The sequence below is a fragment of the Vanacampus margaritifer genome, chromosome 3, assembly GCF_051991255.1.
Source record: "Vanacampus margaritifer isolate UIUO_Vmar chromosome 3, RoL_Vmar_1.0, whole genome shotgun sequence".
NCBI classification, from domain to species: domain Eukaryota; kingdom Metazoa; phylum Chordata; class Actinopteri; order Syngnathiformes; family Syngnathidae; genus Vanacampus; species Vanacampus margaritifer.
This window is the reverse complement of record NC_135434.1, coordinates 18,907,025-19,046,012: the sequence shown is the minus strand read 5'-3', so window position 1 is coordinate 19,046,012 and position 138,988 is coordinate 18,907,025. Positions and strand designations below refer to the sequence as shown.

At 39.8% G+C, this 138,988-nt stretch overlaps 5 protein-coding genes and 1 long non-coding RNA gene across 11 annotated transcripts; 4 read left to right on the top strand and 2 right to left on the bottom strand.

Annotated features, from left to right (window-relative positions):
• The first annotated feature begins 12,052 nt into the window (after positions 1–12,052).
• Positions 12,053–13,107, top strand: LOC144049146 (immediate early response gene 5-like protein). Its single transcript, XM_077561810.1, has one exon. The coding sequence runs from the start codon at positions 12,168–12,170 to the stop codon at positions 13,050–13,052; it is 885 nt and encodes a 294-aa protein (XP_077417936.1). The 5' UTR covers positions 12,053–12,167; the 3' UTR covers positions 13,053–13,107.
• Positions 13,108–13,687: 580 nt separating this feature from the next.
• LOC144048900 (carnitine O-acetyltransferase) lies at positions 13,688–22,946 on the top strand. The gene is made up of 14 exons (XM_077561358.1): positions 13,688–13,826; positions 15,172–15,441; positions 16,278–16,396; positions 16,848–16,901; positions 18,008–18,173; positions 18,253–18,427; positions 18,529–18,707; positions 18,796–18,896; positions 18,996–19,115; positions 19,200–19,322; positions 19,410–19,545; positions 19,719–19,781; positions 20,307–20,444; positions 22,233–22,946. Exons 1-14 carry the CDS (start codon positions 13,800–13,802, stop codon positions 22,446–22,448), a joined length of 1,887 nt encoding a protein of 628 aa, XP_077417484.1. The 5' UTR covers positions 13,688–13,799; the 3' UTR covers positions 22,449–22,946.
• Positions 22,943–36,637, bottom strand: adamts13 (ADAM metallopeptidase with thrombospondin type 1 motif, 13). 3 transcript variants are annotated; one of them, XM_077561355.1, is made up of 29 exons: positions 36,465–36,637; positions 36,165–36,228; positions 35,971–36,104; positions 33,997–34,080; positions 33,796–33,920; positions 33,570–33,716; positions 33,264–33,398; positions 31,463–31,613; positions 31,286–31,390; positions 31,058–31,209; positions 30,917–30,980; positions 30,220–30,346; positions 30,009–30,157; positions 29,802–29,922; positions 29,499–29,579; positions 29,229–29,410; positions 28,962–29,118; positions 27,712–27,841; positions 27,458–27,637; positions 27,162–27,381; positions 26,982–27,084; positions 26,775–26,904; positions 26,472–26,648; positions 26,193–26,397; positions 24,831–25,155; positions 24,601–24,744; positions 24,328–24,507; positions 23,177–23,352; positions 22,943–23,098 (listed from the first exon to the last, which is right to left on the bottom strand). In XM_077561355.1, exons 1-29 carry the CDS (start codon positions 36,564–36,566, stop codon positions 22,943–22,945), a joined length of 4,206 nt encoding a protein of 1,401 aa, XP_077417481.1. In that variant the 5' UTR covers positions 36,567–36,637. The 3 variants fall into 3 exon arrangements, with proteins under 3 accessions (XP_077417481.1, XP_077417482.1, XP_077417483.1); XM_077561356.1 differs by having other exon boundaries at positions 27,162–27,360; XM_077561357.1 differs by lacking the exon at positions 33,264–33,398.
• A 7,313-nt stretch (positions 36,638–43,950) lies between these two features.
• ncs1b (neuronal calcium sensor 1b) lies at positions 43,951–61,298 on the top strand. Of its 4 annotated transcripts, none has more exons than XM_077560864.1 (11): positions 43,951–44,126; positions 44,707–44,816; positions 44,928–45,123; positions 45,627–45,748; positions 49,832–49,856; positions 53,743–53,881; positions 56,467–56,545; positions 57,687–57,775; positions 59,262–59,339; positions 59,737–59,844; positions 60,031–61,298. In XM_077560864.1, the coding sequence occupies exons 4-10, from the start codon at positions 45,685–45,687 to the stop codon at positions 59,833–59,835; spliced, it is 573 nt and encodes a 190-aa protein (XP_077416990.1). In that variant the 5' UTR covers positions 43,951–44,126; positions 44,707–44,816; positions 44,928–45,123; positions 45,627–45,684; the 3' UTR covers positions 59,836–59,844; positions 60,031–61,298. The 4 variants fall into 4 exon arrangements, 2 of the variants coding, with proteins under 2 accessions (XP_077416990.1, XP_077416989.1); XR_013293391.1 differs by having other exon boundaries at positions 43,952–44,126; positions 44,928–45,748; positions 60,031–60,163; positions 60,254–61,298; XR_013293390.1 differs by having other exon boundaries at positions 43,952–44,126; positions 44,928–45,748; positions 59,737–60,163; positions 60,254–61,298.
• Positions 52,485–67,225, bottom strand: LOC144048655 (uncharacterized). Its single transcript, XR_013293392.1, has 3 exons — positions 65,541–67,225; positions 63,463–63,719; positions 52,485–52,666 (listed from the first exon to the last, which is right to left on the bottom strand). It is a non-coding gene; the product is annotated as an uncharacterized LOC144048655 (long non-coding RNA).
• hmcn2 (hemicentin 2) lies at positions 63,439–114,983 on the top strand. Its single transcript, XM_077560865.1, has 81 exons — positions 63,439–63,697; positions 65,615–65,685; positions 66,104–66,262; positions 67,144–67,266; positions 69,967–70,138; positions 70,222–70,328; positions 71,133–71,253; positions 71,338–71,601; positions 71,714–71,858; positions 72,208–72,329; positions 73,473–73,745; positions 74,044–74,185; positions 74,450–74,577; positions 75,730–75,843; positions 75,923–76,081; positions 76,154–76,348; positions 76,835–76,930; positions 77,023–77,150; positions 77,422–77,566; positions 77,872–77,984; positions 79,901–80,060; positions 80,133–80,292; positions 83,584–83,711; positions 83,861–84,112; positions 84,427–84,510; positions 88,385–88,576; positions 88,648–88,778; positions 88,921–89,065; positions 90,363–90,489; positions 90,574–90,731; positions 90,927–91,205; positions 91,276–91,412; positions 91,510–91,660; positions 91,743–91,961; positions 92,039–92,152; positions 92,230–92,417; positions 92,502–92,598; positions 93,549–93,710; positions 93,997–94,110; positions 94,297–94,493; positions 94,576–94,657; positions 94,734–94,865; positions 94,938–95,081; positions 95,947–96,106; positions 96,482–96,606; positions 96,686–96,869; positions 96,942–97,039; positions 97,204–97,482; positions 97,570–97,760; positions 99,027–99,108; positions 99,287–99,423; positions 99,526–99,667; positions 99,743–99,887; positions 100,120–100,247; positions 100,325–100,481; positions 100,561–100,682; positions 100,761–100,925; positions 102,223–102,330; positions 102,445–102,579; positions 102,655–102,789; positions 102,860–103,129; positions 104,024–104,214; positions 104,294–104,507; positions 104,576–104,710; positions 104,783–104,973; positions 105,645–105,726; positions 105,832–106,002; positions 106,131–106,283; positions 106,387–106,524; positions 106,703–106,824; positions 106,904–107,144; positions 107,214–107,273; positions 107,376–107,495; positions 107,598–107,732; positions 108,070–108,189; positions 108,295–108,420; positions 110,620–110,748; positions 110,835–111,128; positions 112,710–112,829; positions 112,899–113,025; positions 113,659–114,983. Exons 1-81 carry the CDS (start codon positions 63,439–63,441, stop codon positions 114,035–114,037), a joined length of 12,600 nt encoding a protein of 4,199 aa, XP_077416991.1. The 3' UTR covers positions 114,038–114,983.
• The last annotated feature ends 24,005 nt before the right edge of the window (positions 114,984–138,988 follow it).

Below are 138,988 nucleotides of genomic sequence, written 5' to 3'. Positions count from 1 at the left end.
AGAGGAAAAGCAGCACTGTGCCACATGTGCAAGTCTCAGCAGAAACAGATTCTGTATGTTCCTGTTTCTCGCTCTCCCGGCTGTGTTGTCATGGTTACCGAGCTAGTCCACCAAAGGCAAGCTCTCTCTTGCTCTTTCCTCTCTATCTCTCTCTTCTCTATCTCTCCCCCCGTCCACCGTGGGGTGATTCAACCCATCATTTGGGTTGTGTCACCGCCGAGGTGAGGTTTCAAGCTCCGACATCTCTTAAATTTCGGTTTGGGGTCGTGGGTTTGAAACCAAATCATATTTAGGGAGGCGAGTGAGGTGTGCTAGACTGAGGGGGCTGGTGGTGATAGACATTGTGGGGGTAACGGGTGGTGGTGCTGGCTGCTTCCAGGTGCCTGTGACTGGGGCTGAATATGAATGAAGGGCCCCGGTTCTCCAGAGATGTCAGTTGGGGAGAGAGCAGCTCAAACCAGAGACCAGAGAAGTCTGGCTGGTTGAGAGGCCCCCACAAGCTGCTGACAGGAGCTGGAGCTAGCCATCACGTTAATTAGCGTTTTTTTTTTTTTTTTTTTTACTTCAACAGCACCAAATAGGGGGAGTGGGTCAGAGGGATGTGGGGGTGGTATATGACTCATAGACACAGTATGGTTTATTCATGATGGAGGAAGGGGTGTGTGTGTGTGTGTGTGTGTGTGTGCGAGAGAGAGAGAGAGAGGGAGGGAGGGATAGAGAACATTTGATTTGCACACAGTCTTGCGTACGTGTGTGTGTGCTTGCATGAGAGTGTGTGCGCTGCTTTTGTAGATTACTGATTGGCACCAAGCCAAGACATTATTATGGTTTAAATATAATAAGAGTCATGTGAGAAAGTTCATATGAATGTTTGCTTTAGTTTCTACGGAAGCGTGGAACTGCCAATGTGGAGTAAACATTTTTTGACTGGTGAATACGTACGTTCGAACATATTTAAAGGGGAAGTCAACCTTAAACATTTCTTAATAATATGTTAAATGTGACCTCACTAGTCTAAACATGACATTCTGATTACTATTACATTTGTGGAATATGAGTTATGAAGAAACTCCAGCCATTTTTATCCATCTCAGGGGGCGGCCATTTTGCCACTTGCTGTCGACTGACGATGACGTCACAGTTGCTCAGGGCTCGGGCAATGACCAATCACAGCTCACCGGTTTTCTAAAGCTGAGCTGTGATTGTTACCTGAGAGTTACTGTAATGTCATTTTCACTCGACAGCAAATGGCAAAATGGCCGCTTTCTGATATTGATTAAAACTGTTGGATTTTGTTGCTTAACTCATATTTCATTAACACAATGTTAACCAGAATATCATATTTAGACTAGTGGGGCTGCATAGAAAATATTATTGCCAATAATTTGGGGGGATTGACTTCCCCTATAAATACTTTAAATGTACTCGCAAGTACGTATGAACATAGTAGTGAATACATTCAAACGTACCTGTAGGCTAAATGCTACAGACATAGCATATTTTCGCATAATGCCAAAGGTTATTGCTTGCGCATGCACGTGTGAACAAAAAGGGTTTTGTTAAGCATTTGACCTACATTATTCTCGCAATATACATCTTGTACTGAGCCCGTTTATTTCCACCGATAATCACATAGCAACATTGTGTTTGGGGCGTGATATGCAACTGTGACGAAACTGCCAACACCGGAGGAAACAATCAAACCTAACATGGACGCTGCAAATAATTCTTTTCTTGACGAATTTACTCACCGTTTCCTTGTTGAATAGTGAGAGGCGCTTCGTGCATTTTTAGTTGGTAAAGATATTCGTTTTTCCCCACCTTTTGACGAGAACGAAGACGACATTTTCATCCGTGGTCGTGATTGGTCAAAACAAACATGCATAAGATACTGCATCGTCCAATCAGCTCGAAGTGTTGTACAGAATGTCCCGCCTTTCCTGACCAAATCACCATGGAGCAGTCCCAGATTGATATTGTGGAAAACTTCTTTGAGTGAATCACAATATCAATCTGGCTATTGCCAGGTTACTACATGCTACCAATCCATTATAAGATTAAGTAAAAAAAAAATAAAAAAAACTTTGTTTATTCATAACTTTTATGATTTATCATTGTATCTACAGTGCAATTTTAGTTTCTTTCCCCATAATGCTACGTGGTATTGACTTGCCCATGTGCAAGCAATAGCCCGTGGCATTATTGGAAAATATGCTAATGTTTGTAGTATTTAGCTTACGATTAAGTTCAAACGTATTTAAATACATTCAAACATAACGGTACTCGTAAATACGCTCAAACGTACTCGACTGCAGTTCCACGCTTCCGTAAATTTCAAGTTATACTCCAGGAAACAAAAAACATTGAATAGTGACTTTGTTTCGTCTGCATAGGTGATTGTGCTGTGCAGTTATTAATGTAGTTCTGTTTGTAGTTAGCGGACGCGATTGATCCGAGGCTCTTGCGTCCTGTCCAGGAATCATCAGACTGATGAAATGGGTTGAAGGTGCCGCTCCCGTAGGTGACCTGACCTTGTCGTCTCTCCCTCGGCCCCTGACAGTGATCCTTCCCCCTGAGGGGATGTGAGGGATCAATAATTTTGTCTTTGACTCAAACCAATCACCCAGCATTTCCCATCCACGTCCAGCACCAAGCGAAGACCCTTTAGCAGTCAATCAAGCATTCACCAAAAGGCATCTTCTTCTCTTCACTCGGTTGCTTTTGCTTTGTTCTTTACGCCAAAGCAGGGATTTGCAGGCTCATGGATTTGTTTCAGTGTGTGCAAAGAGGGTGTATAAGGGGAGGTTACATTACAGCTATACTACATTCTAATTGTCTCTTCTTATCATTAGTGACAAGCATGACCTCTGTTATTGGCATATCTGCATTCTGCCTGCACTGCAGAGCCTCCACCACACTACGCGCTGCATTTTTCTCCCAAGAGCGGCAGGGCCCATGCCTCATAAATACAAACACAATCTCTCCTACACCTCCTGACTGCAGGACAGGACTCCACACATATCTGCCCGTGGAGCGGAGCCCATTTGCATACATATTAAAGTGACGCCTCAGAAAAAAAGGAAGAGAGAAAGAAGGGGAGGTGGGCGAAGGGAGGGGGAGAGAGAGAGCGGGTATATGCAAACAAGGCTTTCATCTAATATGCAAGAACCGGCATTGCTCTGGCATAAATCTGCATCTCAGCTCCGGCAAAGGGTGCAGAGCCTATTTGACAATGAATGAGCCTGGAATGGCTGACAGATGCACAGGGAACACTGCGCCCCTCAGAGGCCTGGCCGATTGATCAGTATGGCATGTCGCATATAGCTGGAACAAGGTGCTTTTAACAATAGAACAATAGGTTCAACCTATCAGTGCCATGACAGAAACTACGTTATGAATAGGAGTGGGTTTTTTTTATTACCTTTTTTGGGTTAGGTTGGTGTTGGTCAAACTTAAAGGTGTCTCTTTTCGGTCACGCTTTTTATTCACAAGGTACTGTCAAACTTTTGATGCACCTTGCAATGTGATTTTGAATTTTCTCTAGGATCATGAAATCTATGTCTACCTCAACAGTTTAGGAACCTCAAATGTAGGAGTGTAATCAAAACTTTATGCTTTAATAAAGGGATGGGCGAGTACCGTTACCAGGCATCGATATTGTGATGATACCAGGACTATTTTCAAGGTATTGGTATTCTGACGTGTGGCCGTTTTTTTGATAAGGAACTAGAAATTAGAAGAACAGAAAAATTCCATTCATTTCAATATCATTTTATGGAAAAAATGCTATAATGGGGATTTATAAATCTTTATTTATTTTTTTCTTATAAGTTATGTAATAGATTTTTGGGGAAATGTTTTGGGATCAAAAGTGGTTTTGGTACTTGGTAGTGGTATTAGTGACTACTCCAGAGCTGAGTACCGGTACTTGTACTAGTGTTGGTCAAAAAAATAAAAAGTGATATCGAACATCCTTACTTTTTATAAACATGAGGGTTTTTTTTCCCATTTTGTCTTTCTAATGTTTTATCTGTCTCATATAACCTACTTTGGATAAATGTTTGCTCTCCAAATTAGTGAATTGTACACCACATAGTTTAATGCTTACAAAATGGCTTCAATTAGAAGTGCAACTAATGTTGTGGTCTTCTAGTGTACTGTATATGATTTAGAACAAGCAAAATATGAGGATTGTTGTCCAGCATCTCAAATACCAGCCTCCAAAATAGCTTTTTTTACATTTATGAACCTCTCAGATTCAATCAAAACAAAACAAATCATTAGAGTGGCTGTCTAGCAGCGATATGATTTCTGCCCGACTTTCTGCCATCTCTAATAATCCACATCCCTCAAAGTATTCTTGAGAAAGACACCAAAGCCCCTGATGTAGTACACAAATGCATTATGTGTTAGACCACAGGTGTTCAACGCAAGGCCCGGGGGCCAGATCTGGCCCCCCACATCATTTTATGTGGCCCATGAAAACAAATCATGTGAATTGATTTCATGTTTCTTGCTAAAATGCAAAAATTGCTATTTGTTTTTACTTTTAAAAATGTTGATACATTTTAAGCATTTTTGTTACCAATCAACCCCCAAATTTTCTTGACAAGAATATGTTCACAATATTATTATACTAATAAGAATATACATGTGTTCTATGTAGCCCCAGTAGTTTAAACATGGTATTCTGATTAATATTGCATTTGTGGAATATAAATGAAGCAACAAAATCATAGTCAAAGTCCACCAACAATAACGACCAAATTGCTTGTTTAACCATGCACCAAAATACGACCAAGTGTCACGTATTGTAGTTTAGCGGCCTCTATCGGCCATGTTGAATTGCGCAAAAATCCAAAAGCTGGACTCAAACCCTGCTCGTTTGATCAGAAGACGAACGTTTGTCTCACTGAGCTAACAGGCCGGTAATGTTTTCAGTGTCTTTTTTTTAGTGTTGTTAGTTAATGGTTGGGGTTAGGATGAGGCTTTCAGTGAGGCTGTACAGTACACGTTACGTCTTTACATGGGACACTAATAGTTGAGATTAGGAAAAGGCACAGTGATGTTGTTACAAGCTACAAAACATGTAGACAACACTAAATCAATCACTGCCCAAGTAGCTCCGTGAGATAAGCACTCTTCTTTCGACCAGAGGGACCGGGTTTAAGTCCTGCTTTTGGCTTTTTGCGCTCTTCAACATGGCCAATAGAGGTCGCTACACAAACTAAAACACGTAATACTTGGTCGTAATTTGGCACCTTTTCAAAATGATGTGGTCATATTTATTGGTGGACTGTCTCAGCAAAATCCACTCATTTTTATCCATCTCAGGGGGAAACCATTTTGTCATATGCTGTCAACTGAAAATGGCATCATAATTGCTCAGGGCTCAGGGAACGACCAATCACGGCTCAGCTTGCGAACGTCACATGACTAAACTCAGAAAACATGTGAATTCTTCATTTTGAGTAGACTTTTTGGAAAATTCTATACTTTGAGCTTTGTGCAAACCGTTTGACAAAGACCACTTTGTGTTCCAGCATGACTTTGCCCTGATGCAGAAAGGAAGGTCCTTAAAGGCATGGTTGGGTGAGTTTGGTGAGGAAAAACTGCTCACAGAATCCTGACCTTAACCATATCAAACCTCTCTGGAATGGACTAAAAATGGAACTAGTGAACGAGAACAGAACTGAGTTTGTGAGCTGGAACTCAAATGTTAAACACTATAAAATGTAATAGAAAATAGAAGCCAAGTTGGGAAAATCCAATAACGTATTTAGCTCTAAATACTACAATTAAAGATTCAGTATGATCATCTTGTACTCTTCAAAGTCTGTGCTGCTTATACACATCAAACAAAATCTTCACAAGCTAAACTGGAGTGCTAGTAAAACTTTACTTACTTTTCTTCAGAAACTGGAGTGCTGCCATGAGCACTGGGTTTCCCCTAACTCTGAGTATTTCATGTTGGACACCCTTGAACTCCCTTTCCTGTTTTCCTGCCTGAGTTTGTCGCACCGAAGCACGCCGTTCTGTCTGCACAGGTGATCTTACGCACGGGAAATGGAAACTCTGAATGTGCGTTAGGATGTGTTTCTTGCTTGTGTGTTTGTGTATGGTGTCTATACACGCATGTGTAAAGCGTGCTGGGATACGGGGGCGGGGGCGGGCCTGAAACAGGATATGTTGGGAATAACACAAAGCTAAAAAAAAAAAAATGTCACATGATCTGAAACAGAGTTGATTTATTTGGATTCAGAAAGAATCTGTTGCATGTGGTTTGGAGGAGAGAATGTTTTCCTTCGTTGCTCTGAGTGTGCTCAGACAACACATGGAAACATTTTCCGAGAGGCCACTGCACTGTGAGTGAAAGAGGGGGGAAAAAGCTTGAGACCTTTTACTTCTCCTCCCACTTTTCATAGTGATGAAATTGCATACATGTGCTTGCCATATGTAGAAATATATACTCAATGTATTCATTCTGGCTTGGAAGAGCAATTATAAGATGTGTTAAAAGGTAAAAACAGAATATCTAGCCCGGACTGGGCTCTTCACTCTGGAAGTATGGCAGCGATTTATCAATAAACAACCAATTTACAGCCTCGATTTCAGCGTGTAATAAATAGACTTCCACTCAAATGAGACAGTTGCATGTCTGCTCTATTGTCTGCCATAAATATGCTGGAAGGGTTGGTTAAATATTGATAACGCCAATTTTCTGCCTACCCCACACACCCTCTCTCCATCACCATCCCACACATAGACACACACACGCACACATCATGCACACATACCAAACCCCTCCCTCTTTCGCTCCTTCTATCTCGCAGTTATTTCACCCTCACAGTAACCTTGCTTATGCATATTGCATATGTAAATAACGCAACCCACCTCTGAAGTAATCGGGTGCATCCTCTATAGAGCAGCATATTCCAGCTCTGTGTTCAAGAGTCGGATGATGAGAGTGCTTTTGTTAGCAGATGTTCTTTCCTTTAAGGGCTCGTTCAACTCAAAATATAGCTTGTTTGCTGAACAGCAAAACAAAATGAGATAAACAAAATAATCTCCAATTTCAAAAATCAGGTTTATGTAAATTATTTATTTTAAATCAAGCTTTGTTTAATTTTAAATCATAAAACATAGTTTCAGTTTTGTCACAATTAATTACAAAAAAAAGTGTACTTAGCTTTTCAACGGTGATTTCATTTATTAAGATTTTTTTTTAACTATTCAAAGCTACCTGACCCCGAAGGAAAAAGTGCTTGCCCCCTTTGTTATTAATCATGAATTTACTGCGGCTAATCACACATTTCAGTTCATTTTCACCAAGCCTGATTACCTCCAGACCCGTTCAATCAAGAAATTACCTAGGCAGAACCTGTCTGTCGAAATAAAATTGGCCAAAAGATCTTTTAAAAAATTGTAACAAAATGCCATGATCCAAAGAAATTCAAGAACAGATGAGAAATCAATTAATTGACATCTGTCAGTCTGGAAAGGTTTTCAAAATGATTCCCAAAGCTTTAGGACTCCAGCAAATCACGGAGCATGAAACGGCGGTGAACCACAAGCACAGTGACGACTCATCCATGAGGTCACAAACGAACCCGGGACAACGTCTGAATAACTTGCTGGACTCCCTCGCCTAAGTTCATGTCAGTGTTCAGGACTCAACAATGAGGAAGAGACTGTCCAAAAATGACATCTATGGCAGAGTTCCAAGACAAAAACCACTGCTGACCAAAAAGAACATAAAGGCTCATCTTATTTTGGCAAAACACATATGAATGATTCCCAAGACTTTTGGAAGAATATTCTGTAGAATGATGGGCGAAAGTGGAACTTTTTGTAAGGTCATGTGTTTTGTTGCATCTGGCATTAATGTAACAGTATTTCAGAATAAATATGCCAAAAGTCAAACATATTGGTGGTAGTGTGATGTTCTGGGCTGCTTTGCCTCTTCAGGACCTGGATAGCTTGCTGTCATTAATGGAACCATGAATTTTGCTCTTTACCAGAAAATCTTGAAGGAGAATTGTTTGACGCCATCAGTTTGGGACCTCAAGCTGAGGCACATTTGAGTTCTGCATCACGATAATGAACGAAAACTTCAGCAAGTCAACTTCTGAATGGCTTAGAAAAAAGAAATGATGGTTTTGGAGTGACCTAGTTGAAATCCAGACTTGAATCTGATAGAAATAGTGTGGCATAACCTTTAAAAGGCCGTGAATGCTCGAAAACCCTCCAGTGTTGCTGAATTAAAGCAATTCTGTAAGGAAGAGTGGGCCAACATATCTCCACAGAGATGTGAAAGACTCATTGCCAGTTGCAGAAAATGCTTGATTTCAGTTGTTGCTGCTGAGAGTGTGCCAGCCAGTTATTAGGTTTAGAAGGCAATCACGTTTTCACACAGGGCCATGTACTGTAGGTTTGGATTTGTTTTCTCCTTTAATTTAAACCTTCATTTTGTTTACTTGTTTTGTTGTTGTTACATGCAAGTAAAATACACTTGAAGGAACACCTTGTTCCTTTAATTTTTTTGAGCAGTATACATAAAGTGCTTAACATCTGCTTCCACCAAAAACACAATGTATTTATTTTAAATTTTGGATTGTAACATTATCAATTACTAAAATGAACATTTCATTTTAAGTTCGTTTTTTCTCACCATACTTTTATTCAAGAGTGATCAAATAAACATAACTAGATGCAGCAGCTGTTTATCTATTTCATTTTTCTCTGTCTTGTGGATATGTCAAGTTCAAACTAGGCTTACCATAGAAATATATTTAGCGTGGGTACGCCTAATAGTCGTTGAGCACAAAACAGCAAGAATAAATCAACAAATGTTGACACGTAATTGCAAATTTGTTTTATACAGCCTGTACTCACCAGCCACAACATCAGGTACATTTACACTACTTAATTGCATTTTAGTACAAAAGTTCTGTCAACAAACGGGATTTACAAAGACAAGAATGCTCAGAGCTGATTTACAGTGTCAAATGTATATTAATTTAACAATATGTTCATTACTGGAATAAACAACACACACACTGATGTCTTACACAAATAAACACTCCGTTATATTTAACATGTTACTACCTTTCATCGAATGAAATCCCAGCAGTATCTTTATAAAGCGCAATTTCCATACAATTTTAGTAGTGAAACTCATCATATTGTACAGTTGTGAAGTTCACAGTGAGTTTATATTAGGCGTGTCAGGCGATTAAATGTTTTAATCTTAATTAATCGCATGACTTCAGTAGTTAACTCACGATTAATCACAATTTTTATATCTGTTATAAATTTGCAATATGTTTTCCTTAAGTTTTCATACTCTTGTAAACATAAAAGTGGGGGGGAAATAAACTAATAGAAATATGGCTACATCTTTTAGTCATTGATACAGTAATTTCATAATATTCATAAAACTGAGTTAAAATTAAATAGATGTACTGTACTGTAAAAGATGAGTGTGATATTGATTTGTGTTGAGGTCATTTTTCTGCCACTAGATGGCACAATTACATTTGCAGAACATTGGTGACGGCTCAGTGCATTTTTCTTTTCATCTTAAGAGCTATCAAATATTTATTTTTAAAATAGTAAAATACAACTTGACCCCGGTCTTCACAAATATATGCATTATTATTACATTTATTACTGCAAATTTTTGACGTGGACGTGTCTGCTGCGTTGCGACTGAAATTCCGCCAATACAGGCTTTACAAGTAAGGGGCGCTCATTAATCGCGCGTAAAAAATAAATAAATAGTGCCGAATTTAATTAACTAATTTTGACATCCATACTTTATATGAATATTTAGTTTTCTATTTTTAGTACGCAATTCACTTTTGATCTTTTGACATATGTAGATTACCAATCTATAGAACACATTCTGCAATATTACCACACTTTGTTTACTGTATCACGTTTTCTTCAGCACTGGTATCCTCAATGCAGTAATGCAGATGTCAAAACAGCAGCCATTTAATTAACCCCCACCTAATAGCATTCTTGTTTAATATCATTAAAGATGTGTGCTAAATTCAGCTAATTTTCTCGCTAATACTTTTTCATGACGTGCAGTTAATGCTATGCCACACATTTGTATCAATCTGCTCAGTTGCATTTTCAATTAAATTCCTGCGAGAGCACATACATGCCAGACTCCAGTTTACACTATTATCAGAGCATGATAACCATAATAGCGGCTGTCCCCCTCATTCACCTTTTTTGGCAGCAAATCAAAGTAATATCCAGGTGCTCACTATGATGTCAGCCATCTGCATGTGCACACAAACAGATGTGGGATGACAGATAATCTCTCGACTAAGAGCTTTTACCTCACGCCTCCAAGTTCTGTTACAATGTTTCTATTATCAGAGGTGGTCCTCGTGACATAATTGACAGGTTCAGACTGTACAGTCATGATTTACTGTGTCATTTACGTAGCCTATTCTGTAAGGTATATGCATGAAAACTCCCTTAGTTGAAAAATGTTGTTCCTCTCATTTACAGACTTTATTTATTTTATTGCCGTACTACATTATATCACGCTATAATACCACAGTATATATTATCTGTACTATACTATAGCTACTATAGTATACATTTGACAGCTCTCTCGCAGGTGTAACCAGAATCCTGTTGAGGCCATGAAATCAAAATGTAATCAAAACAAAAATGTTGCCTTTATGAGTTACTAAGTACATTAAGGCAATACTGTGATTCTATCCCCAGAGAAAAACATGTTTTTCCATCCTGATAGCTAGAAATAAACACACACACACAATCTGGATCCTATAGACATGCATACGGAATGACCCGGGCAGTTAAGGGTTCAGTACCCTGCTCAAGGGCACCTCTGCTGTTTTTCTTGGGAAGTAAAGTGGTTTCTCTCCAGCCAGAAGCAAGCATGCTACGCCGGTAATGGGACTGATCTGAACTGGCCACTTTCCAATTTGTACTAGTCAAACCTGCACTGCGTTCTGCTCTATCCTGCACTACTACTGCAAGTATTGTTGTATTGCTCAATTTAGTCAATGGTATTTGAGTACTGTACATCATACACTAGACGCAACCACTACTTGTTAAGTAGTCAGCCATAATGGTCCACAATGAGGTCCAATATCATAGATTGGGCTTTTACAAGAATAATTGTACTGATTTACAAAACGTTTATGACTGCAGTTTTGGTTTACATTGCAGTTTGCAACATATGTAGATGTATTTTTTTAATATTGTGATCCCCCCCAGTACATGAGAGGAGCAAATTATCCGAACATAAGTAAGATGCAGGGCAATTAACAGTACATCACTGACATTAATAAGAAGCTTATTGACCATAAAATAATCCCCAGAAATTGTCCATTAAAAGTGACTACTATTACCTTATAAAGGCAGAATTATTTTTATACACCTCTTTATTAGATCTCATGAAGTCTGTTTTCAATAAATATTGTACATTAGGTTCACAATACTGTATTGTCACTATATCCATTTATCTTGACTATATCATTCTAATATAGTGCTCGTGAGACGTTTTTCCCATACATTGGAAATTTGATTTTACTCTAAAAATATTCTGAAACCATGCTGTGTTTTTACACAAACCCATTCACGATGGCTATGCCCTAATACTATACTGTTTTATATAATTTATATTTATATAATATATACTCTATTATTTATAATATATACTATAATAATCTATACAAAACTTGTACTCTACATAACACTATATTGTTGTCTCTTTTGTATATGCAGCACTACCTCATTCAAGTAGGCTCTGTGTAGCCTATCCTGTTGTATTCTAAAAGTCAAGCGACTGTTGCCCCACTAAGATTTAAAACGCGCGGAGCACATTTAGTGAAATGCAGCATGGCCATGCTTATATGTGCATTCTGAATGAGGCATGTAGTGATATTTGCGTATAACAGAAGCACCACCTCCCTCCCATTGGACGGCGCCTGTGTGAGGGCGTGGCAAGGAAATATGAGAGTTGCAAACCCATGCCCTTACTGAGTAGACATGGAGCGCCATGTACATGGTCTACCTCGAACCAAACAGGAGTCTCAACTAGAAACCTTGTCATTTCTTCTGTGAAAAAGGCAAAGTATTCGAAAGACCGGAGGAGAAGAGTGGTCCTGTTGAGGATGGAGCGTGCTTTTGACGCACAGAATCTGATCTCCATTTCCTTGAGGAAAATCCAGAGCTCCAGGACGCAGCGAGGAGGCATCAAGCTCCACAAGAACTTGCTGGTAACGTACGTTCTGAGAAACGCCAGACAGTTTTATATGAGCAAGAACTTGTCGCCGACGCCGAGGACGCAGCAGTACGAGGATGTCGCCGCAGCCCGAGAGACGCAAGAATACCTCGAATTGACCGGGAGCTTCACGGAGTTGGCCAATGACTTCTACTGCAACTTTGGCGGGGTGGACTCGGACACTTGGCACTGCGGAGCGCCCCAGCATCAGCCCAGCTGCCAATCTGCAGAGGTGGCGCACCAAGACGCATCGGCGTGCGCGATGGTTCCTCCAAGTGACTCTGACCTCATGGTGTCGGAAAGCTTTTGGACTTGTGCGGACAAACCCGCCTGGGAGTCACACGCCCCAAGCACACAAGTCAACCACAAGACTGTCCTGGACCTGGACACGCATGTGGTGACGACTGTCACCAACGGATACTTTCATTCGGACTGTTGCGCGCAGCCAAAACAGTCTCAGAACGCGCAGTGCTACGCCAAAAAGAGACGCATGGACGCGAGTTATCATATTGTTGAGCCAGAGTTCTATTTGTCTGACTTTGGGCCGGTGCCGTGTAAACGGCTGAGGACCGATGAAGATACACATTCAGACTCAGAACCGTTGGACTCCACGAACATCTCCAACCTGATCTCGGTGTTAGGTTCAGGTGGACTATCTGACTTTGTGAGTTGGCAGCACACGGACCTGGAGCAAATCTTTGCCTCGCAAACTATTAGTTTAAAACACACATTGTTAACAGGCAGTGGTTGGACGCGAGCAATTGAAGCGTTTTAATTTGTATGATTGTTGGCTTTGCATTGTTTTATTTCATTGCTTTCTAATAAAATATGTCATCACTGAAAATTGCTTCTCTCTGCTCTGTTATTGAAACATGTCACGCTCTCAAATTAATTTACGAACTGATAGGCAACATGTTGTATATTTACATACCAGGAAATAATGACTATATGTATTTATTAAATTCATATACTCCCTATTTTCTGGTGCGTTCTAGTAGTTGCAAAGTCTCTGGGTTGTTTACTGCCGAGGTGCTTTAATGCGGAGTCTTTGCAGCGGCGCTTGAAGAGCTCCCCCATGTGGTCAGTATGGAGACGTGCAGGCTCACAAACCACATAGGTGTGCAGTGTTATTTTGTACATATTCAGTAATATGTATCCTTGGGCATACTTATATTTATTTAAAGCACAGTAATGTTTACAATCACATTATTGACACATATTAATTGGTTAAACGGTTAAGCACGATTAATGACTAGTTTAGTACATTACAAAAATATTGGTGGGTTATTAAGGATTATAGTGAAGTTATTCGGGGATGGGTTTATTTCGTTCATATTATCTGATATATACTGAGTCGGGCATCAAAGTTGAAAAGCAGGTATTTAAAGGGCTCGCAGTTGTCTTTGCGCGCTGGGTCCGAGGGGGGGGCAGGCGGCTCAGAATAGACGCCGAGCTCGTCCTTGAGACATGACTGCTCGAAGCCGTGACATCTTTAAAGACATCAGCGCGTCGATCTGACAGGATGTTGGCCGTTTTTGTCAGAGCCGCGGTGAGTGTATAGTGAGTTTGTTTTGTAAGCGCTTGCGTAAACTAAATTTATGAAGGAACGTGTATGCTTGCTTTGACTGCACCGGGACGGTTTGACAGGGGGTGGGGCGCAACCTGCTCGGGACTGCAAAGGCTGTTTGACACTATTAACTTCTCTTTTACGCGTCTCTCTCTCATAGATTCTTATTTGCCGTGATGCAATAAAAATGAAAATCAGTGTGTCCATGTCGTCATTCATGAGACTGGCCTGCTTTTTAGTAGGCCGTGCGTGTCATTACGTTAGCTTACTTGCGTTTGTACATGCTGCTAAGGAACCTAGTATTGCACTACCTGACGTTTAATATTTTAATATTTATGTATAACCGCGTGTTTCATTGAAATGAAGTGTCACTTAATTAGAGCTTTATTCACTTCTGCTGTTTTTGTTTGTTTAGTTTTTAAATATTTTGAAAAGATAAACCGGAAGTTCGTAATAAACACACTTACCGTCATTTTAGGTAAACATAATAACGACAATGATTCATACTTGCGCTTTTTAATTATTACTGGTTAATGAATGGCTAAAACAAAAATATTATAAAATGGGTCATTGGTCTGTATATATTTGAACAGGCAGTTTAGAAAATGGATTAATGGAAAATAGTAGTAAGATGCGTAGCTTTTGATTATAACTGGTTATTTCCTAAATAAATAATATTCTGTATTAACAATAATATCAAAAGAGTTTACGGTCTAAAAATATAGGTAATGTCAGAAAAACAAGTGCGTTGGTGATAACTACAAACTTTATTTGGCTACACACATTTCTTGCATGTGCCAGTGTTTGTGTCACCATTCCAAAAGTTCAACTGTGTTAACTTTCTATTTTAAGTTTACATGGTGGGCATAACCACATCTGCTTTGCTGCTTTGTTGTTTTGGTGTCAGTTTTCAGAAACTGAGTCATTCTTCTGGAATGGAGGTTGTTTGTAACCGCTTTGAAATGATCTTTACAGCATTAAACAAGCTCCTTGTTGCAAACGAGTTTCTCCTTGCCATCCAAGGCTCTTGTTATGTACCATTAATCTTTGTCAACATGATGCCATATTTGATTAACGATCATCTGACATCAGTCAGATTTGTAGGCCAATTCATTGCTGGTGTGCTCATCCAAATGTGAGACCATTGTTGGGTATATTGGTGATGTAACAAACATGCTAGCTATTCATAATAATTATAATAATCATAATGACATAATAAGGCATTTTTCAATGATGTGTTTTAAAGATATACAATTTGAAGATAATCCAAAATTGTTCAGCTTTGGCAGAAATCTTTCTCACTCTAATCTAAAAATGTATTTTCCAGCTGCGGCCTGGCATGGTGAAGCCATGTCGCCTGCTCGGGCCCGTTACACACATCCAGGAGAGGTCACTAGTTCATCAGGAGGGTTTGCCTAAACTGCCTGTGCCACCCTTGAAGCAGACGTGCGATAACTACCTGGCTGCACTGGAGCCTATCGTGAGTGAAGAGGAGTTAGAACACACGCGGAAGCTGGTGGAGGAGTTCCTCAAAGGTGGTGTAGGTGACCGGCTGCAGAAAGGTCTTGAGCGACGGGCCCGGAAGACAGATAACTGGGTAAATGGCTGTAGTGCAGCATCTGGCATTTATATTGCAGGTTTGAATTCTTGGCAACCTTTATCATTTGAAAAGGTGGCAAAAGGGGAAGTCCTAATAATATTGTGTTTGTGGAATTGGAATACGAATAAAGCAGCAAAATCTACTAGTTTGTATCCATTTCAAGAGGCGGACATTTTGCTACTTGCTGTCAACTGAAAATGACATCACAGTTGCTCAGGGCTCATATAATGACTTATCACAACTCACCTGTTTTATGAGTATGGTCATGTGATGTTCGCAAGCTGAGCTGTGATTGGTCGTTACCTGAGCGTCAGTGATATCATATTCAGTCGATAGCAAAATGGCAGCCCTCGAGATTGATAAAATTGGTGGATTTTGCTACTTTATTTATATTCCACAAACCCAATATTTATCAGATTACTATGTTTAGACCAGCGGGGCTGTGTAGGACATTGTTGTTGTTTTTTGGTTGACTTTACCTTTCCTAAATATATTGTTTAGTATTTTACCAACAGACAATAAAAAATAATTCAGAAGGTATTGCTTGCAATCCAGCATTTGTATTAGCATTAGCATTGGCATCCCCTTTAAGCATAAGTAGTGAGTGTGAAAAGTAAAATTGAAATTCTGCTGTCAATTGTATACAATATCTGTTTTAGGAACTTGGCACAATAAGAAAAAAACTAAAATACTTTACCTTTTTATTAATACTTCAAATATCTGCTTTTTAGCAAAGTATTTGTACTTCATTACCTCCCACCATGGATCATTTGGTGTATCAGCAATGAATACTATTGTAATCTCCGGTACCCACCTGTCTTTTTATTTTATAGCTATCGGAATGGTGGGTGCAGTCAGCCTATTTGGACTGCCGGATGCCGGTGGCGGTCTACACCAGCCCCGGTGTGGTTTTGCCGCGCATGCACTTCCAAGATCGCCAAGGACAGATGAGGTGAGCCACCGGCCACAAACCACTGTTAGATTTCCACCATTGTAAACACAAGTGTCAATACTACATGCAATACTGTTAAATGCCCTACTTGGTCATGTTCTTCCTGCGCCATATCAGACATGAACCTTCATAGATAATTAATAATTTAAGATTAACTATGTAAGTTTAGTGTAAAGTTCACATGCAGTTTCAAGCCGACCTTTACTCATGCTTTCTTCACCATGCTGGCTATTTAAAGCGGGGCGCTCCTAGCATCGCTCAGCTGTTTTTGACTAATGTGACCCGCGGGAAATGCAGTGAAAATGACGGCCACATGCAGCAAGAGTCCAAAGGACAGTGCATGTGCTTCAGCAGTGTATTGTTTTTCTTCAGTAGAGCACGTTTATGACATTCAGTTGGCATTACTTGTCGTTCTGTATGTGTCAATAACACAGTGACATCTCCTCTGCAGGTTTGCAGCTAAATTGATTGCAGGAGTGTTGGAGTTTAAAAAAATGATTGACAGGTGAGTTTGATCAGACATTTGAAATAATACAGTGAAACTGCTTGATTGATTACAAGTACAAATCCTATTTGAAATTCATGCTTAATGTAAGCATATCACACTAGACGTCAGTTCAGTCACCCCTTTTTTTTCTTTTATTCGAGTAACATCAAGTTAAAAAATGAAAAAAATTGTAATTGAAAAACAATTACAACACAAGTTATACAGTACAAAGGTGGTACTCAAAAGAAGTAGGTAGAAGTTCAGAGAACTTATAATGATCCTACCCTTCACCCCCACTATTTAGTTATACATATTTCTCATAAGACAGGACCTCATACTGAGGACAATTTCAAATTATTACCCCCGCATGTTTTGCTCCTTCTATGACATGCATTCGAAAAAGCACCACCCTCAATATGAGGTGTTAAGAGTCAGCACAGAATCACATTACATCCATATTTGTTTATTTTTATTATTTTTTTTAAACCAGTTTAAGCAAATGAATCTTCACTTAACTACTAGTGAGGTTAAACCAGAATATGTTGTTTTTTACGTTGTGAAGCAATACTAAGCAATTTTAAGTTTTCGGTGATTATGGCGTCGCCACATGGACAAAAGCGGTAGTGTTTTGCCTGGTGGAAGACCCCATTAGGACCAGCGCATAGCGTCGTCTTTAAGCTCACGCCAGCGAGCGAAAGCCTGGCCAATGTTGATCCTTGACTGTCCTTTTATACGTGTAGCCTCCCTTTTTCTTTTTCTTAGTTTTTTTTCCTCAGACAAAACTTTTGTTCTTTGAATGTTTTGCAGCTTCTGCCATGACAGCATTAATCGTGTGTAGACGTTCAAATCGATTTCCGTCTTTGTATTAAATGGAAAAAGAGGGAAGTGACGCATGCCGTAAATCAGTCAGAGTATTTGTAGTTTTTTTTTTGTGTAGCAAGAGTCCTGCCGCCCTCCTCAAAGTTGATTAGTTCCAGTAAAAGTGATACAAACCCCCTCAGGTCATGACAAAGGTACCATTCAGGTCAACCATCACAGATTGTGTTGGGCCGCCAAGCTTCCACTGTACCAAACTGTCTAGCCAAACCAACATGATAAATAAATAATTTGGTCATGTATCCCAGTGACACCCTGCCAGTAGAGTACCTGAGCAAGAAGCCCCTTTGCATGGACCAGTATTACCAGATCCTGTCTTCTTGCCGCATCCCGGGGTCAAAGAGAGACACTGTTGTCAATCACGCAATTGGCAAAACGCCTCCCACTCACATCACTGTCGTTCATAATTTCCAGGTACTCTAGATGGCACTGTTGTTCTACTCATACATCAGTTGGAAAGGCCAAAACTGATCGTGCCTCTTTTCCCTTGCAGTTTTTTGTCTTGGATGTATACAACAGTGACGGCACCCCACTGACAGTAGATCAAATGTACATGCAGCTGGAAAAAATTTGGAACACCTCTTTGCAGACCAACAAGGAGCCTGTTGGGATCCTAACGTCACAGCATCGTAACACGTGGGGAAAAGCGTATAATAATCTCATCAAGGGTAAGGAGGAAAAACTGCCTTCCGTCTACTTCAAAATTGTATCCAGATATAATCATACACAAACCTTTTGTGTGCCCCCCCCCCCCCCTCCCCAACTTTAGATAAGATGAATAAAGAGTCAGTCCGTGCCATCCAAAAAAGTATCTTCACTGTATGTCTGGATGCTCCGATGCCTCGCGTGTCAGACGAGCTGTACAAGAGCCGCGTCGCCGCGCAGATGCTGCATGGGGGCGGGGCTCGCTGGAACAGCGGCAACCGCTGGTTCGACAAGACGTTACAGGTGAGCGAGTGATCAATAGATCCATAGATCAATCGATACAGATTTGCTGATGACCGAGAATTCCAATTTTGGTATGAATCATCCACAGTTTATTGTTGGTGAAGACGGTACCTGTGGACTGGTGTATGAGCATGCACCTTCGGAGGGCCCACCCATTGTCTTTCTCATTGATTATGTTGTTAAGTATATGTAAGGTTACTTCCATTTTGTTTGGATACACTTTTAAATAATTTTAAATGTAATGGGGATGATTGATAATCTGTTGTTGTTTTTTTTTGCTGTTCACAGGCAGAAGACAGAAATTGTCCGTTCCCCCATGGTTCCTCTAACAATGCCTCAGAAATTGCGTTTTAACATTACACCTGAAGTCAAGAGAGACATTGAAAAAGCTAAACAAAATATGAACATGTACGTGTGTGTGGTTGAAAGTATAATAAGCATCTCTATATGTTATAGTCAAATATTTTATTTTTGCCTTGTTTGCATTGCCAGAATGGTACACGATCTGGATGTCAACGTTCTTATGTTCTCTCATTTTGGAAAAAATGTGCCAAAGCAACACAACCTGAGTCCAGATGCCTTCATTCAAATGGCTTTCCAGCTTGCCTATTTTAGGTAAGAAATCCCCTTTGAAATCTAAATAGATCACAGTGCACAGTGATAGCGGATACATGGTCAATTTGTAATTTTTTTATATTTCAGGATGTATAACACATGTTGCGCTACGTATGAGAGTGCATCATTACGAATGTTCAAATATGGAAGAACAGACGTGTTGCGCGTAACGACCAAGGAGTCTTTGAAATTTGTCCAAGCAATGCAGGACCCAACTAAACAGGTGTGGTTACGTTTTAAAATATACTCAGGGCTTTGAATCACGCACGGCTGTATTGTTATAGTTAACAATCGTTTCAATGTCCTGAGAATATAATACCCAGGATGGATAAGAATATTTACAGGTTTTGTTGCTTGTTGCATGTTGTCTGACCGAGCATCAAATCTTGCTTACAGAACACAGAAAGATTAGCACTACTGCAGAAGGCTGCTCAGACACACAAGGAGAACGCATATCATGTGAGAACCCAAACTTGGAACCTGAGAAATATTAGAAATATGCACTTCCTGTTAATTAGGCTCTTAACTCGTTCACTACCATTGACGGGTATAGACGTCAAATATTTGTTTGAACTATTTTTATTAGTTTCACATTTTTTTCCACTTTTGTTAACAAGAGTATGAAAATCTAGATTTTTTTTTATTGTACATTTAAAACAGATATCAAATTTGTGATTAATTGTGAGTTAACTATTGAAGTCATGCGATTAATTAGAATTAAAAAATGTAATCATCTGACACCCCTAATTTTTTAATAATATTTTCTTTTCTTTTTTAATTAAGGGCATCAGGCGATTACAATTTTGAATTGTAATTAATCACATAACTTCACTAGTTAATCCCAAATTTTATATCTGTTCTAAATTTAAAGTTTTCATACTCTTGTTAACAAAAGTAGAAAAAAAAAGGTGAAACTAATAGAAATAGTTCAAAAGAATTTTTGACATCTATAGTCGTTAAAAGTAACAGTGTCTCTTTTTTAAGGCCATTCATGGACAAGCCATTGACAGACATCTTCTCGGACTGAGGTTGAAGAGTATTGAAGACCTCACATCTATGCCCGAGATATTCATGGACACGTCTTTTGCTGTGGCTCACCACTACAATCTGTTAACCAGCCAGGTATGCTCATCTAGATACACTGTACAAATTTAAAAAAAGAAATGTGAATGTGTGAACCGGGATCAGAAAACATTAAGGCACAGTAGATGCCATGTGCTGTATTTTTCTTTTATCTTGCGGCTGCTACTCAGGTACGACTATATATTTAAATTAGAGCTCGGACTGGCACCCAAAATCCATGTTCCCTACAGTGTGTTCGGAAATTCACTGTGACCCCCTAACACCAAGTGGGCGCATTCAGAAATACGCTCTGAGTGCTTCATTGTTGTTCAAGTGTGCCATCGGTCATTCCGAGTGCTGAAGCCGAATGTGTCAGGCAGTACAAGGAAAGGACAAGTTGCTTGCTTTATAACATACTGGAAATGATCCAAGCACACACTCACAGAGTGGTGTCAGGACATCAGAGTGAATTTCTCAACGCACCCCGTGTTGACGACAGCAAAGGAGGACGGAACTTGTGCTTTTAACTACGGAAAAGTTTTTCTTTTCTCGCGTCACATTGTGGCCAAAGGTGAAATCCTGGTCTCTTATTGCAATCTTTTTGTTGTGGTCGCATGATAGCGGCGCTAGCAAACTTACGTCACACATTAGTTGCCTTGGCAACATCTTGTTTCATTTCTTTTTCTACACAGTAAATTTTGGAGAATACATTTTAGTATATTCCGCCCCATTCTAAACAGAATAAACGTTATACTCTGAAAAGAGTAAAATATATATATTTTTAAATCACTCAACAGTTCAGGAGCAATCAATCGCAGAACCTTCAGTTTGGGTAACAGCCAATCTAACCACTGGCCAACCCTTGCCGCTCCTACTCTGTGTCAATATACCGCAGGTGTCAGGGGGAATCCTCATATCTCCATTTTTGGTCTCCTTTTGGACACACCAGCAATATAAGTGGTAGAGTGGCTGTCTCCCATGCTGAAGGTTGTGGGATTGTTCCTCAACCCTTGAGTGTTTTTGTTGTGGTTGTTTTGGTATCTTACTCTCTTCCAAGTGTAAAGTTAGGACTAGGACCGAATAAAGTAAGAATTTACTCTACAAAATGTACTGTCTACTTCCTTCTGAAGGCACATTTGATAAATGTGACGACTTCCTGAACGGTCGGGGTGACGCAGTGCGTGCTCGGAGCATATTTCCAAACGCACCCACAGTTAGGGTATGGGAATTTTTGGGGTATTGATCTCTGTTTTTGTCAAATACATTTCTTCCCAAAATGTGGCTTATACTCCAGAGAGATTTTTTTTATGTTGTTTTCTTGTTCCTGTTTTTATTTTATTTTTTGCTAATACATCTTCCACTCAAGTCCGTAAAACACGTTACTGTATATGTATACTGTATAAGTATGCTATTGTGCTCACAGCTCCTAGTGACATAGTTTTACATGTTGCACTGTTGTATTAATGAACCCTATTGTCTTTAATTCACTATAACTGGTACTGTATCGCTATAATAAGAAATAAAATTGACCAAGGCATAGCTTCATCAAAATTAATTAAAAAAAAACGTGTTGTTTGTTTTATCTCATCTTGACCTCTCTAAAACTGTTATAAAAATATCAAATTTAAACATGATCCAAATTGAAAATGTTTGTGTACAGATGACAATGTATTGTGTATCCACCGGATTTCTTTGGTGGAATACAAATAGAATATGAATGTAGTTCTGCTGATATATTAACTAGTATTAGAAACCTTAAATCATGTATTTTCAATGTCTTTTTTTAGTTGATTCTCGTGTGTTTACCCCTGTATGAGCCGTCATCCTCACCATGTCTGTCGGTTCCAGGTTGGTTCCAAGACCGACTGCGTGATGTGCTTTGGCCCAATGGTGCCAGATGGCTATGGAGTGTGTTACAATCCCATGGATGAGCACATCAACATCGCCATCACAGCCTTCAACAGCTGTGAAGAGACAAATGCAGCCAAGTATGCACAGACTGTAAATGATGCTCTGTTGGACATGAGAGCTCTGCTGGAGGACACCGCTACAGCCAAGCAGTGAACCCACACACAAGCCTGGAGTGTTTTTAGAGGCAGGAGGGTGGTCGGTGGGGGGGTCCGACCAGGCTGTGTAAGAGTTGGAAATCAACCAGCATTTACTGACAAGGAGCTGAAATGCTCTGGAAGTCTGGTAGGCCAACTTATTGTGTGTAAAGTTTCTGAGGAGCTTGAGGCGGGACTCTTGAGGCATGATGGCCATTGAAACGAAACACAAGTCTCACTGATAGAAATGATATATTTTGTTACATGGTGTTGAATGTCTATATATATATATATATATATATATATATATATATATATATATATATATATATATATATATATATATATATATATATAAAACAGTATGAACTGAATATGCACTTTTTAAATTTAACATCTCCCTCAGCTATAACATTCTGAATGCTTGCTTACATTTACTTGTTTTCACAACAGCTAGTCGGCTGAATCAGAAGTATCTTTTGTAAAAAAAAATAAAAATAGAATCGAAAAAGCTTAACGTTGTACAAAGGCGTATTCTGCTCTGAAGCTTCCCGCTGTGTGCTTGTAATCTCCATGGAATTCAACCTCGGCCATATTTCCAGAGGAGTGCCATCGAAACAACTGTGGGCCTTTAAACACATTGGTCTTCAGCATATCCATGTCCCGAATCTGAACAACACACAAAACAAATTGCACGCAAGCCCATATTTGAAGATTGTCATGCAATATAATGGCAAACATACCCACCATTATGTATGAAGACTGTGAGTTTGTGGCGTTAAAGACCAATCCTATGTGCACTGCTTGGATTCTTATCTTCACTGAGGGAGGGGCGTTGATAAGCACCCGACAGGTGTGGTTAGTGTCAGAGGTTGTTGGATTCTCAAAAACCCCACTGGAGGAAAACAGCTGCTTGTCACAATCTTTCGGCAAAAACATAAACTACATTAGTTGAAATACCCACACTCACAATATGGATGGAACAAAAATGGCAATATTGCAATATTAAAATTTCCACGATACCGTCGTCATGTCACGATATTAAAAGCTACATATCTGTTAAAAAGGTGCGGTTGTATTCCATTTGTGCAATTACAGCACCCTCTGGTGGTTAGTTTATTAGTGCAGTTTAATTTTAAGTGGTAATGTTTTGGCCACTGCAGCGGTTATCACTCCAATAAATAAGTCATAACAGCAAATATTTTTAAACATCTCCATTAAAAAACATTACTGTTTGCCGCTTCAGCTAATCACAGCATTGTAAACAACATAGACTATGATACTTTTTTTTTTTTTTTTACAATATTAGAAGTTTATATACCGAGAGCTATTTTTTAATATTACCAACCCCCGACAATATCATGATAAATATCGCACACATATATATATATATATATATATATATGCCAAATGATTATTTTTTAATTTAGATTAACAATCACATTATAATTTTGATTAATCATGATTAATCATTTAATTAAAAAGGCTTTTTATCATTTTTTTTCAAATTTGAAAAGCACCTGTTATATGTTAATTCTTTCTACATTCAATGTTATGATGTCGTCTTCAACATTTCTTATCCATTGCATGCTCTCATCCTCTTCTTTTTCTAAGAAGTTAAATACTTACTAAATGACCCCAATATGTGCAGATACGCAAACATTTAATAAATGCTTTACTTCAATGCAAGTAGTTATGTTTATTGCTCAAACACAACCTGTGCTACCTTTAACGTAGCCATCTGCTGCCAAGCTAAAGGATCATTTGTGGTCAAAATTAATGGTGTGATTAATCTGCGTTAGTAATGCAATATTTTTTTGTGATTAATCAATAAGTTAACATTAACTTTGACAGCATATATATTTATATTTATATATTTATGTAGTGACTACACATACTTTGACGTTGGCTCTTCTTCATGTTTCTAAGTGAGCTGTAGGTGAACACGATGCCGTTCCCGGACGTGAGCAGATTCTGACGTACAAGAAGGACGTTGGTTCTGGTGGTTAGCGCGCTACTAGCTGCCTGCTCACACTTTCTCACAAGTGCCAGTCGATCAAAAAATACAGCATATTCTCCTGTCAGGACACATTCAATCAATTACTTTGGCATTTTACTTATTTATACTGTAAATGAAGTGAAACTACATGTACACGCTGGATAATGCTCACTCTTTCTGCAGTTTAAAGAGCTTGACTCTATTTTGACGTGAATGACCTCATCCAGGGGTCGGCCGATGGCCACTGTACAGGGACCAGTAATGTTGCTCAAGTCAACTGTGCCTGATTCTTGCAGGAGCAGCTTCCCACATGCATCTGGTGAGGAGCAAACACACGGGTGGTAAACTATCTTTAGCTCCTCCTAATGAAAGTGACAGAAGAGAATGATCTAAAGTAATTACTGGGTTTAGTTGAAGGACTGGCTGTTGAGAACAGCGGGATGCTGACTGTCCCGGATGGACTTGGAGGAAGTTTGCCCATGCGGTGCTGTTTTGTAATTGTATATGGAGTGTGAGACAGGTGAGAATCCTCCTCCAATGCAGGATGCATAGCTGGAGTCACTATTGAGTTAGGTGGCACATCCGTGCAGCTGTCCATGCTGCAGCCCTGGATGGTAATAGGCTTGGGTATGTGCATGCATAGTAGAGGGCTGAGAGGTTCCGGCTTAGAGGGGCCCATGCATGACACTGTTCTTGACTGAATGCCATATCCACATGACACTGAACACTGGGAAATGAGAAACAGCAATACAAGGATGTCAATATTCATAGCAGAGCACAGCATGGAAAGGCCGGGGGCTTGATGTAACACTTTTTACAGGGTTTGATGTCACTTTTTTTTTTTTTTTTACATCAGGTATATATTTTGTAGTCATTTTTATATTTTGTGTCAGCGCAGAGTTATACACAATCAGCTCGAGAGTTTGAATGTGACATGTTGCCCCACCATCAGGTAAGTTGTCATACTACATGGGGTAAAATGTAACACTATTTATTCAAGGAAATTGAGCAAACGTCCAGCAAAAGTCCAACTCCTGGTATGGCTCTCAGGCTCAAATGCCTGTTTTGCCTTCCTGAAACTGAAAATTCAAGATTAAATTGAAATACAAGAGCGAAAGCATTGCTTCATCATGAAACTTAAAGCAGTCTTGAAATGTGGACATAGTTTCAACAACAACTGGAAGATGCACTTTTGAACACTCAAAACCTGACAAACCAATTTTCTCACTCGTCAGACATCATCTGAAGGGCGATTTTGACATAACTAAAACCGATTTACCAGCAGTGCATTTTTCATTGGTCCATTCTTTGCAGATGTGACAACTAACCTCAAAATGAACGAGACATGTTGCCCCAAACTACAATGTTGGCTAATACTAGCTTTAGTTTAAAGTTACCTTAAAACAGAACAATGATTGAGGCGTGACAACATACCTTAATATGTCCTCGAATGAGTCCACATGAATTGCTGCTACAGTTTGTACATGAATGACGCTTGTTTCAAAATATATTAAATATAACATTTTATTTTGGGTTGTGCAAAATGCCTAACTAGCGCTCAGCTCACGATGTGCTATTGCCTTCTCAGAAAGGACACTTTTTAGTTTAAAAAAAAATGTAATGTGACAACTAACCATGTGACAACAAGCCCTGACCTCCCCTACTATAGATGGATAAATAGTAGGTATTGGTAGATTTTAGTGTTGATTTCCATTTATACTAGTGTTTTTTTTTAATATTTAAATTCAATTTGGATGGATGTACCTGGCTCCATTGCTTTGCCTCCCACCTAATGGTGCACACCTGCACCAGGCAGGGCACCGTGGTAGCGGGTTTGACTGATGTATGACAGTTATCCTCTAGCACCACACTTTCCTTGCCTTGGACAAACTGGACACAGGACACATTCCTGTGAGCTACACCCAGGTTACAAGACACAGAGCAAGGTGTCATACTCTGAACCTTCCACCTGAACACAACAAAATGAAGGTGAGGCGTTTTTTGCATTGACAAAGGAATGAGTGTAGTGTATTTTTGTGTTACCTTGCCGGGCAGTTGTGGGTGTTACATGACACCACTGCTGTTGGTTTTGGAAAGTCACTGCACTCAGAGTCCTCCAGCACCTTCTCTTCCCCAGCTGTCTCCTGAGCACAGTACAGCACTGTGTTGGCAACCCCTCCGCCACATGTTGTACTGCAGATGCCTATCTTAGATCGCCACCTGGTGGTGGAAAATATTCAGTCTTTTTATATATATATTTGTTATTGACATTAAGTTACATCAACATCTCGCTCAATACTCAATCATACCACACACATAACCAAATGTTTTGTTTACATGTCTTACATAGGAGGGCAAGAGAGTGTATTACAGCTCTCAGATTTAGGAGGAGGTTTGGTTGAAGGGTCACAGTGGAAATCGGGTACCATCCATCTGGTCTGATGGTCCACACAAGAGAACCACACTTGCATTGTTCCTATAGAAGGAAGATATTTTGAGAGATGATGACATCACTTGTGAATATGATTAAATAAATTCTATCTTTGTTTGTACCATTGCCACATGTCTTTGAGCACTGACTGATAACCGGACTCCACACAAACACAGGGGCTTGTCGAGAGCGTGGCATCAAGCCAGTTTTTACTGCAGGCTGGTCCTGTTCATGAAAATCAATGATAAGCCCGCATCTGCAGTCTCACACCTTGAAACAAGACAACATCGTCATCTTTTTACCTCACTGGTTGCGTCCCACCCAATTGGACAGACGTCCACTACACAGGGTACAGATTCAGGTGGTCTTATTTGATTTGAACAGAAACGTTCATCAACTTCAACCTCTTGGCTGTCTTCTTGGCGTACACATGACACGTTTCTTTTCACTTCTCCCGGTCCACACACTGCTGAACAATCCCCGACCTCTGACACACGCCACCTTAGAACACAAATAGTAGGCCTATGTTCTGCTTTGATGTCTTCTGTCTGTTGAGGTGACAGTAGCTATTAATTGAAGTTTAAGGTGCACATACTACCTGGCAGGACAAAGTTGAAGATGACAATTTTCAACAGCGTTTGGAGCTAAATCAGCGGGACACTCTGAATCTGGAACCCTCACAACATCTGTGCCATGTTTTTGAACGCATGTTACAGAACGTGTTTTCTCTCCTCTGCCACAGGAAGCGCTGCAGGATCCAAACTTTCCTGTGATCCAGCTGTAAAGCGCCGTATGAGTTTATCAGTGCCTAAAGGACGAAATAGGATTGTGCCGTAATTTTGTCATACTGGCCTTGGTGGGCAGGCTGGCAGCTGACAGGATGTATGAAGTGGTAAAGGCGGAGGAGTTGCATAACAATTGTGATTCTCTAGATGTGTATTAGTTTCTTTGTCCACACAAATATACTGATGGTTCTGCACACCTGTAAGAGAGGTCTGCATGAGCCTATGCGCATAAGTTTCACTTTTAATATTCTTTAAAGGGGAAGTCAGCACAAAAATCTTTAACTTAATACGTTGTGTGCACCCCCACTAGTCTAAACATGGCATTCAGACTAATATTGCAATTGTGGATTATGAATAAAGCATCAAAATCCAACCGACTTTTTTTTTTTTTTTTATGTGAACAGAAAATGAAAATCAAGGCTCAGGTAACGACCAATCACCAATCAAAGTCACCAATGTGACGTTTGCAAGCTGACCTGTGTTTTTTTGTTACCCGAGCAACTGTGATGTTGGTTGGTTGGAACATATAAACACATTACAAAATATAAAATATAAGTTGAAGTGAAAATAAAAATTCGGGAAAAAAATAAAAAATGTTCAAAAGGAGGAGGATAAAGTACAAGAGCTTACCAGCTCATTGGCTAGTGGTAGAGTGTCCGCCCTGAGACTGGGGGGTTGTGGGTTCAATCCCTGACCAGGGCATACCAAAGACTATAAAAATGGGACCCATTGCCGCCCTGCTTCACACCAAAGGATTCTAGAGTGAAGCCCCTGCTGCTGCTCACCGCTCCCTCAGGGGAGGGGTTAAATGCGAAGAACAAATTTGGCCCCACTTAGGTGGGTTTGACAATCAGTGGTACTTTAACTTTATATAGTCCTCCTACTCCCTATTACTTCTACCATGTTAATGTACTATTAAGTTATTCTTATTTAATAATGTGTCATTAAAAATTAAACCAAAAATGAACAATGAACAATGAAAGATAAACAAAACATGCTGATTGTCAGTCGACAGCAAGTGGCAAAATGGCCGCCCCCATAGATGGAAAAAAATGGGTAGAGTTTTCTGTTTTATTCATATTTATTCATATTCCACAAACGCAATATTAATCACAATACTATGTTTAGACTAGTGGGACTACACCGAACGTATTATTTTACTGACAGACTTTAAGTCGATCGCAGCTGGATTGCTAGCAGTCCAGCATTCGTATTATCATTTAAACCAGCAACAATAGCGGCAGTGTTCCAACAAGACTCAAAGGGGTTATTAGTAATTAGATTAAGAATCTGAATAAATGCAAAATGATGGCATACCTAAGCCACAGGAGACAGAGCAAGGTGTTGTAGAAACGCTCCACGTGCCTTCAACTTTGATTTCTGTCCGGTCGCTGTGATCATTTGGAACATAAAACTGATAGCTAATGTTGGGGTTTGTTTTCTCTCCGTATTCTTTTCCATATTTGCGATATACCTGGAATAACAATACATACCTATTTGAAATGACAGGTGTTTTGCAGGAAGTGTAAACTTTACACTGTCTTCTAATCAAAACGTTTATGAAGTGGAATGGCCTAACCTGACCTGAATGTTTATTTGCTGTTGTACTGGCCCAGGCAGCAGTATTTCTTCCATCTCAGGCAAGAGGTCAAAAGTCAGGTGGAGGCGGTACTCTAGCCAGTTATCATCCAGTGGGGAGGGATGGGTCATATTTAACGCCATTCTACCCATTCCCGAGACAACATATTGATCTCCGTATAATACAGCTATTGATGCAGAAAGCAAGAACAGTCCAAACATCACATTCACAATCCACCTGCTGTGTGATTGTAAAGCTGAGGCGATGTCACTTACCCAGATGAGTGAATAGTGGTGCCTTGTTGATGATATAAACCTGTGTGGCATTTAATGGCAAAGACAAGAAAGTGGTATACTCTGGAAGAGACAATTAATCTGTTAACACTTTCAGAAGGTACCAATTCATTATGCATAACATCGCTGTCCTGTAAAAATTCATGAATTCAGTTTCATCCCATTAAAAAAAAAGGCAAAAATGGACATAAGTGTTTTTCACAGGACAACGACGATAATCTATTATTTATGCTTTCAAACTTTCAAAAAATACAGTGAAATATTTCAAAATGGTGTTTCTCTTACCTCTTGCCTGACCTCCAGTGTAAGAGTCAGAGGTCAGTGTGCAGGAAGATCCATCCCCTCCGCACAAACCGCACACATCTCTCACTTTCCCAGAGTGCAACACACCATCGCAGCCGAAGAGCTGATCCGCAGCAAATGTTTACATTGAAAGTAAACGTAACATTGTTGTACTGTACATGTTTTCTTTTGTATCAAAATCATCTCTACCAGACATTTCCCTCGCAGACAAGCAGCGATTGACCCAGAAGGAGTTTGGCCTTCAGCCTCGCACCGCGTCCCGTCGGCAAAGTGAGATCCACGGCTCACAATGAAGGCTTCTCCCTCGGACTGGCACATGTATCTGCATTGCTCATCACCTGATAACGGTAAAAATATTTCAATACTAACGTCACAGGAGGAGTATCTTTTGTGTTGTCACCTTGTGAGAAACCCACTGCAGGGATCCAGGTATAGAAGGAGGCCTGGTCCGGATGAAGGTAAAGAGGTTGGAGATCTGTTTTGGAACATTGCTCAGCCAAAAAATCCAGCTGGGTACGCTCACATGGCTGCAACGGCAATATTGTAAAGTTATTATTATTATTATTATTATTTAGGAATCTTCCATACCACTTTTTTTTACGTACTGAACTCTTGAACAGTCACCAATACCGATACCAAGTACATAAAAGTCTTTTAAGACATAAAATATCCCCTATAAAAACAATGACATCATTTCAAAGAAACACCTATATCCCAATGTAGCATTTTTCCTTAAATTAATGGCAATTTTCTATTAATTTATTTCATAACACACCCACAAGATACTGGTATCGGCCGCAGTATCGATATCTTGAAATAAGGGCTGATATCGGTCAAATACCGACACCTGGTATCAGTACTCGCTTATCTCTAGTTATTTTTGATGGATTTTGGGCTTTAAATAATGATGCAATTAATTTACTTTTTTCATTCCTTCCTGTATTTTATTAAGTCCTCAGTCAATACTGTAATCATTGGGAGGCTTTTATGACGACACAAGCCCAAATATAGAATACGAAATCTTACAATGATTCACTGAGTAAACAGTACTGACCTACTGTATAGAAGCCCCATGTAAATATAAACAGCGCGCTCACCTGCTGGTTACAAAGTTCAGCCTCAATACCGTTCCCCACGCAATCATTTCCCCCAAAAGCAGGTCTGGGGGGGAATCACAATTATTATTCAGTAACTCGCTACAAAGCACTATCTTGTTATTGACAGTGAATTGTGTTAACCTTGGATTGTTGCACTGGCGTGTGCGGTGAATGACTCCGCCGCCACATGTTCGTGAGCAGGGGGAGAACCCAGACCAGCCGGACCAGGATCCATGCACCACTGCAGAGGTGCTGAGCTGGTCCGGGGACACACAACGCCCCTTCAGACACCACTGCAAAAAAAAGAGAAAAAGAGTAGCTTGTGGAAATCAGCCTTCATTCAAATATCAATAAAACGTCTTATATTACTTGGTTAGGTGCGCATTGGGTGCCATCTAGCAGTGGTACGAGAAGACGTTTGCAGGAGCTGTCATCGTTTGGGTTAGTGTGACAAGATAGAACCCTACACATTGGCTAATGGAGAAAGAAGCAATAATATTTGTAAAATGTCAACTGCTTATTTAACTGCAATGACTATATCATTACCATATCTGGATTGGTGAATGAGCAGCTTCTTGCAGAACTTCCAAAAGCTATTCGACACTGGTCATCAACACCATAATAAAGGCCAGGCTTCCAGTCCTGGAGGGAGCTTTCTAGGGCTGGTAGATCCTTTACACACTCAGCATTCCCTTGGCTGGGAAAACAATTGCATGTGATACCCTTTTAAATTTTAGAGGTGTAAAACATGACACTGAAGAATTGCCAGAGGTAAAAGAAAAAGTATGTCAGATGAGTGTAAATCAGAACATAAAACAGTGTTTAATATTTCGTGGGGAAATGTCAACAGAATTGGGTTATGTGGAGTAAAAGTGTTATTTTTGGCAGACATCACATTGAAGATTTAGATGTTTAAGTCTTCTGAAAATATCATCAGAAACCAGAAACTACTGTGTATGTCAGTGGTTCTTAACTTTGTTGGAGGAACTGAACCCCACCAGTTTACCGAACCCTTCTTTATTGAAAAATAAAATATGATTTTTTTTCCAGTTTAAGACATAGGTGTAATTTACTAGTTAATAAAATGAACAGGGAAACTAGCCATTTCATTCAATCTGGCGCTCTTCACCTTAAATTTAGAAAGCATTTTGTTCTTGTATTCCCCATCAAAATGCAGCTTACGGTTCATTTAGTTTTGCTGGATAGCTAGTTGTGCGAGACTAGAATTGCTAAACTTGGAATTGCAAATCATGCAATTAGGACGCTGACTCCCATCACTCAACTCAACTCTAGAGCACTTTAAAACAACCACCGCTGTTTTCTTAAGACGGAAGCCAGGGAGGGGCAGCAGATACAATGACAACAGCAGAGGGCCGAGAATTGAACCCTGTGCAACACCATATGCTCCGTTACACATGTGAGTTCATATTGCACACGCAGCAACGTTTCCAGTGTTCAATCAAATATAAATAAATAAATAATAAATAAGCAGTGTTATTTTAACACTGTAAGGATAAAAAGTTACACTGTAAATTTCCTTGAGTGTTGGTTTGAATGTTGGGTATAACCTGAATAGTATTACCTTGAGTGTTAAATTGACCACACCCTTATTTCCAGTGAAGGAGAAACTTTCCAATTTTCCAGTGCGCTGTCAACATTTCAATAGCGATACATTCATTTGTTATTGTCAGGGTGGTGTGGATCCGTGGTAGAGTGGTTGCCTCGCAACCCTGAAAACGTGAGTTCAATCCCAAGCCAGTGTGACTATGTCGAAGTATCCTTGAGCAAGATACTGAACCATCAGTTGCTCCTGATGCTTTGTCATCAGTAGTCAAAATGGAAAGCGCTTTAAGGGCCTTCTAAGGTGGAAAAGCACTACATAAATGAAGTACCATTTACCAGAGTTAAGTGTAGTTAAATTTTTAACACTGACACTAGTGTAGAATTTCAACACTACTCAGTGTTTATCAGTGTAGCTTTTTAACACTATACAGTGTTAGACTAACCCTGGTTAAGTGTGAAAAAAGTAACACTTTGAAAAGTGTAAGATTTACACACATTGATGTGGACACCTATAACACTTTTCTAGTGTTAGATTTAACACTCTCGGTGTTAATGGCTATTTTGCTGTGCACATTCATCCGATGACTTTCTTTTTTTGCTCGACACAGTATGAAGGGATTACAAAAAAGAAATAACACGACACAAGTCGACTACTAAGCGCGGATAATAATGGCAAAGCGAGCCATATTTGGGTGTATGCATTGACGTCTACCGAACCCCTGAGAATGACTCACCGAACCCCTGGGGTTTGATCTAACCCAGGTTAAGAATCACTTGTCCTCACCTGAAAAATGTGAGCAGCTGATGTCTGCTACAGGGCGACCAGGTCAGATCCACACTGTTGTAGCCGCCATCCGAGGCCATCATAAAGCCACTCCTACTACACGTGTTCCCCACTCCATCGTGATTGATGCCAAAACTGGGGCAAAAAATGTAGCTTTTTTGTGCTAGCTAAATTAGATCATTGCATTCTGTAGGAATCTGAATACTGGATATATATATTGAGCATTTATACTTGAACCCCCCATTATAGTGAGATGACCTGGCATTGTCTTGGTGCAATATATTTGTGTGATGGACTGAGCAGTACCTGTGTGCAATCTCATGAGCAATAGTGATCCCAAGGTCAAATCCAGTATCCTCTGTGATCACACAGCTCCAGTCACTGGAACAAGCCCCTCCCAGCTGTGTAACTCCCCTGACCTGCTTGTTTCCATCAGGCAACACCAGGTCATACCTGCGTATTATGAGAAACATCTGTTCATAAAACACCATTTCTCCATTTTAGACCGTCACACCAACAGTGTGCCACAAACCTTGTAATGTACAAGAGCAGATCAGCGTGCAGTGGGTCTGTATCATTAGACGGATTTAAGCGTGAGCCCCAGTCGCATACGCTTCGCAGAGAAGAGGTGATGTTTGGAGACATTTGGATCTCGGGCTGAAATAGGAAGACCGGGTTTCTGTAAAGTGGGAAAAGCTGTGGTCTGTCTTGAATTCTATATTCAGTTGCTGACCTCCGGTTCTGACAGGATGATCATGCGAACCATGTGCACCCTCATGTTGGCTCCCAAAGTCATGTCTCTCAACAGTTCTGAGGCCTGTGTGGAAAGAGAACATACAGTAGAAGGTATGCCAAAGAATGTGCACATTCTTTGAATAATTCTGATAAATACAGTATTAATGAAAAAAATATTTCATTTTTTGGCACTGTAATAATAATAATGTAATCATCGAATTTATTTGAAGAAAAAAACCCATCAATTGGCCAAACAGCATACATTTTACAAAGTAATAATACAAATGACAAATGACTGATGCTCAAATTTTGGTCAAAATTGCTCAAAATTTATTGTCGCGCCCATCTCTGTATAAATATACAAATTTAGATAATATGAAACTTCGGTGGTAACAAGATGATTCACAGATAACACAAATAGTGTGCAAAAAAACTTCAGTATGCCCTTATAATGTTTTATTTACATTAAACCAGCACACAATTCTTATCTTGCATAAATTAACATTGTTATGTGAAACAATGATTTATGCAAATCTATTTGCAGGTATCTGGACTAGACTGACTGCTTTATCTTAAAGCCAGCAAGCTTTGCCCCGTTCTGATGCGCAGAGTAGCATGGATGTAAACAAGTTACAAGCAAGCTAAGAAGCTTTCATTTTCAAGTTTATTTTTATAGACAAAGATGATACCTAATGAGCACCTAAGGGCTTGGACCTTTTCATTGTAAAAGCTTTTGATGGAAAGACCACATCACAAGTGTGCCATCCATCCATCAATAGCGCTAACACTCTGAGAAGATGCGCGACCCCTCCCCCTACCTTTCACTGTAAACAGCAGCAGCGGGTCAGGTTCAAGTTATGCTGTATGTGCTCATGTATGTACAACAATTAATTTTGGGAAATGTATCATATTGTGATTAGATTAATTGTTTATGTAGGGCTTTATTTTATCTTTGACTTGTTTTAGTGTAAGCAATGGATAAGGGTTTATAACTTGGGTTTATAGTATGTTCTGTTTATTTTCTATTATTTGTTTTTTCTTCTTCATTTACTTTCTTTTCTATTTTAATGATTTATTATAAAATATGATAATGTATTGTACATTATATAAGTTAGTGGGGTAGGATTGGATACGTTCTTTTACTTCTTCCTACTCCCTTTGAACATGTAAATTCTGGACTTTACTAATAATTATTTTCCTTTTTAACTTTTATTTTCTTTCTTTCACTTTTATTTTGTATTGCATTTATATGTTCAATAAACCACACCAAAAAACTAATTGTTATATAAAATATATGTGCTGTATATACATACAGTATTCTATTTTTAAAAACCTGAGGGGGAAAAAATATTTTATTATTTTATTTATTTATTATTATTATTATTGCCTTGCAATCTGGCACCCCCTCCACTAGATGGCGCCCTAGGCAACCGCCTAGTTCGCCTATGCCCAGAAGCCCTGATGTTTGATACCACTTTTTTTTTCAGACCGATTCCAGTACGAGTACTCAACTATTGAGTGGTCACTCACCAATACCGATACCAAGTACCGATACAACTAAAACTTACACGTGAGTATATTTTCTTTAAGATTGCATGAAATTAATGGCATTTTTCTATTCTTCTCATTTCAAATATTTAGTCCCTGACCGTAAGACGGACACACGAGGACGGCCGAGTACCTCTACCTTGAATTAAGGCCTGGTATCGGCCCGATACCGATATCTGAAACTGGTACTTGACTATCCCTATTCCCGTCACAAATCTGTAAATTTGATTTTTCTTAAAAAATATATATATAATCATATATGTGTGTATATATAGCCTATATATATATATATATATATATATAGAAATGAAGCAAGAGAGAGAGAGAGAGAGAGAGAGAGAGAGAGAGAGAGAGAGAGGCTATTATTATAAAATAAAAAATTATAGATATCATTAGAGAACAAAAGCTAGTTGCTCACACTTACAATGTTGAGGTTGGTGAGTATGTAGCGTTCTGTATCCTGCTTGTGGACTTGCCGGACATCAGGTCCAACCACCACCAGTAATTCCAAGTGTGTGACATCAGGCATCGGTGTTGACCGACGAGGCCGACCTCTCACTGTGCAAAATATACATGAAGTATTATTTTGTATTTTTCATCTGAAAGAGGATCTCATACCTGAGGCATCAGAAGAAAGCGTATCTGAAACTATGTCTGTTTGTCTGCTAGAATCATCAAAAAGCTGTGAAAACAAAACAAACAAAACCAAATGTTAATTTCGAATACAGAAGCAACAGATTTAAATCCTGAAAAGTACATATTTTTATTTACATATTTTAAGGTTCCAGCAAAATGTAATGCAACTCTGCATGCTGTGTGTGTTTGACAGATGATAAACAGTTTAAAGTTGAAGAGTCCAATGTACTTAGCAGAGACCTTCAGGAGTGAAATCACAAACGACGCTGGCGTTGCTCTTACCTCGGCTGATGGAGATCTCATTAGCGTGCTGAAGCCAGGTAGGAGTAACAGCAAACAGAGCGGAGTCATGAACACCATTCTGGCTCCGCTTCTTGAGCACATACCTGGTCTGCTTTAGTACTAGGACAATATGTGATAGTCCCACACCGCAGGCTGGGATCCTGCAAGGGGGAATGACTAACGTGTTTATGCAAACAGCAGGGACAAAGTTGATGGACGAGACGTTTCATTTGCTGTCTTTCCCTTGTGTGGAACCACAGACAGGCCCCTCATTGGTTGCCTCTTGTGCGTGTAACTGTAGTTTGTGTTTCAACACTTCTGGCTATTGAACATTGCGTTCCTCTTCTATTTGATTTATACTCTCATAGAGAGAATAAGTGATTTTTGTCTAAATTAGGGAACACACAACACTTTGTAAATGCCTTCCTTTCCTACAGCTTGGTTGTACCGTCCTCCAAATTAGGAGACACATACTGGTGCTGTTATCGATTGTTACCAATAGAGGGCAGACATGATCCTAAAAATGGTATGAAAGGAAAAAATGTGAGACGATTAAAATGTATCCCGCATATATGTACACCCACACAGCCCATGAGCACGACAGGCGGTATTATATTAATGCTACTGTATTAATATTTTTGTGCATTGAGAGAAGTACAGAAAACCCTACAAATTGTACTATTGGATACATTTTGAATACAATGATAATAGCACTTTGTATAAAATATAATCAACATAATTATCATGTTTGCACATCGTTTAAATGAAAATAAAAAGAGTGATTTTCAGATAATTAATTTGAGTAAAATACACCAATTGAAAATAAAAAGATGGTATTTGTTCGGGGTTATTCCACACCAAACTGCATTCAAGCACGTTTGTACGACATGTTTTGCACAAGTCAAGATGGAAAAGAAAAGAGCTTTCCCCAAACTGTTCCCAAGATGTAAGAGTAACATGCATAATAGTTTCCTAAATGTCCCCAAGCGCACATTATTTAGAGGTCTTGCTGATAAGATCGTGTCTAAATACTTTTTGGGGGTTTAATATCTACTAATCACTACAAATATTAGATTATTCATTTATTATTGTACTACTATGTCCTATCATAGTATCATGCCCATCCACATTATCCCCCCCTCTTTCCATGTTAAATGCTGAGTGACTGACCCAATCACCCTGTTTTCTTTTTTCAGTCCTGAGTCGGATTTTATCTGCAGAATTCTTGGATTGAAGCCCATATATGTGACATCACTGAGCTCGATATATGGCCAATGTCCGTCTGAATCAACAGCTGGTGACACTGGCATTATACCAGCATTGCATGCACCTCAATGCCTTTCTGGATTTACAGAGTGCAGTCGACTGTGGTAAGTGTTGTTGGACTCTCGTGGTTATGTCTGCTGAGGGCTGGGTGAGGGATTGCATATTTATGGTGTAATAAATTATATAGCATGAGCCATATGGGATACTCCAACCTGCACAACAGATAATGCCACAGGAAAATGTGTTTGTTAGCAACATGGAGGACGTTCTTAACAGAAAGAATGCAGTCCGAAATATATGGTTTGGATTCAAACAAACAAACAAAATCTTAAAATGTTGTTATTTGTGTTTTGTTATGTTATTGTAGTTATTGAAAGGGAATCCTTTTTTCTTTTTTTTAATATGAAGCTCTCACAGACATAAAAAAGGGTTCCTGCCAAATGGTGTATTACTTACGTCTCATCTCTACGGACTGACAGTTGGCTGGTGAAAGTTTGCACTGTAAAGTCCAACCTTTCAGTATTTCATTTGGAGATGATTTTAAGCAGAGTGGCTCTGACTTGTACATAAAAGGATTCTCGTTCATCTGCTCCTCACTGTTGATCTCTCCATCTGTCATGCTTGTAAAAGATTCATGTGTTCACTTCAACTATATTTAGATATTCTATGGATGATGAGGACTCCTGTTCTGGCTTTTTATTGTCCTAAGGAAGCTACAATGATGCTAAGTTTATTATCTGAAATGTGAATACTACTTTAAAGGATGAATATGATGTATCTTCAGCACAATGATCACTGAGCTTGGTCCTGCTATGTTCTTATCTTGTCAGAACAGTCTTATCGGAGAGTGTTGCTGAAATCTAGCACATCTTTTATCTCTGGCAGCATTTTTGTTCAAAGTTGGGCAAGCATTTATTAATAAAACTGTCACAGTGATGGATCTTTTTGAAACAAGGATGGAATCATCCAGAAGAACTAAAAGCAACTCTATAATGAAAGGTCATATAACAATAGTTTTTCAAATATAGGCCGATAGATGTTCCTCACAATCATGCTTGCTTTGTAAATATGTGAACTCAAGAACATTTCTCACTGCTGATGGTTTTTACAGCATTCTTATGTTTTATCACTTGAATTTGTTGACAGTAACTTCCCAGAAATAAAATAAAGGAGTTTCCTGCCTGCAATGCATTGCCAAGGGTGATGAAATTCAGCAGCAAAAAAATAAATATTGTGTTACTTTCCAGAGGTTCCCTTGGTGGATTTCCCAGATATTTTACCTCTTGTTGATGCAAAAGACTTACACTTTTTGACTTGACTTTACTTTTTCTTTTCTTTTTTGTCTTTTTTTGAGTAAGCTTTTAGGTTCAATGATTGTGATTTTTTTTTTTGTAAGCTTTTAGGTTCAAGGATTGTGATCTCTAAGTAAGTACAGTACATTCAACATTTTTTTTTTTTTTACAATGTTCAATGTTAAAAATGTTGGGTATGTGTTTATTTACAAAATCAAGCCATTGAAAACATCCACCCATACAATTGATCAATTTTATTATTATTATTATTATTTTGGCAAAAGGCAAACAGCACCTTGGACTGTTTTCCAGTCAATCACAGGAACAGAACACATCGATCCTTCACATTCACACTGCCAAAAAGTGAGAACCGAACCCTGGAATTCCTCCGCATGTAAGTCAAGTGAGTGAAGCACTGTGAAGTGCTGTCAGTGACTGCAATGAAAAAATTGGCAAGAAGTCTTTGTGACAGACTATATAAAAAAATATTCAGCTACATCTGCCTCAGTGACACAAATAGAATATTGTTTGACTATTTACCACTTATTTCTACTTTATCACAAAACTGAGATCAAAAGTGATGTCAATTATTCACTAAAACCAGATTGTATTGGACTTTATATCTGCTTTATGCACAACAAATAAGATGATGCACATTCACGAGAATCAAGGGCCTCCCACTGATCTCAGCATGAGAGAGATTAGGAGTCTCTCGTTAATTTAACCCATGTCAACCCCCATTCCCTCAGCCCTGCTCCCTGCGGTCGATTACAATAAGGCACTGCAGGTAAGTGCAGTCCCAGGCATTTGGACGCAAGCCTCCAACGCGTGGGTGGAAATTGTCCAGTTGGGAGACTGTCTTTTTGCATGCTGCTGAGGTGAATTGCATTTTGATGAGCTGCACATGAAAAATGCTTGACTTTAAAGTTTACAGAAGGAGTATTGTTGAGTTCAGTTCAATGTATCCACAACATGGAGGGTTGGCCCTTTTCCGTTCCAGCATGACCGTGCGCCTCCGTGCACAAGGCAGGGAAGGCATACTTGAATGAGTTTGGTGTGGAAGAACAACTGTGGAGCATCGTGTCTGCAGGAAGTATACCCCAGCGCTTGCTGGGATGTGGAGGGAATGGGATTGCCATCAAATGATATTTCTTGCTCACCAATGGGCCTCGAAATATTCATGTGACCCCCAAACTGCAATCTACAATCAACATGTACCTAATAAACATCTGTCTGGTGCATACTGTATATCGAATGACAACAAAGCGGACTTTCTTTTCGTGTCAGAGAAATTTGTGCTGCCAAATACTCTTAGCTGAAGCTTTCAATTTTAATGTATCATCTGTAATGCATCATTCTTCCCCCTCACCTATTCACCGCCAATTTTCCTTACATATCAAACTCAATAGAAACCCCAAGGTTCTATTTGACACCATTAATGGTGTTATCTCACTCTCTCTTTGAACAATTCTCAAACTAATAAATGGTAACAGCTTTCTTTCTTTGGCAATGCTGTGTCCCCCACCCCTATCTCACCATCTGTTACCACACTTGACTCCATTCAAGCAATCTGTCTGCAAAACCTAATGAAATTGATGAGAAGATGAAGCTCTTTTGCGGCTCATTAGACATAATCCACAGCTTCGTTATTCCTGTGAGTTCTGCCCACAATTGCTCCTGCTATTCCATCTACAACCTCCGCACGCTCTTGGTTCTGCACCCGCCGATTCACCTATACTTTCAGATTTTTGTCCATTTTGTTAAAAAGATTTTTTTGTATATTTTTAGGTGAGCGCAGTTTTTCATGGAAAACGCTTATTGGAAGTGTATCCCCACTTAGTTAAGAATTTTTTGGGGGGTGGGGGATATCAGTTCAACTATTGGCTATCCATCCACACTGTAAACCCGATTGCAAATAATACAAAAAATACAAATACGCAAAGTTTTATGAAACTACTACTAACTTAACTTTTTTAAATTGGTGTAACTTTGTATGCTTTCAGTCATTTGAACTTAAAACAAATTATTCAATTGAACTATACTAGTTTTTGGGTAACTTAAAAACATAAATTAGTTGATGTTTCATAATTTATTTTACTTATTTATTTGCAATTTTATTTTAGCTCTATTGTTGACATTGTAAATGATAATTTGTTCTCAGTTTCCTATCTGGTTTAAATAAATTAATAATAATTTATGTTAGATTATAAACATATGCTCATAGCAGGCGGCATGGTTAATGGTTAACATGTCTGCTTCCTAGTCCAGAGGTTGTGAGATTGAATCCGGCCCTTTGGCCTTCCTGGCTGGAGGTTGCATGTTCTCTACGTTCCTACGTGGGTTTTCTCCGGGTACTCCAGTTTCCTCCCACGTTCCGAAAAATAAGCATGGTATGTTAATTGAACACTGAATTGTCCCTAGATTGTCTGTGTGTCCCCTGCGATTGGCTGGCAACCAGTTCAGGGTGTACCCCGCCTACTTCCCAAAGACAGCTGGGATAGCCTCCAGGATTCCCGGGATTCTCGTGAGGACGCACAGTGTACTTATGGTTTGGACTTCTGTTAACTTAATCCAGTGGTTTTATAACATTTATAAGTTAGTAACTGAGAATAATTCAGTTGCTGTAAAATAAAGCTTCTAAGTAACTATGTATATATAAAAAATAGATTTAGTGTAATCAAACCATTCAAGTTCTGCAAAACTTTAACTTTTGAGTGGACGAACCCCCCAAAAAGTGGGGCAACAAGGGTGGCGGGGAACTATTGGCTAATGTTGGTCATTTATACACCGATTTTTGCTATTACTAATTGTCCTCATGTCACTCTTCTTATGTTAAATATATCACAATATAGCCATTATTGAAAAATTCTAAGTTAGGAAAGATAATTTCCAGGCTTCCGCTCCTTTAAAAATAAAAATAAAAATCTTAGGGTAACCTAACCTCCATTTTTGATGCCCAGAGAATTTTTGTATACATTTGCTGTGAGGTGTCCCATACATACAGTATACATTTTGCTTGCTCACTTGCCTCCAAGAGAGCCCCGGAATTAAGGGAATATTGAAAGAAACAAGGACCGTGGGTAGCCATCTGCCTCAACTGGATAATGATATGATCTCAGTATACCAGACAACATGAGAAGCTTGTTATTAGATGAGCACAAAATCAGAATTCCTTGAATGATACATCCATCCTTTTCAAACCCAGTGTAACATTGGCCATTAAATGATGCTCCCAAATTGAGAAGAGGTGACTTTGGAGCTCGGGTGTGTAATGTACGCCCAGGGACAGTGTGTAAAAAGTTTAGATTTTTTAATATTCATTCATTTTAAAAACCCAAATTTCAATAATATTCAAAAATCCATTTCTATCACATCAATGTAATTTTTTTTAATTGCTAATTATATGATATGGGTCGTGCCTCACCTTACAGAAAGTTGACATGTTTCACTGCCATCTTTGTGCTAGGATACCCGAAGAAGACAAACGTGAAGGCACTGTTGTGCACGTGCTTCAAAACGTACGTGCTTCTAACTTAGTTTGTTGCATTTAATAGTTCACTACTAGATGGCAAACATTTAAATTAAATTACAATTAAATTATCTGTCATTGTTTTGTGTGTGTGTGTGTGTGTGTGTGCGTGTGTGCGTGTGTGTGTGTGCGTGTGTGTGTGTGTGTGTGTAACAAATGTATTAGAGGCAACTTGGTATTGTATCGGTGACTACTCAAGAGTTGTGTACTCTACTTACTGGTATTTATGGAGGTAAATATGGTGCAAAACTAACTTGTAAAAAAATGTTGTACCTGTAGAAAAAAGTCTAAAAAAAATTTTTTACGCATACAAATTTTTTTTTTACAGGTACAAATTATTTTTACACATAAAATTATTTTTTGTACAGGTTCACATTTTTTTTACAGGTACAAATCACGACTTTTACAGATAAAATTTAGACTTTTTTCTACAGGTACAAATTTTTTTTATAAGTTAGTTTTGCACCATATTTACCTCCATAGCCTGGGGAAAAAAGTTGTATTAGCATCTTTTATTGTTTGGTTATTTATTGCATGTTAAATACAGTGTTCCCTCACTATAAAGCGTTTCACTTTTCTTCTTGTCTCGCATCTTTTTTTGTGTGAAATTTTGCATGCATTTTTTTTTTTTACAGTAATTACCTAAAATACCTATTTTATAAAATTTACGAAGGTTTGAATATTGAGAATGTGAGAAAGTGTAAGTGCCTTGATGATAAAAATAATCTAAACTGTATAGTGAGGGGTTTTAGAGCCTTAAAACTGTCATGTCTGGGTAGAGCTGGCTTTGGTTGAGGGCCCCGATTGGTCCTGGGTGGATGCCTGCCCTTCCGCGGGCTGGCCAGTCCGGGCCCTCAGCCACTTGTGCCTGGTCCCAGGTGTGACTAATCCCCTAGTTGGTGTGGGTGCGTTTAATTCCCGGGTGGTGATCGGTCCCTTGTGGGATCATTGCCATTGTCACGGTCACCCCCGGAGTTTGTGCTGTCATTTTGATTTTGAGTTTGTACAATAAAACATAACGGTCTAACCCGCACTCCTGCCGTGGTTCTCCTGCCTTCCTGCATTTTGGGTCCTCTACGCCTCACTTCGACAGACACCACGCCGCTCCGTGACACAACCGTGACAAAAACATTCATAATAAATTTAAAACATAAAGCTAACTACTTCGCGGATTTAATTTATTGCGGGCATTTTTTTTTAAAATCAAACCCTAGCCGGAAAAGATTGCCACAGTGGCCTTTGCATCCTTACGTTTGACTTTGTATGGGTGTCTAGGAGGAAAAAGTTTTTTACACTTCTTCTTGAATATTACAAGCACACGCAGGCACGCACGCGCCGACAACCACGAATACGCGTAAACACACACACGCAAACGCACGATCGCGCGCGCACAGTGTCGAGTCACGAATGTGTGCGCACTGAGGCCAGGCCAGCAGCTCGATTGAACGTCACTCCCTGTCGGCGGCTGGCTAGAGCAGCACAACACGCGGCCATGCGCGAGGCAGCAGCGCCAGCACTTCATCTCGGCTCTATTCTGCGCTGACGGAACGGCGCCTTTCCTCTTCTGTACCTCAGGTAAAATGTTGACTGCCCGCTAAAGCTGGCTTTTAATCCTACCCTTGGTGTTTCATGACTTGTTTTGGCAGGTTAGTAGCTTCGCGAGACGGCGTTTTAGTGCTAAACGTCGCGAGGTGAATGACTAGCAAAACATGCAGTGACTGTAGCCATAAACTGTGTGTTGCTATGCAACGTCCTACCGGCCACCGCCGCCGCCGCCTTAGCCGCTCACGATGTAGGTAATCCTTTTTTTGCCACGTCATACGGGAAAAAATTTAAATACAGGTAGGCAATACCAATACAGTACTATCTTTTCGCTTATACGTCGTCTCCATTCGTTTTAAGTGCACACGCTCGTATGAGTTAAGCATTTTTTTTTGCCACCTGTTCCTATTTGGGTACTGATTTAATTTACACCAGCTACTTAAGTTTAAATGTGAACACTTTTCTTTCGTTCTGCTTTGACTGTTGACTACTTTAGAGCTTTTATCAGCTTCTTTCCAGTCAGAAGTCTGTGGTTTGGGGTGACCATTTCCACTACATCATCGGCATTTTTCTGCTCTGTCATCACTGCTCTCTTGTGTGTTCATGCCCATAGCACTACCCTGCAGCCCAAGACACGTGAAGACACAAGATGGTCATTCCCAGCGGGACTTCGCTCAGCAGGATGTCACTGGCCATGGACACATGCAGATGTTTGCAGTGAAGGTGCCTGCACAATACTCAGCTCATATGTGGCGGCAGTTTGACATCAGTGCTCCTTAACACTGCGACAGAGAAATTCTATTATCCCTCACCTTCTGTCTGCTGCATTGGTAGGAGAGGAGGAAATCACCATACCATGTTGTCTTGAAGCCAGCAACGAGGAAGAATTATGAGTCAGAATGGAGGAGGAGGGAACCTTCACTCTTCAAATCTGCCTTTAAGCTTGATAGACAACTGGCATGCTTATTTGGAGAGCAGGGAGCGCTCCTAATATTGGACAATGACGCACCAGCATGGCTTCTTCTTTTCTGTAAATGATCACTACATTGTTTTTGCTTATATTTTTACAGTACACGAGACAAGCTCTCTGTGTTCAATGATTTTTTTTCTTAGACACTTCCTTATCTCATCTGTCAAGACTGTGTGTGTGTGTGTGTAGGGAGGGGTGCGGGGGTACTAGACATAATGTGAAGGTTGGACGTGGGAGGGTGCTTCACTCACCCGCTGAGTGGTGACTTGCTTCCAAGGATGTAGCAAGGCATCTAAGCGCCACTCTTCTCCCACGGACTGCAATGGAGAATTGAGCAGACGCACCATGCTCAGAAATATCGCAACAGCCTGATGGCCCTTCATCACAGGGACTTTAGGCTCTATGGAGAGTGTGTTTAGTTAGTTTTGAGCTATCGCCTCTTAGTTTGTCAGGAACTGCATTCATTATTTTGCAACCACACCTCAGTGATGTGTGTTTCCTTTTTTCCACTGTTGTCATTGCATTGGCGTTAACTGGCCTGCCTTTGTTTATGTTTCTGGCAGAAGAGCAGACTGAGGTAATACCAGGTGGACTTGAAGGTGTGGAGGAGAGCTGAAAATCATGGGTAAATCCAACAGCAAGCTCAAGCCAGAGGTGGTTGAGGAATTGACGAGGAAAACCTACTGTGAGTATCCTCTAGTTTCTTTTTGTGTGTCTTTAATGATCTCATCCTGCTAAAACCTTGAATTGAAATGACAGTTGGCACAAAACTAAAAGAGCAGAATTTGCATTGTTACCGCTTCTTCCCATTGCATGCTTTTAAGCAAATAGCCCGTGTCCACTGCTTCTATTTTAATTAAATACAACAGAATGACACTAGCTAGATTCAAGCTGCCGAAAAAAAGCATTGTTCTTCGACAAATTGTCACAAATAGCCCGTGTCCACTGCTTCTATTTTAATTAAATACAACAGAATGACACTAGCTAGATTCAAGCTGCTGAAAAAAAGCATTGTTCTTCGACAAATTGTCATTGGGAAAGGTCAGGCTCTACTTTAAGTTATAGGGATCATTTAATCATGCTGTATGCCAGGGGTCACCAGCTGTTTTGAAGCTGAGAGATACTTCTTGGGAACTGATTCATGAGAAGGGATACCAGTTTGATATGCACTTCTGAAATAACACATTTGCTCAAATTACCTTTAATAAAAGCATTATTAAGGCCTGACCTACTGTATTTAATTGGCCGATATTAGCTCTTTTAAAATAGTAAAGAATCGGCAAAAAAAATGGCTGATATTTGTATACATTATCACACTACAAGATAAGACAAAGATAATGATGTTCAAACTTCCTCGCCAAAATAAGTGGAAAATTGGCCAATTTTTGCAGAGTTTGCTCTCATTTGTAACATTAAACAAATACGTACTAAAGGACAACATATTGGAAAACAGTCAAAAGTTTTACCTGAGCTTCATGTCTTTAACATTGTAAGCAAGCATTAAGGTATCCAAAAATGAGTTATTTTATTTGCTCAATTTTTATTTTTATGTCTATTAACTGGAATTATTATCAGAATCAGCATCGGGCTGAAAAAACATCCATATTGGTCGGGCTGTAGTTATCATTTGTTAAAATTAGCATTTATTGGTATTTGTTTATGTGAATGGTTTCTCATAATTTTATGAAACAGATAAGTATCAATATGCAGCATTTTATTTCTATAAAGTCATTTTTAAAATGATTACTGCTACAACATTCCTGGGAAATCACAATTATCCCATGACTGGTGAGCTATTTTTAGAACAGACCCGCAGGGTACTAATGTGGACCCTTGGGAAATACCTGGTTGGTGACCTCTGCTGTGTGCTTTCATTGAGCTTGCTGTAGTTTATGGATTTGTATTGAAAAAAAAAGACTGTAACTAAGACTGCTTTACAGTTACTCTGCAAAGCGAAATTATTCAATTGGGACAGAAGCACTCATTCACAGTATAGACATAGTCTTGTATTTGCTCCTGATGATTCTTTCATTCGAGCTTTGGTAACATAAACTGAACATTACCATTGTCCCCCTTGGTTTTCAATCAGATTTGAACTCAGTTTGATAATTAGCAAAATAATGTCTACACTGAAAGACACCATTTGTGTGTATGTGTGTGTTATTCTTGGGGCACATCGTCATCATCATTATTATTATTATTGTCGTTCTTGTCATTTGAGCAGTGCATTGTGCAGGTGTGAGTGGGAGCCGACATCCATTGGCTGCTTAATGACTGTGTTATTTGCATGGTGGCACTCGGCACAGCAGAGGCAAGGCGGGCTGCTGCGGCAGGAAATTGCTGTGGAGGAAGACGTGGCTTCTTGCTGGGCTGGCCTGCTTGCCGCTGTCCTTTAACTCTTCCTCTCGCGCAGCCTTTCTCTCTGGCTCCATCCACTAATTTCTTGCTTTGAGCAGAGAAGGGAATAGTGTAATTAGGATCTTATCTGGTTAGCATCTCTGAGAGGAGCACCAGGCTGTTTTCCTCCACATCGTTCTCCCATCTTTTCTTGACTTGAGACTGCCATCAATCATAAGTTATGCTACCTATTTCTTGGTCTCCCATGAGAAGCTTTGTGTCCATCTACGTCACCATTTTCCTTTGTTTCTTGACAGATTGGGGACTGAGGAAATTTCTCTTTCTAAATGTCTCTTTGTTTCCGTGGTAGAAAAAAAAGTAGGGTGTTTTTTCTTCTTCTGGAGAATAATAGCTTGTGTTGACAGAAAACCAACCAAGGCCTGGCCAGCAGTGAGAGCTGTCAAGTGTGTGATTTAGATGCAGAGACATTTTTGTAAACTAAACATGAAGACATTGTACAGTCATTGAATAGCCTACAAGAGTACAAGAGCGCTTAAAGAGATTTCAGATTAGGCCGGAATTACTGTTCAGTCTCGCATCACATGGCAGCACCAGCGGTCATATTCAAATGTCTCCAGGGTGAAGGCTTGGCCTATCTAATAGCGTGATGATTCTTCTGTGTTGTCAGAGCCATGAAGAGGCTCACAGTGACAGAGTGCAAGCGGGAAGGGTTTTTAGCAGACCCTCCAGGGCCAACCAGCCAAGTAGGCCCCGCACTTTCTTGCATGGACGGGTTGCATTACTGCACATTAGCTCTGACTTGAGTTATATAACATTTCTAAAGTAAATCATAGCCATGCTGAACTGCCTCCATTTCTGACTACAGTGGCAATTTAATGGCAGTTTATCTTGGTTGACAGTAGTGAGATTGACTGTGACATTCGCTGCCAGGCGCACATGAAGCCTTTCTAGGTGAGTTGTACAAATGAAAGCTATACCCCACTCGGCTTCCAGCATAATCGCCTTCATATGAGCAGCAATCACAGACTACATTAACATGCAGTCAATAACCCTTTCAAATTTTGATTACTGGCAATATTAGATTTTTTTAAAGGCCATGTAAACAGGTGCAAAAACCCAAATAAGACCCCTGGATGACCCTTTCTTTAACCTAAATATTTGGTCATTTAAGCGCGTATCGGGGTACCGCTATTGAATGGGACATTGGTTCGTGTTTTGCGCATGCTCGAATCATAAGGAACCTTGGTCTTTTGCGTACAGGAACTTCTTGGATGTGCGGCGGCCATCTTACGTTGCCAGTCGCTAAATGAGCGTTCAACATGAATACATTGATTTCTCCATGACGTTTTCACATTATTTTCTGTCTCTGCGGCGAAAATGCGACAGTGTGTGTACATATATAAAGTCCGTGTGCCTGGCGTGCAACCCGCCAGAAATACACAAGCGGAGGTAAATATGGAGAAACTTAGATGGAGCACAGAACCACATTTTTAGAGTGAGGAGGAAACTGACTGCTTTATTAGCGTGGTAAGTGAAATGAATATAATTTCTATTTTTGACCGTAGAATGTTAAAAAACGGAAATTATGTCTATTTGCGTGTTGTCCGCTCACGTATGTACACGCCTTATCGCAAATGTTTCAGAAACCGGAAATGACCATAACCCGATACTGACTGACTGCATGTAAATGAAGTCACAGATAGTACTATTTTTCCTTTGAATATGTTTAGGAAAGAAATGCTGAAATTGTACCTGCATTTTTATGGACTAATTGTTCTGCTTTCTCTGGTTGCACCTTGCACTCATTATTATGAATCAACATCTTGATAATTATGCGTCCTTAATGTATTCTGGAGACGGGAATTAATAAACTTCGGCTTCATCCCGTCAGCCCTTTTTCTTTTCGGATATATATATATATATATATATATATATATATATGTTGTGTTGTAAGCTGCTGTGTTGAAACGTGAAATGTCAGAGAAGAAAAATAAATGAAACAATACAAACACAAAGAAAACTACAACCATGAGTTGATTTAATTCAACTGGACACATTTGAAGACAATGTAAAGCTGCAAGGGTTTTTGTTGGATATTAGTAGAAAACAGTGCCTGCGCAGGCTCGATAACATATCAAGCCTTTTACACTGCCCTCTTTGTTAATGCTGTGGCCGACCTGTCTTTGCTCAGCCTTAATTGTCCTTTTGTCAGGGTTCACTTGCACTAGTTCCCTCCTAAATGGCCTGAATAAATTATCATCATTTCATGAAATCTTCTGATTCCATAAAATATTCTAATAACTGTCCACTCAAGGTAAGATGGATGATTGCTATTTTCACTAAAGTGTTTGATCTTTAATGGTGCAAGGAATTTTGTCCCAAAGCTAATGCCACTCTATTTCTCTTGCAGTTACAGAAAAAGAGGTGCAACAGTGGTAAGTGTGGGATTTCATTCTTTCAATCCATCCATCCATCCACCAACCAACCAACCAATCAATCAATCAATCAATCAATCAATCAATCAATCAATCAATCAATCAATCAATCAATCAATCTATCTATCTATCTACCAATCAACCAATCAATTAATCAATCAATCAATCAATCTATCTACCAATCAATCAATCAATCAATCAATCAAACTGCTCGTTGATACTTAAGCCAAGAGCCCAGAGTTGACTTATTTGAAGTTCTGCTCCTCACCGTTCTATTCTGAAAACGGAATGACTTTGAAGCTTTCTTGAAACTTGAGATTCTTTCAGGCTTGGTAACGCTAATGTGTCAACTACCTTTTTTGCTCCATTTGGACAAGGAATGTCTGATAAGAGAAGAATGGCGGGGGCACAAGAAAATTTGACTTTCAAGAATTTAATCACGGCAAAAGTCGATACTTCACAGGGCGTCCGGGAACTATTCCTCCCATCTGTACCCCCATCTTTTGTCAGATCAGAGCCCACGCGATGATGTAACATTTACAGTACTTGCATAGATCAAAATGACACATTTATGCGGAAGAGGCACCCCAGACCAGAAGAAGTCACACAACAGTGGCTAGAGTGATTATTACTGCGGAGGTGTGAATTTCTGAATGTAATTGTGAAGGCACTATCTGACAGCCGGGGGCGCTGGGGGTAGCAAGCAATTCACCTTCATTACAAAGATGATTCAAGCATGAGTGCAGTACTCTCATTTGTTTGCTGAATGCTACTGCTGCTGGGCTATTGTTGGGAAGCATGAAAAAAACAAAGACCAGCACATCTGATAAAAAAAGAAGAAAAAAGGAGCACTGTAATAAAGCAACCATTCGCTTCAATTCTCCTGCTTTATTTTTGCATTTCACAATCGAATTCACCATGCTTGAAACGAGCTCCTTTGTGAGCTAGCCACTTTTCTCGAGTCTGGTAAGGGATGGAGCATTGGAGGGTCCGCAGCCTGGAAGGTAGCTTGTCTTTGGCCTATTTCTTCAGTGCATTGGGGCAGAAATGCATCCCCTATCCCCCAAAAAGCAAGCTAGCCAACCATCGCTCACTGGTTTTCCATGGCAAAGTTTGCATGAATTGTCACTTGGATATTAGCAGCAATCAACACTGCTGAGGGTGAGGGATGAGAGAAAATGTTACCAGGGGAAATGCCAGATGGCTTGTAATTAGAGCACATGCACAAGAGTTTGCAGGGTTAGAAAAATGTCCGTGTTGCGCAGAGAATCAGTTTCTCTCTCTAATTATCCACAAAACTGAATTAGTATTCCCTATACTCACCTAAAATCAGTACCAATATGTCATTGTGTGCTGAATTTATTGATGACCTGAGGGCACGTGCCAGAAATAAATACTTCAACTCCTTGCAAATTTTTATTTGTCGTCTTATTGCCAGTTTTACTTCTGCTCTGCCCCTGTAAGTGCATCACGACCCCAAGCATAGACTGCGCATCTGTCACCGAGTCAGATCTCGAATATGTGCTCATGTTCTTGACAAGTCAAGGTGATTCTGGTTAAGACTGTGAAGACAGGCTGACACTCTGCTGACAATGTATTTCCTCTGATTCCTCATTACATGCTCGGTGAAAGTCACTGATTGTGTAGTGGTCCACTCGCCTGACTTGTGTGCAGGCAGCGTGGCTTCAGTTCCCACTCAGCGATGGTGTGAACGTGAGTGCGTGAATGGTTGTTCATCTCGATTTGTGCTCTGTGACGAGAGGTGGACAATCCAGGTCCAGAAAGTAAAAACACTGCCACAGTTTGGCTTTAGCGACATGTGCTTACTACTCAACCGGCAGGTAAACGAGCTCAAGACCTGGTGCTTGAGTAGAAGATATTTGAGATTTGATCCCACAAATCTGTGATTGTGTGTATTGTCATCATTTGCAGATGGGTCAGGGACGTCATTAATCGGATCTGCAAAGTAAAATATTACAGCAAACACATCTCATTCACAGAAGGGTCTTTATTTTGCTGCCATCGTTAATAATCCAAGGTTTCTCAGGGTTTTTCTTTTCTTTCTTTTTTGCAGGATTTTTAAAATAATTGTTATTTTTTGGGAGTTGGGGTGTCAGGTCCCGACCCACTGTTGCACTGTAGTAATTCAGCTTTTCTCATTATTTAACAATGTATTCTACACAGAATTCAAAGTTCTGATGAATTGACTAATATGCCCAACACTATTTCCAATCAAAACCTACAATGCATTAAAACCATTTTACGCGCTTAAATGACCAAACTTTTTTTTCCATGATAGTCCAGATTAGGTTTACGAGTGCACAAGTACAGAATGGGTTGAATAATGAAAGGCTTCTTTTTACATTGTGTTGCACCAAAGAATAGCTCATGTGCACCAGTGTGTTCTATCAATGAATGCATTATTCTGCCTGGCAGATATAATATAATAATCACTGGGTAATTCTGCCTGATGAGTTCAGGTTTCAATTGCTTTGGCCTTGAAATGTGATACGGATTGTACATCCCAATTTGGCTGTACTTTGTATTCCGCATACAAACGAGCCATGCTTTCATCCCCCCCCCCCCCCCCCCACTTTTCTCCCAATAATTCAAATGCGAGGTGGTTGCTTTCTCTTTTTTTCCTCTGAACTTGTAGCAGCAGCAGTGCATCAAAGCACTATCATCTTGTCTTGACGACATGGAGCTTTGCTTCATCATCCCCAGAGTGGAGTAAAAGTAGTTTCATGGGAGTGTGGAGTCAGTGGTCGTCCTCTTCATCACTCTTCCTGTATGAACTTGGGCTGGTTTTGCTGTTGATCAGAAGGGAAGGCTTATTGAATATCATTTCTTTTTGTTATTGTGTGGGGCAGGGATGTTTTTGAAACTAAGATCTATTTTAATGTAAGTTGAATACGTCTCTATATATTTTTAAGCATATGGTAAACTGACTGTATATAATTAGTTGTTTGTGTTTGGCATTGTGTCTGCTGAATGCTCCACATGCACCGTTCCACCCACTAATTGACCAATATAATACAGGTGCGCAGTGATCCAGGAATGAAAATACACTTTTAGTTCTTATTTGGTCTACATGGGAATTGCGTTTCTCGTTCAGACGCAGGGATGTTTGAAAACAAGCGGTCATTGGCTCTACAGTACAGTGAAAGGTGTGGTGAGCAGTGGCTCATTTACATGTGACAGGACCACACCCCCCTCACTCAAAGTGATTGGTTTTAACCAGTGTTGTAAGAGGATGCTGAGTGTGTTTCTGAATTTCGGAATCCTAAGTGTATTTTGACTGAAAAGTTAAGACACTTGGGAACTCCTTTAAATTGTGAAAAAAATTGCATAATGTGTCCTTTAGGAGTCACTGGTGCTGTAGGTGGTTGATCAACTCGTTGGTGATTGCTGGTATAGACTAACACCCTTTCGCTTGCCCGTATTGGGTTATTATGTAATGAGTTATTAGTGTTCAGTCTGGCTGCCTTGGTTCTTGATTGAGCGGTACATGGAAAATGCCCACCTTTGAGTGACTGCACTTGAAATTGCTTATGAATTGCGGCTATATTTAGCCTAATATACATGAAGTCGCTTTCTAGATAGGCTATTTCCAAGAGTAAGGGGAAGTGCTCAGACTTATCTGCAGCCATGCATATTATCAAAAGAAGACGAGAGAGTAATTCGATTGCAGCAAACCACTCTGGGCTTGCTATTGGATTAGGACGATGGTCTTATCTGTAACTGAGACAAATAGCTTTGCATATCAACTTTTTCATCAGATGTATCCTTAACTACATGCCCATTGCAGACAGGAGGTGTTTATGATTACTCTACCTTGTGTGCCTATTGGTTCATTATTGTCTACCTCTGTCTGTTTTTCTGACAGGTACAAAGGCTTCATTAAAGACTGTCCAAGTGGACAACTTGATTCTGTGGGCTTTCAGAAGATATACAAGCAGTTCTTTCCTTTTGGAGATCCCACAAAGTTTGCCTCTTTTGTCTTCAACGTGTTTGATGAAAATAAGGTTTGTAGCAATGTATGGCAAAACTTTATACCTGCTTATATGAAAATGATGTGTCATGCATGTGGTTTGTCCAGTCTGTGATGTATTTGTTCAGTAATATTTTTATTTGAGGACATTTGCTTGTAACAGATGCATTATGAGCTACATGCCTCTGTAGATAATAATAATAATAATTTAAATGCATTCATTCTGATTGACTTTTCACTCCATTTTTTGTTTCAAATCATTCAGAAAATTCATTTTTGGGGGGGAAATTAACTGCTCATTAGCTGCCAATTAGAGTCACAGGTTATATAAACACATGTTTGTAACCCATTTATGTCAAAGAGTTTTCCCCTCTGTAGTTAAGTATCTTCTTTCTGAAGCACTGTACAGTAGGGCTGCTCGATTTATGGAAAAAATAATAATCACGATTATTTTGGCAATCATTGAAATCACGATTATTCAAATGATTATTTATTTTTTGGTACAAAACAAGAAAATGTTTAAGCATTTAAAAAAATAGAAACACTATGATTATGTAAGTTCCTTTTAGACCAAACATAATTTATAATAATATATATTTATAATAATATATGTTTATTTATGTTGGCAACAACTTGAAGTTGGAGTGCAGCATGTGCACTATGCAGTAGGACGATCATTTATTTTTGGGGTACAAAACAATAAAATGTTTAAACGTAAAAAACAAATAAAAAATATGAAGACAAATACAATTCTTTGAAACACTATAATTATGCAAGTTCCTTTTGGATGAAACAAAAATGATTAAATTAGTTCTTTTAAAATGTAAAAAAGGTGCAAACGTATCAACTTAAACAACTCAGAAGTAACTATTAATAATCTTTTGATTTTGTCATTGTGGAGTGTAATAATTGAAATTGTAATTGAACTTCGATTAATTGCACAGCCCTACTGTACAGTACATCGGGACAAAGTGTACATGCTAATTTCATTACAATCTATAGAGTCCTTTAGAAGGTCATTTGGAAGACAAACATTCTTTGAACATCTCCCTATAGGTTAGGTAAGCCCTGCAAGGTTATTGGCTTTGTGTGTTTAAGATGAGACAATTCCCCTTTGGCTGCAGTATGACCTTCACTGGTATCAGGCGCCCCATTGTTGAAGAATGCACTGATCTTAACAGTTTCTATGACTTATTCAACAAGCATGTCTTCTTGTGATAGTTTCTTTCAGAGAGAATTGATTCTAGACTGTTGAGTCGCGACCCAAAAGTGGGTCACAGACCAATTATGGAAGTAAACGTGCACCGATCACAATCTTTTGGTTGATCACCGATCTCTGATCTTTTAAAAAGTCTGATCTGCCGATCACAATTTTTTTTTCCATAACTGGCAACATACACTTTCAGAGTTCCAATCTTATTTTATTGGAAAACATTGAACAAAATCTGCGAATTAATAAAAACGGGTTGTTTTAACTGCAAATTAAGTAGTTCTCTCAAATAAAAATGAAAAAAAAAAAATGAAAAGTCATCTCTGTAGAAGAGGACAGTGGCTGACTTTTTCAGACCTTTGAGGAGGAAGATGAGATCGGTGGAAAACATCGTTTTTTGTTTAAGGGATCAGCCGATCACCGATTCCCCCAAAATTAAGGAAATCGGAGCCAATAAATCGGCCGGCCGAACGATCGGTGCACATTAATTTGGAAGGGTCGCGGACAGCTAGTTAAAATATGCCTTGTTTTGATTATTCCACTACAGTACAGAGGTGTACCAAGCTTCCATGTGGAACATAATAAGTAAGCAACAGGAAGTGTAGCTGCATCGCGCTTTAGGCACTTGTTTACTGTACTCCCCAACCATATAAAGTGCAGTCCGGCCACTGGCTGGAGGACATCACGGCGAGCAATATGCATTTGGCACTGCATCAAATTCATATAATACAGTATACTGTCTATACATGTGTTTTCAGAGGCAATTTTTTAAACAAATCATGTTGTGTATTGTTCTTAACTTCTACGAAGTAGATTGCGACAATAGGAAAAAAAAACAGTTGAGAACCACTGTTCTAGAGCACACAGCTAAATGCTAAGATGAATGTAGCCAGGAAGTGAGGCTGAGTGCCGCACCAACAGGAAGCCACTTTATATGAGCTGGTGGCTGTTGCATGCGTCACGGTGTTACTGAGTGATAACTTGAGTGATGAGTTGGTCTGAATCCACAGAATATGACCTTCTCGTCCAACACACATCATAATGATGCACAATACAATATCTGCATGAATTATGATCTGTAGTCATTTAGGGATAGAGAAACATTTCCATTTCAGGTATGATGAAGTTGTTACCGTATTCTTAGAAACCCTGAAAGGATTTCTCTATAGTACCCAGTCATTGTGTGTTTGTGGAGTGTAACTTTTAAGACTTGTGAGCCATTGGCATCCATCTAACTAATGACCAGAGGTGACATTATTCTGCCTCTGGAGAGAGCTTGGTGCAGGGCAAAAATAGCCACAAACTTCAAGCAAACGTCTGGCCCTGTTTTGTGCAGCGTGCAGCAAGGACATCTCTAAAGAAGTGTAAATGTGAAGTCATCTTTTTTCCTCGCTTGTGCCATTTTCTAGGACGGACGCATTGAGTTCTCAGAGTTCATCCAGGCGTTGTCGGTCACTTCTCGAGGGACTCTGGATGAGAAACTTAGATGTAAGATGCAATCTCTATTACTATTGTTGACATTTAAATGGCATGATTTTGAATTGGGTGTTATTTTTTTTCCACACTGGTTGATTTACAAGACATATGAGTTGCTGTGATAACTATTTTTTATTTTTTTGACTGAGCAAAATATGCAAAAAGTGCCTTATGCTATCCAAAACATTTGAAGTTGTTGACCGACTCTGACAAAAGTATCCGCATGTCGGTGACATTAGTTTTGATTGTTTGGACAAAAATATTGATTTTGAGATTTCTCTAAAAGAGCCTTCTTAAACTCTAGATTACCATTTCCCAGCAGCGCAAAAGTTAAAATTATAATAGAAGTGTATAAAAAAAAAAATAATTACAACAATTGCATATTTAGTCAGCGTGTTTTTAGTCGACTTTAGCTAGCAGTGTGTCTTGGAAACCTGCCTCAAAATAATCCGGAGTTCCTCGCCTTTAACGTCACTTTACAAAGGATTGATGTAAATGGACATAGCAACCAATAAAAGTTGAAATACACCAAAATGTGACCCTCCAGCACAAAGTGAACCGAAGACACACATCTTAACAGAAGTGAAGAGGCGAAGGTTTGTAATCCAAAGAGTTCCGGGATCTCTTTCTTTAACGAGTCCATTTCTACTAGTGTTTCGTAAAAGCATTTCTAACTGACGAGGGTGAAGCACTCATGCGAGCAGCCGAGTGTGACAGCGAGTGTAAAAGTTGCGAAATGCCGTCTATGTAATAATGTAGACTCATAATGTATTGTAAATAATGTAATGTTCACGTCAGTCGTCAGACCACTTCATCATAAATGCCTGAGTCACAGAATATAACCACAAATGTTAATTTGATGCTCTTTTAACTGGGATGAAATTAAAATAAATTATGAGCTAAATATAAAATTTGAAGATGAAAAGATCATCTCAATGGCGTCGCTTGTAAATATAGTATTTTACAGTATGTATAGTGTTGTGTTCCTTATGTGTTATAAAACCTGTTGAACTATCAAAAAATTTTCATTTCCTTAATGTGACCAAAAGCATTTGAGGTCACAGTAACTTAGGAATGATGACATTTGCTCAGCAGCCGAGCCTCTAAGATGTAGTAAACTACCTACTTTAATATTTGACTTTTTTTTTTTCAGGGGCTTTCAAGCTATATGACTTGGATAATGATGGCTACATAACCCGTGATGAGATGTTGAACATAGTCGATGCCATTTATCAGATGGTGGTAAGTTGACTGAACTTTACAAAGAGTGCAACCAAACACAATCCATTCGGAGTCTGCATGGTTGGAATCTTTCTTCCAGAAAGTTTTTAAGGAAATCATGCGTGTAGGAAAAATTAAAAGTGAATCACTATAGTACTCTATATGTTAAAACAATAAAACACACTTTGAATTCTCCAAATGTCAATACCAGATGGAGAGGGTATGACACAATGCATGTTGCAGTTTCTTTTTTTCTTTTAATTTTTAGCATAAACACATGTACAGTAAGTCTAAAACGAAATTAAGTCCTAACATGACGGACGATTCGCTGCACGATTCTAAGTGCAGTCAGAAAAGGCCTTGACGTTTTGGCTATTACATCCGTTCATCCATTTTTTATGCAGCTTGTACTCATTAATGTCATGGGTGAACTAGAGCCGATCCCAGCTGACGTTCAGAGAGCGGCGCAGTACACCCTGAACTGATCGTCAGCCAATTGCAGGGAACAAATTAACACGGCAATTTACACTAACATTCACATCTTGGGACAGTTTCTAGTTTAATATTCAATTAGCCTAGCACGCAGTGCTTTTTAAATGTGGGAGTAAGTTGAAGTACTAAGTAGTAAGCATGGGGAGCGCATGCGAACGCCACACAGGAAAGCCAGAGCTGAGATTTGAATTTTGAACCTAAGAACTGTGATAATAATGCTGTCGCGAATATTCCTATTCTTGCAAATATATACGTTTTGGGAAAGAAGTGCAAAAAGCCATAAAAAATGCAGTAATAGTTAACATTTAATATTTTAAGTAGAGCTGTCGAGCGATAACAATTTTTAATCAAATTAATCACATTTTAAAATTTTGATTAATCACGATTAATCGCTTAATTAAAAAGGCTTTTTATAAAATAATAAAAAAAGCCTACTAAATATAAAGAGCACCTGTTATGTGTTAATTCTTTTGACATTTAATGTTATGAGGAAGTCTTGAACATTTTCTGATCCACTGCACACGCTAATCCTCCTCTTTTTCTAATCAGTTAATTACTGGCATAATTTAAAATGGAAAAAAAATGACCCCGATAGTTTGACACAAACAAATATTCTGAATGTCATACGCAAACATTTATGAAATGCTTTACTTCAATGCTTTGTTTTTTTTAATTGCTCAAACACGACCTGTGCCACCTTTAGCGTAACCATCTGCTATCATGATAAAGGATAATCTGTGACCAAAATTAATTATGCCATTCATCTGCTTTAATTCATGATTAATGTGATATATTTTGTGATTAATTAATTAGTTAATGCTTTAACTTTGACAGCACAAATTTTAAGTCCATTCTATTATTATTATTATTATTATTATTATTATTATTATTATTATTATTTGTTATTACATTTTTATATTTTTATTTTACCATCTTTCTGGTTGTTTGAACGGTTCCCACTGTACTTATGCCTGATTGTTTTTTAAATGTTAAGTGTAATAAGTTGGTATTTCAGGGAAACACCGTGGAGCTGCCAGAAGAAGAAAACACACCAGAAAAGCGAGTGGACCGCATCTTTGCAATGATGGACAAGGTTAGTGCAGTTTCTATAGTGCAACAGACTTGATGTACGTTGTGTATAAGAGCAGTGTGCATATTGTTTACCATTAAAAAAAGCATAGTGGCCACTTTCAGGGAATTGAGATGAACTCTGTTAAATTTAGAACGGCAAGCTGTATCTATCAGTGTCATTCATACTGTCAACACTATATGGTAGTCAAGTCTCCTTCCACGCTCGTCCTCAGAGCCAGTACCCACTCTCTAAACTCAGGGAATTTACTTCTGCGAATGATGAGCTGAGGCCTGTATGTGTGTCCAAGCAGCACAGCCACAAAGTGTCTGAAATCCAAGTCCACTGACCGCGGGGCCTTGCTTGCCCCCTGCTGGTGATACTGTGCTAATGGCGTCTCTGTCCCATGTGCCTCTTCCAGAATGCAGACGGGAAACTGACTTTGCAGGAGTTTCAGGAGGGCTCCAAGGCCGACCCCTCTATTGTGCAAGCACTGTCTCTTTATGATGGTCTAGTCTAAGAATGTAAGGTGAGTGGAGTATTCATGTGCAAGCCACATGCACATTTAGCCAAGGGGAAGTTCCGACCATCCAATAAATATTATGCCATCCTTGTGTCATCTGAGCCAATAAAAAAAACAAAAATCAATGAATGGCCTAAATCCAAAGGAAAGCAGCTGCTTTCTGCTCTCAGTTTGTTCTTATGAATTATTCAGGCGACCCACTTGTTTGCTGGCAATCAAATGGTCTTTCTGTGCCGAGCGAAGAGCCTCTTCCGCCGCCTCGTGTAATCCACCAGCCTCTGCCAATTGTTGCTGACATCGTGCTCAGCGTTTTGTCAGCTGTGAAGTGAGCATGTGAATGCATATTTTCAACACGCCATTCAAGTGATTATCCTGCATGATCTGAGCAAAGACATGTTTGTTTTCTTTAATGGAGATCACACTCCTACCCTTGCTAGACGGATCCAATTTAGCATTGGAATCAGACAAACCCAGCACCATCAAACAATCGATCTTGCTCATCCAGAGGAGGACTGACAATCAGCAGACACTTGTTTGTGTTTCCAACAAGGATTGCCGACACATTTTCCGACGCCATTCAAACCTGGCAGCATAGCCCACGGTCATTTCAACACACTTGTGCTGCTACTGTGTGCTTCTGTGCAAATGTCGCAGCCTTAATCTTTCCCTGCCAAAAGTCCCAGGAGGGGAATTGCGTTAGAGGCTTTTCCAGACTTTTCACAAGAAGATGCAGCGAGCTGTGCTGTCATCGTGGACTTTGACATGAAAAAAAGTGAGCACTAATTTAACGTTACAAAGCAGTGTACTGTAATATGTAAATATGGTATTATAGTAATTTAGTTCCTGCTTTGCTTTATTCAGAAGTTTTCACTTCTTTTAAAATGGAATAAAGTTTTATTTTTTATCAAAGTTGTTGAAATGTTTTGCACTGCATTTTTCACTACTATTGTGGGATTTTTTTTTTCTCACGCTCTGAGTTTCCTCTCCTGAGAGAATAGAATTTGTATTTGTGGAACAGTGTTGAAGGAGCTGGGACTTTTCTAAGAATGATTTTACTGTTTGCAGCCTGTGAATCCTATTTTGTTTTCACTTCCCAGTGAGCATGAGTGTCTCGTGTCAGCAGTGCAATTGCTGAGCAGCATCGCCGAAGCTCACGGCTTAAAATTAAATTGAGGCTCAGTACCCTCGTTCTCTTTCAGCAGACAGCGTGAGGCACAAACAAACACCAATTCTCATTGTAAAGCTTTTGCTATTGTCCACATTATATTTGTCCTGATGTGTGAAGCCAGAGCATGCAATCATGCCTTGTACCAATTCTTAATCATTCTTTGTTAAAGCGGTCATGTTTTAGCACAGTCACTGATGTTATGCCTTATGCAAATAAGGATTTACTGAATGACAAATGCCATTTACCTGTCATTGATCAGTATGAGAGCACATAATAAAATGCATTTAAATGGCGGTGTGTCCTGGTATTATTATAATATTTTAGAACATTCTCACATGGATTAGGATGCAATTATAGTAACAAACCTAATGTTTGGGACTCTGTCAACACCTCATTTACTTATGACTGATTGAAAATAAATAAATCAGGCACTAATTTCCTGCCTATAATTGGTCCAAAACGCTACTGCTTGGTTGCTAACCGGTACACGGAAGCTAGAACACGTCCCCCCTGTACTGACATCCCTCCATTGGCTTCCTGTACATTGATTTTAAAAATCTTATTGTCTGCTTTTAAGTGCTTAAACGAACTTGCACTAACTATCTGTCTGACCTGCTATCTGGAAGTTAACCCTATATTCCCCAAGGTCCCTTAGGTTGAGCTTCCCCTAGTTGTTCCCAAATCTAAGATTAAACTCAGGGGAGACTGGGCTTTTGCAGTAGCAGGCCCAAAGCTGTGGAACGCTCTGCCTCTGCCTGTAAGGCAAACCCTCACACTACAGGTTTTCAAATCACGCCTTAAAGACAAACATTTTTACTCGTTGGCCTTTAAAACTCAGGGGTGACTGCCACATTTTGACACAAAGTATGCGTCATGTTTGAATGTTTTTTTTCTTTTTTGCGTTTTATGCTTTTTATATGTTTTATATTTTGAACTGTGTGATTTGTGTGTCTTTTGCCATGGTTATCATTATTTTTTTCATTAAAATGCCTGAGGTACATGTGGCGATTAACCAAACAATAAATGACTACGTTTCATTTCTTATCAGGTTAACCTCCGGGTAAACGTGTACTGGCATTCAGTGGCATGTCTGTTTCACCACTCATATGTGGTCTCTGTAAAATGAACTAGACCAGGGGTCAGTAAGCTTTACTGTCAAAAAAGCCATTTTAGGTACCAAAAAAATCTGTTTGGAACCACAAAACATTAATGAACAGTATGTTCGTGTTATTGTTAATTAGTGTAGTTAGTCTCATGTACTGATGGCCCCAGAGCTACTTAGAACTGCACCAAAACATATGAGAGCAGCATCCAATATTCTTCTACCTTTCGTCTTCTGTTTTTGTACATTTTCAGACTTTGTTTTTCATACTTTTTTTTTCATTTTATTTTATTTTTTAACTTTTCTGCCTTTCTGTTTTTTGGCAATTTTATGGACATATGATCATTTCTGCCTCTCCTTTTTGGGGGGACATTTTAGGCAATTTTTTTTTTACAGCCAACCCCCCCCCCCCTTTCTTTTTTGCTGTCAGTTTTGCTATTTTGTGTAGGTTTTATGATAATTTTCAGGATTTCTTCTTTTGTTTTAGGACATTGTATGGTTATTTTTTGAATAATTTATTTTCTACCTGTTTTAAATTCAATTCTCTGACATTTTTAGTAATTTTAATAATTTTGTGCTTTTTATCGTCCTCTTTGGACATTTATGGTCACTTTTTGGACGTTTTTAGTATTTATTTATTTTTATTTTTTTACCTTTCGTCTCTTTTACTGACAACTTAAAAATGTGGCTTTTTTTTTTTTTAAATCTAAAACATTAATTAATTTAAAGAATGTTTTATCGAAAAAGAAAAAAGAACAAATATGTTTTTTTTGTGTTTTTTTTTTAAAGAAATCCACAGGGAGCCACGGGAGAGGTACCCTACTAAAGAGCCACAGGTTGCATACCCTTGAACTAGACACAAAGTTTACAGCCCGGCTTTGTGGTGCTGATGTATACGATTGATCCTAAAAGTGTCGTCTGGATTGAATGGGCATGTTGAATCGAGTAAAAGGCTGCAAGTCACAGAGGGGTCAAGTTACACGCACTCACGCATCCAATTCAGGTTGGGTCTCTCCGCAGGAACTTTTTAATACCTATCCCCGCCCCCGTTTGGAGCGTCAGAACACCAGCTCTCCAGGGGTGCTCCACTCCACAAGTCAGCCTCTCCACACTTTGCTCCAAACTTTACGCACGGATGTGCTCCTCTGGACCTATTTTACACGGAATTTGGATGCATTTTCTTCCCAGGTTTATTGCCGATTTAAAAGAGAGTTACACTCCTACTCCTTTTTATGTATTTTTCAAACTTTTAAACACGTTTCCCTGGTGATTCGTTTTATTCCAGGACGGATGCAGTAGATTTTCACTTTTTTTTTTTTTTAAGAAGAAGATGAAGGGTGTCTTGATAACGTGCCTGGTCCTGGTGCTATGTAGCAGCATGCAAAGGCTCCGGGCATCTCCGGCATTGGCGGAGGGCCACGGGTCGGATGTCAGCGCCTCAACCCTGGCCTTTGTGTTCGATGTGACCGGCTCCATGTACGACGACCTCAAACAGGTGATCGATGGCGCTTCGCGGATTCTGGAGAAGACCCTCAGCCGAAGGACCAGACCCATCAAAAACTTTGTCCTGGTTCCATTCCATGATCCAGGTACTGTTTGCGCCACCAGAAACTGTCATGTGGATAAAAAGCATGTTTTCGTGAATGATTTGTTAGTATTTGTGTGAATAAATAAGCACTCAGAATGTAGCTTATCCATCTCACAATTTTGTCTCAAAGTTGAGACAACAATAGGCTAAGATAAACAGATGGACTAACTTAACGCACGAATTTGGCGCATATGAGTTAATACAAAAAGTTATAATAACTGTAGCTTAATATTGTTTTTGCACTTTAGGTTATGAGTAACCTACTTGTGGAAACCAGATACAGTATTTGAAACAGCTTTCAGTATGACCCAGTTCTAAAGTACAACGCGTGTATTCAATTTCTTTAGATCAAGTAAATTAATAATTTGGTTTCACTCAAAATTTTCACCTGACACTGCAGTAAATGACAAAAGCTAGCTGTTCACATTTTAACCCTAAAATGTTACTTTTTGTGGCTCATGCTGCAACAGACCTGTTGTCAAACTAAACCAATAGTGAGGCCAGGTAAGGCTGCTCGCCCCTTCCCTGTAGACTATATTGGAAATGCTAGAGCTTGAAAATAAAAGCACGTCCTCTGATGGGGGAGGTTTTTTGGGCCCTGATGAGAAGCATATGCTGTCTGCCTGTGTGTAATTAGCCCAATCACCCTCCCCAGCCCGCCCTCTCCACCAAAACTCTAAGACCCCCGGTAAAGCCAGCGTGAGGTGGTGGTGATGGTGGGAGGAGGAAATGTTCTGGTGGTTTGCCTTAACCTCGCACATTTTGTCTCTGTTAATGTGGCCTACCCTTGAGGACCTTGTAAAGTTTCAGGATAGCTAAAAAGCTGTGGTGGCTGACAAAGATGTGCTGTCAGACATTTATTACCGCTCACGAGCACGGTGCTACTGTTGAGAAAATAAATGAGATTGATTGGTAGCGTCATCAGCTTGATGCACCACTGCAAGCTCTGCAAGATACTATAGGGCTTAATAAAAGGTTTGCAAACTTAATTACTTATACAAACAAATGTGGAAGCTGAACAACTAAGTGGGCACACTCATGATTGTGTCTGCCAGACAGGCAAAGTGTGTCAGTAGGCAGCCACAAACCAGCACTGCTGCGTGTAACAATGACCGTGGTTACTGTCACAAGGAGGTGTAGGTAGGTCAAATTAGAGGCGACATGGGGGAACAGATTTTTTTGTGCTTGTTAACATTTATGAAATGCCAGAAACGCAGTCTGGGGGCTGACTTGGAGCTAGTCACAAGAAGGAGTCATGCCTCTTGTGGCTGTGGCGGTGGAAGTGGGAGACCCTGTCATGTTACAGATTTGGGACACTGGGTCTTCAGTCATAATTCGGAGACCGAACATTGTTCTAGTGGGAATCAGTCTTATGCCACGAATAAAGATGGATGTTGTTCCAGTGGGAACTGTTCTAAACAAACCTGATGAGACTGAAGACGGTGACTAGTGAAACAGCCCAGATGTGAGGCAAGTGGACATTTGACAGACATAAATCAGGCCTCCTCATCTCCTCTCGGATCATTAGTGCAGGGCGCTAGCATGTAAAAAGAGGAGCGAGGAACAAAGACGTTGCAAACAGTATAGAAATGAAATTTGTGCTTTGGAGCTGATGTTCCACCATGACTATCGGCTATAAATAGTCTTAGCGTTAATGTTTTCTGACATTATTTATTTCATCTTACCAAGACATTATGAATAAATATGTTTGGTGAAGGCCCCTTTCTGTTCCAGGCATGCTTGGCTAATTTTGTAAGGAACGCTGTAAAATACCTTTGGGATGAATAGCAACAGTAATTCCTAGAGTCAAATATGTTGTAGCTGGAAAAAGATAAACAACTTACCCCAAAACTTTGGTCCAGAGCATATTTCAGTTGGGTATACGGTCACTTGATGGGCTATGTTTTCATCCTTACAGATATCGGGCCAGTGTACATCACCACTGACCCTAAGAAGTTCCAGCAGGATCTTCAAGAGCTGTTTGTTCAGGTGGGAACAGAAGACATGTAGCGATTATTGCACCGTTAATATACCACAATATTATCTCAGGCTTTATGTGAGTGTATGTGGACTGTATCGTAATCGGGTCAGTATAATGCAATGCAAACAGTAGTTTGATCCCTGAAGAGTTGAAGCTGGGTAACTCAGGAATGTCCATTTCAAGCAACAATCTTCTGTAATTTGAAGTTTGGATAGAAAGCCAGATCTGCTCTTTATCTACTGATCATACTACAACACCATGTAGCCTATGGCTGTAGAAGTAGAATCGTTACACAATTATTCATCTCTTTTTTTTAATTTTGTATTGATGATGCCCTGATATGATGTTGCATAGAACAAGTTGTAAAAAGTCATCTCGTCCAGTGGTATATTTGCGGAAACATTATTGTGGTTGAAACTTACACAGGGTGGGGGTGACTGCCCTGAGATGAGTGTTGGAGCCATTAAGAAAGCCTTGGAGGTTTCTCTTCCTGGATCCTTCATTTATGTCTTCACCGACGCTAGAGCAAAAGACTACCGCCTGAAAAGAGATGTTCTACAGCTGGTGCAACTCCGTCAGTCTCAGGTAAACATTAACAACCTTACATGATTCGGAAATTACTTGTTCGGTTCGGTGTCTCGAAAGTTTAGTTCATGTCATTGTATTATCAACAAAGCACAAAGAATGGATTTAGTGTGTGAGCTTCTGGGTACAGGAAGCAAGTTCAGAGAATTCTACAGCATCTAAATCATGGATGGGTGCACAAACAATAAGGTATTCAAACTCATGAGAGAAGAATCAGGTCAACAAGAATGTGGTAAGAAATGCAAAAAAAAAAATAAAAATGTCCGTCAACTTTTCCCAAGGAGAAAGATAAATTGACACAGAAAGATGGTGACAAGAGAGTTTGTACTTTTGGCAAGTTGATGAGACACAGATACTATACAGGCCACAGCCAAGTAACAAGGAAGAAGGCAAACACTGTAGCCGGAGGTGAATGAATCAGCAACCAGAAACTGAATGACTTCCAAACTGCCCCTTCTCCACAGCATGGTACCTCTTTCACTAGACATGACTCGCTATTAGCATTGACAATAGTTGATACCACCAGGTACTGTATCGTACCAGCAGGGTGCATGATGACTCAAAACAATACCATATTGTCGACATAAACCCCTGCGGGCGGCTGATAGGTCAAGCACATTCGGCATTACTGACTTATAACGTTTGAAGATACACAGATTGAAATGCAAATGAGTATGCTAACATTAGCTTGCTTTAGCCCTGAGCCTAACATTGCCACAGCACTCCAATGTCCTATACTGTACATTAGTAGACTTTTGAAGTCCGCATGACAAAAGACGTCAGCGTGACAGCGTCACCATAGACTAGAGGCAAATGAAAAAATGGTGTCAGAATGCCAACGTGGACAAAAGTAACTCTTATCTCTTTTGTCTTGTTGCCAGGTGGTATTTGTGCTGACTGGGGATTGTGGCGACCGCTCACAGCCTGGCTACAAGGTCTACGAGGAGATTGCCGCCACGTCCTCAGGGCAGATCTTTCACCTGGACAAGCAGCAGGTCAACGAGGTGAGAACATGACAAAGAAGAACTTTATCGTCCCTGTAAATGTTTTTAGTCACTCGTATCCTGCCTGAGTGTCAACACAGCACAGGGCTGTGCAGTGCGGAACCCGAGCCAACAGCTCTGTGTTCTGGTGGCCTACTGAACCCGTGAACTCCAACATTTTTGTGTGTGTGTTTGTGTGGGTGGGTGAGGTAGATGTTGGTGGGGCTAGGGTGTAAGGTCTGTTTTCTGTCAAGTTATGCATGTTACAAAACATACAAACAGCTGTGTGGGGCAACTTCATTCTCACTCAGGAACCCTGCCAAAAAAGGAGTTCCTTTATGTCAGTTGGATGTTCGTACTGTTATTTTTTATTTGTAGGGAATAGGAAACTAAATTCAATTGAGCTATCACACCTCAACTCCTTATGGCTTTTGCTGGAGCGAGCATCTTGCCATGATTTATTTCCATAAACACATTTGTACACTTGAGATTTGAAGACCTCTTTATCACAGCTAGTGTGTGTTTAGCCAATTAGTGTAAATTGGTTAAGCCTCTAACTGGAATTATAGTAGCACATCTAACCTCTACCCCGAACAGCATTTTAATAAGGTGTGGCCAAATCAATTATTCTGTACGGGGTCTCAGTCTATGGTCTCTATGGAAGGAGTGTGTACAGCAAACAAACTGAAATTACTCTCTAATCCCAGGATATGATCTGTCGTGGTATTTCTCAATCCAACAGCTGCCTGATGGGGCTTGTGTTGGCTCGTCACACAACAGCTCATTGCCAGCATTAAAATTTTTGCATTCTTTACGGTACTACAATTCTACTAACTTGCAGTGCTACATAACACATTACAATACTGTCCAGATATCATCATAATATGGGACACTTAAAAATGACAAAAGTGTTGATCTTTATTGGTAGCCTTGAGCATTAGTTTGAAATGAAGATGGTGGTTTTAAAGCACAATAAAGGTGAAGGTGATTTTTTTGGCATGAGGGATTCAAGCAGCTCTAAAAAAAATAAGCCAAGGTAATATTTATCCTCAGGTCATCTTTCTGTGTGTGCAAGACAAAGATCGCCTCACTGAAAAACAGGTGGACTCACATAAAAGGTCTTGGCAGGTGTTTTGCACCTCAATTAGTAGTCTCGGGGGTCCATCTGGGACTGATTCGCTCTAATAATCTTGATTTGAGGTGGGACAGCTTCTTGCTAATGCTCATGATAGTAATTTGTAGACCTTTGCAGTACAAAACCGACCCTTGCCAAACTGCAGTCAAGCTGTGGTGGTTGAACACCTGCACCTCGAATTGTGCTGCTGGCAGCTCAGAATAGCTTAAGTAGGGTCAGGTAATGTACTTGGTCAGTAGAGTCCCAACCGTTAATTTAGCCCATCCGTCATGCTTCTATGTATAGCAAATGGAGTCTTTACAAACTTGTTCAACTGAGACACCTTGGATGATGTTTCAAAGGACTTTTGATCCTCTGCATTCCCACAAGATGAAACAGGGCGTAGCTGCACATTGCTCAGCATGCTTCAGATGAGCACTGTTGCGTGGACAGCCTGTGCTCCCGTGTCTTCCCTCCACTTGTTTTCATCTAACGCACACTCCTCTTGCGCTCTTTTAGTGGAGGCAATAGACACCATTCAGGGCCAGATGTAGGTCACCTCTTAGCAGTTTCCTGCTCTGCAGGTGATGACTGCACATATGGCAGACATTACAGCTGTTTCCAGTTGTAAAACGTCGAGAGGAACCAGCTGCTGTCAGCACTAGGTAGACCTCATAGACATAATCGCGTAGGCCTGATGATTATGTTATCAAAGGTTTGATTGTTTTCGATTTTCTATAAATGTCTAAAAATGTATTGCGTTTGGCTCCTTGTCAAAAGGCTCGCTGCAGGTTTTCCTTTCCTTACAGATGCATTTACAACCACAATGCCTCACTATACAAGGTCAAAACAAATTCTACACAGCAGTCGCTGGTTAAGCATTTGGAAGGGGGAGGACAGTGGGTCCATTGTGGCCACCGCAATGAGACTGTGTAATGTCGTGTTTTTTTTTCTTTTTGTTTTTGCTGCTTCTGCTTTCATTTCTCATACAACAAAAGAAAACTGTAGTGAAGCACCTGTCTAAACTGTAATTCTATAGTGCACAATGTTTTTTGTCTGGGGAGCTACAGACTGAGGTGGTTATAGGCTGCCGTGATGACTGTTTTTGCAATTGAATGTAATCGAGCCATCACATATTGTTTTAGGCCTTTTTGAATCTATTTGGAACAAATTAGAAATAACTCATTCAGCAGACAATTGGGAAATGCCTGTCTATAACTGATTAAGTAAATAGGGTTGGTTTTGTGAAACGCTTACACCACTACTTTCTATGCTGATGTGCGAACGTCATGATTGATAACAGCTGTTATGCGGGAGACACTCTTGGGCATACAGACTTGAAAGTGATGAAAATTTGAGGTTATCAGTTTGACAGCTAAGCTCTTTCAAAAATCAAACATCTAAGGAATACAGTTGTGATGATGAAGAAGAAAAGTCCAAAGATAGAGAGCAGACCGCTGCTTGGGCAGGGAGCAGACTATCACGGAAAGGTCACGATCGCATCCTTCCTGCCTTTATCCTTTTTAGAGGAGAAACTTCACTGATAAAGTTTGACAGACCCCAGCATAAAATGTCATATTCTTACTGTGTTTTTCTCTGCTTGCTAGGTATTGAAGTGGGTCGAGGAGACTGTTCAGGCCATGAAAGTCCATTTACTGTCCTCAAATCATGACAGTGCCCAGGAGAACTTGTGGGAAGTGCCCTTTGACCCCAGCCTCCGTGAGGTCACTGTGTCACTCAGTGGGCCCGCTCCACAAATTGAGCTCAGCGATCCCCTTGGTATACATCATAACAGTACATCTCCATAAACAGAGTGTTGCCAAATTTCAAACAGCTAAATTTGGATTCTCGACTCTCTCCAGGTCATGTCGTCGGTGTTGAGCAGGGTCTTAAAGAGCTTCTGAACATTCCCAACTCTGCTCGTGTTGTTAACCTGAAGTTTCCCAGGCCTGGAACATGGAACTTGAAGGTACTGCCAGTGTTGGCGTTCTCAAGATTGGTCTTGGTCTCGAGACCACTCTTTAACACATTCTCCCAAAAAACGTATGAAAATGTCATTCTATTTTAAATATTGTCATGGTCCCAAAAACGTATTTATAGGTTTTTAATGTGTTTTTTTTTTTAATGCTAGCACATAAAGAAGGCTTTGATGCAGCTCTGACCTGAACAGGTCGCTTAAAGCAATGGTAGCTATTACAAAAACGGCCAACAGGTAGCAGCAGGGTATACGAGATCAAATTGCAAAAAGCTCTTTTCCCCACTGTTTTAAACAGATTTGTGAATAATGATGAAACTTAGCTATATTCTAATGCTAATTGCTGCAAAACGTAAACAGAAAGAAATGCTGTATACTTTTATGTCGTGATGAAAGAATAGACTCTAATCTTTCTTTTGGTAGGTTGTTTTTATGTTTTTACAGCAATCGAAACAATATTCTGTGGGCCTTGCAAAATCAGTTAAAATCCAGTAAAACAGCAAAAAAAAGCAAAGGGGGTTGCTTCAGTGAAAATGGCTGGGAGTAAATGAGTTAAGGGTCTTGGTCTTGTCTCGGAATTGAAGGCATTTTTGCTTAGTTTTGTCTCGTCTCTTGGACAGGGCGCACTCAGGATTTATGATGAAGACCCTTTTTTGTTGTGATTTTTCTTTGATTTAAACACTATTAGTCCTGTCTCTGTCTCAATACTCTCTAGTCTCACTAATGTCTGGGTCTCCTTTAGTGTGGTCTTGACTACAACACTGGGTACTAGCTCATAGTTTTGCTTTCATCCTAAAGGTGAGCTGCGCTGGTCGTCATACCCTGAGGGTCACAGGAGTCAGCAATCTGGACTTCCGGGCTGGCTTTTCAAGTGTACCCGTTCTCGAGTTCAACCACACTAGGGAGAGGCCAATAAAAGGTTCTGCTAGTGTTTCTGTTAGCTATTCATCTGCCAAAGACTACTCGGGGAAATGAATGTTGGATGGATTTGTATACTTTCCAGGACTGCCAGCATATATTTTGCTAAAATGCACAGGCCTGAAACCTCCAGGTCGACTGAGTCATGTAGAGCTGATATCTGGCTCGGGACGTTCCCTGCGTACCATCCAAGTGCCTTTGCCCTCTGACCTTGGCCAACAAGGGCTGTGGAGTGTCCCAGAGATGCGCACCCCTTCTCAGAGTTTCTTTATCAAGGCAATGGGTAGTGACGAGGAGGGCTATCGCTTCCAGCGACTGTCGAGTGTCTCGTATACCAACATCGTTCCAGGTAAGACTCGTGTTCCTCCCTTCACACTTGTCTCCTTTGCTATGCTGCAAGGGTTCCCACTCCTCATCAGTCTTCCTTGTGGCCTTTAACCTTTGATTCCTCCCTTGTGTAGCTCCCCCAGCTGTGAACATGCCTGATGTGGTGAAGGGAATCTACATGCAGCCTGCTCTGATTCACTGTTCGGTGGAAAGCGACCTACCCTACAGGCTAAGATTTACCCGAAGTGGAAGGACACTGGGGGCAGAGAAGTTCTTCCAGTAACTTTTCTTTTATAACTTCTGAGAATTTGTTAAATTCTCACTTTAGAACTTTCTGTTCTTCTAATAAGATAATTATATCCACCACACATTATTGGCAGTGAGTAGGCTTGCAATTCGTTAGCATGATTAGCTAATGTCTCAGAGAGCAAGATCAGAGTGAATACTCACTTGTCTTGATCAATTAATAATGTATCCATGTGTATCGAGCTCAATGCTCTGGTTTGAATTACCTGAGATTTACTTGTGGTGAAAATTCCAGTGTGAGATTCTAACTGATTGTGACGTGAAATAAGATCTGGTTGCTACTGTTGTGCTCAGTCACTGAACCAAACTTGCCTTGTATCAGGAAATCTGCCACTGCATCATGGGAGATTGACCATGCTTCAGCAAAGGATGAGGGCGTCTATGAGTGCTTAGCGCAGAGTGGGGCAGGACAAGGACACGCTTTAACCCAGCTAACTGTTCGAGGTACTGCACAACGTTTACATGAAAGCACTACGGGAGATTGACTTGATTTGGATTTAAACTGATGCTGAGGGTGGTAACCCTTGTGGCTACTTGCTGTAAGTTAACAAATGTCTGTATGAAGACAAGACAATCATCGGTGATGTTTATAATGATTTACATGTAGCCTGCTCAATGACTAAATGTATGCCAGACAATAATACTTCAACAATTGTACATTTAGAGATGATTAATTAATTAATTCCAATTTGATGTTTTTTTTTAAGATCCCAAACACGTGTTAAACATGCCAATTTTTTTGAAACAAGGACGTCAGGTACCCTATGCAATGAAAGGGTGATACTGTATGGATCTGTTTTCTTCAAATAATTAAATCCTGTGTCTTGTACTTTTTACTGCAGTGCTTCTCAAGTGCTTTCCTCCAGCCCTTTTTTTTTTTGCTTGCGTACCCCCAAATCTTATTGTCATAGCATGAGTACCCACCCCTCATGCACACACTCATGCGTGTGATGATTCTCCAAAAGTAGAACATGCCACAACTGATGAATAAATGATTTCCATTATTCTTTTTAACTCAATCAAAAATATATGTTACAGTGAAAATAAATATATACATTAATATAAAAAAATATTAATCAAATAATGAATATGACTGCCTTTTTATTTGTTCATTCCATAATTTTCCATACCATGTTGAGTTTGAATAAATAAATAAATGTTAACATTCTTCTTCTGTTATAATTCTTGTTAGCAAGTCACATTGTTTGATCACTGATGAGCTATTTTTTGAACAGACCCGTTGGCTACTCACGTTATCCTGTTGGACTAAACTAGTACCCTTGGCACCATTGCTTTCTTTCTTTCTTTCTTTCTTTCTTTCTTCCTTTCTTTCTTTCTTAGGACAATGCATGTTAGGAGGAGGCTCCTCCTCAGTGTGTAACTTCCCCTCTAGTTAATCGAGAAATTGAAGGCAATTACCTTTAACTCTATACGCAGCCAATTATATTGTGCCCTGCTTAGACTTTCCCCAAGCATGCTGAAGTCAAGTTCCCATACAATATTCTTTCACGTTGCACTAGTTTCAAGTTTTTATTTTTTGAATTTCTTGTTCCAACCTATTATTTTATTCTGTATCTTCTAAAACAGAGCCTCCTCCTGTACTCAAGCCAGCAGTCAATGTGACTTCCTTAGTGGGAAGTGTGGCTGTGCTGTCCTGCAAGGTCGAGGGCTCCATGCGTTACAACTTGACGTGGCATCGAGCAGGTCGCGCCATCCGAGCTCGTTCAGGCAGGGTGAGGCTGCTGGCCAACTCGTCGCTGCAGATTAGCGGTGTGCAAATTCAGGATGCTGGGGATTACCACTGCGTGGCCTCAAACGCCCATGGAGACACCAGAATCACTGTCTGGCTCTTCGTCCCAGGTACGCTACGATCACACTGCAATGGGCATCTGTTTAAATACTTAACATACTGGGCCTCCTGGTTCCTGTTGGGACGCAGTCATCTGGTTTCCATTACTGGTTGAGCCATCCTACATTCGGATTTAGCCACATAACCTTGTCAGAAAATGCTTCTCATGATACACGTTAAAAAATTGTGGTTTCGATTGTGGCATGGCTTCTGACTTTACTGTTTAATTTGTTAAATATGAAATGACACAGTGCTAACAACTAAGGCCACAAGTAACTGTCAGCCTTCTTCGACTCATTTGGACTGCAGAGGCACCTTCTGTGGCACTTCACCCCCAGAGCCAGGTCTTTTCCCGAGGGGATGAAATCCGCCTTGTCTGCTCCGCATCCGGCTCTCCCCCTCCTCTGCTCTTCTGGAGCCATGGAAACACGCTCCTTGCTAATCGGCCAAGGTAAGAGGACTCTCAACCCACTCAACACCTCCGGCACAAAGGACTCATTACATTCCACTCTAGCTACAAGAGAGATTGCCACATCCTGTTTGAATCATTGTTCTGGTATAAAGATTGTTTTGCCAAATACTGTTTTGAGGCAAAAATAGATGACTTGACACGATAGAAAGAAAAATGTTCTCCACAAATGTTTGTTTTGCTATACATCTGCACATGTAATCAGTGTTAGACAACATTGTGAATTCTGCCAATTACCTGATGTAGGTTGAAGCTACACCAGAAAGGAGTTTTGACCATAACGGGGGCTATCCCAGAGGATGCTGGAAACTACACATGTCTGGCAAGCAATGTGGCTGGGACTGCCTCACAGTCTGTCTTACTTACTTATGCAGGTATCTAAGTATCTTCTGTCTTATTTCCATTACTAAGAATAAATTCCTGATTCAGATTCAAAGGATTAAAAAAAAAAAGCTTTAAGTAAAGCTTTGTAGTGACTATGGCCACAATCTTTCTCACATCGAATGATAATTACTTTTCTTTCTTTTTTTTAAAACCCAAATTTATCGTTAAATTTCAGTTATATGTCACCAGGAAACTATAACATTGACCAATTGTCAATATTGTTTCTAAAAATTCTTTTTAACAATATTGATCTGGCAAGGCAACGAGAACACAGTAAATTCTAAACATACAGTATTAAGCCCCCTCAACTAATGTGGTTCTGTTGACAATGATATTAATTACTGTGAGCTTGGACTTGGTATTCGTCATGTTACGACAGAGTAGAAATTTTGGTCAGGTTGTCAGTTTTTATTAGGTCACCAATCATCAACAATTAGCTTAAAAGTGCATACATGCAAAAAGTACAAGTTCTTAGCAAAGGCCTTTCTGAAACCGATTGGTAACGCTTTGCTGAGTGTCAGCATTATGCTAATACATTACATCAGTGATTCTCAAAGTGTGATATGCTAACCACTGGTTAGGGATATACAAATTATCGGCCAGGCCCATTACCGGCACCGATATTCGGCCTTTTGACCAATATTAGCATTGGTGCTTAAAAAAAAAGAAGAAAGAAATCCAGATATTTTGATGGCCAATAAGAGTTTAATTTAAAGCAGTGTTCTTTGACTTCAGGAAACTATTTATTAACTACGTAGTTATATACAGAATTTGTTGATCGCTCACTGCTCGTCCCAGTTCCTTTCATATTCTTAGAAAAAGTTTTAGAACCACTGTTTGAGTGGAATGCAAACAGCATAATTTTATAGTGTTTTGCATTCTGTAGAGTAATAAATAATATTAATTATGAATTAAACCTTTGCCTTGTTTTTGAATGAACAGTTAGGCCTACTATACTACAGTATTTTAATATTGGTTATGATGGTGGTACTTGGAGAGCTATTTTTGTTTGTTTGAGAACCACAGTATTACATTATTTAAGGAAGTTTTTGGCTCATGAATTTAAACAAAAACCTTTGTGGACTCTTAGAAGCCTTTGAAATAAACCTTAACTACATCTGAATCTTGCTTTTTTATGTCAGAGGTGCCTATCATAACAGTGGTGCAGCAGGTCATACTCGTCGCTGTTGGGGGTGATGCTACTCTAGAGTGCAGGGCCAGTGGAACCCCCCCTCCTCTTGTACATTGGTTTAAAGGTACCTTGCAGCATAACCTGGTTTGATACATTAAAATGCAAAGAAAGAATTGGAGCTCCATTTTATTCTGTATTTCCAGGGAAACTTGAGGTGGGCTCCGCCCCCTTTGTTGAGCAGGATGTCCACCGCGGGACACTGCACATTCGAGGGGTACAGGAGGTAGATGCTGGTCAATACAGCTGTGTGGCCAGCAGCCCTGCTGGGACCTCCACTGGTACAGTCAGTCTAGAGGTTGGAGGTAAGACCAGACTGCCTTCTAAGTCAAGTCAATCAAAGCAAAATGGATCTCTGATCACTTTTCGCACCACAGTGGGACCTTTGTTCTCGGAGACGCCGGTTGATATGGCGGCTAATGTAGGGGAAAACATCACCCTTCCCTGTGTGGCTCGAGGTTTCCCGAAACCAATCGTGACCTGGTACACTCAAGATGGCAGACAAATTCTCGCAAGGACAGAAAATCACAGTAGAAAAACGCAGCTGGAGAATGGATTCCTTCTGATTCAGAGTAAGTTAGAGCATCAGTAAAAGAACTTCAGGATTCCCTTGCACTGGCATGTCAAGGATTGACAATTGATAAATCAACAAAACAAAATCTTATTGATTAGTACATTAAATAGTCCTTGAGAATGGCATGTCATGACTTTATTTTTATTAACCTGTATTTATTTAAGGATACACATATATCTTACTCTAGGTGCAGAATGTCTTGTCATGGTCATGTCACACTTGAGCTGAATAGCACGTTCATTTGCTAGCATGACAGACCGGGACGTGTGTCAGCAAGATGACAGCACAGCCAAACTCATTAATCCTATTCGTCTCCATTTTTAACTCCTAATTACAGCACAGTCAAACCAATTGGATCACTTGTTATTGAAGTGCTGCTTCTTTTTTCCCCCACATAATTTGTAGAGTTGCTGCTTATCTCAGCGGTGCAGCGGGTGCTGTGTTGCTGTGTTTGAAGCATCATTCATGTTCAAATTTACTTCAGGTGTCTGGCTGGATGATGAAGGGCTGTACACCTGCGAGGCCAAGAACCAGTTTGGAACCATCAAAGCTGAGGCCAGAGTTAGCGTCACCGGACTGGGTAGGCTTGTCTAGTGTGTGATTTGACAAAGTGCAAACACTTGGACCGGCTACAACTTGATTAATATGTTCATTCAACAATTACAATTGCAGAGCCTCCTCTCTTAGCTCAAGGTGCCCCCATTATTACCACTGGCATCGGACAGTCCTTGAGTATCCCATGCATGCTTCTGGATGGAATTCCTCTCCCGGAAAGACACTGGTCACTGAATGGGAAAAAGGTAAGATGTAGTATGCAATTGCAGACAGAGGTGGCAAATCCAGGTCCATAAAGTAAAAACCCTGCCACCGTTTGGCTTTAACCCCAGGTGCTAGCTAACTAGCTAGAGCTATCTCCCATGGTGCTCGTTTAGCTAGCTAGCGTCAATGATTAAGCCAAACTGTGGCAGGGTTTTTACTTTCTGGACCTGGATTTGCCACCTCTCTTTGCAAACAATTTATTACAGTAACAAGTCTTTATTGTGTGACATTTGTTTTTGTTACTCCACAAAGGTTCAATTAAATGGGAGAATGTTTGTGAGGAGTGATGGAAGTTTGTATATTGAAAGAGCGGTCCCAGAAGATGCTGGGGAATATGTTTGCACTGCAGTGAATGTAGCAGGCTCTATGAACATCACAGTGAGCTTGGAGGTCCATGGTAAGTAGTCTTCTGTTTTAGACTCCAAACAGATGTGAAAAAAAAGTTGTTATAGAAAACAACTTTAATTCAGGTGCCTGGCCACCTGCTGTCGGCGTTGGGAGAGGCTTTAATTTGCTGCATGCTTTGAGTCGTGGATTCATTTTGCTAATAAGAGGATAATGACAGACAAGCCAGATTATAGTTCATCAGTTTGTAATGAATAAATGCCTGAAGTGCCAATACAGTTGGCCTTCTAAGGCCAGTGAGATTTGTGAGGGCCAAGCAAATCGTCAGCTGTGCTTTGTGGCCTACTTTCTTCACAGTGCCCCCTGAGATCAACGCTGGGCCCTACCGCTACATAGCCAACGAGGGTGTAGCCATCACATTGTCATGTGAGACGAGTGGCGTTCCGAAGCCAGTTGTGGTCTGGTCCAAGGTAGGAGTTTGATTTTTTTTCTATCTGGCTGCATTTATTCCTTGGCTGACTGCTGACTTGAGACTTACATTTAAACAAAGCGCTCAATTAAACATGACAGAAATGTAAGCTACATTTTCTCAAAGAGTCACTTGTAGTATTTGTCAGTCAAGTATTTTGCAATCCAGTTCAGAGAGTTCCCCAATCTTGCACTGTGAGAACACTGACAATATTTTGTTAATTGCCTAACCATGTTGCACAGCATGAACCTTGAAGTAAGCTGCTGTTTGCCGTTCAATGCACTATTCAGAAACTCCCCACAGTTGACTGGGGATCAGTCCAGGTGTCTGCCTTTTGCCTTAAATCTGCTAGAGTCTATCCAGCCGCTAACCTTGAAAAGGATAAGCCATATAGAAAATGATGGAACGAATGGGTCACATATTCCCAACATATCAAATAGTGGTTTATTGCCTTAGGTTTCCTAATTTCTTTGCCAAGTTTTTGTTCATATGACATTCTTTAAATACATTTGACTAAATATTATTAATTGTATTCTATCATTTAATTGCTGTCAGAATTGTGGGGCATGTAGCTTCACAGTCAAAGTTTAAAGTTTTGAAACTCAGCTTGGACCTTTTGAGTCTCCAAGTTGGGATGAGACATGTGAGCCATTTGTTCCACCATACTGATATTTCACACAGCATTATTTAGCAGTGAATAAATCAATAAATTAAAAAGCATGAATTAAAGGCATTCTAATAAAGTGGTTCTTAACCTAAGTTTGATCGAATCCCAAGGGTTCGGCAGAGGTCAAGACAAACACCCGACTGAAATAATTTGTGATGATATGCCTTGCTTGGCCATCATTAGCTACAGGGGATCACGCTACATTGCTTGGCCTGTGCTCCAGGGAATTTGGTGTGCTCAGTAGTCGATTTGTGGCTGTTGTGATAGTATGTCGTGTGAATTCTTTATTATTACAATCCCTTCATACTAACCAGTGCAAATACTGTATGTGCAAGATGAATTCACATGTACTGTATAATGGAACATATGGTATTCCACAGGGTTCAGTTCTGGGGCCTCTGCTGTTTTCATTGTATCTGCTGCCACTGGGTTCCATTTTAGGAAAACAGCGATGGTTGTTTTAAAGTACTCAATGAATACAAATTTGAGTTGAATTGAGTTGAGTGAATAGTCAGCCATCTTAACTGCATGATTTGCAATGCCAAGTTGAACATTTATAGTCCAACACAACTAGCTATCTAGCAAAACTTAGTTGCAAAGAGATGGGGAATACAAGAACACAACACTTTCAGAATTTTAGGTGAACGAAGCCGGATTCGATTTTTCAATAAGTAGGCTTCAGTGAATGTGCATAGGAAACTGATGAGGTTCAGTACCTCCAACACGGTTAAGAACCACTGATCTAACAGTTGTTTGTTACAACAGTCAAGTACTCCCCTTTTAATAGCACTCACAAGTCTTGTGTAAAATCCCAATCAAGATGTTTATGTTGTATTCGTACATGACTTTTATGGTTCTTATTGCACCCATGACTGCAACATGTTCAGGCTCTATGCTTTTTGCACTGTTATCATTTTGTACAGCTTTCAAGTCTCTAAAACATACAGTACATGCTGTACAAAGGCTTCCAAATGTCTCATCAGGGCTTTGAGCCAGATGTCTTTTTTACTTGCTTCTTCCTAAACAGTTTTATCAGCCTGCATGCTGCACAGTCCAATTCATGATTGCCGTATTTTACTCGACAGATAAGGGTGAATTTGTAAAAGCTGTTTAGTGTTCAAAGCAAGTAGAAATTCAGTTGCCGGCATTCTATGTATGTATGTTCATAATGAAGATAGAGAGCAGGTTAGATGGGAGCCTCGCAGTTTTATTAAGAACTATTGTGGTTTTCATACTTGCCATTTGTTTAGGGAAGGCAACCTCTGCCTCGGGACAGCTCTTCGCTTCAGGCTGACCCCAATGGATACCTCCACATCCCTCACCCCACCACTGACAATACAGGAATCTACGTCTGTACTGCCACTAGTCCTGTGGGTTACGCTAGTCGAGAAATCCAGCTCAGTGTTAACAGTAAGACCGCAGTCACCCCAATGCAGCAGTTTTCCTGAGAGCTCACACTCACAGTTGCTTCCATTTTCCCAGCAATGCCGAGAATAGTGGGTGTGAGTGACCATGACGACATCATCAAAATGGCTGCAGAGGTGGGAACAGAGGTAGTTCTACCTTGTGAGGCCCAAGGGAGTCCATCACCACTTGTCACGTGGAGCAGAAATGGCCACCCCATCCCCCCTGTCACAGCAGGGTAAGTGGAAGGTTTTTACATCACTATGGCAACACCGTCATGTGTACTGAAAGACAAAGGTGCTCACCATGCTATACGTCTGATCTATGCCTGCCATTCATTACTCCTGGAGTTTTTAGTGATGCCTTTTAAAGCTCAGCTTGGCAGTCTGCAGGGGGGCTGTGTGTAGTACCCTTGACTTGCTAGCTACACTGAGGTGGAACATCTGGTCCCGCATGGCTTGCATTCATGTGTGGTCACACTGGCTGCAGACAGGCAGACCCACTCAGTACACAGACAAGATAGAAGACAGATCCCTCCGACTCAATGGGCCGAGAAGAGGATGACAAGGGAGTTGAGATCTGCTGCGGTGACTCAAATGCAGTATGGCTTGTCTATGCGGCCGGGAAGAAAGGAAATGTGGGTGGTGGTGTGGGGGATGCCAGGAAGAGGGGAAGAAAACTAACTGACAGAGAAGAGATACAAGCCCCGTCTGCCTGAAGTTGGGAATCCCTGGGGTGCGTTTGCAATAAAACAACATGCTGACTCTTTACTCGTCCTGTCTGACGAGTATAACATATCTCTGTGAACAACCCCCACACGGGCCCATGCTCTGCAAATGGAGCCACTGCAGACACGCACAGTACAGAAGAGACAAGCAGGGTGCTGATTGTTGCATCATGTAAATTAGGAGGTGGGCAGATTTCTATCCATCCAAGCTGCATGGTGGAGACACAGCTATTGTGGTCTGGTGCTTCGAGACCAAACCCTTACCAGGTGATCTTTGCATCAGACAGTGTACATCGAAGACTGTTTACATGCGGTCAATAACCTTTCAAAACCCGAATATTGCCAATACAGTATTCGGATTTTGAAAGGCCATGTAAATATGCCCATAAACACGATTATGCTTTATTTGGGTTTAAAAAAAAAACAGAGCAAGATCCCTGGGTTCCCCCTTTTCTAATTTGGTCGTATAAAGGCAATGGGGTACCTTATTTGAACAGATCTTTGGTTTGTATTCTGCACATGTCCCATTTGAAAGGAATCTTGGTCTTTTCACTACAGGAACTACTTGCGTGTTTGGCGGCCATCTTACATTGCCATTCGCTAAACGAGCCTAACTTGAAGACATCGGTTTTTCTGTGGCATTTTCATGTTATTTTCAATCTCTATGGTGAACGTGCCACAGTGTGTATATAATAGGGATGGGCGAGTACATCAGTATCGGTACTCGTGACAGTGGTCGATAATGATATAACTAAAAATGGTAAATTAGATGAATCAAAAAGTATCATTAATTTCATGCAATTTTAAGGAAAAATACTATATTGGAATTTATAGTGTTCAGCTTACATGAGTACACCGCCTTCGAAAACTTTAATTCAATATCTCATTAAACATAAGAACAATTTTCAAAATTTTGACAAAATGTTTTCTGTATAATATGCACTTAACTCACAACATGAAAGTAAGGTTGATAATAGAATGTATAGATGACAAAATCTTAAGTTTAATCAAATTAACTAATGCAAAAAATTCATGCATCCCACAACAATAATGACTACACCTATTATTTTCTATGACCATGACTTTTATGGATAGCAACATGTCTGCTATAGGCCTGGAATTAACAAGTTGTCAGTTTTTTTCTCAGGGTCTACTTATTTGCGCAAAATGTTCTTCAAAAATTTGTTTAAAAAATTACTTTTTTGTGTGTACTAATTAACACATTTTGTTTGCAATCAATGGTCAACATTTATGGGGGTATTTTGTTGTATAGTATTTCATACAAAATCTGGTTACAATTCTGTTGGTGTACTCATTTATGCTGAGTAGTGTAGGTCTTTCAATAAAATTATGTCTTTTTTTTTTTTTTGATGGGTCAAATTTTCAAAATAACTAGTGGTGGTACTTGGTATCGGTATTGGTGACTGCTCGGTCATGATGCACATATATGCGTGTATATACATATGTGCATCTGGCGTACAACCCACCAGAAATACGTGTTTCAGAAAATCAGAATTTTGACATTAACCTGAATATTGACTGCATGCAAATTGTAAACATAGTCAACGTGGGGACTGATGGGCGAGCTAGAGGGGATGTCCTGTCCTGCCCTGTCTGTTTTAGCTCGTGTAACCCTGCAGAGCAACATTTTGCACACAGCGGCGTCGCTTGGTGCCTCAAATGTCGCTGTTTTTCTTCACACGATTGTAGGACCCGGGGTAAACTGTGATAAGCCACAGCATGGAGTAACAAACCATTTTTGCTTCAGGTTTATTTCCACTGAAAAAAATCCTGTTATTGTTATAATTCAGTTGCCTAGCAAAAGCACTTATCTACCATAACTGGGTGAGGTCTATTTACATTTGTGTGTATTTTGCATTTATACAACTCCACTTTGATGCTGTTCAGATGAATACAAACTCTTTTCAAGTTACTAAGCAGTGTTTCACTCCCTCGAAATGTTAAACAGCTGGGCATGTTTTAGCTACAAAGCATACTTGTTGCTTGCCTCTGACAGGCGAACTAATGGCTACATTTGCATTAGCTTTTTTCAAGCAGATGTCACAGTGTTGTACATGCATCTAGCACCACAGTCAGGCCTTTCTTCAAATCAAATCACCCGTGACGCCGTAGTAATATACTTAACACACTGTAGAATTCCATTGATGTTGGCATCCCTATGACCTTTCCCAGGGTGACTTCATCAACTTAAACTCTGGCTACCCTTTTACACCGTAATTACCTTGGACAATGGTAACAAGTCACAGGGGAGGTCACTCGAGCCTAGAGGAAGTCTGCATTCCACTGAGTGCTTTCTTTTTTTAGACCTTAGATTTGTCACTCAGGGCGGCACACAGTCACCACTCAAACTCATGTTTTTTTTGTCATGGCATCCAAACTATGAAAAATTCCCTATCATCACTTCACAAACTTGTTAACTTATTTCTATGGCAGGTTCTATTTTCTATCCACTTTGTGTCTCCTTAGTACTCGTTGTCTACAGTAGCACAATGCCCAAAGGCCCAGGCCTTTTAACCTGTAAGACATGCATCCACTATATTTTAAGGTAACAAATGTTCTTGAAAAAACAATCTAACTAGAGAAAAAAATATTTATTTTAAATAGGAAAATGTCATTTTAGTCTTACAAAGTTTCTAGCAAAATCAAGGGAATTTGATGATTAGTTTTTTCTTCCAAACAGGCCAATTTCCTTTCCATTAATAGAGAATAGATCTTCACTGACTCATTAAATGTTGTGTTTTTGTGTTATTTCTTTGCCCTTCACCCTTTACCATTCCCCAGGTTCACTGTTTTACCCTCAGGCTCCCTGAAGATAACTGATGTACGCCTCATTGATAGTAAACTATACACTTGTACTGCAGAGAACCCAGCCGGCAATGTGTCCTTAAGCTACAATTTACACATCCAAGGTAACTTTGTGGGCCTTTAAGTATGAAGTCAGAGATCACTGTCGTGTTGGTAGAATTCATGATAAAACACCATTTCTCTCTTGACTGTTAAATTATGAATAGATATCGTAAAGCATTTGTTAAGGTTATTCTTTTGTTTGTTTTTTCAGCCAAGCCCAGGATTCAGCCCGCACCCCCCCTATTGAAAGCTCTGGTTGGACAAACAGTCACGCTCCCATGTGTGGTCCAGGGAGAGCCGAACCCAGAGGTCAATTGGTTTCACAATGGTCTTCCTGTTGGGATCAAGGACACGTCACCCCTTAGGATCCAGCAGGTCAGCCTGGCTGACAAAGGAACTTACCAGTGCGTGGCTCGGAACAGCGCTGGACAGGAGACTTTGGAGATCAAGCTGGAAATTCTTGGTGAATTCCTCTAGTTATAAATTTCTCATGCTGCATTTTCCAACCTCAAGATAAGCCCCAAATCATGGCTTATTGGGCCACCAAAAGAGTAAAATGCTATAAGTCATTCAAGCAGGAATATTTTGATTTATGTTTGTTCCAATGAATACATGGTTAGTTCAAATGAATATGCCATGTTATGTAACATTTTTTTCATTTGAAGTTTGTGTTTTGGAGAGGAATCAAATGTGTGACTTGAAACTTTGGTCTGTCTTGATACCACTGTGGCTTTTGAAACCCTTTCTCAGTCTTTTGACTCTGTTTGTTTCCCACAGAGGCCCCATCTTTTGCAGAACCAGGAGATGCAGTCATGGAGAAAATAGCGAACAGCAAGGTTGTCATCCCCTGCGCTGCTGAAGGTAACAAAAAAAAAAAAAGAATGAAACATTCACACGTAAATCAAATATTAGGTTATTAAACTGTAGGGCTACATTTGTTGCAGCATCCTTGCACTCATTAAATAGTTTTATCATTATCCTGACACCTTAGAAACACTGTTGCCTTTTTCTTAGTTCACTGATTCTTTGTGACTAAATTAGCCTTCAGGTGTGATGTAGTGAGCTTTCCATTTCCTGTCATGAACACTCAGGGTTGGGAGGTTTACTTTTAAAATGTATTCTATACAGTTAGTATTTAGTACTTAAATATGCAGTAAGTAATGTAATCCAAGAATTATAATATTAAAGTAATGTAACTTGATGACTTCAATCGATCCATTTTCTTCCGCTAATCTGGTTTTGGGTGGCGGGGAACCCTTCGTCCAACACTTTCGGGGGAATTCCAAGACATTCCCAGGCCAGCTGGGAGACATAGTCTCTCCATTGTGTTTTGGGTACGGGAACGAGCTTAGAACACCTCACCAGGTATCCAGGAGGCATCCTAATCAGATGCCCGAGCCACTTCACTAGTTGGGTGGACTCCCATGCAACATTGGGGACCCTGCCGAGGGCATAGGGTTGGTCTACTGTTACATTGCCAGAATAAAAAAAAGCACATTGATCCTCCTGAATCTGAAATTCGACTCCGGCATTCCTGAATAGACCTTACCAGGGAGGCCCCCTGTGGTACCCCATCTTAAAAAGGGGAAAATTACCATGGTCTGCCAATCCAGAGAAGAACGTGCTTACCTGTTGTTCAGGCGATTTTATAGAGGCGTGTCAACCAGGACAGTCTAATGAAATCCAGAGCCTTTAAGAACTCTGCGGGTCTCATTCACCCCCTGGGGCCTGGTAGAAGGGTGACATTCCATATCTCTCGAGCCAGTTTCTGTATCCGCCAAGGTCCCTACCTCCGGGCATCGCCCAGCTCATATTGGAACCCCTATGGAACCCCTATGGATCCTCCCACACAGAAGGCGCTTTCACACCAAAAAGCCCAAGAACTTAGAATTCCTGGTACAGACAGTTCCTGGTCTTAGGAGGTTTTGTTTGGCTCACTCGTTCACACACGGCAACAGTGGGTAAGGTAGTTTGAAACTAGTTTGCCCAGGATGATTTAGTAAAGAAACAAGCTGCACTACTCCTTGCAGAATCACGTACAGTTGAGCATGTATTTGTCACCTGGCAAAAGTTAAGTGTACAGTATAATTTGTCTTGGTAAGGCAGTTGAAAACTGATTCTAATGTGCAATGCCATTCATGCTGCAGACAGTATTTGAGGCAGTGATATATACTAATGTGAATTAAAAAAGTTTTTACATTATACACATAATACACCTGTTTGCCTGTCATGGAACTTTAAATCACCGTAATACTCAGCTGTCTGCAACCTGACTGGCATTGCAAATACTGTACCTAAATCGGATGATTAAAGCTTAAATAAATACACGACTTAGTCGATAACTCGAGTTTTTAATATTTTCAAATGTTTGCATGGCAAGGTTTTGGGGGGGGGGGGGGGTGAGAACAAATTGAAGATTTCAACAGTTTATTTGTGCACATAAAAAAAGCAAAGCCAGAAGCCGGGCTAAATTTTCAGTGCATGTCCGCAACCTGGAGGACATCTACCTGGCCATCATTTCTTGTCTTGGCGAGTTCCTGGCTTGCAATGTCCATTTCACTGACTGAATCTATCCCTTGTGCGCTTTCCTGTTGACATAGAAAGGCAAAATTAATAACAGTTGGAAATACAAGTACTACTAGTTACTTTGAGTAAAATGTCTTACCGACACAGGTGAACACTGAATGATGGCTGCTGCTTGGTAGCATGATGATGAGTTTACACTTGTGCCCGCATCGGAAACTTCATCATGTCTATCCACAACAGCTGTAAATTAAAATACATGCAGAAAAAATGTCACAGATTAGTATTAGATGATATGTCTGTGATGTCTGCATACATTTGCATTGAATCTTCAACAGTTGGCTTCTTAATATTTATTCAGGTGCATTTTTTAAAATGTGCAATACATTTTATTTCAAATGGGGGCCGAATCCCGAAAACCCAGAAAAATATTTTTGTTGAGTATACATTGTGATCGTTTACCTCTTAAAAATGAATCCTAAGGAATAATTCCTTCTTCTCTCTAACTGTAAGGGAAGAAGGCACGGTGGCTGACTGGTTAGCACGTCCGCCCCCCTAGTGCAGAGGACGTGAGATCGAGTCCGGGCTTCGGCCTTCCTGGGTGGAGTTTGCATGTTCTCCCCGTGCTTGCGTAGGTTTTCTCTGGGTACTCCGCTTTCCTCCCACATTCCAAAGACATGCATGGCAGGTTAATTGACCACTCCAAGTTGTCCATAGTTGTGATTGTGAGTGGGGATGGTTGTTCGTCTCTGTGTGCCCTGCGATTGGCTGGCAACCAGTTCAGGGTATACCCCGCCTATTGCCCGGAGCCAACTGGGATAGTCTCCAGTGCCCCCCCGCGACCCTTGTGAGGACAAGCGGTTAAGAAAATGGATGGAATGGAATGCAAGTATAATTTTTTTTTATCCTGATCACAAAACACTGGTACATGTATGTCGTTATCCCCCAAGCCAAAACAATGCATGTAGTTTTCATCAGCAGAATCATCAGTGGATACATACTTAAATATGACAGTCCTTACGAAAAAGTAGTATTTATGTGGTTCTGGTCTTGGGCCATGGTAACCTGCTTACCCTCAAGTGGAGAAGGTGAGGGCCGTGTCTAATGTGAAACAACAGCTGGAACATCCGCCTCCGTAAGCCACATCTGCTCTCGTCTGCATCTGGGCCTGCTGGGAGAGGAATCCTAATTACAGGTTGCAGCAAACAGATAAAGGGCATGCACGTACTGTATGTCTGAGGCGCAACATGATGCACAGAAAAAGGGAGCAGAAGTCACCTCTCTGCATCAAAGTTAAACAGACAGGCTGTGTGGCTCTTTGGCTCAGTTGAAATCCAAGTATGTGATACTTTACACAGCCAGAGAGAGGCAGTCGGCTGCAGGAAGGTTGTTCTCCAGATATGAGGAAGATGTAACCCATTTTCTGCCTCAGGAGTGTTATTAATTCACTGACAAGAGCATTGCATTGAAAAGAGGTAATCATCTGAGAAACACATGGTGGATATCAATCATTCTATGTCAACCACTGCAAATAAATTCAAGAGTCAATTAAATGAGGTCTAACATGTAAAACAGAACATCTGTTTGCATTTCCTTCCAGCAATGAGATAAATTTGCTTAACTGTAAGCATGTGTCCAGAAAGACATCCGATGAGTGACATCACAGTTTATTAATTCATTTTGCATGATCCGTGGAAATGATTAATTTGGGTTGAGGAAAGGTGTTATCTCAATGTGTAGCACCTCCGTAAATAATATTTTCGATACTGCACTGTACTCTCAAGCGTTGTCCTCATCCTGTAAATCGGTGTTTTGGTCAAGACCCTCCTCTTCTGACCTTTTCACCATTCCGCATATCTCACATTTACCACATCTAGTTCTTTTGTGCCCACTAATCTGCAGAAAACATCTGTTTGAGGCTCCGGAGTCTGAACGTTGTGCCTTTGAAGTACTCATACTGCTTAACACTCCCCCTATGTGTTAGGTAATAAATCTCGATAACAGTAGTACAAATCTTTCATCAAACCTCAATTCTCCATCTTGGTTTTCATGTTGGGATTTTTCTCTCTCATGATGCCCTTGAAATGTTAATTTCCCAGGGAAAGAAAAATGAACTCATATGGTCATGCCTGCTCTGCTTTCTAACATATAGATTTTTGTTATTGTTTTGTTTGTGACCTTATTTTAAACCTCATGCTTCTTTGCCTTGCAGGCTCTCCACATCCAAAGGTTCGATGGTTCAAGAATGGCCTGGATATACATCCTGGTCAATCAGAGTTTTCTGTGACGAGGGATGGAGCTCTTGTAATTAGCAGGGCTTCGGCCAGTCACAGTGGCGACTTCAAGTGTGTGGCGACCAATGAGGCGGGCTCTGTGGATAGGAAGACCAGACTGAAAGTGAATGGTAAGACCTCATCCCCACCATTACAGGGAAGTAAAAGCCCATGACAAATTTCCTGTTGTGAATTCTTTCAGTTCCTCCTGAAATCCAAGATGATGGCCAGGCACACAACCTAACGGTGACCTTAAAGCAGCCTCTCACTCTAGGCTGTGATGCATTTGGTATTCCCTCACCTACAATTACCTGGACTAAAGATGGTCATCTTGTGAGTTTGCTGCGCTTGGGTCCCATTGAACTGCACCTCGACATACTCAAGCCATACGTGACTCTGCCATGCCATCATGTGGTCCTTGTTATAACTACAAGATGACAGTCGGGATACAATGTGGTGATTTGTATCTGTACAGGTTGACGGTCCTGGGTTGTATCTGCAAAATGGGAACCGTCTGCTCAGAATCTACAGGGTTCAACCGGAACATGCAGGAATGTTTGCTTGCACTGCTCAAAACTCAGCTGGAGAAGCACAGAGGGAATATCATATTGTAGTGCAAGGTAAGCTCACAATGCAGCAACCCCACCACAATATTGGTTAAGTACCATCACTGACCAAATCATTTGCCAGTGGCCCAGTGGGAAAATATCACTTTGATCACTCCTGATTGTGCTGCTAATCTAACTATTTCAAATTCAAGACTTAAGTTACATTATGTATCTGAAAGGATAACAATCCTCATTTTATTTACATTTTTAGTGAGAGAAAAAAAGAGAAGCATTGTGTTAAATGCATGCCTTGTTTTACAAATTCACAAATTGATACAGGGGCTTTATTGGATTTCAAATATAGCTCTGCCTGTTGATGTTGTTAGTAAGTGTATACATAGCATAGCAACTGACAACGTTCTTATCATAAGAGACATTTGCATAAGACTAGACAAACTAAGAGCGGCTACCACATCGTCATCAAACATCATCATAAGGGACGTAGCAACTGTGTGCCAACTACAAAATAAAAATGACTTGACAATATAAGACTGAAAAATACCTCATTAACAAAAGGGACATTTGAATATGACTTGACAAACTAAGAGTAGCTAATACATCATCATCAAACATCATCATCATCAGGGACATAGCAACTGTATAGCAACTATAATATAAAAATGACTGACAAATACCTCATCATCATAAAGGACAACATAATACACGATCACAACTATTCAATGACCCCCAAAATACAGTAATAACATATACACAGTAAATTCAAATATATGTAATATATACACTTGGAAGAGAGTAAATTAAGAATTGGAAAAAATAAAAGAGACTCAAGGGTGGAGGAACGAACTCACGACCTTCAGCTTGGGAGACAGCCGATCTATTCCCTGAGCCACGCAGCTCCTGTTTTCTGTTAGTATATCGCTCGTGTCAGCTGCAGCTGATTCCATGATTCCATGGAATCTTCCTCTCCAAGAAAAAAAACGATGTATTTGGTCTCTTGGAGATAAGAACACAGTAGGAGGGGCATAGCTCAGGTGGTAGTGTGGCAGTCTCCCAAGCTGAAGGTTGTGAGTTTGTTCCTCAACCCTTGAGTGACTTTTCCCCCCATTTTTTTTATTTTACTCTCTTCCTAGTGTAAATCATAGCCTACTCTAAAACTGAGTCTATTTGGTCCCACTCTAAATAGAGTCAAATTTACTCCAAATGAATTACTGTGTATAAGGCAATAATCCTTATTTCTCTTACTAATGCAGTTGTCCTTAGTAAAAAATGCAATTTCTCTGTCCATGTCCTTGTAAAGACATGCATTCAGTGTTGCACCTTGTTGTTGTGTTTTAACCTACTGTTGCAGCTCCGCCAGTGATCTCAGGGACATCTAAACTTCAAGAAATAACAGCCATCCTAGGCCAGGAGGTGGAGTTTCAGTGCAGAGTTAGCGGGCGTCCAGCACCCAGAGTCGAATGGAGTCGCGACGGAGAGTATGCACTAATTTCTTTTCAGACGTTCAATCGAAAAACAATGCCAAAGATATGATATACCGTATCGGTCCTTCCTTTTCTCAGGGTACTATCCCGTGAAGGAGATCCACATGTGGAGTTTCTGGAAAACGGCCAGGTGCTGAAAGTGAAATCAGTCCGGTTGAGAGATCAAGGACTTTACCAGTGTCTGGCCAGCAACAATGCAGGGACGCAGATGCGCCAGTTCAGACTAACAGTGCAAGGTTTCCTTCTTTTCCCCCTCCTTACTCTTTTTTTTTTTTAAGTATAGTAGACTATGATGACAACAGATGCATTCAGAATTGTGTAGACAGGACACAGGAGAGGAAAATGACTGTGCCATTGAGGATGAGATTAAAGTGCTTTGGTCTTAACCTTCAAATGTTATATTGCATAATTTATATTTGCTTTCTCTGCAGCTCCTCCAACAATCAAGGGTCCCAGTGAGACCTCAAACGTGTCAGTGGTGCTGGGATTCCCGATAGTCCTTCACTGTGACGTAGAAGGTTCGCCCATGCCGAGTATCACCTGGTTGAAAGACAACCAGCCCATTGTGTCGAGCCCCCAGCTGACATACACCCAAGGTGGGCAAGCTTTAAGGGTGGGCTCAGCGCATGGAGACAGCACAGGCCTCTACACCTGCCGGACTTCCAATCCAGCCGGCACTGCTGTCAAGCACTATTCTCTCAGTGTTCTGGGTAGGATGCATTTCCACATGTTTGTGAGGCCAAAACAATCCATCTGAATCTGCTTTTCTGCTCTCTAAAGTACCGCCACAAATAGAGGGCGACTCGACATCTTCAGGCAATCGGGAAGAGAAAGTACGAATCAATGGCAGTGTAACTCTCTCCTGCCTTGCTAAAGGTTTCCCTGAGCCCAAGGTTACCTGGTTTAAAGATGGGCAGGTTAGCGAGACAAAGCATTTCCACAATTACTGTTACGCCAGACGCTCTACTGTATGGATGCATGTCCTGGAATCTAAGTCCGTTTTTTACCCTTAAGCTGCTGACAGGAAGCAGCCATGTTGGCATCCAGGAGAGTGGGGCCTTCCTGCACCTAGAGAATGCAATGATGTCCCATGAAGGTCAGTACACATGTGTGGTCACCAACTCAGCAGGAGAAGACAAGAGAGACTTCCATGTTGCCGTACAAGGTGCGTTATGCTGTATCAAACTTGTAACACGCACCAGTTGAACAAGGCTCTAAACTAGCAGAAACTTGGCATCACCTTTTAGTTCCTCCGGTCTTCCACCGCGTGACCAACAGAGAAGCATCCTGGGGTGCGGAGGACAGGGAGGATGAGGAGAGTGAGGACATGGTAGAGAAGCGTGAAATAGTCCTCGGCCATCCCATCAGCCTGTCCTGTGAAAGTAACGCCATACCACCACCTAAACTCAATTGGTACAAAGATGGACGAAAGCTCACCAGTGCTGATGGAGCAATATTACTGCCAGGTCAGATTAGAGGTCATTGTTTGAGATCACTTTTGATGACAGAAGACCCAACACCTTGTCTTGGTTTGTCTTCTCAGGTGGACAGGTGTTACAAATTGCTCGAGTGCAGAAAGACGATGCAGGAAGGTATACCTGTGAGGCTGTCAATGAGGCTGGAGAGGACCAAATGCATTTTGAACTAGAGGTCTTGGGTAAGCTTGCCTGATTTGATTGCATTGATAATTATTACATGATAAAAACAATCCATTCCAACATTTGAAATTGTCAGTATCACCTGTGATCATGGGAGCATCCGAGGAGTTTATGGAGGAAGTAGGAGCAGTGGTCAACAGTACTGTGGTCCTCCATTGTGATGTAACTGGACATCCAACCCCAGCGATCTCATGGCTGAGAGACGGCCAGCCACTTCACTCAGACTCACAGCATCTCGTCAGGGAGGACGGGGCCCAACTGCAGGTAAAACCGTGTTTTCCCACCGAGCCGCTAGATCGAAATATGACCTGCTGTGTTTTGGAATCACTCATCATTCATTTTATATAGCTCCTCAGTGTGCAGGTTTCAGACATGGCTGGATACTTGTGTATAGCAGAAAACAAGGTCGGGTCAATTGAGAAGCTCTTCAGTCTCACTGTTCAAGGTAAGAAAATGTTTTTTTTCTTGTTTAGTTGGATTGACTCTCACTGAGTATTATTAATCGTTGCTGGATAATTTTGACTTGCCATAGTGACTCATGTCAAAGGTGGCCCTGAAGTGCAAAACACAACAACAAATAATAACTAAACAATAGCAAATAAAAAAATAAAAAAACACCCAAAAATTAAACACAAAAGTAAATAAAATAAAATAAAAAATCCAAAAACACGAAAACAAAACATAAACCGATTTAAAAAACACAAAACAAATAACTGAACACATTAGCAAATCAAAAAACTCACAAACAAAACTAAACAGATCAGCAAACGAACAAACAAAAAACATATCCAAAAACAAAACAAATAACAGCAAATGAAAAAAACACAAAAACAAATAACTAAGCACAACAGCAAAAAAACACAAAAAAATAACACAAGAATCAAAAACAACACACAAAATTAATATACAAAAACAAAATACTAATAACATTATGTTTATTGATTTTTTGTTTTTGCGTTTTAAGTTGCCACCGTGATTAGTTTTTTACTTTTATTTTTAATTTGCATTTGCAAATATTTTTTGTTTTTGTTTTAATTTGTCATTGTGATTATTTTTTTTGTTTTTAGAATTTTTTTATTTGCTGTCATGATTATAGTTTTTTTTTATTTTTGTTCTAATTAGTTTTTTGGTTTTGTGTTTTTCAATTTGCTGTTATTTGTTTTATCTTTTTTTTTTTGCTTTGCTGTTTTTTTTAATACGTTTTGTTTTTGATTTGTTGTGTGTTTGTTTTTATTATGTTTTGTGTTTTCTGATTTGCTTATGTGTTTAGTTATTTGTTTTTGTGTTTTTTTTCATTTTCTGTTGTGTTATTTGTTGTAGTGTTTTGCACTTCAGGGCCACCTTACAAATCTACAGTAAACAGTATGTACAAACTTTATTTTTTATTTTTTATAGTACCACCAAGAATAATAGGGCCTAAAGAGGAGGAGCTGAGTGTGACCGAGGGTCACATGGTGTCATTGCTGTGTGACGTCCAAGCATACCCTCCACCAGAAATCACTTGGACCAAAGATGGGCAGATCCTTCACTTTAGTACTGGTATCCACATATTACCAGGTTAGATTTAGCAAAAAACAATCAATCCATAATGATGTCTCAATTGTATGTTTTTAATGTGGTATGTTATTATGACATTTATTATGCCTTACTTGTTTTTTTCCACTCCACCCCAACAACATCGGCTCCTTAACAGAGCAATGTACATCTTATCAAAATTATTAAATTAATTTCTTTGTTTAATTTCATACTTGATGTCTGGGTACAGTCCATACAATGCAAATATTTGTATACAAACAATTCAAAAGTACAGAGTAGATTTAATATGTCCCCTTTAATACTATAGGTGGCCAGATGCTGCAGCTGCCCCGGGCAAGAGTGGAGGATGAAGGACAATATGTGTGCACGGCCTCAAACTCAGCTGGCCAGGATCAGAAGAGTCTCCTCCTCAGTGTTTATGGTCAGCCATCTCCACACGTCAGCTTTGTACACAGATGATCACATCTCAAAGCATTGTCTCAGCAAAAAGAAAAAAAAATCTGTTTACCGCAGCTGTGACAGAGAATACGTAGCTTAAAAGTGAATCATGGCAAGTAGAAATGAATCACAATGAGATCATGTCCTCATTCTAAATGCAAACCAACAGTCCTGCCCAGCCTGAAGCCTCGTCTTGAAGCTGAGTCAGATGTGGTGACCCCGCAGCTTGGCTCTTCTGTAACCCTGCAATGCGAGGCCCACGGTGTCCCTGAGCCTGAGGTCACATGGTATAAAAACGGACTCCAACTAGTTACAGGGAATGGACTGAAGACGGATCGCCACCAGCTGGAGATCACAGGAGTTCAGGTCAGGACAACGTTGAGCTGACAAACACAATTGAGCAAACTCCAAAGTCATGCCATCACTTTGGAAATTGTTTTGCTTCTAGATGGCAGATGGTGGAACTTATACTTGCAAAGTATCCAATGTAGCTGGCCAGGTAGACAGAACATTCAAACTGGCAGTTTATGGTGAGAATATCTCTTGTGTGACAGACAACAATAGTGAACCAACAGTGGTGAACAGTGTTTAATTATATTTTTATAGTTCCACCTGTCCTTGATGAGCCTCTCATGGAGGCCTTAAACTTCACCTTGGGCTCTCATGTTTCACTTCGGTGTGAGGCCTCTGGGGTCCCTGTGCCAAGCATCACATGGCTCAAAGATGGAACACCCATTGGTACGACTGTGACAAATGCATGTAAATACCACAGTACCACCCAGTTTAACATTATAACTTGTCTGTTTACAGAGAGCAGCCTGCAGTGGCAGTGGTCTATTCGAGGGAACCGCCTTGAGTTGGGGCCTCTTACTCTGTCTCATGCAGGAACTTACACCTGTGTGGTCAAAAACAGTCAAGGACAAGAACAAAAGGATTATATTCTCACAGTGCATGGTAAGGAATGACCTCTATCAACTGGAACAAGAAATATAATTTTTTATTTAACTCTCCTGTTTGGTTGGTTTCTCAGGAACAGCAATAATGTTCCTGGGTCAATTTGACCCGGGTGTTAAATGATTAAAAAAAAAACTGCATCCCAAATACACATTATTAACCACTCCCATTGCAAATATTTGAAATGAACCACGACCAAGTGTCATCATGAAATACTACTGTTTGTAGTTCTTTAACTCTGAAATGGGTCCGTTTGACCCGGGCTATTTTTCATGTTCCAAAAGTGCCCTGATAATGAATTATAGCTCATGATTAAGAGTTTTCAATGCAAATGTCCAAATTAAAATGGGTGAATTTAATTTATTCATTTATGGTTAATGTTCCAAAAACATTCCGATAAAGATTTTACTTTGATTGAAAATATGCCCAGTGAATCATTTTAATTGTTGATGAGATGTTTCATACTTCTAATATTTATACTTTTTCACTCTTAAAATGGGTCAGTTTGACCCGGAATGTTTAATATTCCAAAACCAACCCAATAAACATCGTTTATATCTTATAACCATTTTTGCGCATACGTCAAACTTAACCAGTTAATCTGTTGATGTGAAGTTTTATAGCAAAACAACTATTTGTTGGGCCAGTTTGACCCGGCATATGCTCAATGTTCAAATATATAAAAATGAACCTTTTTATTATTATTAATATTATCTGTTGGTGCCAAGTTTGAGAGCGAAAAGCTGTCGTTTGTTCTTTAATTTTAATTGATTTTAATTTGGACCCACAACATAACAGGAGGGTTCAAATGTTTTGTCCATGAAAAAACACAATAGCATTGACCAGTTACCTTTTTCCTATGTAGTGTCGCCTACTATTCTGGATTCTGATCATCCATCTGAAGTTAGTGCACCCATGGGCGAAGAGGTAACCCTCGAGTGCAAAGCAGCAGGAAACCCCGTACCTCAACTCAGCTGGCTTAAAGATGGCTTGACTTTGGAAGGGTCAGACACTCGACACATTGTGTAAGTTATTTCCACTCCACGTTTCCTCACAGAACAATAATGCGTTGTCGTAGTAATAATATATTATTTGTCTTTACAAAGTAGCTCATCTAGTTTTACAATAACCCCTAAGAGGTTTGTGGAATAAACTAAAAATCATTTGCACTGAAAGCATAAGAGATGAATGTGCATGGAGACAAATGGATTCGTTTATAGTAATCATGGAGAACATTAAAAGCAGATGGTATACAGATGTTCAGTAGCTTATTTGATAAATGGAAGTGCAACCGATAATCATGTGTTTGACTGTGAGAAAGACATGTGGCGGAGATGATAATGATGTGAATGTTATTCTGGTGTTCATAGCATGTAAACTATTTTCTACTTATTTAGCAGTGTGACTCCGGATGGCAGCACATTAACTTTACTAAGGCTTAGTCCTGAGGATTCTGGCACTTATACCTGCTTGGCTGTCAGTCCTGCTGGCCAGGAAAGCAAGATCTACACTCTCTTTGTCCTTGGTCAGTTTTAACATTCAGCTGTCATACGTTTCGATCAGATCACTTATGGTTAACGTTTTTTTTTTTTTTTTTTTTGCAGTGCAACCATCCATCTTGGGTGAGACCACCGAGCCGAAAGTAGTGCAGGCCATACAGGACAATGCTTTGACTCTTGAGTGTCGTGCTGATGGAACCCCACCACCTCAGATCAGCTGGCTCAAGAATGGACAGCCCCTACTTTTATCACCACACACACGCCTCATTTCTGGTGACTCAGTACTGAGGTCTGTCTGCAGCACTGATTTGTATGTCAAATTATGAGTGAAAAATAATGCTGTCTGTTTTGTCTCATTTAGGATTTCTCCTGTGCAGTTGTCAGATGCTGGAGTTTACACGTGCATAGCTCGCAGTCGAGCTGGACTTGCTGAGCTTAGTTATGACGTCCAGGTCCAAGGTACCAATATTCCACTCATATTATGTTTATGCATAACTATCATGCAACTACCACCAACTCATCCAACCTCATCTACTTACTACATGCTAAGTTATAATTATTGTTATTATTGCAGTTCATAGCATTTTAGATTCAGGTACATCACAGAGTCATATGCTCTACAGTGCCCCCTGGTGTGGATCATGTGGAGCCAGTGGAACCGGTGACAGTTGTGCAAGGCTCGTTAGTAACGCTTACCTGTGAGGCCCGTGGTATTCCACCTCCAACGTTGACTTGGTTGAAGGACGGCCAGCCGCTGTCACTTCACCGGAACCTGTTGCTGGATGGACAGGAGACACGGCTGCAGCTCCCTGATGTGGCACCTTCAGAGGCAGGCCTCTACAGCTGTGTAGCTAGCAACCAGGCTGGAAGTAGCACAAAGAGTTTTAATCTCACCATTCTTGGTAATCCCCCCCAAAAAAACGAATCAACTGTATAGTTTGGTTCCAGTATGGACACATTTGGATAAATCACCTTTAATTCTGATCCAGAGCCTCCAAAGATATCCAGGTCTGGTGCCCCAGAAGAGCTGACGATTGCAGTAAACAGCCCGCTGGAGTTGGAGTGCTCTGCAGAGGGAGTACCAGCGCCCATCCTTAGCTGGCTCAAGGATGGCCGTCCGCTGGGAGGGAACAACATCATTCAGGAAGACGGACACATTCTCAGTATTAGCAAAATTCAGGTAGAACACAACAGCATATAACAGAAATTAAAGCTGCAGGCTTTGTTGTATGTCTAGCTGTGAGCTAGTGTTAATTTCATTAACAAAAACTTAAACCAAAATATTTTCATCAACTAACATTTTTCACCGGACAAAAACTAGACAAGACTAGACTATAACTGGGACTAAATCAGTATACATTTTCGTTGGCTAATGAAGACAAGACGAAAATGTCGACTGGACTAAAATCTGTGGACATTTTAATTCATGAACAAGATGTAATTTTGTAACAAAAATTTTTGTTGTGTTTTTTTTTTTTTAATAATGTAAGCCAACATCTTAAAACGTTCCAACAATAACATTAAACTTACTAGCTCGTAGCATCAAGGCAAAGTAGCCACTTGTTGATATACTGTAATTGTGTGAGGTCGTTTTTCATCAAAAAGATGAGAGAAAATTTTATTTTATGTGAAATATAAAATAAGATGGAAATTTACATCAAAATTTACATTTTCAAAGTGTTCAATGTAAAAGGGTAAAATGATTGTCCTAACTAAAATGAGACTAAAAGGTGGACTATTTTTGTTGACTAAAACTAGACGAAAAATATTACGTTTTCTTGGACTACGATAAAGACTCAAATGCTCTTACTGAGAGTCGACTAAAATTTGACTAAGTAAAAACAGGATGAGGTTGACTAACTATGATGAGAAACTAAATAGCATGAAAACTGAGACTAAATTTAAAAATGGCTGATAAAATTAACACTGTGAAATGTATGCAAAATACTGTATATCAAAATGTACCCATGCTATAGCACATTTCATACACAAGGCAACTCATTGTGCTTTACACAAAGAAACAACAAACACAGCAGTTAACAACATTCAGAAACAAAGCAGAGGAAAAAAAAGTACCTTACAAAATGTACTAAAAGAACATACATTGACAATGTTGAAATATTAGACATCAAACTCCAAATATATTTAGAGTAAATACATTTTCTAAGATATGTTTTTTTAAAGTATGACAAGATAAAATAATCTCAGGTGAATTCAATTGTCAGCTAGAAACTGTCACACATTAGAATATATTCAACTTTTAGTCTTCACTGCCATTACCCAATGTAGGCAATGTAGTATCTGCATCTGTTTTCCTAACAATACAGTACAGTAGAAACAAATAAAAATGCTTTTTTATAAAGCTTGAGACTCGGCGTGGGAGTCAAAGCATTTTTTTTTTTATACAAGAGATAGTCAACCTGAGAAACACTGCATCTCCTTCAAGGTTGAGGATGCAGGTCTGTACACCTGCTTAGCCAGCAGCCCAGCTGGTGAGGACGGAAGAAACCACTGGGTTCGAGTACAAGGTAATACAAGTTAATCTTATATATTGTTTAGCGAACTTTATTTTGAAACCTCTATTTACAATGCTAGATGTGCTATCCACCTACAGTGCTGTCATGCAGCAACACTTTTTAGATTATTTGAACTTCACAAAGTGATGTCGTCTGAATTAGCTAGTGATCTCAAACGTTCATACTTCAGTCCCACCGACCCTTCTTGGCTCTGAAGAGGTGAGGACATTGTCAGTGCCAGTTAATGGACACTTGACCCTGGAGTGCCTGGCTGACAGTGACCCCCCTCCTGATATCGAGTGGTACAAGGATGAGGTGGAGATGCAGGTACAAGATGTCAACACAATCACAAACAGCTACTGAAGTATAAGGAACATCTCCAACTCACATAATTGGTCTTCTTTCCTGCTGTCTGTCTGTCCATTGTAGCTGGGTGGTCGCATTCAGCGGCTCGCAGGAGGCCAGTACCTTGAAATACAGGACGTCCGACCCGACGACAGTGGCCAGTACAGTTGTGTGGTTACCAACATGGCAGGAAGCACCAGTCTCTTCTTCATTGTGGAGATTCTCTGTAAATGACTCTGTTAACAGACATGGTTAAAACTGGTTTGACACGTTTCAACCTAATCATATTTGTGCCTCTCAGTGCCACCAGTGATAAAGGAGAGCAGCACAGTGGTGACAGCTCATATAGGCCAGGATGCAGTTTTACCTTGCGAAGTCGAGGACGGCACTTCTCCTTCAATTATGTGGAGAAAAGATGGCTTCCCCATAACCCACGATAACAACAAGTGAGTCTATATTTTGTCTTAATGTGGATCATTTTTTAAGCTTTTCCCACAAAAAAGCTTAGGTGAATTTCATATTTCTACTATTTCTACTTTACATGTGTACATAAAGATTTAAAGATAGTTCTGTACCTAACAAAAAAAACTGTCAAACTGATTGAGTTTATGGATAGCAATAATATCCAATTGGATGTATTTTATAAAGAGTATTCATTCAGCATATGAAATATTTCAGGTACAGCGTGCTACCAGAAGGCCCCTTACGTGTGCACGGGGTTCAGCTGAGCGATGCTGGCCGATACCATTGCACGGTATCAAACCAGGCGGGCTCAGACCACCGGGGAATCGATCTCAGAGTGTTTGGTAAATAAAGCAAAACTGGAAACTCTGAATCTGGTGGCTGCGATTGACATGTTGGAATCTGGTGTGTGTCCTGTTAGTTGGTCCTTCAATCAGTCCAGGCCCGTTCAACATGACAGTAACCACAGGCATCAGAGCTGTTCTCAGCTGTGAGACAACAGGCATACCCCCTCCTAAAGTGTCTTGGAAAAGGAATGGCTCACCTCTTGATGGTGGCCATCAGTCTAGTGCATACAGGTAAATACTCACTTTGGTTTTACATCAGTGATACCGCAATCATAAAATTAGTAAAAGACATCATTTCTTGTTTTTGAAGGTTATTATCTTCTGGGTCGCTGGTAATTTCATCGCCATCCAATGAGGATGAAGGTTACTTTGAGTGTACAGCTGTGAATGATGTCGGAGAGGAGCGCAGGGTTATTGAGGTCAACCTCCAAGGTATGAATTTTAAGTAAGCACGCAACAGTTTAAAAGGCCTAAATTCAACAATTGCATTTTCATTCTTTGCTCTTGTAGTCCCACCATCTATTGAAGACGACGTCACAACAGTCACAGCTGTGAAAATGTCTCCTGTGGAGTTGCCTTGTCATGTTAACGGCAAACCTCAGCCTACCGTCTCCTGGACAAAAGGTGGAGCCAAGCTGGGATCGAGAGGAGGAAGTTATCGCATCCTTCCTACTGGTAAAATATCGTCTCTACGTGTGTTGTAGGGATTATCTCAGTGTTATGCAAAGCACTGAAACGAAAACTCACTATCTTATTGTTCACTGTTACCACATTTCAGAGATGGATAAATTAAGCGTATTTACTCTGCAAGATGTGGTATAAGTTTCACATAATGACAACAACAATCTCTATATATACTGTATATGCAGAGGTGGGTGGAGTAAATGGCAAATGGACTGCTTTTTATATAGCACTTTTAACTACGCCATATGGCAGCAAATGGGGGTTCAGTGTCTTGCTCAAGAACACTTCGACATGGTCACCAGCGGTGAGGATCAAACCCACAACCTTACGGATGGGTGACAACCACTCTACCACTGAGCCATGCCGCCAAAAAATTGTACTCAAGTAAGAGTACTTTTATTTTATAACTTTTTAAGCTTGTTGGAGGTACTGAACCCCACCAAATTCCTATGCACATTCATCACATCCTTCTTTATTGAAAAATCATAAAATAATAATAAAAAACAAATTCAAGACATACTGTGTAGGTATAGGGTTTACTGGTGAACAAAATGAATTGAACCTTATGGAACACCGTATGTTCCGTTATACATCTGAATTCATATTGCACATATTCATCCCACCACTCAGTTCTTTTACTCAACTTAGTATGAAGGGATTACAATCATAAAGAAATCACACTATATACCATCACAACAGCCACAAGTTGACTACTGATCACACCAATGACTGACTGACTCACTGAATGCTTGGGGTTCGATCAAACCAAGGTTAACCCATTTGCTTCCAAAAACGTAGAAATATGTTCTATTTTAAATATTACAATGCTCCCAGAGACGTATTTATACGCTTTTTTAAATTATTTTTTAATGCTACAGCATTCAGAAAGCTTTGATGCAGCCTCTGAACTGAAGAGAATAGTTGAAGCAATGGTAGTTATTACAAAAACAGTCAGCAGGTGGCAGCAGAGTATACAAGATTAACCAGGGCCATGTTGCAAAAAAGCTCATTTACCCAGTTTTAAACAAATTTGTGAATAATGATGAAACTTGCAAAACGGAAACAGACTTTTTTTTCCTGATGAAAGAAGAGACTCCTATCTTTTCTTTGGTAGTTTCCATGTTTTAATAGCAATAGAACACGATACTCTGTGGGCCTTGCAAAATCAGTCAAAATCCTGTAAAACAACCGGGAGCGAAGGGGGTTGCTTCAGTGAAAATGGCTGGGAGTGAATGAGTTAAGATCCACTGTTTTAGAATAATGGTTACTACTGCTGTACTCTATGCAGGCGTGTTGGAGATAACTTCGGTGTTACCAAGCCATGCCGGCAGGTACACTTGCTCAGCTCGCAACGAAGCTGGAGTGGCTCACAAACACATCTCACTTACGGTGCAAGGTGGGTAGCCATTTGCTAACATCAAAGCTGTACCACAACATTACTCTATTTGATTAAAAATCGATATCACATAAACAGGTTTAAACATAATGAGACTGTACATTGATCCAATAGAGTCCCCAGAAATCCAGCCAATGGCAGAGGAAGTACAAGTGGTGTTACATCACGGGACCATCTTACCTTGTGAGGTTCAAGGATTTCCTCGACCGTCCATTACCTGGCAACGAGAGGGCGTTCCCATTGCAGCTGGTAACACAACAGCACATCATGAATAATACTAAGAAGGCACATATTTGTTCTAAAGTACTTGTACTCATTTTACAGGTCACAGGCTGGCTGTGCTCTCAAACGGCGCCCTCAAGTTTGCCCGTGTTACTCTTGGTGATGCAGGGATGTACCAATGCCTGGCAAGAAATGAAGCTGGCGTCGCTGTGGGAAGAACCAAACTTGTCCTGCAAGGTATAGTTTTGCTCTCATGAAATCAAATGAAAGAGGCATTTGTATTCAATTGTATGACATGTGTCCTCAGTTCCACCAGTGCTGAGTGTTCCCCATGTGGAATACACTGCTGTGCTGGGCCAACCAGTCAGTCTGGAGTGTGCGGCAGATGGTCAACCCCAACCGGAGGTTACTTGGCACAAAGACAGGAGGTCTTTAGTTGACAGTGCTCATATTCATATATATGCAAATGGTACACTGGTGATCACTTCTACCCAGCGCAGTGATGCAGGGATGTACACGTGTACCGCCAAGAATCTTGCTGGCAGAACCAGTCATGATATCAGACTGCTCATTCAAAGTGAGTCAAGGCTCTTAGGTTGTTTCACCTTGTGAAAATACACTACATTTTGTATGTTGATTCAAAAGGCATAAAACGAGTGATAGGCTAATATGTTGTTTTTTTCAAGGCCGATACCGATAGATTAGTAGTAGTCAAGAGACAGATAAGCGATATTTCAAGCCTATATTTATTTGCATTAATAGAGAAAATATTAGCGTCAAATTTAAAAAAAATTGCTTTTTCTTTTCATTTTAAATATATATAAAAATTGGCAGCTTTGTTTGAATATCAGAACAGAAATCGCAGGGAGCTTCCTGGGTCATCAGCATGTGTTAAGTTAAATGAAAAAACTAAGCAAGTAAACAGTTCCCTAAAGTTTTCTACTGTAAATAGTAGAGCTGTCAAACGATAAAAAAATTTAATCAGATTGATCACATCTTAGAATTTTGATTAATCACGAATCGATGAATCACGTAATTAAAAAGGCTTTTTAATCAACACTTTTTGCCCGCCAAAATTGAAGAGCACTTGTTATATGTTAATTTTTTCAATATTTAATGCCTTCAACATTTTTTGAATGTTATACTCATACTCCTGTTTTTCTAATCAGTTGATTACTTGCATAATTTAAAGTGAAAAAAAAATTACTCTAGTAGTTTGACATGAACAAATATTCTGAATGTCATACGCAAACATTTAATACAATTTTAACTTTAATGCATGTAGTAATAGTGCAATTAATCTGTGTTAATACATGATTAATGCGATAATTTTTTGGGATGAATTAGTTAACGCTTTAACTTTGACAGCACTAGTAAATAGTAAAAATTCAACTTAATTTAAAGATATATTATGTAGTAAAGTGTAGAGACTTCGCAGTGTCAGCATCATTTTGTTGTCGCTGTTTTTCAGTCCCCCCTATGATTCTTCCTGGGCAAACAGAGATGTCAGTCATTCAAGGCTTTCAGGCCTTGTTACCTTGTGCTGCTCAGGGTTCACCAGATCCCAAAGTATCATGGGAAAAGGATGGGGAAGTTTTGCTCAACCTCCCGGGCAAATTCACCGCCCTGCGATCCGGAGAGCTGATTATCGAAAGGGCTGAGGTGAGCATGAGAGCGTTAACAGTTTCAGTGTCGGGCTCGGTCTGGATCTACGAATGAATTTGTTTTTGTTTTTACATAGCCGGGAGATGCTGGAATGTTTACATGCGTAGCCACCAACGCAGCAGGCTCCACAAGACAGGATATTCACCTGTCCGTCAACATGCGGCCTGCTTTTAAAGAGCTACCTGGTGATGTCACATTGAATAAAGGGCAGGATCTTGCCTTGTCCTGCCAAGCTCAGGGAACACCTGCTCCTGTCATTTCCTGGACTGTCAACAACATACCTTACCCAGGTAGCATTTACTCTGAATGGTGTTTTTTTTCGTCTTGTTACTGACTTTGGATTTATCACATTTTGTAGGCGCCACAGGAGATGAGGCAGGCAGGAACACCATCGTAATCGACAACGTTACCATGAGTGATGCTGGGACATACGTGTGTATCGCGGAAAACAGCGTGGGCTCCATCCGAGCGCTCTCCTTTGTTCGCATCAGAGGTAAACTTTGATTAGCGGAAGCTATGACGGAGCAGACAATGATCTCAACTTGATACTGTGTGCCTTTCTTAGAGCCTCCTGTGCTGAAGGGCGAAGCCCACATGTCTCAAACAGTCATTCAAGGCGGTTCCGCTGTGCTCGACTGTCCGGTCCATGGAGACCCCAACCCCGTCCTCCGCTGGCTCCGAAATGGCAAACATTTGCACCGCTCTGTCCGCATGCAGACACTTCACAATGGATCATTAATCATCTACAGCGTCAATGTAACTACAAAGTTTACACATTTTATTCCCTGCATGTTAGTCAAGTTTGAATCGTATCGCTTCCTTGAGTAAACGTGAAAACGTTTTCTGAAAGGAGGCACATTCACCCAATCCATATTTTGTGTGTGTTGCTGAAAATTGTCTCTGGTAATTTCTGCTTCCACCACAATCTGATTGGAGGCACTTCAGTAAGAAGCTAACAGCATTATCAAGAGAGGGAGGAGGTCAACAGAGAACTGGATGTTCCCAGACTCTGGCCCGCTTTGCTTGGCCTCTAACCTGGTTATGTCCCGAGCTGCTGCTGTAATTGCATAGCCTGCAGCTGAGATTCTCACAGACAGATGACTGTTCTTCCCACAGTGCACTGTGCGATATTCTTTTACCTGGCTTGGCAATATCTTGCTCGTCACATAAACTCACAAATGCATCATGTTGTCTTTGTCCATATATTGACAGTTAGTAATATGCTTAGTTGACTGATTTGTGTACGTGATTAAGGATGGTTGTTTATCAATATATGCCCTGTGAATGACCATCTCTCACCTTTTCAGCCGGCGTAAGCAATAGAGATGTATTATTGGGTTAAAGACTTAGTTTTGTCCTGATTGTTTTCATGTGAGAGCAAGTTTTGTCCATACGAGTGCCTATCTGTCTCTCATTTGAATGTACAGGCTGCAGATGAAGGGGATTATGAATGTGTGGCTGAGAGTGAAGCAGGGTCAGCTGAACGGACCATTACGCTCAAGGTTCAGAGTGAGTTTTGGTGAAGTCATTACATCACTTGTGTTATCTTGGTAGTGACTGCATTTTATTCAAATATCTGATAATGGCTACAATAATTTTGTCCCTATGTCTTAGTTAATGGAGGCTACTCCAACTGGCAGGAATGGGGTCCCTGTAGTAGTGTATGTGGTCAAGGCTTCCAAGAGCGCAGTCGACTCTGCAACAACCCAGAACCAGCGAATGGTGGACGATCATGCAGCGGGCCAAATATCGACTCCAGGAAATGTCAAGCTGGCCTTTGTCCAGGTTGAACAAAAATACTATATTTAGCCTTGTTATTGTACAGTTGTTAGTTTCCATTGTCTTTCTCATTATCCAATATCCATGCATAACTATATAGTACTTAGATTATTATTATTTTTTTCTGATGAAAGGTGAAGCCCCTCGCAAGACCAGAGGCAGCCTAATAGGCATGGTCAACGAGCGGGAGTTCGGAGTGTCCTTCCTGGAGGCCAACATCACAGATAATGAAGAGGAAGGCAGCAGCACTTTGCAGGCCCGTCTTGACAACATTCCACCAAGTGTGGGTTAGTGGTCACGTCAAATAGTACAGAACTAACACTTATAGTGTATAGTTTAGTGTACATTTTACTCCTACTGTAATTCAGTTTATTGATGGTTATGTGGTAGGTCCCTTGCTGCGGGTGCTGGTATCTGTTTTTGCACCTATCTACTGGACCACAGTGCTTCAGAGAGGATCGACGAGGAATGGCTACTCCTTCACAAATGGCCAGTTCAGGCAGGAGTCTCAGCTGGAATTTGAAACAGGTTTGTTCTTGAATTGAATTTTACCCAATAGGCAAAAAACCTGTCTTGTTTTCATGACTTCTATGTCATGGTGTTCACAAAACAACCACAAGATGGCGGTACTGACTAGTGTCTTTCAAGGCTACAGTTGGTAAACTGGATGTGTCAAATATTTTAATATTGTTATCCCTTCGACCAGGTGAGGTCCTTCGTCTCACCCATGTGGCCAGAGGACTGAATTCCGAGGGAGTTTTACTGATTGACATTGTAATCAATGGATTTGTACCTCCTTCATTGACAACCTCTCATGTGAGCCTCCAGGTGTGTTTACTTGTCCTTGTCATCGTAGGACTTTCAGCAGTTTTATCAATTTCTAAAATTTAACATTTGTGTCCTGTAGGAGTTTGATGAGTCCTACGTGCAGACAGGCCCAGGACAGATGTACTCATGGTCATCGCAGACCCACCAGAGGGGAGGTGCCCCCATGGTGCTGCGCTGCAATCACACTATTATTTACGAGGGTGAGGAGAATCGTCAGGGCCCGCTGCTCCAGCTGTTGAAGGTTTCCGAAATGAATAGTATCTACAATATGCTTACGCTTACACTGGACTTCCACTTCACTGCCGGCCTTCTCATACCAGGTAAGGGGGGGGCAGATTTTTTTGTTTTAATGGGAAAAAGGTTTTCACACGGGACGGTTGTGTTTACAGATGGTCATGAAGAAACCTGCCCTAAAGGCTTTGTCCTCGACACAACCTCATACTGTGCTGGTAGGTGGCCTCTGCCTCCATTATGGTTTTGGCAATAGTTAACTTTAAATACATATCATTGTGCCACTTTATTATTTTAATTGAATGTGTGGTTATGATTAGATGAAGACGAATGTGCCCTTCAGTCTCCCTGCTCTCACTCATGTAACAACATCATGGGAGGATTTTCCTGTGTCTGCCCTTCTGGTTTTACCATCGCCACGGAGACCAACACATGCCAAGGTGCAAAAATCACACATAATATTCTTTAGTAAGAACTGACTAGGTTGATAGGTGGTATTTTATGTAATACATAATAAAATTGCTATCCTTATTCATCAACAGATATTGACGAGTGTGCTCAGAGCTCACACATGTGCCATTATAACCAGCAGTGTGTCAACACAGTGGGCACTTACCGCTGCCAAGCCAAGTGTGGAGCAGGATTTAAGCCCAGCATTTCAGGAAACAGCTGCGAAGGCAAGTCTCTTTTTTGTCCATGTTCACTATTTGATGTATCCATTCAATGGCTGGATAAAAAGGGTGACACCAAATGCACAGATAGATAGATAGATAGCTAGATAGATGGATGGATGGATGGATGGATGGATGGATGGATGGATGGATGGATGGATAGATAGATAGATAGATAGATAGATAGATAGATAGATAGATAGATAGATAGATAGATAGATAGATAGATAGATAGATAGATAGATAGATAGATAGATAGAAAGGAAATAGTGTGATTATGGAAACATAATCATTTGATAAAATGTATGGTTATTACACAGTTGACCGATATTTTGTGTTTTAGATGTGGACGAGTGCCGAGAGTCTACCCTGTCGCCGTGTCAACATCAGTGTCTCAACACTTTGGGCTCCTACCGCTGCATCTGCCACCCTGGTTACCAGCTATCAGGACACAAATGCATCGGTCAGCCATTTAAACACAAAATGGTTCTTTTATAACACATGTGCTAGGATACTGGTATTTAATTTGAATGATTCCGTAAAAAAAATCATGTTATTTTTTTTATAGACATCAATGAGTGTCTGAGGAACGTGTGCCCAGCTCACCAGCAGTGTCAGAACACTGACGGAGGGTATCTGTGTTTCGACAGCTGTCCTGCTGGCATGACCAAGGCGGAGAGTGGAGTGTGCACTGGTTAGTGTCTGTTCTTCCTCACTTCATTCATTTTCGAGAATGTCCACGGCCATTCCAGCTTTCTACTCTACGGTGGTTAGATTATGTAAGATTATCGTCGAAAGCTCCAGGAAATTTTGGAAACATTTTCTTTCTTGAGTGGGTAAAGATGAGGACGATCCTGTTGGCATTGCATTTTATATTGTGTAACAGAGTCCGATTTCACAGGAAATCTGCTGCATTGCTTAGCGGCAGCACGAAGCCATTGCTTTGCCTCCATAAAGTCAGCAAGACCTTTCGTAAATGCTATAATTTGTTGCGCAGATTCCACAGAAAGATACTCAACAGGAGTACTAACAGACTAAATATAAAGCCACATTTCAAACAAGAAGTTCAGCTCGCCACGTTACATTTGGAGTCGTAAACTCTGATCTGGCTTGTGTTTACACCTCAGGAGGGTGTAGCCTGCATGCTGGTAGTTTGCATCAGGTTTGTAAATAGTGTAGCTCTCACTTTTTATATTGAAATATAAATTATATATATATTTTATATGGAGTTTTTCTCCATAGGTTTGGCACATTTCTTGAAATTGAGATGACATTATCAAAACTGCAATCAGATTTGGCCAAACAGACTTACATTTGTGCAAAACAGTTCCCAAGACTGGTCACACATGCTTCACTCCAAGTTCCTTTCCCAAACAAAGAGTCGGTACTGTCACAGCTGCAAAGATCCTTCTCAATTGTTTTGGCTCATCGGCATTAACTTAAGTGCTTTTGCCAAAAATAACTTGGATGATTTTGCACAACAACATGGATCATCTGCAAAAGTTCATATCTCTGTGTCAAAATAAAAAAAATTATGTCATACAAGTAGTCAGTGCACCCACAATGCATCATCCCTTTGGCATTGTGTGAGCACTGCAAGTCAAAATAATTAAAAGTTTTGTCACAACAGCAAAGTTGCCGCTAACAAAATAGCTACAATTATATATAAAACTGAGGGGGGAGATTTTATAAGAGCACTTTTCAAACTTTGCGGTTTGACATACTCCACTCACAGTCAAGGAAATAGCACGTTTTTATTCACACAAAGCTACTTACACATTAGAGTGCAACAAAAGCAAGTGTAAGACGAATTCTGTATATTTATGAAAAACGAATAACTAAAATTATATCTAGCGCACAGCCTAAATGAAGAAACAACTACTGTAACACTTTCACTCGTCACTATCGTCACCTTCCCCCTCTTGGCCATCGTCCTCATTCTCTTGGCCATACGTACGCTGCTCTCTGTTTGGCCAAAGGTTTTCATCCACGTCGCAGCGGATATTTTCCTTTGCAATGCAGCGAGGAAAAAAACTGCGTGAATGTCTCAACCATCCTCTACACCAGGGGTGCTCAAGTTCGGTCCTCGAGCGCCCCTATCCAGAATGTTTTCCACGTTTCTCTCCACTAACACACCTGATTCATGATCAGGATCGTTGTCAGGCTTCTGCAAAGCTTGCTGATTAGCTGATCATTAGATTCAGCTGTGCTGCAGGAGGGAAACATGGAAAACAGGCTGGATAGGGGCTCTCGAGGACTGAACTTGAGAATCCCTGCTCTACACTGACAGTCTCCCCTGTAATGTCTTTGCATGCAGCATTCACTGCTTGAAGTGAAGTGAAGTGGTCTTGAGCCCGATGTTCATACACTCTCCACCTCCAAGCAGAAAAAAACTGCAATTGGATTGAGGAAAGGAGCGTATGGTGGTAGTAGATCCATGAGGATCCTTAGATGGATTGTAAACCAGGCCCTGATGAGATGGCCACTATGGAAATTTACATTTTGACAATTGAACAGAGAATTTAGCATATTATGACTTAGACACTGAAATCCTGCTGACATGTTTTGGAGAGGGCCATCATTAGACTGAAAAACAACTAATCCAGTTCGACCAGCAAGATCTATCCATTTGGAAAATGTGCTAAATGTGGGCACATTGTGCTAACTGTAGTTTAAATGTACACAACCATTTGCACAGATCCACTGAGGCAATTGAGACATTGGCAATTTGATGAGCGCAATGAGAAATGCTATTCAGTTGACACCGATTGTAAGGTGGTTTTGGGATTCGTCTATGGTGTTTTGAAAATACAATTCCAGTTGCTAGAAATGTGTCAAACCTATGGAGAAAAACTGTAAAAAGTTGATGGTCCTTTTCTCAATTGTTTTTCAGATATTGACGAGTGTCAAGATGGAAGTCACATGTGTCGCTACTCTCAGATCTGTCAGAACACAGTTGGTGGCTACGGGTGCATATGTCCCAGAGGGTACCGATCTCAAGGAGTTGGTCTGCCATGTCTGGGTAGGACTTTGCTTTATCTCTTTCAAATATACACACAAATTTGAGTGCTGCGCCTTTGTAGTAATTCCTCTCTTGTATACATTCAGACGTGGATGAATGCCTGCAGACGCCAAGCCCTTGCGTCTATCAGTGCCGCAATGTGCCCGGCAGCTTCAGATGCTTGTGTCCACCTGGAACTGTGCTGCTCGGGGATGGACGCTCATGTGCAGGGTTGGAGAGAGGACAGATCTTCACAAATGGAACCAGAGTCAGAGCCAGACTCCGACCGCAGCTGGTGTCAACCCTTGGCAGGCCAATTTTCTCACGTCCTCACGGGGTATCTCGAATTACTAGGCAGAGCTGTCCCGTAGGATACACCAGCAGAGACGGCAAATGTGTTGGTAAGCTTATGTCTAAGGTGCTCAGCCAATGATCTGGAACCAGCAAATGATACCAGTCCCATTATATTGTGGTCCAAAGCAGGTCTTGATCTGGCCATACTATACTAACTTTATAAATGAAAAAGTAAGTAAGGCAAGTAGTGAGAATGTTTTGTTACAACACATGAGAGAAAACTTTTTGTCGCTGAAATGGGATTGAATATGAATCTACTTGACAGTGTTCCCCTCACTTTTCGCGGGTGATATGTTCCACGCCCACCCGCGACAGGTGAATTTCCGAGAAGTAGAGGTCATTAAAAAAAAGATCTTTAGTAACCTCTAATACAGTCACCTTAATGAGCTCTTCTTGAGTAGTTGCGATAACGAGCAGCCTCTAAGGTTAAATTAATTGCCTTCAATTAACTTGTTTGACTACTTCTTCTGCAAGTGCACGTTCACAAAGGAGGGAGGAGTGGAGGAATGAGACACACACATTGTGTAGTAACCAAGATCTGTTCTAAAAATAGCTCACCAGCAATAGGACACTGACTTGCTAAGAAGAGTTAAAAGAAGAAAAATGTCAACATTTTTTTTTTAACTTATTATGGTACATGTGTTAATTTAACAAATATTCTATATTGTGCCATAAGATTGTGCTGAATGTAAGAAAAAGCTGTTTATGTTTAGTAAAATTTTACAAAAAAGGAGAAAAATAGCAGCATAAATAAAGAATTTTATGGGGTACTCACAAATGAAAATGGGGGGGGATAAAAATCCTCGATAGAGTGAATCTGCAATAAGTGAACCGTGAAGTAGCGAGGGACAACTGTAATATGTAATGAAATATAATACTATTGCATGCAATATGACATCCCGTTCATTCGTCTGTCTTTCACCGCCATAGTTGAAGTCGCTGGACCGAGAGGTGAGTAATGTTACTGCATTGGTGGCCCATAACTTTAGCTCACTGGTAGCGCTCTGTGTTCACAAATCAGAAACATGGTCGCGGTTTGGGTTCGATCCCCAATGACACCGGCAATAGATCTTGAAAAGTATATATTGGGGGGGAAAAAAAGGTTGAGCATCCGAGATTATTTCATTATTTATTCATTTAGCTTGACAAATTTACACTAAGTATCTTGAGGCCGGCCCAAGCGTCCACCATTTTTTAAATCAAAATATGATCACCCTACTGTTATAAGGTACAACTTCTATGATGAAAATAGTTCTTGTTAGAACAGTTATTATCTGTGCATGATTACTCTTTACATTTTGACAAAAAAGATTAAATTTCAAGTCACGCCGCTACCCTTGTTCCTCACTGTCTGGAGGTACCGCTGATATGAATCTTTAAGACTAGCAGCGATCAGAATAGCCGAAACTAGTGAGGTTCACTGCCATGGTCTTCCAAAACCATCTTGTTTTTGTACACTAGAACCTGCACAGACGTATGGAGACTGTCAACTTGTCAGACGGACATTTTGCTGCTCAACAAATCATTGACTAATCGTTTCAACCTGTAATACTAAAACTACACGAGAAAGTTGACAAGAAAATCAAAACCAACCTGCACTCACTATATTGTCTTGTCATTTGTGTAAGATGTGGACGAGTGTCTGCTCCGGAAGCCCTGCCAACATGAATGTCGAAATACCATCGGCAGTTTCCGGTGTCTATGTCCTCCAGGCTACCAACTGCTACCCAATGGCAGGAACTGTAAAGGTATCAGAAAATCCGTTTGTGATAATAGATCTTTCCACAATTACAAGTAAACTTTCTTCCCCACTCTAGACACTGATGAGTGTTTAGAGCAAGGCATTCAATGTGGCCACAATCAGATGTGTTTTAACACCCGAGGAGGATACCAGTGCCTGGACACTCCCTGTCCTGCATCCTACCAGCGTGGAAGAAGCCCAGGGTAAGTCTAACTAAAACAGACAATAGGGGCTTTTCCACCAAAATTTTAGAGAACTTTTCAATTTGCCTTGGTAAAATTCAGTTTGCGCGTTTTTCCACCTACAACAATTTCCGGGGCAATTCAATTCCCCAGGGGGCATCCGAGTACTAGCAGCAGGGTCTTGCTGAGCCAGGGTAGTTATTTTTATTTCCATTTATATATCGTTATTTTATTTTATTTTTGAATTATGTTTTTTATATCCGTTTTTTATTTTCACTTTTAGTCATTGGTTTATTTATTTAGTCATTTATTTACTTTGAATTTTGGCAGTTTTGATCCTCTATATGCACTCACCAAGGCTGATTGGTTGGTCAATTTTGAGTGTGTGTTGTTTTTACACTGGCTGGGCTCATCAGACTCATACGTCATCAAACTCATTTGAATTAATTACCGAGAACTCTAAGACGCTGCGGAAACACAAATTACAAATTCCCTGCGGAACTTTTACAACCAAGTACTCCCTTTACCCAGAACTCAAAGATCCTGGGCTTGTTGGTGGAAAAGCAGCTATTGTAATACAATATATAGTTGAGATTTGATTGCAAAAGCATTCAAATGCCTCGACATGTCTCTCCTCTCTCGACTCTTTAAAAGGACATGCTACAAGCCGTGCGGTCTGGACTGTTCCACAGGAGGTTCTCCTCTGCTCCTGCAGTACAAACTGCTCACGCTTCCCTCTGGCATACCAGCCAATCACAATGTAGTACGGCTGTCCGCTTTCTCAGAGTTAGGCCTCCTGCAAGAACGCACATCTTTCATCGTATTAGAGCAAGAATCCGAGACGGGTCTGATGGGGAAAGCATTTGGCATCAGGGACGAAGCAGGTCGGGGAATCATCTACACATTGCGGCTTCTTGACAGGCCGGAACTGGTGCGGCTCAAGGTGCGGGCCACCACCATTTCGCAGCAGGGCCGTGTGACCTACCAGAGCATTTTCATCATCTACATTTCCATCTCGGCATTTCCCTACTGAGCATCTGCTGCTTCGCATGTGACTTTGCCCCGAAAAGACCTCTCGATACTTATAAACCAAAGGCAATTCCCCAGAAAGCTGAGCCTCGGGTGTATTATGCCCTTCCAATGACACTAAAATGTACAGCATATAATTAAGAGGACAAGATTCTGAGGTCTATACCCATCTGTGACTAATAAACCCCATAGAGACTGAAGAACTTTCCATTGTCATCGCTGATATGCCTGACCAGAGAAAAGTGAATGGAAAGTGCAATGCATCAATCATCAACCAAAAATATTATTTACGAGTGATCAGAAACTACTAAGTTTGGCTCTTCAGGTACCGTAGTCCAGTGTCCAGTGGTACTTTTCCTTGTAATGTCTAATTAGGGCAAAATATATAAAAATGCATACGTTTATTTTAAATTGTCTTCATTAATGTCAATGGGCAATATTTACATTAGTAATTTTCTATCCCACAATCTTTAAAAACATTCATTCAGACTGCTTGAGCCAACTGTTGAACGTGACAAACCAGAGGAGCAAGTGTAACAATGTGTGACAGCGATTCATCCATGCAGCTTTTTTGTACTCTGCATTTTTCGAATGTAAATATGTGTAAAAGTGCCTTTCTGAATGTATCTGAGTGGACTTTATTGAGGCTATGACTCAAATGGTGCTACAAAGAATACAATTTTTACAGGTATTGTCTGCATTTACGGGTTGATTGGTGCAGCTCCAAAAGGCATGTCTTCCTTGCATACATCACATTAAACACAATGCTGATAATGGGATTGTGTGGTGCAAAAGGAAAGGAAAAAAAACAACCTAACCCATGTTTGCCTGTGAAAAAAAAAAGAGCTAATCAAGCGTTGACCATAGTCAAACAGGGTTAACATTCTTTTCACTGTAAATTGTATGTATGTTGAGTATTTGCAGAAATAAAAAAGATAACATTTTTTAAACTTTCTGTTATCCCAGTGATGTTCCTATTATCATTAGTAAAAAGCTAATTTAGCAATGACATTTACATTGAGAAGTGACCTATTAACCCACATACAGGATTATTAAAAAATATTACAAGTTTTTAATGGCATTAAATAATTAAAAATAATTTTTCGATGCAATTGTATTTATTAATATATGCACCTGCAATTTCTATTTTTTGTTGTTGTGACCTTTCAAATTGCTTATGGTTGTTTGTCTGTTTCTACTTTATCTGTTTAGTACTGTTTTTGTTTAGCGTTTTCATTTTTACTACATAGAGTAATTCTAAACTTTGTATCTTTTTTGTTGAAGTTGAGTTAACTTTGGAAATCATGTGATTAATTACGACAATTGTAATTGACTGACAGCCCTAATATATATATAAACAGTATATAGATATATGTCTGTATATGTGTGCATATGTGTGTATAAGCGAAATGTGCATTACATTTGCGCATTCTTGAAAATCAAGTTAAAAAAAAAAACTTGCTACCAAACAGCAGTCATTTGAATGGCGGAGATTAGAGTGCTGAACGTCACGCGTTTACGTAACTGCACACCTTAAAGGTTGCGAGCGTCGTTGAAACGGCTTTCAGCCTTAAGTGACATCAACTTTCCAATGGTTGAAATGGTCCAAATCAGCTCTTCCTCCTTTAGTTTTCAACAAAATGTTGGTAGCAGGGTAATAGCCGGCCTACCCATAATGCACCGCGCTGCCGAGATGCGCACTTCGCTTTGTGTATATGCAGTACAACATGGGCATTAAATTAGTTTTAAGTTGCATTTAAAAAACTGCATTAAAAAACATTAAATTCGATTTGATGATACCTGCAGAAACCCTATTATAACTAGAACCACTATAACTATGAATAAATACACACTGAGTCAAACATCTGTTTCTAAGACGAAACGTCGATGTGGAAAAATGCCTTTTGTCTTAGAAGTAAATAATGTGTTTGTTAAAGATGAAGTGCTGGGACGTCCAGATGAGAATCAGTTTTGTATTAGGGGATGGAGTCCCAGCACAAAGGTGCTCCTGCTTGTGCTGGCTACTAATAAAAGCAAAGTAGAGGTACGAATGACGTCAACGCCAGACAGCATTTAAGTTCCACAGCAGAATGATCATATCCAGGTCACCGACTGGTATCTGGAAAAGTAATAAGAAAACAACTATTTCCATGAAAACCTGGTCTCCAGGAGACTTTTGTACACACGGGAGCTTAATAAAGTAATACAGATGGGGGAATGCTTGTGTTTATTATAGAGTATTAAAACATGGACATAAAGTTCAGTCAAAGTATTTCAACAACGACAAGAACTTTATGATTTTACAATTATACTAAATGGAGTGCACTTATATAGCACTTTATCCACACCATATATTGTCCAAAGCGCTTTACCAAGCCTCATATTCACATTTTTGAAAACATATCAAGGATGCATCATGAATGTATTCGGCCGACATGCTAACACAGCCGTGACAACTAACGGAAATGTTTCGCTTTTCAGTTTAAAATGACTTATTTTAACCTCCAGGATCGTTCGCTTAACACTGACCAACGGCGAACCTGGGGTTTATTTTAGCTTTTGGTAAAGTTTTTAAATTACGGAAGCCTATTGCATTCACTTGAAAAGAAAAAAAACTTGTTTTTCTGACTAATTTTTGGGGGGAGCATTGTTTTTTTGAGTATTTTTTTCCCTCTTTTTCAGAATATGTTTTTCTGTTTTGCTGATTTTTTTTTTCTGTCAAAAAAAAATTCAGAAAAAACAGGCTGGAAAAAAAAAATTCAGAAAAACAGGGGGATTAAAAAAAAAACACGTATTATTCCGAAAAACAGAGCTGATCTGTTTTTTGGAGTTTTTATTTTATTTTATTTTTTACTTTTGAACTCCAATTGACTTGCAGACTCACTAATAGCGGAAGCGGACACTTTCCCGTATACGTCCATATGCAATAAGATGGTCATGTTTACTTACTGGCTAAAAATATTCAGAATAATAGAAAAAATTATTCAGAAAACCAGAAAAAAATATTCAGAAAAACAGAAAAATAATTATTTTATAAAACAGGGAAAAATTACTCAGAAAAGAAAAAAAAATATTCAGAAAAACAGAGGATTTTTTTTTTTAAAACAGAAAAATTACTCAAAAAAACAGGGGAAAAAATATTCAATAAAACAGAAAAAAAATACTCAAAAAACAAAGCTCCCCCCAAAATTAGTCAGAAAAACAGTGAATACAATACGCTTCCGTATCATTAGGTCTGTCGTACTAGCTAGCTAGCTCAAAGCTAGCTAAGCAACCAAGTTTACAAACTCCCAGACATGCGCAAACACTTCTGTGTGACGAGTCTCGAAGTGCGCACTTACCATGACGCTTTGCACTCCCCACATACTGTATGTACAAATACACACCTGCCACACGTGTTAATACAAACATTCCTGTGACACTAGTATACGCGATAATATCCTTTGATTCGTTCTCACTCCAATCTGAAAATGCAGCATTCGTTTTTAATGACCAATTTACATCTCAATTCGAGTCACCACCGATTCCTGCACATCCCTAACTTCAACTGTTTAAATATGTACTGCAGGGGGAAAAAAGGCAGCACTCAAGAAACCATTAAAAAAATCGTCTAGAAATCAGTGTGTGGCTACAATCTGGTAAATACAGTATGTCTGCTTGTCCTTCTTTTCAAAAGGCTGTATAAACACCATTAAGATGTTATGGTAGACATCTTACTGTATATTTTATTTATTAATTTTCATGTGTTTCAGCTCAGATATGTTGACTAATACATAATATGCCTCATAAATCTTTTGGAGTCTTGACTTTATCTCTTCTCTCGAGAGTTCTCTGATTTGCGTTTTTTCTTGAAAACCAAGAGGAAGTTGGCTCGGGTAAATACTTTAGCTTCTCAGCAGATGGAGCTGATGTCAGATTGCGCTATAAATGTTTTTAACGGATCATCAGCACCGTTGTGTTGAGTACTGTTGGGTCTCTTTGCTGTCATCACAGTCAGACATGAGCTGCTGCTTGTAATAACGGATTTGAGTTGACGATTAGAAAAAAACAACAATTCAACAAAGATTGCTCTCAGCAGGATCTGTGTTCAGAACATGCAGAAAACCAAACTGACACTAATACCTTTTCATGGCATGAGTAAGTTTGTGCTATGTTGCTGTTACATGGATGGATGTTGATGTAGTTAGTCATCTAAAATAAATAACTTTTTGCTTGTCATTTATAAATGAGCAAATCCAAAAATCAAGACAACTTGAGCTGAGCGTTTGTTGATGATTTAATGGTGTGTGTTTCCTGGAGTTGTTTGGCTTTTCGCTGCTTTTCTGATGTGGTCATTTGCTTGGACGGATTGGTGCCTGAACACAACTTTACTAGAGTGGAGGGTTATGTAACTTTTTTTTTCTTTTAATTTTTTTTAACTTACCCCTACTAAATATCACCATTACACGATAATGCTACTAGTATTATCACAATTAAACCGATTTAATATATTTTCAAATAAATATTTAATAGCACTGTAAACAGCACAAACACGGGATCATTGTTTTCCATGTAAAACATTAATAGCGAGACACCTTCCCAATAACCAAGTTCCATGAGCTCAATTCTACACATGAAGCTAATTAAAACAATTTGTGCCGTATCTTTAATGCCTGCCTGAATCATTGCCATTCATTTAATCATCCTGTAATCAGTTCAAATAAGATCAGATAGACTCCCAAGAGACACAAGACCACATTTTCTCATTAATACAACACATTGGGGGGAAATAAACCATCAAAATGGCCATTAAAAGAAAGAAAGAAAGAAAATAAAAACACACAACAAAATCAACTATCTTTTTTCCATGGAAAACAGCAGGCCTTCAAATTAAGTGGGAGTCCAGTGAGTCATTATAGTTTGATAAACCTTCACAAATTCACAGTTCGGCAGCATATGCAGTGCTTTAAAGGCAACTGGAGCCCATACCATAAAACAACACATGAATGTTTGGAGCTGTGCATGGCTACCTACCTGTACTACCTACAGCTTTAATTGTCGGGGTGTCACTAATGAGCACAATATTACAGTACTACCTATTAGCTGGTTGAATCAATCGTCTTCAAAATGCAAACAAAATAACCATGGATTTCAGAACTTCATACAACTTTTCAAGTACTTGACAATATTTGTTGCATTTTTTTTCATCACGTTACCTGTGTAATCAATTCGATATTACACAAATATATTAAAACAAAAACAGCACTTTATTATCACTAGGTGGCAACAAATATGGTGAATGTGACAATGTAACAGAAGAGAGGACAGAAATGAAATGAAATGTCTTTAAATTGTGTTTCAAAATGTGCCCCTTGATTGTCACGTGTACATGCTTCAATAACTGAGTTAATGCACGTTAATGACGTTATTTACGTAATTACGTTGTCCTTGCGTCGCGGTCCAAATCGGTTATTTGAATCGAACACAAATGAGCATGTAAACGTTAGTAACTTTTTATGCCACACATGTAAACGTGTTACCTCAATTGTTTCAGAAACCGGAATTCTGACTTTAACCCGAATATTGACCGCATGTAAACAGAGTCAATGGCATGGGATCGTAACTTTTGAGCCCATAGTAGGGTGACCAAATTTTCAAAATTAAAACCTGGCACACTACAATTTAGTTGAAAATCAAATCAATAATTTCTCACCAGCAACTATTTATAACAAATGTAACCACTAGTCAATCTGGTGACCGGTGCTTGTGTTTAGCTAATGGTAAATGCTATCTTCCTTGACAGTTCAACAGCGCTAAACAAAGCAATTAACTCACCATTATCAACCTTTTTTGCTCAATTCCGATGTTGTGGAAATGTAAGTGACACAACAGGGCTGGCAAAATCCACCTGGACTCAGTACACAAAAAGCGGGACTGTCACATCTGGTCACCCTAGCTTGCATATATTGTTATGTTTCATAGTCTGCAAATGTACTCGCCTATGATAGTCCCACATGTCCCTGTTGAGCAGACATTCTCTCCAGTAAGACTGTTCTGACAAACTGACCCTACGCTTGCTAACAAGCTCCAGACAGCAAGGAGACAAAGTTAGCGTCACATTTTGCGACAGAGCGTAGCGTTGGAAGCTACAGAAGCAGAGATGTTCATCAAGTGTTAATGAAAACTGAAGCGGACCATTCAAAATGGCTGGAAAGGGCTCTCGTGAATGCTAATGTGCTCACGTGTTTGTTGAATGACTAAATAGTGCAGATGTTCGGCATTAGCTCAGCGTGTTGTGCCACCACCAAGAGAACGAGAGGAGCTGTAAGTGCTATTTAGTTTTGGTCATTGTTTTGGGGGGGGATTAGCTATTGTGTATTCGTGTGACTTTGGGTGGAGAGCTTTGAATGTGGGTGGTAGGTCTCAGTCGAAGCACTGACAAGCTTTGTTAGTGTTGTCATGGAACATAGCTAGATAGGCCAAAGTGCGTTATTGACATGACATTATGGCAGAGAACCAGCACATGAGGTCAGTTATTTCCAAGAAGATGGAATATGTGTCCAAGACATTTTTTCTTTGTCAGGGGTGTCACTGGAAAATAACAGTTCAACTATGAGTAATGTCACGGTTGCAGTAGGCTGTCAAACTCATTTTGAGACGAATGGGTAACACCACAACGTAGTGATAATGATAGAAACTCCAGCAACTCCATGGCCAATTGACCGTGCCTCAGTGGCAAATTTGCGAGCGACGTTGGGCACCGAGTAAGCTTCAACCGCATGGTACTCATTGTCAACTTTACGGCTGTCCTTCCATATGCTCGTTCTTAACCTCTCCAACAGAATTTGCAGAAACATTAGCTCACACAACGCCAAGAATCTAAATTCAATCAGGCTGTGCTTTTCAATGACCAAATGCTGCGATGTTAGCATCATGCTTTAGTAAGTTAAATATGAACTAGAACATACTTTGTCAACACTGCACGCAGACTGGAGACAAAGTGGAGCAGAGTTCCAGATGACATATTACATTTCTCTCTTCAACGGTTGTCCAGCCAATAAATAATATGATAATAAATGCTCACGTTTTCTTAACCACAGCAACCGTGTGAGCCGTTGGAAATTACCGCACAGATGAAACGAATTGTTGGGTAATATTTACTTGTGGCCATAGCAACAGTAAGCTATAAAAACCTCAAGAAGTAGGTCAGTGGCAAAATACATAAGTGTGAAATAATGCAGAGTTGACACACACATCATGTATAATGAAAGGTAAATTGCCTTTTAACGTCCTGACTTGTTACCTTTCTTTCATGAAGCATCTTAGTCATCATTCATAAGGATATGCTCACACATTGGGGAGACGCCAAAATTCAGGGCAGATGTGTCAATGAGCATGAACTCATAGCAATCCACAGTACAAACAGGATGGGAACAAAAAGGTGCTTAAAGGAAGCCCGACCCTCAAAGCAATCGGCCTCTTCGTGGGGCAATAAATAAAAAGTAGCGCAGTGTGCGGTATATTCTTTGACATCATTCGTTTTAGACAACTTTAATACTTCTTGCACACATATGGGAGCAACTCACTAAATACATAAGAGGCTTGAGATGCACTGGTGAGCTTTACTGCCCTGTACATGGATTTATACGACCATCTGCAGAACGATACAAAATATCCTCTCACTGTTGTGAACTTGATCAACACGCCAACACTTGCTAAACATTTGCCCACTGGAGATGCAGCCTGTAGGGGAAAATACTTTCATGTGTTCTAAACATGTTGGCTGGAGCGGAGTTGCTGTCTTGAGTGCATGTGTCTGCTTCGTTTTAATGTGGGCCAGACTCTGACTTCATTGCCACAATGCTGACCACAGTAGTTCCATCCATCCTGCTTCCCAATCTACCAGCCAAGTCCTGCTTCCTATCATTACTCCCCGGGGCAAGCCGACTGGGGAAATGAGATGAGTATCTAAACCTAACAAATTTTTTACTTTCAGATGGAAAGCGGTAGAAGACCAACACGTGATTAAGAAAGAAGAGACCACCCAACTTGGTTGCTTTCCATTAATAGACTCAAAGCTTCTGTTCTGGATTGAGCCTGACTACTGCGGTGTTAAATATATAAAATACATGAACAGGCTTCCAAGGTTTGAATAAGCATTTAGTATAGGGTGACCAGATTTTCAAAATTGGTTTCTATGGGCAGGCTACAACGGCTCTGAAAAAACGGGACATTACAATTTCGCAAAAAATCTAATCTGCAATAAATTGTTACTATTTATAACAAGTATGTGTGTTAATGCTAAATTAATCTTGGTTGACAATTCAACAGCTGTAAATAAGTCTTCGCACTCACCATTAGCCAACCTTTTTTGCTCAGCTACTTCGCGTCGGTTTCTGCATTGTAACTTGGGAAATATGCCGCCAGAAAAGCTCAGTTGTGTTAAGAATGAGCAGCGACCGCAGCATTAGGCTAGTAGGACTACATTTCCCATGATTTTTAGACACAGAAGCAGGAAGTAGTTCTATTTCCGGCTTGACGAAAACATGCCTGCTAGAGGTTTAAAAGTCAAATTCTTTTTTAATTGGTTTGACGTATGAATCGCTATGATATGTTATGATGAGACTGTCACGGTTAAACTGCAACTTCTGGTCACCATCGTTCACAATAAAGCAACTAAAAGATTCATTTGTAAGTAGGCAAGTGGCTTTTTTTCCTTCTGCTACAGTTGAGAAGATTAATTTATTCAGAGGCAGATGCGGTTATATTCCAATGCGTAGAATTGAAAACTGAGAGCGGGAGGTCTGACAAACAACTAAATGTGGTTGCAGTAAAGGCAGCTGCAATTTGTGTAGTTATTGTTATTTAATAATAGAGTCTCAAACAAAGTGACTAAGCAACAATAACTGGAGTAACAATGCTGCATTCTGGTTGCGTAAACAAAATAAAATAGAATACCAGTCTGAGGATGTCAATTCAAACGCTGATAAGATTTCTGCTCCTACAGATTCCAGCTGGCCAAAAAGAGAGTACAGTAGTTACACTGGTTGGATAAAGATATTAGCATTACTGTATCAGCAGCTCTAAAACTTGGCCCGCCGCCAGAAAGCAAAACACTTGGCAGAGCAAGCAAGTTTACTGCCCCCTCAGGACGTTTTGAGTCAGCCGTATCATGAGACCAAAGCCCCCTATTGGCAGACCTGTGGTTTCTCAACTAATCCCTCGGCTGAGATTTACTGCCCTACTAGACAGGTAATTGTCAGTGTTGCTCCAGTGATTACTTTCAGACACAGACCAAGCTGTGTAAGGCTGGTAGTAAAGAACTACTTGTCTCACGCCAACGCTGAGGGGGTAGCAGTGACGGGAACACCTCAGGGTGTCTACAAAAAGAATATGGTGGCAACTAGCACATCAAGCTTTCCTTTGCAAAAAAACCCCTGAGAAAATCTGTTTAAATGCTCCAAACTTTAAAACAGGCTCCTAAAGCTTTCTGTACTCAACCAGACTACCCACGAGCCCACGTCTATAATCACGCAGTTGTAAAATGACTTTCAAAAGTTGTTTGCTAGTGTTTTCGACAGATGTTCTCCATCCTGATGTTTGTGAGAATGATGTTGGTCAACTTGGCGATTAGCTTTAATACACAAATACCTTAAATACATCAGAAACCAACAAGACACAACAGACGGAACACAATACTTGCCGATTCATCCGCGGCACGGCAGTGGCAAAGCATCAGAGCAGGGATGGAAATATCATAGTCATAAATAACTTAATGATGTAATGCAAAGGCGAAGGGAAAGCCAAGAACAGCATTAGTGTTGTCTTAAGCCTTGCACATAGCAGCGATGGAATAACTTGGTTCCGGATGCCCTGAACAACCTGATGAGTAATATGAGTCAGATGCATCATAAATCCTCACCATCGTTCCAAATGTCGTATATTTTCATCATGTAAGTTTCAATTCCACTCGTGAGTCGTTAAACAGATGTGGATATGAAACGATATATGGATATAAATACTGTGATGAGCCTAAATCAATTAATAAATCATTCATTCTCCTTCAATCTTATTTTTTTATTTTTTTATCTTACCAAGACATATTAGACAGTTCAATTATTCCGACTTTGTGAGAACAGTTTGGGGAAATCCTTTTTCTCTTCTGCAAAGACTGTGTTTCAGTGAACAAAGAAAAGTCCATCAAAAAACTTGGTTTGATAAGTGGAAGAACTTGACTGGTCCATGCAGATCTTTGGCATCAATTTTCTGAAGCACCTTTGGGATTATTGTGACAATAATCCTCTAATCCAACAGTGTCTGATTTCACTTGTATAGATAACATTGGGGAACACAATTTTTGTTGAGTTAGGTCTGACAGCTGTTTTTAACTCAGTCTTGGGTGCAGAATCTAAAACTGATCTCAGTTTTTCTCTATCACGTAAAGTTTTTTTTAGCTATGGGATCTCATTTGCTTAAAAATATGATGCGTATGTATGTCAGGGGTCAACATCCTATCCTGTTAAAAGAGCCATTTAAGGCCAAATAAAGAACCAAAAATTTGTATGGAGCCGCAAAACATTTGTGAGGAAGGAATCATTGTGTTAGTGTTAATTTTTCATACATTTTTTAGACTTGACATTGGCAATTTTATAGACATATTATGGTATTTTTCTGTCTCTCTTCTTTCTTTTTCTTTAAAAAAAAATTATTTTATGGCTTTTTTTTGTGGCCTTTTCCCCCAAACTTTTCTGACATTTTTGACAATTTTGTGGACACTTCACGGCAATTTTCGGGATTTCCTCTTTTGTTTTGAGGCATTTTTAGTTACTTTTTAAACATTTTCTTGTATGCCCTTTAAAAAATAAAATAAAATCATTTTCTGACTCTTTTGACTATTCCCAAAATATTTTATTGTAATTTTCTGCCTTTCTTGTGTTTTTGGACATTTTCTTTTTTGCCTTTCCCCCCAAAATTCAATTATCTGACATTTTTGGCAATTTCAAGGACATTTTATGATAATCTTCTGATTTTACTCTCCCTTTTTGGACATTTCATGGTCACTTTTTGGACATTTTTAGATAATTTTTAAAAACGTGGACTCTAATAAATCTTTTTATTTTTATCTAAATCATTTCAATTCATTTAAAGAATATTTAATTTAAAACATACAAATAAATATGTTTTAAAAAATCTACTAATTTATTTTTTTCTTTTTGTATTGTTTTGTTTAGAGATCCACAGGGGGCAACTGGAGAGGGACTAAAGAGTCACATGTGGCTCCACAGCCGCAGTTTGCAAACCACTGAAAACGCTAAGTTTGAATAGTTACAAGCTTTGAAAACGAAAAACAGCATAAAACAAAAAAATATTTTACAACAGTATGCCCATGGTTACAAGGTTAAGAGAAAATTCTGCACTATACTCTTAATTCCACTGCCTCAATTGTGCGCAAACAATTTTCCAGGTAGCTGTAGATGACTCCATTCGTAATCAGCTCTTCTTACTACAGCTAATCTGTGGAATTTTGCTTATCTGGAGAACAACAAAACAAACAAAAAAGAAAAAGGAAAGGAAAAAAGGAAAAAAAACTGACTACCAGTTTGGAATCAACATACCAATTTTAGCTTTAATCAGCATACAAATCTAATTCAACTGACCCCCCCCACACACACACACACATACACACAATTTGTTTGCCAATGTAATTGCTCAAAAACATCAAGACACATGGATTCCTCATTCAAGTTTTTTGTACCTTTTGCAACAGTCTGGTGCCTCTATACTTTATCTCACAAAGTAAAGTGCAGAATAGAAGCACATGGTGGCATTGAAAATACGACAATTAACGTATATACTATCCATTTACAGTCCCATAGGGTCTTTTTTTTTTCTTTCTTTTTTTAAATCAGTGACAGGAAAGCAGAGTAATTGCAGGCTGAGATCAGCGGATACTCACTGATGTAATTGCAACCTCACACCATTAGCTCAAGACAAAAGAATGAAACTTCTTGGAAAAACAAAAAAAAATGACCCAAACAGGTTCTACAACTTCTTAGGCTTAGTACTCACAGGTGACATGTTTTAATACAGACAGCAAAAGAGGACAAGCGACACCATGAGAAATGTTATTCTGGTTAACATTATCATTGCCATGTCATTCATCAGGCTTTCACATTGGCTGCCTCACGGAGTCAATGTAGCCAGGACGCTCTGAATATGAATTGTTCCATCCTGGAACTGTGAGCAATTGTGGCTGATGTCCACAGCACACTCTCTGGCTTTCTCCCAGCGCTCAAAATATGGCGCTCATTGAAATCCAATCCAAGCTACACTTAAATTTAGCCCTCTAACAAATGGTCATGACTTGGGAGATTCATGACAATTCATGACTGTACTATCCACGATAACTTACTGGGAAGTCACTGAGAAAGATAAATTGCCTCAAGTCAACTACTACAACCACTATAACTACTTCAGCTGTTTTACGTCTGTGCCTCTAACCATACATCTGTACATAATAGCTTTATTTGATTAGAAACTAAACATGTTTGGTTATTGATCACATACATCATGTTTGAGTTGCTCACTAACACGATAAACTGAAATGTTAAAAGTCTATTCAACAGAAATAGCAGTGGGAATGTCTTTCAGACATATATAAGAGACATAATCTTGGGCCCTGTTACAAATGCTATGCTACAGATTCTATACATGGGCCATTATGAATGCATATAACAGAGAATCATCAGAACATCGCATTGAAATTTGGACAAAATAATCACCAATGTTCAAAGCCATGACTGAATGTTAAGTCAGCCATAACTAAAGAACATTCAGCACTAATAAACATGATGACGGTCATATTTACCCACCACTGCATCACGTCATGCTCTGCAATACATTAGCGTTGCATGTAAGTGTAGCGTGTTTTTTATTGAATGAGAATCTTTCCAGGTTAATATAAACCCAAAAGAACCATTGAAAAATATAATAATAATTTTTAAAAAAAATTTAAATGTAAAATGCTAAAGCAAGTGAGAGCACAGTAGACACCAACTAACATTCTTTCGCAAAGAAAATACCACAGCTAAAACAAAGAAAATCTCAAACTTTATCAACTAAAATGTCATTAACAAACCACGGCTTTGTGTGTACTTAAATGAATTCAATTAGAATGCATGGAAAAGTATGTGTCTCTTTGACAGAGTAAATATTTCTAAAAAAACAAAGTATATGTTTAAGATAATTTAGTTTAATGAGTTAAAAAAAAAACATGTCTGTGAATGTACAATTCAATTCTAGGTAAGAACAACATGTATTTTCCACGAAACAGAAAGTTTGACGTCAAACAAATGCGAAATCCTCTTATGTCATTTGACTTTTCTTTGAGGGCCATTCCTAAAATAATGATGTCATAAGGGACCAGAGGCCTGGAAAGCTATAAAGTCAGTTTCACTTGTGGCTTTTCCATCAGCTCTCTGGCTGCATTGTTTAGGGGATGGGTGGGTTGGGGGATATTGTTAAGTAAGCTCTAAGTGCAGTAAAAAACTGAAGGCCAGTGCAAGGCTAGCGTGAGGTGGGGCCAAAATCGGAACAACACTCAAAGAAGTACTCTAGGAGAGGCTAGCACCAATTGTCGCCATGTCCTGAAAACTAATGATGAAATAACTTTAGTCAATAGTTGATATGGCATGACTCCTTCTTGTGACTGGCTCCAAGTTAGCCCTTAGATCATGCAGAAGCTCAAAAATGGCATTGCTCAGTATATGACACTAATTCTTCTTCTAATTTTTCTAACATTTTATTTTACATGTGTGGAAAATATCAGTTCTATTGTGTCACAAGTGTTCAATTAAAGCTGTCACTCCAGGCCTGAATAACTTGAATGATGAAATCAAGACTTAGCCTTGAACATTACACCACTTAAAAATAAACTTGAAATTAAGCGGTGACATAACAGCCACTACCACCCAAGATTTACATCATCTGGGCATAGTGAGTGGACAGACCGAAGAGTGTAATACAGTAATGTCTGTCTGGAGTGCTTGGTCTTTTAAAGGAAATGTTCCGCCTGGCCAGTGGAAACAGCTGGCAAAATACTGGTGAAATTGTCAAGACTAAACATTGGCTCTATAGTACATGGAAGTTATGACATTCAAATATTAGGTAACTGTGGCTCACACTTTGGATGAAAAATCTTTAATTATGGTTCTTTCATTTTGCTATCATTAGACGTGGGGAGGGTAACATTTAATCATCCTTGGGGTAAAAGGTCACCTTGTTCCCATAGTTGTGTAAATGCAGTAAACTAATATACTCTTGTCTTCCTTTCTACAAGAGGTGCAGTAATCAAGTTTGGCCTTTCTCACACAGTAATGAAAGAGAGAGAGAGCTTGCGCATGATTAAGCATCGTACTAAGGCAGCGAGTTAAACAATAAAGCTTTTCAGGTTATGCCATTCAAAATGCTACCTTTCGCACACCACAACAGTGAACACAAAACTGAATCCATCTGCATGGGGAATTCTGTATTCGTTTGTGGGAACTGCTCATTTTAAGTATGTATTTTCTATATGTTTTATTTATGAGAGAATTAAGAAACAAAAGAAAAAAACAGGAGCTAATCTGTTCCAAAGTCAATCTGACTGCCAGGTTTAGGCCAATGTTGCTGCCAGATAAATATCATTATGTAGTATTTTCAGCAGTCACTTTATGTACTAAGTCAAAGTCCTCACCAGTGACATCTGACATGTAGGGACCCTAACCCTAATAACTCAAAAAATATATATATTGTTCATTTTATTGTACATTTAAAACAGATATAAAATGTGTGATTAATCGTGAGTTAACTATTGAAGTCATGCGATTAATTATTATTAAAAAATAATAATCGCTTGACATATCATTATATCTGTTTTAAACAACTCCCCCAAAAAATATTGTTCATTTTATTGTATGTCATACTCTTGTTAGCAATTTTTTTAAACTAATAGAAATATGGCTGCATCTTTTAGTTGATACAATAATCATAATAATTCATAAAATTTAGTAAAAAAAACTGTACTGTAAAAAATGGGGGATATTGATTTGTATTGAGTTCATTTTCCTGCCTCTAGATGGCATAATTGCATTTGTAAGACATGACAGCTCAATGCATTCTTCTTTTCATATTAAGAGCTATCTAATCTTTAACATGAAATAAATTCTACACATTTTTAAAATTGTAAAATACAACTTTACCCCAGTTTCCACAAATATGTGCATTATTATTAAATTTATTACTGCAAAATTTTGATATGGACGTGTCCGCTGCGTTGCAACTGGCGGTCATTAATCACACGTAAAAAATGTTTGTGGCATTTAAGGAACTTTAAATTAACTCAACATTAACGCATTAATTTTGACACCTCCATGGAAATGTAAGCAATTATAAACGTGTAAGTTGAAAACACAATTAACTGCAAGCATCTGCAAGGAGCAAAACGGGATGGATGGAAACCAGGATTTTCACAATTTTCAGTTGGGTTTAATGCTTTCACCAGAGAAACGCAATCCAAGGCTCATGTCTTTCAAAATCGTGTCTACAACACAGAGGTTGAAGGAGTCAAAGAATTGAGTTACATGTCCATAAATATTTCCCAGGTACCTCTCCAAACTAAACAGAGACAAATGCTGTCCACATTGAAAGTGCAGGTCTGGCTTTCTGTTGTAGTCTCTGACCTTATAGCGCAAAAAGCCTGCCGACACTGCGCCAAATTATGAGATCAACGCGGGCTCTGGCAGCCGCCAGCGCTGAGAGGATACCAAGTGTACACATGTGTTTGTTCAAAAGTGTGGAGCTATTAAGCTTGTCTACTTGTCTGATGTGGTCCAGGAAATTCCTCACAGTTTCGTGTAAGCCTTCTTAAGGTTATGCCGTTAAATTTTCTGTAGACTTTGATAGAAGGGATTTGTGAAGATGTTACTAAAATAATCACGTCACTCTACTTTGCTATCATTTAACAGATATCACGTTAAAGGGTGTAAATTATTGAGTAACCAGTCTCTCGAAATGGGATATTTACTGTGAAAAATGTAAACTAAATGTCTCGGAAATCTTATTTCTCTTCCAAAATGAATGCCAAACATATTAGCTCATGTGCAGTGGAAAATCCAATTCCATTTTGTGCCTTTGCGGTGACTTGGGTTTTCTTCTGTGAAATTGGGATCTGTCTTTCGAGTAAGAGCTTTGATCTGGAAAATATTACTGTGGGTGGAAGAACATGGGAAACAATAACACAAGAAAGACCCCTTTTCCATCCTCTGAGCTCATAGTGATTTGATGATACGCTCAAGTCTGCAACTTTTCATGCGCCACAATTACTGACTTGCTCCTTATCTTTTGTTCGTCTTTTACTACCTCGTAGTGTAAAGTAAAATTGCTTTCGATCTGTCAAAGAGCACAAATCCCTCAGGTGAAATATTTTATACCGTTATTTCACACTTCAGTTGGTTGGCTTGACTCCAGCTTGACTCCAAGATGAATGTTTCGTTGACATCGAGTTGTTTGCCGGCAGAGCTGTAATACAGGTACATGACACTGGCGTCTCTGGCGCTTGCCTCCTATATGGATCGCTTTCCTTGGTCAGTCAGGGACTTCCTCTTCACACATGGGGAAGTCATCAAAACATGAAGACTAATGGGGCATGTTGGTCTCCTTCAAAGCAAAATCTTCACCTCTGTTTAAGACATTGAGAGAGTCAAAGGTTTCCGGCAGCCGATTGACTACTGTTTTCACAGAGGAAACCATAACTAATCATCTGTAAGTTGTTGCCCAACAAAAATCAACCAAGGGCCAATAACGTGTAAATCTAAACTCCATTCTTACCACTGCGGCAAATACCTCAGAAGAGAATACGTTTCAAGTATAATAATTAGTGGTTCTGTGTTTCATGTAACAGATACAAAACAAGTATTTCCCTTGGATTGTTTGCACATTTGTGGTTAATTTATAATTTTTAAGTGGCGAAGCCAGTACTTGCAACACTTCATCATGATAATGCAAGTTAAATAATCTTCTTTCACAAGGATCAGAGGCTTCCAAGGGGATCTCTGAGATGGCGGCGCTCCCTGTGGCCATGGGCTGTCATCCCTCTCAGTGTGGATCAGCTCCCCTTGGCTGTTTTCCTCACATGGTTTCTCTGTGCCCCACCATGTCCTTTTTAACCATAGTTCTTCATGTTGTGAGCGAACGAGTTTTGTTTTTGTTGTACCTTGGATGCATTAAATGCACAGCAATTTGAGTTGCATTTTTCTGTCGGAAAAGTGCTATATAAATAAAGTTTGATTTGATATAACTCCCCTACTATGCATACTATAAACAGACAAACCTACAAGATTGAAAGTGTCATTGCATTAACCTATTGACAGTTATCACAAAACTAGTGTAGATTTTGAATTTTAGATTTGAAATTATGTAAACGTTCTCATACTGGTGTTCAGTGACTTTTCCTTGTTTTGCACATTACATCTGTGTTTAGTAACCTAACATCTGCCAGGGTCGACAGACTATGACTAAATTATGAGCAATTTATCAAAGGGGCAGGCGCTATTTGGAGTGACTCCTTCTGGACTAGTGATCAGGCTCCTGATCGTGGTCACTCATGCAGTGCGTGTGTCTCTCAGGTATGGGAGCACTGTATGGGTTTGCTGATTAAGCTGAAAAACACATGTTAACTAATAGTTTCTGTTTCTTGGCTTAACATAACCTTTCTGTCAAAAGGACCCACTGAAACACCTGAGAAAATAAGCATATAAATATGGTCGGCGCACCCTGTGTAGCTAACTAAATTAACCTGGGATTCTGCCAGTCAATGTTGTTTGGTGTCTTTATGTAATTCTATCACTCTGTTAAATCTCCAAATATTGTGTGATGATGTGCTATTGTCCATGTGTTTGCATTCAGCTCATCAGCCATCACTAGTAAACACATGATGGTAAAATGGATTCATAAAAAGCAACATCAAGGTGTCAGTAATGAAAAACAGGCAGAAATGCTTTGTAAAAACAGAAATGGGAGTTTCCTCAGTAAATTGCTGAAAGGTGAATATGCAGAGTTTTATTTCCAAATAACATAAAATAGTGGGGTTTAAGTCTGGTTGTGCTGAATACATATTCTTTCTAGAGTATTGAGCAAAAACAGTTAACATTTAAAGAGTTTAGTAATTCACTGGCACTAATTCAGGATTTCTAAATCAAGCTCAGATGCATGTGGATTAGCATCAGTATTTGGCCAAGAATGAGGTCAAGTAAGGTAGTATATTTTTACAGGTTGTACTGTGCATTTCATGGACGGGCTGTCTCTCTGAAAATAAAACTTAGACATGTCAAAATGGGTCAAACATGGATACTTGGGCAGGGATCAGTATCATTTGGGCAGCCTGGAAACGTACACTTGTATGCGTAAGAATTGAGTAAGCTGTAAAAGACAGCAGACAGGAGTAATATGTTTCAATTTGTGGCAACAGAGTCAAATTGTAACCTATGTAGCAGGCTCAAGCAAATACATGTGGTTTGGTGAGACAGTGGTGGACACACTTGACTGAATTTGGTCACATAAACTGGAGCGAGGACTCCCTGGGAGTTTCAGGTCAATCCCTTTCAGTTGGAAACCTGCTCATTAAATGCTTAAAAAAAAAAGGATGAGTAAAATTAAAAACAAATGGACATTTATTATAGGTAATAAAGTGTACCACTCTAATAAAAATTAGGTAATGTGAACATTTTGATTTTTTTTTTCAATTACAGCAAACAGATTGTGGTATAAGTACAGGAAATCTCCCATATGTGCATTTACATAATTACTTGTAGGATTAATGAGGACAAGCAGTATTGAAAATGGAGAGATGGAAGGCTTCATGATGGCTGGCAGGAGTTATACTAGGTTGGGTTGAGCTTTGGGTTCCTGTGTCCATGCTGCCATCCATTATTCCATAAACAAAAGGGAAATGAGCAATAGTCTACCTTGCGGCGGCCATTGTGGTCATTCCCCAGGATGCCCACTCCCCAGGACATCGGTCATTAAAGCTAGCAGGCCTGAAACTAAACACACAAACACGTAATGCACTTTGTTCTCCTCAGTTCAGTAGCTGCAAAAAGAATGACTATTTCTCATTTCTTTAGTTTGACGTCTCTTGCTTTAAAAACAAAACTGTTTACGAAATTGCCAAATAATGCATTGTGTCGCCAATGGATCCAAATGTGATGTGTTGATCTTTCAGTGGGACAAAGATTATAATTACCAATTATATTTACCGCCCGGTATAATGCACAGTTTTAAAAGTTGGATTGGCTCGTGGGGACTTACTGGACAAGCGCTGGCCATCAGGCAGGAAAATAGGTCAAATATGCAGCTGACATAATCCACAACGACAGTCATAAACTTCATGGATAGAGTTTTCGGAAACCTGAGCTTTACTACTTGATGATTCAGTTCTATTTTATTACGGAGCTGAACGTTTTTTAATAGCCATACTGAAATGGTACATTATATTTTCAAGTTGCATGACTTTTGATGATGATTATATGGATCCCATTGGATTTTTCCCAAATGATTTAAGAATGATGCTGTTGCACTCATGACAAACAAGCATCTTGATCTTCCAGTTCCATAGACACAGTATTATGTCGAGCGTATGTAAAGATTGATTTAGAGGCTTTGTAAGATATCAGTGCACTCTAAAAGGGTTATCTTTTTTTTTTCTCTCTCTTTTCTGAAGAGCTCAGTATTGTTCACTCGGCAATTTTACCGATTTGACATGTCATCATCATTGCTCTCTCTCTTTTTTATTTACTTAATTTTTTAAATATTTTTTTTGTATTTTGTATTAATTTTGTATGTGGGTGAGTGTGTGTACGTGCATGTGTGTGTGTGTGTGTGCGTGCGTGTGAGTGTGTATTCATTAATTCACCTAAAACCTATTAAAAAAATCCCATACCGTTCACCTAAACCGAACACTTCCAGCCAGAGTCGTGAGGCCGTCAGGAGACCCGAGGAAGGACTAAAGAAAAGAAAGGAAAGTGAAATCCAGCACCGACCAGACACCACCCACCACCCACCGGGCCACCAACCAGAGTCCTTCACCAACCCGAAAAATCTAAATTCCAACAAATCAGGGAGACCTCAAGAGACCAAAGGAGAGACTGAGGAAAGGAAGGAAGGACAGACGAAGCAGAGTGAGATCCACAGACACCAGCCTCCACCGATTCAACGACCTGAGGAAGAAGCAGAAAGGGTTATCTTAATTAAAGCTTGGTCATACATATGGGTAAATATTCTTTCTGCTTTTTGAGGAATCACATGGTGCTCATAAGTACAATAGACTAATGACGTCCTTAGTGATTTCTCACACGTTCCATATTTATTGGACTCATTTGATGCTTTCTGCGAAGGTTGGAAGGGGTCTGACAGTCCCCGTATTTCCACTCAGATCATAAATCTTCCCTTTTTCCAACCAATGGAGTGGTCCTGCAGGTCCTGTTGTCAGACAGTGAGCTTGACACAGCAAGGCCATGGAATATGAAGTCAACTTTTTTCCATACCATAAGACAGGGGAAATATCAGTTTCTGAGTGCTATCAGGTTTCAAATAGAGATATTCAGAAGGCACGTGGAAAATGAAGGCCCATTACAGCCATAACTGACATACCGTAAGTGATTTTGCATTTGGGAGAGGTGTCAATCAGTAAGGCATAACAAACAGTCAGCAACACTAGGTAATGGATGACAAGGTTGTTATGGGTCACCAGAGGACCATCCATCATTGCTGGCTGACCAGGAGACGTCCTGTATAAAAAAATATATAATGAAGGTGGTCTGACACATAAAGGTGCTCATATTTGACTGAGGGCAATAATTGACAATCTCATTGCCATTGCAGGTCATTGAGCCATGCCGCCCCAGTAATGCAATTCAGGGAGTTGAAATGAATTGCTTACATTTACAAAGTGCCAAGTGATGACACATTTGCCTGTTGCCACATCATCCCTTTCATTTTTAAAGCGCTTATGTGGTCAACGTTTAAACAATAACATTTTCCCGTGACTTATACATGCACAATTGCTTACATTCTTCCACTTGCTAAAATGTAGGGATGGAAAGAATATTAATCATAGCATCAACACCGTGGTTTTGGATAAGAACCAATATGTCAGTCACTCAAAAGTATTGAGAAGAAAGACCATTTTCCAGCCTCTGGAGAAGAGGAACATTTCACATTCAGCTGCAGTTGTCATCTAAATGGAAAGAGCCAGAGAACAGCATGAATGGAATAATTTAAGTTTAGTATAGGACATGGTACATCACATGGGAGATGATCTCTGCTTTGATCGAACCTTTCCTGAGGGATAAACTTTTAGGATGTTACGGAATAAATGTGCCCCTGTCTTCATGGAAGAGGATATTCTGCCAGGAAATTCGACGCATCAAGCCAGTTATGCATTTTCATTGTGTCATCGGGGAAACATAATGAGTTCCTTCAGTTTTACAAGGAAATAGAATAAAAATCTGTGGCTTGAATAATAAACTTAATGTAAAATGTTTATGATTTAAGTATATGGCTTTTTGCTGTTGTAATCAAAATGAAGGGCACTGAAATCCAAAGGTTTTGTTGTTAAAGTCATGTATCTGTGCATGTATCTTTTCCATCCTCAACATATTTCACAAAAATTGCCCAAGAAATGTTGCTTTATTATTGGCAAGCCCTTTGATTAAAATACCACATGAATGTAAGTTTGGAAGAATGGTCGCCAGTATCGAAAGCTCAAGGCTTAAAGAGAACCGTACAAGCTTAAACCAAAACAAAAGGAAAATTGTGATTGCATGAAGTGAATGAGAATTCTTAATTACATAAAAAGACGAGATCAAGTCTTAATTAGATTCCAGATGATCCAAGTGGTTTTTTTTGTTGTGGTTTTTTTTTTGCAGACTCGTTGACATCTTATCTGGCGTATTTACACGCTGCTAATTAAACACACTAACACACACTATTGTCAAGCTTATTATTTTACGCAATGTTGAAATAATCACTTGAACGGTTACCAAAACGTGTAACTTGTTTGCAATGCATGGTAGATTTGGGGCCAAACATTTTGGTCCACAAGATGAGTTCATGGAAAATAACAACAAAAATCATGTGGCAATGATATGACGAAGATGTCACGGAATCACCGTAAATGCAGTCCAATCCCGTGTCAAAGAAAATATGGTTGCTGTTTTGTCACATGGAAAAGAGAATGGAGAAAAGTGCTGTACAGTCAAACCCTCTTTATCATGGGGAATTGCATTCTGGACCCACCAAGAAAAGTGAAAATCGGTGATTTGAGAGATTGACTGAAACATATTTCAAATTATTGAAACACAGATTTATTAAAACACACTTTTTAAAGTATTATTTTAGCAGTATTCCTCAGCACCTGTTCTCATTCTCACCCATTTCTACAAATAAGAGACAGTGCTTGCTTCAAACTTTTAATTTGCCACACGCACTTGAAATTTTCTGTGCAACTGATACACAAACAAAGGAGAATTAAAAAATGTATAATTAATGTTCAACTAATCCATATCATTTCGTCAAATAACTCCGCTAGTTTAATGCTAACATACAGTGTGAAATCCTATAGAGGGCTAACAGATATGATACTGAAGGAGAATCTCCTTCTTGCTCTGAATTATGCATCTCTTCCAGTTCTCTTCGGTGATGCCGGCATGTTGAAGTTGTCTGCCAGTGGTCTGCAACCTGTATATATATATATATATATATATATATATATATATATATAAAAAAGGCAGAAAAGAAAACATAAAAACAAATGTCCAAAAACAAATGTCCAAAAACAAACGAAGAAATCATTAAAATTACCATTCAATGACCTCAAAATTGTCAGCAAATTGCTAGCAGAAAAGGCAACAAAAAAAAGACCAAAAAATAAAACTGACAACAATTTCAGAGAATAAAAAAAAAAAAAGTCAGAAAAGAAAATATTAAAGTAACCTAAAATGCAAAAAAAAAAAAAAAAAAGGCAGAAAATTACCATAAAATATTTTTGGAAATGCCCCCAAAAAAGTCAGAAAATCTATTTTAAAAAAGGCAGAAAAGACAACACAAAACAAATGTCCAAAAACAAACAAAGAAATCATGAAAATGACCATAAAATGACTGCAAAATTGTCAAAAATATCAGAAAAATAGCTAGCAGAAAAGGCCAGAAAAAAAAGTACAAAAAATAGCCATTAAAGAATCTTTGAGCAGTTTGTCACTTTTTTACTTGTGACTGCCACCTCTGGCCCAAAGCGTAACTGCAGCATCTGTGTCAGGCTCACTCATGGTGCGCATATGAGTATGTGTACGATATTAAGTGCACGCCACATGTCCGCTACTCTGCGGGGACATGCATGACATCACCCTCCACCACTCCCCTCTGTGGATTGGGGGTCCACACACTCTACTATAAAGGGATCATAAATGCTGATAGGTGCAGTAAGCGTAAAATAGTCAGGGCTCTTCGTACTCATCTGGGCATTGGTGGTGCATGCATGATGTAGAAAAAGCTTTAATACTACCTTTTTAAACAGCACAATGCACAAAAATCAAGAAGAAAGGCATAAATTGGGTATAAAGGCAGACAAATGTATGAAAGACGAAGTGTGAAAAAATACATTAAAAAAAGACGAAAGGTAGAATAATTGCATAATTTTGTGTTATGGTGCAGCTTTAATTAGCTCTTGGACCCTGAGCACATCAGGCTAACACTAACACACTGCTTCCTTCATAACAATCTTTAAACGTTTTGCGAATCCAGACAGATTTTTTCTTTGTTATTTACTTGGCCTAAAATGGCCTAAAAAGGAAAGGTTGCTAACCTCTGGTGTAGCTACTGTTAAAATGTAGAGCTGCTATGCTTTGCAGATGTTGTCCATGTTGGCAAAGACAATGTAGTTCAGTAAGAACGACACAGCAAATATGAGTTTATGATATTTTGGCAGCGGTGGTTGGTCAATAATAGGGAGAAGTTGCTAACCCCCCCCCCCCCCCCACACACACACACACTGCTTTTGGTGAGACTAGACAAAACAGTTAAACTAAACAAATAGTAATAATAACATAAAAATATTTTTCAAAAATATTAGCTCTTCTTTTATTGCAATAGATAGGGTCAAAGTGGGATTCTACATTGCTATTCTTGATCTCACACAGCACATTGGCATTGGCGTGTTCCAGTCCACAGCTCCTGTCTCATTGTACCGCTGCAATTTTGAAGGTACATTTGCTAAAATTGGCAGCTAGCTTACTCTTATGCTGACTCAGTCATATTACAGAAATATGCAGTCGAGTGAAGGTGTCACCCGTCGCTGTTGTTCAAGCTTATAAAGCATGATGGTCGCTAATAAAGGTCATCTTTTGTAATTCCTCCGTGTAACATATGCCTTATACTGTACAATATGCAAAATGTTTTGTGATTGTTGATGCGAAAAGCATAAAGGCAAACCATTTCAGAAAGTCCCCAGTGCCGAACCAATGATAGCATTATTGGCAGCCTGGGGAGAAGCTACATAACTTTGATTGAAGATGGAACAAAAACACAACACAACAGACAACATCCAAGGAAACAGCATTGAAAGCCAAGTTGCTGCTTTTAAAATTCATCAATCTTTGGCATGATTGACCACACTAACAGCGATATGTCATCTTTTCTCCACCAGCGCATGGACCCAAAGTCAGTACAGCTTTGCCTCTGACGTAATGGCATCACTATCTTGTGGTATGAGATAATTCAAATAGTCCTTGCCCTACTGAGATTCAAGAGCCTTCTCATATTTCACCTTCAGACCATTAACCGGGGTGAACAGCCTTTCACCCAGACTTGGTCCGAGTCGAACACCTGGATCTGCTTCCTCTGCTGACAGCTTCTTCCCGTCTCTTTATGTGCAGGTGCTCATTAT

Bases quoted from the DNA above. Each gene is read 5' to 3' on its own strand.
- LOC144049146 (XM_077561810.1), top strand. From the start codon at position 12,168: ATGGAGCGTGCTTTTGACGCACAGAATCTGATCTCCATTTCCTTGAGG.
- LOC144048900 (XM_077561358.1), top strand. From the start codon at position 13,800: ATGTTGGCCGTTTTTGTCAGAGCCGCG. The intron at 15,442-16,277 runs GTAAATGGCTGT...TTTATTTTATAG, and splicing joins CCCGGAAGACAGATAACTGG to CTATCGGAATGGTGGGTGCA. The intron at 16,397-16,847 runs GTGAGCCACCGG...TCTCCTCTGCAG, and splicing joins GATCGCCAAGGACAGATGAG to GTTTGCAGCTAAATTGATTG.
- adamts13 (XM_077561355.1), bottom strand. From the start codon at position 36,566: ATGTGCTCAAGAAGCGGAGCCAGAATGGTGTTCATGACTCCGCTCTGT. The intron at 34,081-35,970 runs GTAAGTGTGAGC...CTTTCCACACAG, and splicing joins TACTCACCAACCTCAACATT to GCCTCAGAACTGTTGAGAGA. The intron at 31,614-33,263 runs GTGAGGACAAGT...TTGTTTTCCCAG, and splicing joins CAGCTGCTCACATTTTTCAG to CCAAGGGAATGCTGAGTGTG.
- ncs1b (XM_077560864.1), top strand. From the start codon at position 45,685: ATGGGTAAATCCAACAGCAAGCTCAAGCCAGAGGTGGTTGAGGAATTG. The intron at 49,857-53,742 runs GTAAGTGTGGGA...TTTTTCTGACAG, and splicing joins GAAAAAGAGGTGCAACAGTG to GTACAAAGGCTTCATTAAAG. The intron at 57,776-59,261 runs GTAAGTTGACTG...TTGGTATTTCAG, and splicing joins ATGCCATTTATCAGATGGTG to GGAAACACCGTGGAGCTGCC.
- hmcn2 (XM_077560865.1), top strand. From the start codon at position 63,439: ATGAAGGGTGTCTTGATAACGTGCCTGGTCCTGGTGCTATGTAGCAGC. The intron at 99,109-99,286 runs GTAATACAAGTT...TTCATACTTCAG, and splicing joins CCACTGGGTTCGAGTACAAG to TCCCACCGACCCTTCTTGGC. The intron at 108,190-108,294 runs GTCAGCCATTTA...TTTTTTTTATAG, and splicing joins ATCAGGACACAAATGCATCG to ACATCAATGAGTGTCTGAGG.